This window comes from Vitis vinifera, chromosome 15, assembly GCF_030704535.1.
Source record: "Vitis vinifera cultivar Pinot Noir 40024 chromosome 15, ASM3070453v1".
Taxonomy (NCBI): Eukaryota; Viridiplantae; Streptophyta; class Magnoliopsida; order Vitales; family Vitaceae; genus Vitis; species Vitis vinifera.
Genome location: NC_081819.1, coordinates 16,126,693 through 16,258,031, shown reverse-complemented (window position 1 = coordinate 16,258,031; position 131,339 = coordinate 16,126,693). Strand labels below are relative to the sequence as shown.

The 131,339-nt window shown below is 32.9% G+C and overlaps 11 protein-coding genes across 19 annotated transcripts; 5 read left to right on the top strand and 6 right to left on the bottom strand.

Moving 5' to 3' along the window:
- Positions 1 to 5,585: 5,585 nt before the first annotated feature.
- LOC100244418 (uncharacterized) lies at positions 5,586 to 6,556 on the bottom strand. The gene is made up of 2 exons (XM_002276997.4): positions 6,360 to 6,556; positions 5,586 to 6,002 (listed from the first exon to the last, which is right to left on the bottom strand). Exons 1-2 carry the CDS (start codon positions 6,461 to 6,463, stop codon positions 5,726 to 5,728), a joined length of 381 nt encoding a protein of 126 aa, XP_002277033.1. The 5' UTR covers positions 6,464 to 6,556; the 3' UTR covers positions 5,586 to 5,725.
- Positions 6,557 to 13,825: 7,269 nt separating this feature from the next.
- LOC100244472 (probable plastid-lipid-associated protein 11, chloroplastic) lies at positions 13,826 to 30,109 on the bottom strand. Of its 5 annotated transcripts, none has more exons than XR_009467843.1 (6): positions 29,484 to 30,109; positions 28,738 to 28,803; positions 24,882 to 25,031; positions 15,142 to 15,255; positions 14,915 to 14,964; positions 13,826 to 14,229 (listed from the first exon to the last, which is right to left on the bottom strand). XR_009467843.1 is itself a non-coding variant. In XM_019225398.2 (4 exons), exons 1-3 carry the CDS (start codon positions 30,083 to 30,085, stop codon positions 15,156 to 15,158), a joined length of 768 nt encoding a protein of 255 aa, XP_019080943.2. In that variant the 5' UTR covers positions 30,086 to 30,089; the 3' UTR covers positions 14,788 to 14,964; positions 15,142 to 15,155. The 5 variants fall into 5 exon arrangements, 2 of the variants coding, with proteins under 2 accessions (XP_019080943.2, XP_059599119.1); XR_009467842.1 differs by having other exon boundaries at positions 15,142 to 15,322; positions 29,484 to 30,089; XR_002031886.2 differs by lacking the exon at positions 24,882 to 25,031 and having other exon boundaries at positions 29,484 to 30,089.
- Positions 30,110 to 33,303: 3,194 nt separating this feature from the next.
- On the bottom strand, positions 33,304 to 34,176 carry LOC104881824 (agamous-like MADS-box protein AGL103). The gene has a single exon (XM_010663149.2). The coding sequence runs from the start codon at positions 34,174 to 34,176 to the stop codon at positions 33,304 to 33,306; it is 873 nt and encodes a 290-aa protein (XP_010661451.2).
- A 2,895-nt stretch (positions 34,177 to 37,071) lies between these two features.
- Positions 37,072 to 49,175, bottom strand: LOC100254744 (3-hydroxyisobutyryl-CoA hydrolase-like protein 1, mitochondrial). Of its 2 annotated transcripts, none has more exons than XM_002274263.5 (14): positions 48,987 to 49,175; positions 48,817 to 48,897; positions 48,288 to 48,356; positions 48,141 to 48,204; positions 46,321 to 46,400; positions 45,791 to 45,874; positions 42,506 to 42,590; positions 41,480 to 41,565; positions 41,250 to 41,371; positions 40,166 to 40,226; positions 38,034 to 38,132; positions 37,847 to 37,948; positions 37,725 to 37,766; positions 37,072 to 37,449 (listed from the first exon to the last, which is right to left on the bottom strand). In XM_002274263.5, the coding sequence occupies exons 1-14, from the start codon at positions 49,107 to 49,109 to the stop codon at positions 37,330 to 37,332; spliced, it is 1,218 nt and encodes a 405-aa protein (XP_002274299.1). In that variant the 5' UTR covers positions 49,110 to 49,175; the 3' UTR covers positions 37,072 to 37,329. The 2 variants fall into 2 exon arrangements, with proteins under 2 accessions (XP_002274299.1, XP_010661350.1); XM_010663048.3 differs by having other exon boundaries at positions 38,049 to 38,132; positions 48,987 to 49,171.
- Positions 49,176 to 51,621: 2,446 nt separating this feature from the next.
- LOC100249575 (T-complex protein 1 subunit alpha) lies at positions 51,622 to 64,477 on the top strand. 2 transcript variants are annotated; one of them, XM_002276888.5, is made up of 17 exons: positions 51,622 to 51,889; positions 52,017 to 52,081; positions 53,701 to 53,790; positions 54,023 to 54,109; positions 54,244 to 54,303; positions 54,453 to 54,503; positions 55,043 to 55,138; positions 55,672 to 55,737; positions 55,941 to 56,158; positions 57,955 to 58,051; positions 59,264 to 59,350; positions 61,235 to 61,369; positions 61,950 to 62,054; positions 63,403 to 63,531; positions 63,631 to 63,734; positions 63,887 to 63,977; positions 64,055 to 64,477. In XM_002276888.5, exons 1-17 carry the CDS (start codon positions 51,817 to 51,819, stop codon positions 64,139 to 64,141), a joined length of 1,641 nt encoding a protein of 546 aa, XP_002276924.2. In that variant the 5' UTR covers positions 51,622 to 51,816; the 3' UTR covers positions 64,142 to 64,477. The 2 variants fall into 2 exon arrangements, with proteins under 2 accessions (XP_002276924.2, XP_059599140.1); XM_059743157.1 differs by having other exon boundaries at positions 51,676 to 51,889; positions 63,887 to 64,477.
- A 2,687-nt stretch (positions 64,478 to 67,164) lies between these two features.
- On the top strand, positions 67,165 to 67,989 carry LOC104881825 (agamous-like MADS-box protein AGL82). Its single transcript, XM_010663150.1, has one exon. It carries the CDS (start codon positions 67,165 to 67,167, stop codon positions 67,987 to 67,989), a length of 825 nt encoding a protein of 274 aa, XP_010661452.1.
- Positions 67,990 to 72,052: 4,063 nt separating this feature from the next.
- On the top strand, positions 72,053 to 74,597 carry LOC100254691 (uncharacterized). The gene is made up of 4 exons (XM_002276737.4): positions 72,053 to 72,702; positions 73,015 to 73,132; positions 73,540 to 73,633; positions 74,034 to 74,597. Exons 1-4 carry the CDS (start codon positions 72,377 to 72,379, stop codon positions 74,297 to 74,299), a joined length of 804 nt encoding a protein of 267 aa, XP_002276773.1. The 5' UTR covers positions 72,053 to 72,376; the 3' UTR covers positions 74,300 to 74,597.
- Positions 74,598 to 74,781: 184 nt separating this feature from the next.
- Positions 74,782 to 84,824, bottom strand: LOC100265039 (nuclear pore complex protein NUP62). The gene is made up of 9 exons (XM_010663050.3): positions 83,085 to 84,824; positions 82,456 to 82,546; positions 81,895 to 81,973; positions 81,390 to 81,512; positions 80,845 to 80,922; positions 78,900 to 79,003; positions 76,567 to 76,654; positions 76,382 to 76,480; positions 74,782 to 75,366 (listed from the first exon to the last, which is right to left on the bottom strand). The coding sequence occupies exons 1-9, from the start codon at positions 84,754 to 84,756 to the stop codon at positions 75,274 to 75,276; spliced, it is 2,427 nt and encodes an 808-aa protein (XP_010661352.1). The 5' UTR covers positions 84,757 to 84,824; the 3' UTR covers positions 74,782 to 75,273.
- Positions 84,825 to 92,706: 7,882 nt separating this feature from the next.
- LOC100242750 (carotenoid cleavage dioxygenase 7, chloroplastic) lies at positions 92,707 to 96,901 on the bottom strand. Its single transcript, XM_002274162.4, has 6 exons — positions 96,137 to 96,901; positions 95,628 to 95,756; positions 95,391 to 95,522; positions 93,977 to 94,249; positions 93,493 to 93,893; positions 92,707 to 92,853 (listed from the first exon to the last, which is right to left on the bottom strand). Exons 1-6 carry the CDS (start codon positions 96,885 to 96,887, stop codon positions 92,707 to 92,709), a joined length of 1,833 nt encoding a protein of 610 aa, XP_002274198.1. The 5' UTR covers positions 96,888 to 96,901.
- A 13,157-nt stretch (positions 96,902 to 110,058) lies between these two features.
- LOC100247895 (probable helicase CHR10) lies at positions 110,059 to 126,316 on the top strand. 3 transcript variants are annotated; one of them, XM_002274125.5, is made up of 17 exons: positions 110,059 to 110,314; positions 110,574 to 110,581; positions 111,541 to 111,619; positions 111,750 to 111,910; positions 112,493 to 112,624; positions 113,790 to 113,970; positions 117,117 to 117,252; positions 117,401 to 117,518; positions 118,930 to 119,019; positions 119,244 to 119,351; positions 119,465 to 119,668; positions 120,692 to 120,817; positions 120,891 to 121,555; positions 124,139 to 124,284; positions 125,295 to 125,459; positions 125,841 to 125,946; positions 126,049 to 126,316. In XM_002274125.5, the coding sequence occupies exons 1-17, from the start codon at positions 110,134 to 110,136 to the stop codon at positions 126,071 to 126,073; spliced, it is 2,631 nt and encodes an 876-aa protein (XP_002274161.2). In that variant the 5' UTR covers positions 110,059 to 110,133; the 3' UTR covers positions 126,074 to 126,316. The 3 variants fall into 3 exon arrangements, with proteins under 3 accessions (XP_002274161.2, XP_010661355.1, XP_059599148.1); XM_010663053.3 differs by having other exon boundaries at positions 110,205 to 110,314; positions 110,555 to 110,581; XM_059743165.1 differs by having other exon boundaries at positions 110,205 to 110,314; positions 110,555 to 111,619.
- Positions 126,317 to 127,396: 1,080 nt separating this feature from the next.
- LOC100259793 (type III polyketide synthase A) lies at positions 127,397 to 128,980 on the top strand. Its single transcript, XM_002276606.3, has 2 exons — positions 127,397 to 127,655; positions 127,856 to 128,980. The coding sequence occupies exons 1-2, from the start codon at positions 127,454 to 127,456 to the stop codon at positions 128,821 to 128,823; spliced, it is 1,170 nt and encodes a 389-aa protein (XP_002276642.1). The 5' UTR covers positions 127,397 to 127,453; the 3' UTR covers positions 128,824 to 128,980.
- The last annotated feature ends 2,359 nt before the right edge of the window (positions 128,981 to 131,339 follow it).

Sequence of the window (131,339 nt, the reverse complement as noted above, 5' to 3'; positions counted from 1 at the left end):
GAAGGAAAATATTTCAATTAAAAACATTTTAACTAATAAATATTGTTAAACATAATTTAAGGGTCTATCTGATAATGTTTTTAGAATATTTTTAATTCAAAAAATGTTTTTGAAAAAAAATAGATTTATAGTGCGTTTGGTAGTGATTATATGTAGTGTTTTTAGTATTTTTAACACATTAAAATTTTTATCTTTAAAATATTAGAAAAGTTATAAATATCTTTTAAAATTACTACCAAACGAATTCTTAATAAAATTTAGAAAACATTTTTAAAATTTTGAAAAATCTTTTATAGAAAAACACTTCATTGTCATTAATTTTTTTAATTTTTAATGTAATTTTTGTGTCATGAAAATGAGGAGCAGTGGCCAATGGATAAGCAACAACTAACTTACAACAATCACATTAATGGTTATGGAATCAAACAAATAGCAACTAGACATTAATGATTACATTGAAATTTGTTCATTAAGTTGTTTGTCAATAGTAATTAGTAAGTGAAACAAGCAATACTGGGAAGTAGGGTTTAATTAATCAACTTTGAATAAGTAGGGCCGTCCTGGATCATATACAATAATGCTGCAAGAACATCTTCTCCATTAATACTTGTCCTTGGACCAAGCTACTGTAATGCACATGGTCTGCAGATTCTAATCCAACATTGGTATCCTGGAAGGTTGCATGTGAAGCTGAATAGACAATGTTGGCACGAGGCAGTCAACCTCCAAGCTTCATTAATGGCTGTGCACTTTTATTTATTTATTTATATTTTGATATTTATCTTCTCTCTATCATGTTTCAGCAGCAATCCTGAGGAAAACTGTGGTAGAGCTAGCAAAGAATTTTCTTAAAATTATCAGTGCCCTAAGATCAATTCTATGGTGATGATGAGCTTGAGACATTTTGTGCCTATCTTTTGATTTTTAACCTGTTTTCTAGCCATAGATGTACATTTATGAGAAAAATGAGATAGATAAGAGATAACCGTACTCCGAAAATGATATATGTAGACATGTCTCAAATGTTGTGAGGGTTGATGACTTCAAAATAGATAATATTTACATGGATTTTTAATGAGATCATAACAAAAATTTTAACTAAAAAATATGTAAAATTTGACCAATCTGATGTCTACATCGGGTATCAGATTTTCCAACCCTTATATAAGACATTTCATTGGATATATATAGACATATTTTAAAAACGAAAGATCCATTAATGATTCAAGTCAAACAATATATATGATTGGTTATATTTTAAGACTCGAGCTTTAAATTATTTGGAGAATTTTTTTATTTACTTGTGAATAACATAGGCCATGTGGAGATTTTTAGCAATTTTTTTTTTTTTTTTCCCAAATCTAGCAATTGATTAAGCTTCATGTGGTATGCATAGAAGAGGCAAAGCATGACCAAATATTCAAAATCAGAATAAGTATGTTGTTGTAAATTGTGACACATTTTTTCAAGCTTGAAATATGACTTGTCTAAGAGTGGGACCCAATAATTTACTAGTCACCCCCACACCAAGAGGTTTCACATGACTTCATTTTCTAAGAAGCTTTACCTGTCAATTTTATGTCTCATTATAGGTTTCATCTCATGTCAGTCTCACGTGAGAAAATATATATATTTGTCCACATTTCATATATTTTCATGGGATCCCAAAACTTTTTTGCGACTACCTTTTTTTTTTGAGGGTTTACCCCACAGATAAAGATACCTTCTTTTATTTGGTAGTAGGCTTTTTCCAGGACCTCAACCCCTCACCTCTCATTTTGGGAACCGTGGGGTTGGGGCCATTACAATAAAATCAAGACTACGTACCAATTGGAAACTAGACATTAATTTTACATATATATATATATATATATATATATCAAACAACCATTTCATTGTTGTCATACATAAATGGCATTAAAAAGATTATGTACCACCAAGACATCAAAATTAAATTATCATTAAATTAGCCTTCAAATTGTGACTTTCTGATTCAATAAAATTTGGGTTAAACAAATGATGGGTCAGACATAGGTTAAACGTGTCATGTATTTAAAAAGTGAAAAGTTACAAAAATTTAGTCTTATAAATCAAATCAAATCTTTCAATTGAAGTTAAAAGATAATTAAAAAAAATAGATATTATTTTGTTGGCAAATTTTCAAATAAAATTAGATATTCTAATTAAAGTACAGATAATTAAAAATAAATATTTTTTTATTGAAAATTTTTGGGATTAAACAACTAAATCTTAGGAGACTCCAAATTTAATTCCCCAACTTCACTTATAAATAATGACAACTTCCTTGGATTAATAATGACAACTTCCTTGGATGAAAGGGAATTGGAATCGGCAAAACAACTTCACATGAGAAAAAAGGTTTCATGGAAAAAAGAAAAGGTTTTACAAAATTTCCTTACAAGTCCAAAAAATCTCAAAAGCAATACATATGCGCTCTTCACCATTCAATGAATTTATTCATAAAGAAGTCACCTGAGACCCTTGATTGATCTTTAAAATCAAGAAAATGTTTTTGTCATCATCTTTTAAAATATGATCAAAGCGAAAAATTCAGAGAAAAAATATTCTTTTTAAAGAATAGTAACTTAGAGATTGTACTTCACAATTATTAATTTTAATAATTTTTTTGTTTATATATTTTTTTTAATAATGTTATTGATTTTGCAGGACTTTCACAAATTTCGTGCATACACCAACTCATCTACATATTATGAGATTAATTTTTCATTATAAGACATAAACACTTTCACGATAGTCTTATAGTTTACGTGTTATACCCTATCTTATATCAACCTTATATTAATTATATTACATTACCAATTTACTTAAGAGCTTAGGTTGATTAAAATTCCATGGCAATATCCAAGTATCGGAAGAAGAAGGGACACGTGTCACATATTAAGACCACAAGTTAAGGAGTGCAACCTACAAAATAGGAGCCATTTAATCCTTTAATTAACCAAAGTGCCCCCACATTCTATGATGTCTCTGTGGAAATTCCTCGTAACTTAACAAACTTTTGTTCAATTCTGGAGGGCTTCCTACAATTGAAATTCTAGCTATTTGGTGGCTGCTGCAATGATTTCAGTGGCCTATTTCCACGTTACTTTTCCCAAAATTAACAGTGAAATAAATTTATTGAAAGAAAATTAAGAAAGAGATAGGCTAAAAAAAAGAAGAAATTAAGAAGAAAAAAAAAGGCAATTGGGGATATAAGGTTGGCTCTAATGCACCCTTTATTTAGTTAAACCATATAAAAATATAGAAAATATGCTTATTTGACACATCTTATTTTAATTCGATATTTATTTTTTGACTAAATAGAAAAAGTCAAAATATTTGACTGAATAAAAAAAATCAAAATATTTGACTTTTTCTATTCAAATAAAGATAACTTATTAATGTCAATCAAGTAAAGTAAATCAATTAATAACTAATTGACTTTAATTATATCGATTAACATTCACAAGTTACTTTTAACTGAATAAAAAAAATTAAATATTTTAATTTTTTCTATTTAACCAAAAAACAAACCCATCTAAATTTAAGTAATTAATTAAAAAATTAATGAAAGTACTAATTATTCTCCTTGAATTTTGCCGATTCAAACTTCAAAGTCCCTATTCTATACACCAATATATGTTTTCTATAAGACTTAATCTATGATAGTTATAAATATACTACTTATGAAAAATGATCTAATCCCTAAAATTCTTGGTATACGATACAAATAAAAATATAATTATATCTTAAGGCACAGGTTACAAAAAATTGACTTATCGAAAAAGTAATAATTTTAAGAACCATTTAAAACAATTAAAGTATAAAAAAATTTTACTCTTCAAATTTTAAAATTTCTAAAGATATATTGTAAATTTATATTTTTGGTATAAAATGTTTAATTTTTATTTTTGATATAATTTTCTATTTTAAAAATAAAAAATGGGAAATGCATCTAAGCATTTGAGTTATTGTGGATCATTCACTTTTCAATACCATCTTCTCTTTTAGTGTCATGAAAGTTGACATTCAACCTAGTCATGAATGAAGGAAAAAACTATGTGGAGGTAGTATTGCGTTGTTCAGTGTGAAAGTACAATTAACTTGCTTACAAGTACAAATGATGAGGATTAAAAAGAAAAATATAAGTAAATTAGAAAGAAAAATGAAAAGAAAGATGAAGATCACATGAAAATGGCATTATTGCATGTTAATCAGTGCTAGATCCTACGTTTCTAAGTTGCTTGTAAGTTAGATAAGGAAAGGTGGGAGGGTGTGAAGCCAAGCAACCATGTGAGTGTCTCTTGATGATGGTTTGGAAACAAAGAAAAGGGTAGACACATGGACAGTCCTATATATGGGGTCATAATGTTTTTATTTATACATATTCACTTGCCTTCATCTTCAAATCAGCTTCACATGAAGAGAAGAAGAGGAGAGAGAAAACAAGAATATTCAACCATTAATTTTAGATCAGGTTTATAAATATAATGTCGGTTTTTAGTTTTATAAAAATTACATAACATACCATTATATTATAATCCGATGTAGCACTCATTTCGTTGTCCCAGTTTCGAGAAAAGGGAGAAGAAAGAAAAAAAATTGGATATTGAAAGATAAGAGTGATGGATAGATTGTCAATTCGAGAAAATCTCCTCATGAGAAAGGTTTTTTGTTGGTTTCTCATAAATGGCCCAAGCAGATACATTGGAGGAGACCTTCTCAGCTGGTGTACTTATAAGATATTTCACAAACTAGAGGTCAATAGTACAGGCATGTAGGAGAAATAAAAACCAAAAAAATAATAATAAATAAAATAAAAACAAAATAGAAAATGAAGAGCTCATGACTTAAATGAATGGCCTAGAAGGAGCCACTTCAGCACTCATATCTTGTTCAATGCACTTGATCAAAGAGACACACTTGAGAGATAAATTTAATTTCTCTGAAAAAGAAAAAAGAACTTAAGTTTTTAGTGAATTTTCACTGTCATTTTACTCGAAAATAACAAGAGAGAGGGGCTGAAGGGGGCGGGGGTAGTGATAGTCTCAATAAATACCTTCAATGAATCTGAAAAAGTGAGCAGCTTTAGGTACCATGAACCCTTTGGCCAAAAGCCACCCCCCAGCTGCATTCAATTCTCCTTCTCAATTCACAGCAACGAGGATGCAAGTGTGCAACTCCCCCTCCACCCCCACCCCCACCCACACCCATGGAACCCTGCTGTGACAGAGACAAACCCTACACTAAAACCTACCATATCAAGCAAACTTCTTCCCTCAACCCCTGAAACTACCCCCACCAAAATCTGTACCTTTGTTTTATTTTTTAAAAATTTTCTTTTTTCACAAATCACAACCACCAACTCTACCTTAAATTATCTACCCAGAACCCTTTTCCTACAATCCTACCTATAAATTATATTATTACTACTATTGTACTTTCTCACTATTTCATGCAAATCTCTATCTCTAAACTCTAGAGTATTAGTCTCTATGTTCAAATCAATTGTATGTTAGAAGACCAAACATGGAAATAAGACAAAAGAAATTACAAACTTGAGATTGAGAAAAGTTTTATTATTAATATTATTATTCAACAACTTGCTTAAAAACCCAGAGCTTTGATCGATAAAAACGAAACACAAGACAACTTACTGTTAACATTACTAGTATGAACACAACCCTCTTTGTGACATGGTCTATTAACACATTACATCCTTGAGAAGCTTGTACCTTCGAGTGGTGGGCCTGGGCGACGGCGCCCCGCTAGGGTTCTTCCCCTTCTCCCCGCTCTCTTCCCGATCATGCTGCTTGATTTTGTCCCCGGAGTACTCGGATCTGCTCGTCACTCCTGCCTCCAGCCCCCCAACCGATTTCTTCGATGAGCTCCCGTGCCTTGTTGCGCTTCTTTCTTCCGTTTGGCACCAATCACACACTTCCATCCGCTCCGATGATTCGCTGTAGTAGTTGCTGCAATACCTGCCAAAATCAACACAAATTCAACCATAATTCAATTCCCATAAAATAATACCCCCTAACAATAAAAGACGATCATGGACTGCTCTAGCCTGTAGCCTGTAGGTAGCAGACATCCCAGGATGTCGGGATGATGTTCCTTGTAAAATATCATTATGGCACCCATGATGATGATGATGGCGGTGGTTGTTGTTGGGTTGGTGTTTCTTTCAATATATATGAAATACCAATCCCACCTGTGATCACCCATGAATACAATTCATCCATCCACCACCAGCTACATACGAGCCCATGACATGATCATGATGTATGCGAAAATGCATATGATGATAAGAGGATGAAGGAATTATCAATCCATACGAATGTTGGAAGCGGTTCCGGCATTTGTGACACCGGAAAAGCTTATCGGAGAATCCGACGTCGCCGCACATGCAACATACAGTAGCAGTTTGAAAATCCACCATGGCTGAAACCTCCAAACAACTCAAACGGACAAGGCGAGGAGTGAGACTCCAAGCGCTATCAATTAAATAAAATGTGTGGCTTGAGTCGGTGTATATAAATTTCATAACTCATATTTATATTTATAAATATTTATTTATATATAAATAAATATTATTAATAATAAGAGATATACACTACAGGTAGACCACAGGTTGCTTGCAGTCGTTTTCAGTTAAGGAAAAAGAGATGTGAACCTTAAAATTTTGGAACTCGGTTGAATTTTTTTAATTGTGATATGACCATTTTACCCCTACCCCTCCCTTGCCTAATTTCCCCCTCCCCTCGTCCTCCTCCGGTTTTTTCATCCGGATAAATTTTGGAAGGTCGGGGTTGCCTTCCCACGCGCCTCGAGGAGCGTGTGCTCCATGTGGGAATGGGAGGTGGGGCGTGACTGCACTCGCTGACGATGAGAGGGGGGGTTGGGCGCCTAGGGGAGAGTAAAGTGTTAAAAAAGGTGAAAGCAATGGAGTCTTTAAAAGGGAAAAATCGGTCAACTTCGTACCATTTTTGTCGTTTCGTGGTAGGCCGCACTTGTAATTAAAGCGTTCTATGAGGGCATTCCGGGGATTTTACCTATGGAAGGTACTGTACTATTTAGTTTACCTTTAATCAATGTCTGCTGCACTATAATTAAGATTAGAGGGGGGTTTGGGGAATATGATACAGTGCTATCCATGCGTGCAAACTAAAGATCTGCACCGTCCATCAGAAAAGCAAGTCAATCGAGTCATCAGACCTCGACAAATCAAGCCCATCAAAATTTGGAAGGATTTGATTACCCCATGATTGGAATGCAGTCCTCTAATCAGAGGTTGAGGATTAGTTGGGAGGTGGGAGATAGTGTGTGAATGGGAAAGACAGTAGGGAATGAAGCTGATAAGCATGATGTGGGGTCATGGCACTTTAAATAATCAGCTTTATGTTTAAGAATTCCCACCTCCACATGAGAGAGAGAGGATCTGTTTGGGCCTCCTTTAACTCATAACCATATCTTTCGCTTGTTCCATGAATGGGGCAAAAAAGAATACATTTTTTAATTTTTTTTTTTCTAATTACATTTTGTGTTTGGTAGGGAATTTTTTCTAATGAGAATAATTTGATTCTTCATCTTTGAAGTGAAGTGACTTGGGGATGGGGATGGGGTTGGAATGAACCATCTTAAAGAGGATTCTAATAATCATTTATTGGTGAGCTTTTTATAGTAATTGTTAAACTCATTAGTATTTCTATAAAAGTACAATTAATACACCCTACCAATGAAGGTGAATCATTGATCATATCCTCAAGAGAAATTCAAATCCACATCCTAAAAAATCCTTATTAATTATTTTCCATAATAAAATTTTATTTCAAAATTCAAATACGAAAACAATCTTTTAAAATTTAATTAATTATTTTTTTCTTCTAGTGAATATTTAGATGAATGTGAATTATGTTTTGCAGTTTCAATTGAATAACTTCGATTAGTATTAACGATCTTTTGCTAAATTTTTTTCTTAATTTAAAAACAACTTGTTTATAAATTAAACAAGTTTTGAAAATACCATTTCCTATATAAAGTATATCAAACTTGTTTTTAAATTGCTTTTTTTATTTTCTAAAAATAAAAAATTGTTTTAAAAAACAAATACTACATGCTAGGTTCTTTTACTTCTTCTCCCATGTTTTACATCAACGTGTGTGCAATGAATGTTTGTGTTCGAAAGGCATCGGGTCCCCAACCAGGCAGACTACCATTGTAGCATATGGCGAGAGTATAAATTCTACATGTTTTTCATGAGGTTTATGGTATAATGCATCAAATGGTTGGCAAGTATTGATGCCTTCAAAATTTAGTCATTGACCAAAAGCAAATGAAAGCATTAAATAGGTATTGAATTTAAAGGACCTACTTGAGTCTTTACGTACTTAATACAACCTTATATTGGATAGGTATTCGCATTACCACCTTCAAAGTCTTACTTTTTCAGTTGACCAAGATCGAGTCATGGGAAGCTATATTTTGTAACGTATTCCATCGTTCATTCTCATTTGAGACGTTTTACGTAACGAGATACCGCAATGACAACAAGTTCAAAATCATTTCTTACCTCGACGAGCCTCAACTCGACCAAAGAAGGAGGGAAATGAGGTCGTAGAATCATACGGGTGATGTAAATTTACTTCATGCAAAGATACTTCACTCCTTAGACTTCAAATGGGCATAGTGGATTTAAAATTTAAAAGGAAATGAAAGGAAAAATATGTCTTACTCCTACACTAATTTTAGTTAATGGCTGTTGAAGAAGATTTATAGGCGAAAGGTCTCCTTAGAGTTACTTGCTCTTATCTCCTTCTAGAAATCAACCTTTATGGTAGGGAAGGTGGTAGAAAGCATCAAAGCTTCAATCCAATAGTTATATAGTTGGAGCCTTGGAGGCAAAAGTCATAAATAGTCAAAACTAACCATAATAGCCATCATAAAATATAAAGACATTGGGCATGGTTTTGAGGAAGGCTAGAAGTGTAGGTTTAGGAGATATGTCAGAGTAGATGCCCTTGTCTGGAAGTTGTCCCTCCCTTTTACTTTGATATTTTAGTCATCTATAAGACCTAGCCCATTATAGAATTGAAAAATGAGTAGTACCACCAAGTTCCCCGTAATTACTTTTAAAAAAAAATCATAAATTATTATATTTCTATTTTTTTCTATAAAAAAAAAAAAGAGAAAAAAATTTAATTTTTATATGCTATTTCAAATTTATTTTTTTTTTTAAAAATTTTCTTTATCATAAACTTATTATAAAAAAAATCATTTTTAAAATATGAGTAAAAATCATAAAGGCGATGAGAGTGAAAATGGAGGGTTTTGCAATTTATTGTATAATTTATTAGAACTATTTTTATGAAATTAATAATAATAATAATAATAATAATAATAATAATAATAATGATGATACATTTACAATTTTATAATTTTTAATATTACATAGAATTTATGGATGATGTTAAGACGACTTATCCCCTTTTTTATGATTTTACCCGCAGAATTAGAAACCCACCAACCTAGAATTTTGCCAATCAATTCCCACCGGCAAGGAAATCTTTATAAGATTTCCTTAAAAGATTAAAAAGAGAAATATAATTTACAATTTATACGTAAGATTAATAATAATTCATCTAATTATTCCAAATATCTATAAATAACTAAAAATAGAGGTAGTTATGATAAGAATATTTTTAGTGCATGTAGCATTTTTATGGAAAATATTGATCAAAACCCTATACGAGATTAGTATTGCAGTTAACCATATAAATATTATTCATTTTGAGTTCAAAGAAGTCTTTATAACTTTAAAATGCATCTATAAAGTCAATAAGAAGTTCATATTTACATAGTGTTAGAATTTTTTTTTTCTATTCGATGTGGGACATCACAGTTCATTGAAGTACACTTTTTATTTTTTATACTTTAAAATATAAAATAATAATAATTTTTATATAAGATATAAGAAGTTTTAGAGGATTATAATTGAATGATAGTGATTTTTTTTAATTATTTAAAATGATAAGGTTTCAATATTAAATTATAAAATTTTAAAAGTAATATTTAAGTCTATATTTCTTGTATTAAAGTTATCACCATTTTTTATTTTTTATATTAAAAAAAACTAACACTTATATAATTTTTGTTTCAACAAAAGTATTAAGAAAGAAAAAAAAAGTAATAAAAAATAATATTTCATATTTGATTTTAACACGAAAATATAATTAAAATTAAATAAAATTTAAATCTATTTTTATTTTTATTTCTTCTTTCTATTTTACATTTTTTACACTTTTTCTCAAAAAAATTAATATATTAATAATGTGTTTGATGGTGATTTTATAAATATTTTTAATTTTTCTTACACTTGAATAATAAATTTTTTCAAATATTAGAAATATTGAAAACCCCTTCTAAAATCAGTATCCAACGGACTCTAAATATTATATTAAATATTTCTAAACTTTCTAAACCCACATCATATATCCAATTTTTATTTTTATTTTTTTTAAAAAAAAAAAAAAAACTTTACCCATTTTCTTTTTCTTCCACATGACAAAAACCCAGGAAAAAAAAGGCAAAAAAGAAAAAAAGGAGAAAGAAAAAAGTGAGGGCCCAAGTATATGTCAGCCTCATAAATTAGTATCAAATCATGAAATGCTTCAATCATTGTCAGAAGCATAAATCATGGAAAAAAAAATTGAAAATACTCACAATTCTAACAATTTCTCCCTAAAAATAAATAAATAAATAAATAAATAATGTCACCGAATTGAATTAATTGTAAAGATTTAATTCAAAGATATTGTAGGACCAGAAGCCGTCAAATTTGATTTTCCAAACCATAGGACAACTAATTTGTATGTGACCCTGGGGGCTGGGACCCTGCCCTTCACCTTTTTTTACTATTTTCTACCACTAAAATCTAAAATAACTTTTTTTCCAAAAATAGTTCCAATCTTGATTTCATTTCTTTTCACTTTAAATGATGGGTCCATTTAATACTCTGTCACATAATTGAAATTAATTGTCCTATTATTAGCCCTTTTACCTCATCCTTGAAATTCTCACAAAATTTCTCAAAACTATATCATAAAGTGGAAATTTGAAATTTGAAAATTCTTTTCTAATTATTGTGAAATTATATATGTAATAATATTTAATCTTAATTTAATATTCATTTAAACAAACTTTCTATTTTCTATTTTTATAATAAAAAATAATAATAACTTTTATGTAAGAAGGTTTCAATAAATATACCAACATAAATCAAATTAAATTTAAGTGGGTTGTTACCAAAATTAATTTATTAGGCCTAAGAAAACAAGGTTATTGAAACTTCAATATTGTGTCTAGTTTGGAAAAAATTGAAGGAAAATGTAAAAATAAAAAATATAAAAATATATATAAATATAAAAAATAAAAAATTATTTTTGTATACCACTTCAAACTCATTTTATTTAATTTAATTCTTTTATATAAAAAAATATATAATTTAATAATACATAAGTTTCTAATTAATTATTTTTTATAGTAAAATTAAATATAAATATATATGTTTTAATATTTCCTTAAACCAAATATAGCATAAGAATTCATCCAGAGAAAGAAAATATAAGGAGGCTGGAGGTAAGGAAAAATACCTTCTTCTTTTTTTTAATAAGAGATTTAAAAACCTATTTCTAAACATATGATACTTTTTGAAAGGTTAATAAGGAATTATATTTTCAAAAAATAATTTTACTGTAAATTTTTAAATTTAAAATTATCAACACTTAAGACTGAAATTCACTATTCAGAATACAACTTCATATTTCACATCTCAAATAATTTTTTTTTTTTAAAAAAAAAAATTCCAAATTCCGGATAGGTAGAGGAGACCGCAACTTTTGTGTAGGTCAAACACACGCAAGTGTTTCCCAAAAGATCAACACCCCCTTTTCCCACTTCATACTTTTCTTTTATCGAAAAAATTTATTGACCCCCAAACCCTGGATCATTGGGACCACCCAAGATCTCTTCCCATTCTCTCTCTACCCTTACCCTTTTTTTCTTTTTCTTTTTTCTTTTTTCTTTTCTTTTTTCTTTTTTGTTCTTTTTTTTTCCCGGTTCTCACTTGAATATTTAACTCTTAAGATGACACCCCACACATATATTCCAGATTATTCCTAAGATTTCCTCTTCCAAAGGGGACCAAAATCATTATCATCTTTTTAGGACATGATGTTTTCCTAATCTTATATACTAAAGAATGATGTGAAAAATATTTTAATGAGAATATATTGATGCTGTTTAAGGCCTATCAGAAGAGTTGCTTTTCTGTTTTTAACACATGAAGGTGTCTATCAAAGAAAATTGAAGCAAGAATATTCTGTAGCTGCAGACAAAAGAATATGGAAAGTTATTCCTAGGAAGATTTTTTTTTTTTTTTTTATGAATTTAAATAATCCCCTAATGATAAAAATATAAAAAGATGTTCCCATTATTATTACTAAAGAATTCACTTTAAAGGGTATCAGGATTCTTGGGCCACCCTACCAACATAGAGAGAATGGGCAAAAACAAGACTGCTTCAAACAGGCTTGTTTTCAGATTTTGGGTCATCACAAATAGATTCAAATTGTTTGATTCATAAAATGAGTTTAAAGTAAGAAAAAGAAAAAAAAAAGTGTCATTTGGGCTCAAAATTCGCAATTCATCCTTCAGTTTCAAATTTGGTAGCTCGGAAAATTAAAGGAAAACAATGGAAAAAAGAAAAAAGAAAAAAGAAAAAGACAAGAAAAAAAGTCCCATACAAAATCCCAAAAGGTCCCAAAGGGGCCCCCACCACCAAGGCCAAGAGGAAGTGATTTTCACTATTTGTCAACTTTCTTCATCACAGACACACACTCCATGATACGGCAGCACAGAGACCACAGAAAACTACTTTATTCTTGTATCCATTTCCTTTTATTTTGCCTACACGTCTCAGTGCATGTGGGTTCCGTACAGCAATTGCCTGTTGTATACAGCAAGCACCGATTTATCACAATATGAGAAAATGGTGGGTATTGCGTAGGAGTAGGACCCAGAAAGTGCGGAAATCTAATATGTGAAGGTGGGGTGTCAGCAAAACCCTACCATCAATTGACTTCCTGCATTGTTTCCATGCAATTCCATCAATATCCAAATATGGGGTCATGACACGTGATTCTTACCAACTGTGTGGGGGCTCTTTCTTCGGACTGAAAGCTGGGGCATTCCACCCCCTACACTTTCCTGTACTATTTCCAGACCTATCCTCATTTGGTCTTTTTACCAGAATCTAACCAACTGTGTTTTCCCAGATTGATCCGGGTGAGATATCTCCACTGGATTTTCACCCTACCTCTTTTAAGAGTTCACTTATTGAAAGAATAAGTGAATAGCTACCCTTCATTCTCTTCTCCAACCATTGCTATTATTTCTTTTTGGAAAACTTTTCAAAGACAGTATTCATCTTCTCTCTCTATTCTTCCAAGACTATTTCCAGGGACATTGCCCAACTTCAGGGCTATTCCCAACCTCAGGGCCATTCCCAATCTCAGGGACTATAGTCCTTTTTACTATGATTCTATGGATACATCTGTGGTACAGATGCAGTAGACATATGGGGCTGTAAGGAGCTCCAGAACTCAACAACAATGGGATTCCATTTAAGTTTTCACCTAAACATATGAGGAACTAGAATAACTGATTATGGTCAGTAGAGTAAATGAACATCTCAGAGAACATTGGGGTTTTTATCCCCTTTTGGCATGCAAATGACACAGAGATAAACGAACTAAGAAGGCTAAAGGACACTACTATTGAAACAGAGGTATAAATTAACAAAATAGGCATCTATCTGATAAACAGAAAAACTGCAAACCCGTGATGGACACGTAGGGGTCCCCAAGCTGAAGAACCAAAATTTGTAGCAGAGATGAATAGGTACAAGATAGCACTGAAGTTAAATATGGATAAGACAATGACAACTAAATGCATGTGAAAAATACCATGATGTGTAAATACCTTTGGAAGGTCATATACTGTTCTTATTTCAGAAAACACAATATGCTGAGATGATCTACTCTGGACCAAAGGAATGCAATTCCATCTTCTCATTCAGATTCTTTGGTGGTCATCCATCCAGTCCATAGCAGGAACTAATTCCATGGAACATATAAACATAAGCCAGAACTGCAAGCATAGGATTAGGAAAAACTCTGTGAGATGAGATATGAAGATATCTATACAAAACCGAGTTGAGCAGCTAGCAACTTGCCAAGTACTCTTAGCCTTATATAATCAGACAACAAACAATCAATGAAATTTGGCAAAGAGCCAAATGACATTGTGCTTCCATTTAATTGACTGTCCAACTTGTTCATAGTGTGATTCTATCATGAAAGTCACCATATGACACAACACACAAATGCACTGGTTAATGAGTAACTTCCTTTTTGGGGGTGACTTTTTTTCTTTTGATTGTGGTGGTGGTTTTGTGGTGTATAGGGGTTTGGTGGGGTGTGGGGGAGGCTGACAACGTGCATTGGTGTGCTGTTTGTGGGGAACAGCAAGAGAGAGAGAGAGAGAGAGAGAGAGAGAATCCTAGATGCATTGTTTCAACACAGAAATCCAGGAAGAGTTGCTATATCAATGTTCTTTGTATATGCATCTTGTTCCCAGCATCTTGTTCTTTGTAGATGCCTGTACTGATACTTTCCTTGATAGCAAATGCATCCATTGGACCAAAAATAAACAATGTGATAACATTGTATTAATTACATATGTTGTAATGTACAATATGTATTAGTTGATAAAACAATTCAAAGGAACTGTACAGAGAAGAAAAACAATTTATGGCTGAGGAATAAGTTCCAACCTCATGCTTCTAGAGTTAATGTCCAGGAGCTATGCAATCCAAAAGAAAACCTGAAACCCAAGAAAAGGGAAAGTGGGGTCTTAGCTAACAAAGCAATCCACGGAAGAAACACACAAGAGTGGTGTTAATTGATCAACAAGAGAAACAGTACCACTGACTAAGTTTCTGAAACATAAAAAGTAATAATGGAAAAAATAGAAGCACTATGCAAAAGAGGTCTATTTTACTTCGTTAATGCAGCTCACTCTTTCCATTCATAAGGTGCCCGTTCAACAACTAAATAATCTTCCCGGATGTCCTTTGCTACTCGAAAACCACTATCTAGGTATACAGATTCAAACCTGCAGAGAAGGGGAATAATTTTGATTATTTCTCCACTCAGAGAGAAAATCCTTCATATTAGCCAACCTGATACAATAAAGAAAAAAAACAATCTGAAACCATAATAACAAAATGTTGATAAACCCCATAAAAGAAAATGTTCCAGGTGCGCATGTGTGCACATATGTTATTGAACCTTTATGGAGACATTTGACAGAACAAAGTAACTTTTCAATTCAAGCATTAAAACATAAGCAAACATCTACTCTAATTAACTGTTCAAGAGTAGGCTTTGTCAGCCAAAACACTTTGCTTATACCCTACTCTCCATGAATGTTCAAATCCGATCAAGATTTCCTTGTGTTCTTTCTCAGTCCCCTTTTTGTAGAACCTTATAACAGTCTAAAAGACGAACTCTTATTTATTTTATGGACATAAGGGAAGCATCATAAGATGTTTATTTTATCATCTAAAAGGGATAGACTCATGGTTTTTCTTTCATATGCTCATATTCAATTTTACCCTTGTTTTGCCATTCATTAACCTTAAATCATCATCTCACCTACACTCAAAACTTTCAATATACTGTTGATGGCTAAAAGTTGGCTCCACAAACCATGGCAAATCCATACACTCCTGGATTTTTTCTCACATGCTCCTATTCAAATTAAAAGATCCTTTTAATTTGATCTATATATTCCAGTAACATAAACCATGTAGGAATTCTATAGAAACCTATTTCCCTATGTATCCCTCATTGTCTACAATTAAACTAAGATAATAAATTGGCCATTTTCAGAAAACTTTGACTAGTCCACTTTGAAAGAATATTATTAAGGAAGCTCTCTCCATGAAGGTCGGACGAAGGGCTTGGTTTGGGATTGAGTCCAAGTCCTTTGAGATTTCGGTGGAGCTGTCTAAAGGGAAGTGGACTGGGGTAATTACAGAGAGGGGTCGGAACTTCTCTTCTTGGATTAGATTTGGAGAGAGGGGTTTATCCTTACTCCTAGAAGGTGTGGAAGAATGCTGCCAAAAGGAGAACTTGAAGGAGTTCAAAAATTCTTGGGTGGAGGAAGGAAGGACCTATAAGCTTCAGCTGCACAGCAATGAGGCAGGAAGGTATCTGCTGTGTTTGGCGTTTTCAGCAGAGGCGAATAGGTTTGTGTTGATTTTCCCAGAGGGGAAACGGTTGCCGGGGGGATGGTTTGTTCTTGCTCAAAAGTTGAGAGACTGTAGAATAAACAAAGCCCAAGGAGGGTAGGATTGATGCCTTTAAGGGGGAACATGGGCAGGGGCAAGGGTCTTTGGAGGCCATTCCCTCGTTGAAACAGGGGAGTGTGAGTGAAGAGGTGTGGTTGCAGTATGGGGGAGTAAACTCTTTCAACAAATTGCAGTTTCTTAATCGATGTTTGGTGGGAAAGTGGGGGGATGTCTTAGAGGAGGGCCCGTTGCTGTCCTCTCTAGAGGATTGGACTAGATATCATCAGAGGTTGAAAGGGAGTCTGTCGTTATTCCCTTTGGGTGGGTCCTGGATTTTGTTTGAATTCGAGTTAGCAAGGGAGGCGGAAAGGGAGTTGCAAGAAGGTTTGGATGTTTTCAAGTAGAGACCTCTAAAGCTGGAAAGATGGAGTCCTACTGTAGGATGTCTTAGTGAGAGTTCTCAACCAAGTTCCCATTGGGTGAGGATTGTGGGGCTTCCGCTTTGCTTGTGGCATAGGGATTTCTTTAGACAAGTGGGTGATGTTTGCGGAGGCCATCTGTGGGTGGACGAGGAGACAATGGGGGGCAGAAATTTACAGTGGGCAAGAGTGCTAATCAAGACAATGGAAGAAAGGTACTATGGAAGTTATAGGTGGTGGTAGGAGATCTTTGTTTTTCAATTAATCTATGGTGGGAGACTCCTCCTTGGGTAGTTCCGATGGTCCCCTGTGCTCAGAGACAGGAGGTTTGGGAGAAGAAGGGTTATGTTTCACGCACAACTAATCGCATCGGGATCACAGGACCAAACCCAACTGAGGAGTTGTCGCCTTCTAGTAGGACGAGGCCTGTAGAAGGAGCGGCCTCTCTAGCTCCTTTGGTGGGAAGATTGCAGCGAGAAGTATAGGAGCACGTGATGGTAGGTCTTGTGTGGGAGAAAGGTCAATCATTGGTAGCTGGAGCAGCTTTACAAAGGCGTGCCGGAGTAAATTTTAACCCTTCTTGGACTTTGGAGCACAATGGAGAAGTGGTCTAACCCTTTGGTGAGGAGGCCCAACCCAAAGAAGAATGGCTAGGCCTTCCTGCTGTTAATAGGGCCTTGGAGTTAAAAGAGCCCATGTGTAGTCTTCTAATTTGGCCCACTAGAGCCTTCCAGGCCCAACCCCTTCTGATGTAGTGGAGAAGGGAGGGATTAAGGCCCAACCCTTTTCTCTTTCTCTCAGTGGAGATCTTTTTTGTCCTAGGTGGGAGGGGTCTCCGGTCGAAGTGCATGGAAGGAGGTAGTCGGGGGAGGATCTATTTCCTATGGATGAAACTCTATTGCCGGAGACGGTGCATTTCCAAGGTATGCTGTCTATTTCTTTTCCCGACTCGGGGGGAGGGACTCCTTCTTCTACTCCTCTTTATGGGGCTTTCGAGGAGGATCATCATGATCTAAGATTGATCTATTGGGGAGATTTGGCGACAACGGATAGAGTGGATCAGATGCTGGAGGAAAAGGTTGGGAATGATTCCCTATCCTTGATTTTGAAAGATGGGTCATGGGTACAGCTTCAGCCAGCTTGGGTGGGTACGGAGTCGAGGTTGTTGATGGGGGAGGAGGAAGAGGTTGATGTTATGGGAAAGAGTAGAGTCCCACTGGAGATGCAGTGGGATTCTCCATGTTCCCAAGGAAGTTTCAGAAGATTAGTAGCTTTTAGCAAAGTATCAGGACTTCTAGTGGACGGATTTGAAGATGAAATTTTAGGCCTTTTGGAAAAATTGGAATTGAGAATTAAAGGGAAGACAATAAGGCAAGGGACCAAAAAGGCCAAAGCAAGTGGATCTAAGTTGGAGAGGAACCTTTAAAAGTTGGAATCTGTTAACCATAAGACTGTTTTGAGTGGTGGGAAAGGGGGAGGAATAATCTATGGGGATTTGGTTAGGGTGTGCCAATGAAGCTTTGGATTATTTCATGGAATGTTAGAGGGATAAATGAGGGGAATAAGCGTAGTGTGATCAAATCCTTGATTCATATGTACTCGGCCGATCTTTTGTTTGTCTTCAAGAAATGAAGGTGCAACAAATAATAGTTAGAATGGTGAGGAGCTTGGTTGTGGATAGATTTTTGGAAAGGGGGGTAGTGGATGCTAAGGGCCAAGTAGGGGGAATTGTGGTTTTTTGGGATAAGCGGGTGTTAGAGCTTTTGGAGATGGAGATAGGTGCTTTTTCAATGTCATGTCGTTTTAGAAATTGTGAAGGTGGATTTGAGTGGATGTTTTCCAAGGTTTATGGTCTTGTGCTAGCTGAGGAAAGGGAAGATTTTTGGGTTGAGCTTAGTGCTATAAGAGGTCTTTGAAGGGATCCTTGGTGTATTGGGGGAGATAATGTGGTGAGATTTCCAAAGAAAATGAGGGGTTGTATGAGACACTTAGCTACCATGAGACGTTTCTCAGAGGTTATTGACGAGTTGTGCCTTAAGGACCTTCCCCTATCTAGTGGCGAGTATACATGGTGCGGTGGTCTAAACAACAGTTTTGCCTCTAAGCTAGATCGTTTTCTAGTTTCTTATGATCGAGAAGACTAGTTCAGTGGTTTGGTTCAAAAAATCTTGCCTAATCCAACCTCTAATCATTCACCAATAATGTTGGATGGTGGAGGGATAAGAAATGGAGAGATTCCATTCAAATTTCAAAATATGTGGTTAAAGGTGGACGGGTTTAAAGATCTCTTGAGGAATTGGTGGGAGGGTTATAGAGTCCAAGGGACTCACAACCATTTCTTGGTGATTAAGCTCAAAAGATTGAAACAAAATCTTAAAGTGCGGAAAAGGGAGATTTTTTGGATTGTGTCTACCAAAAAACTGGAGGCTTTGTTGCAGTTAGGACAGTGGGATGCAATGGAAAAAGTTAGAACCCTCACAATGGAGGAATTAGAGCTTAAAAGGATGGTGACAGATGAGCTTAAAATTAGGCATTATTGGAGGAAATTTTATGGAGGCAGAAATCAAGAAAGTTGTGGCTGAAAGAAGGGGATAAAAATACTAGATTTTTTCACAAAATGGCTAACTCTCGTAGACAGAGGAATTTCCTGGAGAAGTTAAGGATAAATCGTGCTTTACTAGAGGGGGAGAACAACATTAAAGAGGGAGGGCAGATGGTTTTCATCCGTTACTGTCTTAGACAGGGGAATGGTGACCAAGTATAGAGGGACTGGTGTCTAATTCTTTGTCGCCAGCGGTTACAGTAGATTTGGAGCTTCCTTTTTCTAAATGAGAGGTTTTTTCAATTTTGTCTAGTTTATGTGGTGATAAAGCCCCGGGTCCAAATGGTTTTACTTTGGCTTTTTGGCAAGACTGTTGGGATGTTGTTAAAAGTGAGGTCATGAGTTTCTTTAGAGACTTCTACAACACGGGATGCTTTAAGAGAAGCTTAAATGCTACTTTTGTAGTCTTGGTGCCTAAAAAGGGGGAACTGAAGAGTTCAAGGATTTCGGGCCTATTAGCTTGGTTGGGGGCTTGTACAAATTGTTGGCCAAAGTCCTAGCTAATAGACTCAAAAAGGTGGTGGGTTCTTTGGTCTCGGATTTTCAACATGTTTTTGTGTGGGGGAGGCAAATCCTGAATGCAGTTTTGATAGCCTATGAGGTCATTGATTCTAGACTTAAAGATAATTTGAGTGGATTTCTTTGCAAGTTGGACATAGAAAAGGCGTATGACCATGTAAATTGGAATTGTGTAATTGCAGTTATGGAGAAAATGGGCTTTGGCTCCGAGTGATTGGATTGGATTAGATGGTGTATCTCAACGGTTCGCTTCTCTATATTGATCAATGACACTCCTAGTTTTTTAAGCAGTTCTTAAGGGTTGAGACAAGGAGACCCTTTGTCTCCTTATTTGTTTATTATAGTGATCAAGATTCTTTCTTGTTTGATTTCTAGAGCAAAGGAGGATGGCTTTTTTTAGGGGTTCTAAGTTAAGGAATGGTATGAGGTGGGAGTAGAGGTCTCCTATTTGTTCTTTGCAGATGATACCCTCATTTTTTGTGATGTAGGCAAGGAAAGTCTAGAGTACTTGAGTTGGGTGTTTTTGTGGTTTGAGGCATGTTCCGGTCTCAAGATAAATATGGAGAAAAGTGAGTTGATTTATGTTGGAGACGTCCAAAATGTGGAGGAGTATGACGAGGTCTTATTTTGAAAGGTGAGCACTCTTCCATCCGGTTACCTGGGCCTCCCCTTAGGTGTTCCTTACAAGACCAATAGGATTTGGGAAGGGGTGGAGGAAAGGTTAAAAAAAAAAAATTGCTTTGTGGAAGAGACAATATATCTTGAAATGTGGAAGGTAGACATTGATTAAGAGCACTTTATCTAGCTTGCCTATTTATTTTATATCCCTCTTTGTTATCCCTATTAGAGTGGCGGCTAGATTGGAAAAAATCCAAAGAGACTTCCTTTGGGAAGGAGGGGGTTTGGTAAATAAGCCTCATTTGGTGAAGCAGTCGATTTTTTGTATGGAGAAACAAAAAGGGGGTTTGGGTTTTAGAAGTCTTCCTCTCTTTAATAAGGCCCTGTTGGGGAAACGGTCTTGGAGATTTGTGAAGGAAAGGGATACTCTTTGGAAACTGGTAATAATTGGTAAGTATGGGGTGCAAGAGGGGGCGTGTTGCACAAAGGAGGTGGAAGGGAGGTTTGGTTTAGGAGTTTGGAAGGCGATTAGAAATGAATGGAATGTTTTCAAAGCTAATACAAGGCTTAAGGTCGGTTTGGGGATCGGGATGAAGTTCTAGGGTGATAAGCGGTGTGAGGAAACACCTCTAAGGGACACATTTTTGGGCCTTTATTTCTATCGCTATCTCTAAGGATGCTTAGGTGGAAGATGTTTGGGATGGGGGTAGTTGGAGTCCAAGGTTTATTAGACATTTCAATGATTGGGAGTTGGAGGATGTTGATTCTATGTTTGGGAGGTTTCATAACAACTCTATTGTTTCAGGTTCTATTGACGACATGGTATGGATAGGGACTAAGAATGGAATTTTTTCTATTCAATCTTATTACTTCTCTTTGGCAAGTAGGAGCTCTAAGTCTTTCCCGCACAATACAGTGTGGAACTCTTGGGCCCTATAAGAGCTAGTTTTTTTTGTTTGGGAGGCAACTTGGGCTAGAATATTGGCTCAGGGCTAACTTAGAAGGAGGGGTTGGAGGTTGCCAAACAAATACTACATGTGTACGGTACCTGAGGAAATGAGAGATCATATTTTGTTGCATTGTATGAAAGCAAGCTTACTGTGGCAGCTGGTCTTTGCTCTTTTTCAAGTTTAATGGGTGATGCATTCGTCTGTGAGAGGGGTGCTCTTAAGTTGGAATAGTCACTTGGCTGACAAAAAGAGGAAAAAGGCTTGGAAAGTTGCCCTGCTTTGCATTTTTTGGTCTATTTGGAAAGAAAGGAATAGGAGTCTTTGAGGATAGGGAAAGTTCAAATCAAACAATCAAAAGTTCTTTTTTGTACATCTTTTGGGATTGGGTTAGAGTGTATATGGGGGATAGTGTCACTTCTTTGTTAGATTTTGTGGATTGGTTATGCTCTACATAGGGTGAGGTCGTTTTCTGTGCGTTCTCGCCCCTATTGGTTTTTTGTATATGTATACATCGTGTATACTTTTTTAATACAATACTTTTTACTTATCAAAAAAAAAAAAAAAAACCTTTGACATGCTTTGTTTAAAGAACTAGATAACAAGTAAGAGGATGGCAAGAACAAGGATGAGGAATTTCTCTTCCTTTTTGGAGAGCCTTCCACTTCTAAATGGTCATATTACTTGGATAAACAACCAAATCAGTCCAACAGTAGCAATAATAAATAGATTCAATTTGTTCCATCAATAGGGTTGAGTTAGCTGAGGATGTTTCTTGTCAGTGCTGCCTATATTGATCTTGGATTTTTAAGATGGTGTAACCATGTGATACAAAAACCAGTGCCTTCATGAGGAAGGAGTAATTCTATAGAAATTAATGCCAGCATAGGAAGAAGAAGAAGGAAAACCACAAAATGGGAGGAATCAATGAAAAAAAGAGGAAGAGATGCAAAATAGTGACTGGAGGTGAAAATTATTAACATGATCAACCAAACTTGAAAGTGACATAAACATGGTGGATTTAGGTTGAACCTAATTACGTTATCCAGCCCACATAACCTGTTTATCAAACCAATCATGTTCAACATAGGGACTTACAGTCATAGACTCATTTAACCATTTTGAATCCCCCCTTTTTTTTAACACACAAGTTAGCAAGTTATGCTTGTCAACTTCAACTTGATCGAAACAAATCTATTTATTGAACAATTTAGATAGTTAATGTCATGTTATCAGTCTAATAAAGAGGTTGTGTTTATATTATAAGACCTTGATATGGTCATTATGCAGATCATATTTAGTTTGAGTATACTTTAGGATAATCTTACTTTGACATGACACAAACTTCCTATTGCCACCACAATAAACACCAAAACCATATATAGCTACCTTACATTCCAGCATAGAAGTGCCTACAAGTATTCTAAAGAAATGGCCACCTTCTAGCAAGCATATCCACCTCTGAATTTTGATCCCTATTAATCCACAGGAAGGAGTTCTCAATATATGAGGAAAGATCCATAAGTCCTTGAAAAGATGATGAAAACACCAAGGATAAGTCTTCTCTTAACCATTGAACTGATAACATTTGCAAGTTTCCTCCTTCAATAATGTTGGTCATATCTCTAGAATCCATTCCTTAAAAAGGCTTGAGGAAGAGCCGGATTTCATCTCTAACAGCATTGCCCTTACCTATTTGCCTTCTACACACAAGTCGGATGTTGTATGATTCATGAGGGCCCAATATCACAACCTAGGGTCAAGATTGCCCAAATAACAAGCATGAAGAGTTAATTCACCTTCAAAACAGGGGGCCATGACCAAGAAATAAGGAAAGATGTCTGACTCCTGAAGTAAGAAGCTACTGCTACCAAATTTATAAGGATATCAGAAAGAAAAATTCCTCTACAAATTAGTTGTTAACAAAGCCCAAAGGGAACCCAAGGAAATTTACCATATACCAAATGCTCCACTCCAAGTCCAAAACACCATTAAAGGTTCTATTACCAACTCTCCTCCTAAATGGACCAAAAACAGTCGTGCAACCTATACTTCAAAGCACCATTCCCATCCTACCCCAAAAGCATAAAAAGGATACCCCACACCTCGAAAAATTAGAGGCAGATTGCAGCAAATTCAGGCCTTCCTAAGGATTGATCCTGTAAAATAAGGCAATCAAATAATCATGGATAAGAGTCAACAACTAACTGCTAGCTAATATACAAGCCAAGAGAAACAGATTTAATAGCTCCCTCTCTTCTGCAAGAAATCACTGGTGCTGGCTCTCTTAAGAGCAACAAGCAACAAGAAACAAGCAACAATCCAAGGCCTTAAATTTGGGAGCAGCTCTAGACTTCAAAATCATGTGCTAAGAAAAGCTAGAGGTTTCTTGAGAACAGAAACAAAGAACCAAAGGGAGAGAGAGAGAAGTTTGCCAGTGAAATTCCACCACACAGGACCATACCCTCACCTCAGGGATGTTAGTGTTGAAGAATATTCTTTGCTAAGGTGTAAAAAAAAGGTCAAAGATGTCCTGCCATTGAGGTTCCATCTAAAATTAATTTTTTTTAGGAAAAAGAAGGTAGGGAATAAATTAGCCCATTGGTTAATTAAAGTTAAAGATTGCAGAACAGAACAAGCTACGGAAGAGAAAATTAGAGGCATGATTCCCCACCAATGGTGAATCCAGAATTAATGAGCAAGCCTCCAAACAGAGAATGGATGGGGAGGGAAGGTATGCAACTACCAGAACATCACCCAAAGAGAAGGATGCAAAACTATAGCATGAATAGAAGAATGGAAGCAAATAATGGGAACTATCTTCCTCACTTTTTTCTGTAAAGGTATGCTTTCAAATTTTCCTTTTTCTTTTGCGGTAGTCACATATCAATAATGATGGTTACTCATTTGATTAAGCACCCATAATAGCCAAGAGGCTGAAAATTTTACATAGAATGGATATATAGTCAGTGGCTCACCCATGGTGTGCTAGTGAATGCAACAAAGTGGATTGCTCAAAACAAGATAGTGGTACATTTAGAATCAAGGACTGTCACTCATAAGATATAATTATTGAAAACCCCATGCATTATATCCTCAGATATCATGGACATGTGCATACATATCCATTTTGAGTTGGCAGTCCGTTGTTCACAGAAAGAAGGTGTTTGACAAAGAGACTGTAAGCATCTTTCAAGTACTGAAGAGGAAGACGCATATCAGGGTGATGCAATTAGATCACAAGGTGAAATCTTACAGAAAGCTCATAAAAAACATAACTCTAGATAAAGTTTGTTCAAGTTTTTCAATTAAATAATTGGTTTTGAACGAAGTACACTCACAATATATTCCAATTATAGAAACCGTGAAGTATAGCAAAAGCTCCTGCTCTTCATTCCTTCCAAGCATAAGGAGCACGATCAACAACCAAATAGTCTCCCCTTATATCCTTCACAACTCGAATTTCATCATCAAGGTACACAGATTCAAACCTATAGAAGCAAAATGTCCTCAAATCCAATCATAGAAAAACGAAAATAAAAACAAAACAAAACAGGCCAGCATGTCCACTTACTGCCTCCAAAATTTAAGAATGAAAATTAAAAATAAAATAAAATAAAACAAAGGCTGAAAAGAATGAGAAAAAAACCAATCAACAATGATGACAACAACTAAAAACCATCTTTAGAACTACATATTGATGAATGAATAATTCCAAACACCTGGCTATGTATATCGACACTCCATTTTTGGATTTAATTAAGTATAACTATTTACAAAATACAAAAAATCTACAATCATATTAATTGAAATTTCCTTCTTTCAATGATGGGTAGGATATGCTTTGTGAAAAAAGTGGATTTAATGGATAAAATTTTGTATCTCAATAGTGTGATTCACAATGTCAGCGAATGGAACACCTGTTGGCTTTTCTTAACCACTCGAGGGGCTCAAGGCAATAAGACCCCCCTTCATGAATGGAACCCCATTCACGTTGGTTAGTTAAGGCCCTAAATTGTTCTATAGACAAAATGGTGGAGGAACAGTTCGTTTCAGGTTTAAATTGGGAGGTTGGGTGGTGAAGCAATGGAGATTTTCTACCTAATTTTTGTTGATGGTGCTTGCTCTTTTCTAGGCTATCTTTTATTGGTTTATGTATTTCATGTGGATTCTTTGTAGTTTGAGAGAGTTTCGAGTTTGAACATTAATTTGGAAAACAGTGATTTAATTTTGACAGGTGAAGTTTCAGATGTTGAGGAATTGGTCACACTTTTAAGGTGTAGAGTAAGCAAGGCATCTTCTACTTATCTAAGCCTCAAATTGGGTACTCCATTCAAATCTAAAATAATGTGGGATGTGGAGGAGGGAGTGATACTATAAAGACTTGTTTCTTCGAAAGAGCAATATACATAGAGGGGAGGGGAATGCTACTGAAGAAAATTCTATCTAGCTCGCCTATTTATTACATGCTCCTCTTTGTTTTTCCTAGAGTGGTGCAATTGAGGCTCAACAAGGTTTAACATGACTTTCTATGGAGGGTGGTATGCTGGAGAAGAAACTTCATTGGATGGAGTGATTGATTGTTTTTTTTTTGATAGACAAAGAGAACCATTAGATTAAAAAAAGGCCAGAAAATAGGGGGCGCTCCCTAAGTACACAGGCTGTATACAAAGAAGGCCCAAAACAAGGCAACAAGAGAAAAATAAAGTCTAAAAAGGATTAGCTAAACAACAACCCTATCACCCAACAAATTCCGAAAAGATAGATAGTCCAAGTCCACGAATTGTTGAGACCATTCAAGCAGGGACCGAAGAAAAAGTTTTCTCAAGCTCGTATTTGTCATCTCTTCCTCTAGGAAGGTTCTTCGATTTCGCTCTACCCAAATACACCAAAACAGACAAATAGGCGCCATTTTCCAAACTACACTCCTTTTCTTTCCCATGCCTTTCATTTTCCACTCAAGAAGCAAATTTCTCACGGAATCCGGGAGCACCCACACCACCCCAAACGAAGAAAACAATAAGTTCCAAAAATCCCTTGTCTTACCACAATGAATTAGGATGTGGTTCGCCGTTTCCTCATTTTCTTTGCACAGGTTGCATCTATTAGCCATAGACCAACCCCTCCTCATCAGCATATCTATAGTGGAAATTTTACCCCAAACTGCTTCCCAAGCAAAAAAACGAGTTCTTAAAGGGGCATACGAACCCCAAACCTCCTTTTCTGGAAATAAAGGGCTATTGTCTTCCTTCAAAGACCTATAATAAGAATTTACCTTAAACGTTCCTTTTCTCTCAATTTTCCAAACCAGAAAATCCTCCCCTTCTTGCACCCTTACTGCAGAAATGTAGATTGTTAGCTTTGATAAAAAGAAGGGACACTAAGTATAAAATTTCTCTCTGCTCAGATGGTCCATGGACCTACAAGGAAAATGGTGTTAGAGCCTAAGAGGTTAGTGATAGACAATGTTAGACTTTGGAAATGTGATAGATGATCATAGACCTTGGAAATGTGTTATCCTAGGTAAATTTGAGGAGGGTGAATGGTTGATGCTCTAGCAAGAGAAAGGAGAGTTTCAGGCTGGAGCTGTGAAAAGCAATAAGGAAGAGGATAGTTGGAGTTTCAACCTTTTCCCAAGAACAAACTTTTTAGTGGAAAATGCTAGAAGGATAAAGTTTTGGCATAATGTATGGTGTGATAGCCCCACATTGAGTGTGTCCTTTCCTTTTTGGCCTCTACAACCGCTACTAGGGATGCTTGGATTCTTGATGTTTCAGAGGAGATTGTTGACAATGGGCATTGAAACCCGTGTTTCTTAAGGTATTTGCATGATTGGCAAATAGAAAGTGCGAAATTTTTCCTAAAACAACTTAACAAGGTAGCAATACTAAGGGAACAAGAGGATAGTCTGGTGCAGAGATGTGCTAAAGACGAGACATTTATATTAAATCTTTCTATTGCTCTATAGATCTAGATTGAAGAATTATTTTCCCTACTAAGGGTGTTTGGTTCTCAAGCTCTCACAAAATTGGGATTTTTTTATTGGGAGGCAATATAGGAAAACATCTTGATAATGGGCCAGCTCAGGAGAAGAGTTTGATCTATACCTAATTAGTTGGCTCGGCAAAAGATATGAGAAATCAGTCAACCAGCTATTAATACATTGTGGTGAAGCTAGGAGTCTAAGGCACTTGCTATTCTCGTTTTTTTGGCCCAAGTACCACCTAGGTCAATGAAGGAGGTTTTACTAAGGTGGAATAAGATATTTGGAGAAAAGAAGTGTAAGAAGGTTTGGAAAATAACCCCATTATGTTTATATCATTTGGTAGGAGAGGAACAGTAGAACTTTTAAAGGATTGGAGTGTCAAGATCAATTGCTGGAGTAGTTTACTTTCTCTTCCTTGGTTTAGAAAGGCATTGGGTAGTGGATTTTGTCCTTACTTCATTCCATTAACTGAATCTGATCCTCTGAGAGAGTTGTTGCTTTTGTCTTCATTATGTGCTTTGCATACTACTTCTAGCTTGCTTGGGCTGCACCCTCTTTTCTTGGCACTTTTTGAAATTAAATTTTCTTTGCTATTGTAATAATAATAACAACTAAATAAATAACATCAGAAAATTTCTTAAATCAGCTTGCTAGCTGTGTAGTGATCCTCCATCTCCAATTCATTATGTTTTTTGACATCACTGTTCATACAACACATTAGCTGATAAGTGGTAAGACAATAACAGAGAGCTAGAAGTGAGTCCATTCATAAGAAGTCAGAGGTAGCACCAAATAGACACAAGATGAGACAACCACGTGAGATGAGAGAAAGCCACAGATAACTGGTCTACAACATACTGCCTCAGGGTCCAAATTTAACCTGATCAATGACAATTGAAAAGCCATCGTCCAACATACAGTCTCTAAAACCAAAGGCAAAAGAGCATCAAATTGCTTAAATGTTACAGTGGACACACTTCATCTTAGTCTGAAAATAAAATGAGTAGCATTAGAACATCAAATTGCTCAAATAGGACAATGAGAGGCTGAAGGGTTCAACAGACAAAAATACCAATATACTATAATTATGTTATTCTTAGACATGTTGCTTGTAGCATACAAGGATAAATAGAATCATACCCTACTTCATAAACTACTAAACACCAACAGTATTCAATGTCACTATATCAATCACAAAATTGAACACTCACCAACCCTGGCCAAATGGCGGCAATGGAAATTCCCAATCCTTTCCACGTAGAACCGCACTTGTAAATCTAATGCGAAACAATATCAAAATCAAGCTAAAGCCAAAAGGGGAAAAGAAGAAAAGAGAAAAGAAATATATGTAATAAGGATATGTTTGGTTAACAAGAAGCTGAAGGAATAGAAAATAATTCAATATTTTGAATGTTCAATTTTTTTTCCTTTATCTCCTTTTCTTCATCCATTTTCTCACCCATCAAACAAAGGAGAACATATAAGACTGAAAATTTTGTTTTCTTCATCTCCCTCCACTTTCTGGGCAACCAACCAGAACATATATTTTGTTGTCTTTATTCCCCTCTATTCTCTGCGGCTACAAAAGAGAAAACCCAAGCTCAAAAAAATTTTGGCCTTGTTCTTCTTTTTTTTCCCTTTTTTTTTTTTCCATCGACCAAATAGAACATAAGACCCAATTTTTCCCCCTCTATTTCTCACCCATCGAACATAAAAAAAAAAAATGAAGAAGAAGACTCGAGACTTTGTTTCTTTCTTCCTTTTTTTTTTCCACTTTCTGAGCAACCAAAGAAAATCGCACGAGACTCAAAAAAAAATTCTCCTTCCCTTTTTCTAATTTTTTTCATCAAGCAAAGAGAATACAATATACCCAAGATTTTATCTTCCTTTCTTTTCCACCATTTTCTCAGTAACCAAACGAGATATGATGCCATAACTAAGAGACACAAACACATACCTAAAATTCACTCTCTTCGACGAAGCAATCTCAATGGTTGATCTAACAAAGAAAACCCCGGAAGGCGGAAACGTAATGACATTGTTAAGAACGCGTTTCTCAACATCTATAACCTGCAAAACATCACCCGCCTGTGTACCGAAAAGGGGCGCCTTTTCGATAATGAATAGCTGCTCCTTCTCTGTAGTCCAGAGCAACCGCCACGTGGCAGAGAGAGAATCACCGGTGGTGACCGTATCCTGGCCCAGAACGGCCATGGCGTCGATGGCTTCCACAATTTCAGAACGCTTGCTCGGATTGTTTAGGGTTTTGAGGCCTCGTTCTTGGTCGGAAATGAGGTTGAGGAGGTGGCGCTTGGCGGAGAGAGCTTCGGAGGTGGTTGTGGAGCAGGTGATTGTGGAGGAACGAGGATAGTGGGATTTAAGGGAGTTAGGGTTAGGGTTAGGGCTTTGGGGATTGAAGGGAATGTGGTGGAGGAGTAGAGCTGTCGCCATTGAGGAGTGAAGAAGATGACGATCGTTTTGGAGGTTGGAATTTCCCGGTGGATATTTCGTGAGAAGGGACACGTGCAATGCACGTGTCCATGACAGTATACGTTTCATATCTACGTTATTCTGAAGTGACTTTTGAATACATGTTCGCAAAATACATAAATCTATTATAAAATAAATAATTAATTAAATATTAAATATTAAAAAATAAAATACAATTAATTTTATTTATTCAATTTATCATAATTAGGTAAAAAAAAAAAATCAAAATGAATCAAAATCACAACTCGCATAACTTTTTCAAGAATATCTACAAGTTATATTATAAATCACGAGTTCATTTTCATCCCATTACTTTTTCGACATATAATTTATATTTATAATAGTTTATTTATTTTATAAGGAATCTAATTATAGAGATATATGAACTAAAAGAGTATCCTCTATAATATTTTTTTACAAAACAAAAAAATAGCAATCTGAATTTAAAACACCTCTTGATCTTATATCAAATTTCATTAACTCAATCTTTTATTTCTCCATGATATAAGCTTTTACGAAATTTGTCTGAATCAAATTTTAACTCCACATCATGACTTTCTTGTGCACTATGCTTTTGTCATGTGTCACAATTTTCCTTATAAGCGACCTTTCATAAGATCATGTTTGGTAGTTAATAAAATAGGATAAATTATCTTATTACTTATTATAACTTATAATCAACCTTCTCGTATATTAAGTTTCCTCGTAAATTACCTTTTATAAGATCTTTATTGACAATGAAATAGGAAAAATTATTTCATCACTTACCATTTTATGTTCAACCAAATATAGGTTATAATAAGTAACAAATATAATATCTACCCTCTATTTTATATTTCTTCTACATGACATATCTTAATTTTAAATATATATATATATATTATTTCATCACAAGTGTAATATATTTATTTATTTATATTATTGTTTTATATGTCTTATTTTGTAAAATATTTTTCATTAAAAATTAAATTTATGATTTTAAAAAGGACGACAAAATATTTATAAATTTTTTTGAAGGGTTCTTTTAATATGAAATAGAAAAAAATACATTAAATTCAAATATAAACGGTAAAAGTGGTTTTGCCTCAATAATTTTAAAATATATTTAAAAAATCCCAAATTTTATAAATTAGTTTTATTTTTATCGATTTAATTTTTTTCTAAAAAAATATATTTACACTTTTTATAAGTCAAATCATTATTTTCTAAAATGAACTTTTTACTTTATAATATTAAATAAAATTATTAAAAAATTAATTTATCATTTTAAATTAAGAAAAGTAACTTACAAATAAATGTATTATAAATTTTTATAATCCGAGGTAAAAATCATCATGAAAAAATTATTTAATATTCTCAAGTGATAAATAAAATCATTTATAATCTTCTAATGAATAATAATTTTATACTTTATATTAAATGAATCCTCTTTTTTTTCTTTTTTAATAAAATTGAATAAAAATATTTTTTTTGTTGATATCAACAATAAAATAAGAAAATTTCAAAATATAAAATTAAATTAAAACTAAAAAAACTTTTAAATGAAAAAAATAAAAATAAAATATTGACTTTCACTTGGCTCGTAATGTATGCTAGTTGAAAATATAGATATAGGAAAAGAGTGAAAATACAATGGAGTCAATATTTAAATTTTTTTACAAAAAAAAAAAATTAAGATTTTTTGTTTTAATTGTATTTAATTTTTAAGTAATTTATTTTAAAATTTATTATTTGTTTAATATTCCTAATATGTTTGTTTCCAGAAAGAGAAAAAGAATCTTAAATCAGGTTTCAATTAAAAGGGAGATTAGTTTTGTAATTACCATTAAGCAATAAAATAATTATCTAACTTATAAAAAATGTATGTATTTTAAAATATTTTTAAATGGATGAAGATAAAATTGATTTATAAAATTTGGATTTTTTTTTCCATATATTTTAAAATTAGTGAGTGATAAGCCACTTTTACTTAAAATAATTATAAAAAAAATGGCACTTATTATTTATTAAGATAAATATGCATTCAACTATTGCAAAAAAAAAAAGAATTGATATAATTATAATAACAACATTATATATAAATACATGGAGAATTTATTAAATAGATTAGTTATGGAATATTATTATTTTAATTAAATTATAATATTTTTTTGAAAAGAAATATGATCGAAATAAACTTTTTAAAGTTATTATATAGACTTATATTTTTAGAAATATAATAATTTTTTATCCAAAAAAGAACACCAAAATGAATTCTAAAAGTCTAATTAATTTGATATTATGTTGTCAACGGAAATTTTTGTTTCCAAAAAAAAAAAAAAGTGAAGATTAGTGAATCAAATTAAAACCATATTTTGTTCTAAATTAAATTATTCAACCCCAATTGTCCAAATCTAATTATTATCATAGAAAAAAATGTATATATCCTCTCGTTGTTAAATTGCCAATTTTCCTAAAAAATAAACTTAGCTTATTGGACTTGGGTTTAATATGAATATCATGCTCCTTAGCAACCTCCTATGCGAATACCCATATGTGAAAAAAGAAACAAAATTTGGATTAACACAAGACTTTTCAGCAAATCAAGTTTTACTATCATGCTAAACTACCAATATTATTTGGGTTCAATATACATATCATACTCTTTTAACAAGTGTCTCTATGTATTCTCTCACTTATTCAATCTCGTGACATTAATTTCATATTCAGACTTTGACATTTTCGTGAGTTAGAGTTTAGTGATCATTTGTAATTTAAAGAAAAAAAAAAAGCTTAACCAACATTCAAATGTAGCATACATAAATATTGTACATTGAACTTGAAAATTAGTAGGTTCTTTTAGGCTATGTTTGGTTCTCGAAAAATGCGAGAGAAAGAAAATTGGGAGGAAAAATAGAAGGAACGAAAAAGCTAAGAAAAAAAATATAAATTTTTTCACTTATTTGGTTATCCATGGAAAATTCAAGGGAAAAAAAATTAATTTTCTTTTGTTTGGTTAACCATGAAAAAAAGTCAAGGAAAAATGGAAGAAAAACAAAATCAACAAATTGTCTTAGATGGTTATCAATTTGTTGAATAATAAAATAAATTTTCTGCTCCTATTTTCTAAAAATCAGTTTTGCAAAACTATTGCAAAAAGATATAACAAGCCCACATTAATGCTAATGTGATACTAATAAGTGAAGAAACAAAGGAAACATGGCAATATCAAAAGGTTAAAAACAACATAAACCCCATGACTAAGAACAAAACCCTAGGTATATATGCAAAAATGGACAATCCTACCATCATCCATATCTAATACCTTGCTTGTTATCATTTACATCCAATTCATTCATATCATAATCTCTGGCTATTTGAGGAACATTTGTTATCATTTGATTCGGGATGTATGGAAGTATTGGTGGCAGCATGGCAGGCGGGTAGTAGCACGATGATGGTCCAGGATTGCTGTACACTATATTCTCCAAAAGTCCTGACGTGGGATCATAGTAAAATGGGTGTTGCAATGGTGGAGTATACTGAGTGTTGTTAGTGCAGTTGGATGGGCCACTGAATTGAGAACTATTAGTGTTGTCGTTTGTCATCATTGCCATCATCACCTTAGTCATTCTTGGATTCATCATAGGAGTCATAGGGTTTGGTACTAACGGCATTGAGTCAATCGCGCCCATATAAGGAACATGCAAGCTCTGTGTTGATGGCATTGCATTATTAGGATAACTAGGGTTTACCGATGCAGGCCCTTCTAACAGAGCTTGACTCATCTTCAATAACTCAACCCTAGACTTGATGACTTCAAGCTTGTTGCCCAATGCATTCACGAGTTCCCTAAGTTGATCTGTTGATAGATCATTTAGTCGGTCGTCCCATGTGGGGTATTTAGTCTGATCTGCACCTTGGTGGCCTAATTTTGAAATCTCTTTCTGGATCTTCTTAGTCCTTTCCTCGAAAAAGCCTGATAAATCTAGGGTTTTCAACCCTCTCTCCTCCTTGCTATGTTCTTTGTACCTATTGATAATGGATTTCACCTCCTCAGGATTTGAAGGCCAAAATATCGGTTCCATAGGGCGATCATCTGACGTCCAATTATAGATGATTACACAAGCATCAACCCCACAAAGAGTTGATATTTCATATGTTTTCTTCTTCAATCCCATCGTTCTCTTTTGGAAGGTAATTTTTCGAGACTTTTCCTTAGGAATGAGCTCCAATGGCAACCTCGACCGACCCATCTTGTGTCCTGCCAAGGAAGAATTCTTCTCAAATTTCCCACCGAAACCTATAAACAAATATGTTTAAAAAAAAAATAGAATGAAACAACAAAACTAAAGTATCCTCCCAACATGATTTACTCTATGTTTTACATGTTTTTAAAATTCTTTCAAACATTTTTCAAACAAAAATGTTTTCCTTAGATTTTCTTCTCTGCAAAACTTTAGCAATCTTTTTTTTTTTTTAATATTTCTTCTGACTCAACCAACCCCATAAAATAATACCTCCACAAACTTAGAAGCTTTAACCACTACACTGCTTCACTGCAGTGCAATAAATAACCACAACGCCTCTGCCTTTCTTTAATGAATGCAGCATTGTATACTCAACTTTTTTTCATCATGCAATATGGATATCAAAAATATAATTTCGGTTTTTTTTTTCTTTTTGTGAAATTAAAGCCATGTAATTTGTTATAGAGATTCCTTAAGAAAAAGATGCTCAAGGAAACATAGGTAAATATATATATATATATATACACTGAAGCTCAAACATATATACCATGAAAAACACTGGTGAAAACACACGAGAAAGCATTAAGACAGAGTTGAAGGAAGACAGGAGAAGAAAGGCGACCCAGTTGGAAGAGACATAGGGAGGGAGGGAAGGGGGGTTTAAGGGCACTTGGTCTTGTTGCCTTGGGTGGTCATGTCAGTGCAGCATTTGCCGCAGAGTTCTCTGTTGCCGGAATGATATTATATTTTCGTCATTTTTCTCTTCCTTTCAAGAAGGATAAAAGAAAGAATTTTGACATGGATATATGATTTAACTTTAACAAATGCAGATAAGAAATTGAGAAGTCGATTGAAGATTATATTTATGTAAAAGAATTATAAAAGTAAAAAAGAAGTAATACCTGTTTGAACATGAAGTAATGCAATAAGGAAAAAGAAGAGGCAAGGAATTTGGGGAAGAGAGAGAGATAGAGAGGAAAGTACCTTGACCGTTAATGGAGAATTTCTGTAATTTGCTTTATGAGAACTCTTTCTTCTTTATAGAGGCCAATGGCTAAAAAGAAATCAGAATATAATTATATGGAAGGAAAATCAAATCGAATATTCACTTTCTAAGTATTTGACAAATATATTCCTACCCCACCCTTAATTCAGCATTGCTTTTTGTGGGTTTAAGGTTTGACTTTGGGGGGCCAAGTCATCATATCACAATCCACTCTCTCATGGATTTTCAAAATTTTTTTTCCCTCCATTTTCTCAGGAAACAAACGGAGGGTTAATAATTAACAAGGGGTTTGAGCAAGCAAATAGGAGAGGGAAAATTATATTATGGTATTTTATTGAAGGTTGATTAGGATTTTAAAGTGTTTTGGGGCAATAATATAAAGGAAATATTTTGCCTAATGCTTAAATTTTATTAATTTTTTTCAATAATTTCGATTTTTTTTTTGGGTATTGTTGATATTAAAGTGGGGTGCATAAAATCATAAAAATTTGGTCTAATTGGGCACTAGAAATCCACGTTCTCTACAAAAATTTTAGTATTGATTCAAGATTTGAGACATGATATTCTGAAATCTTAAAAAATATTTAAAAAACATTTGAGCACGTGATCCCATAAAATCTCCAATTTTTATGGGACTTTCTATTCCAAAAAGCTACATTTTGGAGCAAAAAAAATATATATTATTTTACCTTTAATTTCCTTTTTGGAGAATGCTAGAATAAAGGTTTGATGATTGAAATTAGGGGGGAAATTTAATAATAATTGAAATTGAGTATTAATAAAAAAATTTATATATATACATATGGCCTAAATTATTGTTTTTTTAATATGTGAAAATATTGAATAATAATTAGGAAAGTAATATTTAAGATTATACTGCAATTTCTTTTATGTTGAAAATGTAAGAGGGTTGTAAAATTATATGATTGGTTTTAATGGAAAGTATTAGGTTTTTTAAAAATAAAAATAAAATTTCTATAAAATTAGGATTAGATATATAAATTCGAAAAATAAAATATCATTATGTTGTTATATAAAATATGAATGGACATAAATATCATGAATTTTATTTTATATTTAAATTTTAATATTAAAAATTTATAAATAAAAATAGAATTAATAGAGTATATGAAAATTATTTAATTAAATATTAACAAATGTCCACTATATAAATTTTTTCATGTATGACTTCATTATTTCTAATTTCTCTTAATCATATTGTTATACAAATATTAGAAAATACTAAAAAATGACTTAATAACTTAATTTAAGTCATTAAATAAATTAAATATATTTGGTAATATAATTTAATATCATAATTTTAAGTTAAAAATAGCTTCAAGTATCAAGTTAAAATAGTTTATTTATTCTTAATCTCAAATCTATTTCACTTCATATATTTTCGGGTTTAGTAAAAGTATTACACAACCATGACTCTAAATTCATAATGCATCTTTTATAATAAACATTTTTCAATTATCTTATACATATGTCATCCATGTTTAACAAATAAATTTATTATTTAAGATTAATCAAAGTAAATATTAATTAAAATTAATAAGGATAAATAATTCATTTTGATGATTTATAATAATTTTTTTAGAATTATTAATTGCATCCACAGGATATCTTAACACATCCACTTATTTTTCCTTTTTAAAAAAATAAATAAATTTTATATTAAATATTTCTAAAATACCATTATCGTTGTTGCTACAAATCATGACAACCAATAGTGTCTTGCGCTATTGCCCATGAACGATGATTAGCAATCAAGTTGACAACTTAAAAATAATTTAACTTTAAGTTAACTTAAATCATTAAGTAAGAAATATTAACATAAATCATTAACTTTAAGTTAACTTAAATCATTAAGTTGAGCCATGCAGCTGCATTTCTAGCGCTTGTTGCTGTGTATGTTACAATCTTTATGTCCTCTCCTTATGCACCCATAACCAATTTTCTCAAAAAGAAGGACTAGTATCTCATATCATTTCCAGTAAAATGTCTTTTGCATCCACATTTTCCTGACTTCTGAAGCCAACTAAATCAGGTAACCAAAAATAAAAAATCTCCATCTAGGTAAATGCTTCTCGCAAAGTTGTTGGCAGCTCCAGTTCTGGCTCAAGTTCACTAATAGGTGAAAAATACTGATCCACCATGTCACTGGATACTTCCTCCAAGCTAGGGGGGTTCCACTGCATGTATAAAAATCACAACAATCTTACTATCCAAACTGCCTGATAGCTAATCACACATGTAGCAGTATCACCCCAAGGGGGTTTTGATAATCTTGTAAGCAGAGGATTATGATAATTCAGTGATTGTGAGAACCCCCCACTTGTATATTTCTCCCTTATTAACAACCATTTTCGCCATAGAAACACAGATTTTTTCAATTGGATTGTCACAACCGCCATGGAAATATCATCACCCTTCAATGCATTGGAAAAATAATGTACACTACCGTTACCTTAGGTGCATAGTCCTTCTCCACCATTCGTGCGCGGATCCCCTAATTAAAAGAGGGACAAAAATACAGTAAAAAGGCCAACAAAGTTTCTATGTTCACTAGGAAATAAAGAAATCTTGTACCTCACAAAAGTCATTGGAAATCTGTCCAGAAATTCCTTGAACAGACATTCTATACTCACGAACAAGGCATTGATCAAGAGTTTGAAATCTGCCTTCTCGTATCTAAACAAGCCATCAATGCAGAGTTAGAATCTAATGCAAAGTCATCGGGGGCCAACCAGAAATGAAATGAGTAGAAGGGACTCACTGATCTCAGGCAAACCTTCAAGCTCAATGGTGAAGCTTCTTTAAGTCTCTTTAAAGTTGAAGAACACCAAGGGTCCTGGGTTCTTGCAGTCTCACTTTCCTGACAAATTTAGTTATTTTCAGACATGATCTCAAGCTCCCTTCATAAAAGCGTTGAATGGTATAATTTCAGGAAAATCCAAATTTTCATCTACTTTGAGTAAGGGTTTTTTAAGTCTTTTTAAAGTTGAAGAACACCAAGCACCACGGGTTCTTGCAGTCTTACAAGCACAAGCACAAGCTCTGTGAAGATTCATTGGTATAATCTCAGGGAAATTCTACTTTCATCTAATTTGGGTTTTAGCAGAAAACTGGGAATGTTGAAGTCAATAATCAGTTGTAAACTCCATTAACATCAGGATTGAACTTAACACTTGGAAAGACATCACAAGCCCACTGAAATTATCAGGGGAAAAAACAAAAAGCAAATGAAGCTTATTCAAAATGGGGTGGGGGTGGGGGGGGCAGGGGGAAACAAACGCAAAATTATTTCAAGAAAGTTGGAAATATGTTATTAAGTTCTATATGGATATGCACTAGATCGGTACTTACTACTAACTAAAAAGAGTTATCAAAGCCAAAGATAGAAGGACCATCCAAGCATTGTTAAATCTATCAAGCAGTTCAGACAATGGCCAAATCGCTACTCCTAGTTTTAGGTTTAAAACTCAAACAGATTTGAATCTTCATATGACCAGAGCTAATGGATTTGCTAGTCTCACCTTACTATGGACAATTTGGCAGGAGAGGAACATGTGGATTTTTTATGGTAGATGGAGGAATTTGAGGCATTATGGAATTTATTTTATTTCTCTTCATCTATGAAGGCATCAGCTTGTGCAACATTTGAGGGTACTCCTTTGAGCATTATACTGCTAGATTTGGAACCTAGCATGCAAATCTACTAGGGCATCTAAGGAAACACAAACCTACTTGGACTCCTGCTGCAGTGGATGTTGTTAAACTGGATGTTGATAGATGTTCTCTAGGTAATCCAAGAAAACTAGGAATGGGATGAAAGCTCACCGATCGTGTTGGAACATTAGCACAAGCATTCTCAAAAGTCACTGAGACTGAGACTTCTGCTTTGCTAGAAGATTTGAAGCTAGCCAAAGCTGAAGATCTCTTCAATATATTTTAGTAGATGAAGATTCTGCAATAGTCATATCTTGGGTGAATAAGAAGTTCATGGAAGTCAGTTACATGGGCTCCACCAGATCTTTTATGTTGCCTCAGAGTGTTCTTTTCATTGGATTCCTCATGAAGCAAACAAAGTGGTGGATTCATTAGGAGAAAGAGGAGTAAAACACTTGACTTCCTTTATAGAGGATTTTCTGCCTCCATGAGAAATTTATACATACATACATATACATATACATACATATACATATATACATATACATATATATATATACATACATATATATATATATATATATGTATGTATATATATATATATATATATATACACATATATATATATATATATATGTAGATAAATTTTTTGTCCCCATTAGGACTTGAACCTAGAACCTCCCACAAACCCTCCCCAGCCCTTTACCACCTGAGCAGGTCTCAAGGGTTGCCTCCACAAGGAATTGATTTTATATTTGTAAACTCTTTCTTGTTGTTTGATCAGGATGTTTTAATTGTTTATGGGGGGAGGATTTCTCACCCTTTCCTTGTACCTAATTATTTCTTAGCAATGAAGAGTTTGTTTCTAATTAACCAAAAGAAAAAAAGGAACATTATCTTTTCATCAAATTGGAACATCTCCAATGCACTTATTGACATGAGAAGGTTTGCCTTGATAAAATAAGCGTCTCTAAGAAGGAATTAAATTTCTTGTATATTGTGGGCTTAAAGTCTATTGTTTCCTTTATCACATTTCTTCCCTTCTCTAAAATTTTCTTCAGTATAATTTTCCTTATTATCATCAAAGAAAATTAGATAGGATTCCATAAAAAGAATAGACTTGAATACCATACTTAATACTTTATAAACATTAAAATAATTTATATTTCCGATATATATACTAAAAATATATTTACATATTTTATTGTTGAAATATGAAATGAAAAAAGATATGCTTACCAGGGCATCAATTATTTCTTCAACTGTACCATGGCTGAAACATTTGTCAAGTGTTTCAATCCTAAACAAATGAAAAAACAAAGGATAAGATAACTAGCATCATTATTTAAAAGAAATGAGCAGAAAAGTTAGAAGGCCCAAACAGAAAAGTTGAGACTTCAATTCACTTTGTAAGGATAGGATATAACTGGGATAGCAAGTCATTCTTGAGACTAAAAGGACAGTAGTAGCCTAGTCAACCAAGGCAAATTCCAAGCGAAAACTATTAAAGCAACCCCACAAGTACTGAACAATACCACAACTATATCAAAAGATTATTCAAATCCTGAAAAGAAAAATGTGAACAGGACTAGACCTATGATGGAGCCTATAAATAGGTGTACCACTTTTGAAGAGACAAAGTGAAAAATCTCGGAAGTTAAATTGCTCTGAGAAAAGATTTTAGAATATACAAGAGTTACGTAACTTGTGAGTTAGGAATCTAGCTTTCTACATTTAGTTTTTTTATTAATTCAACATATTAGGTACCTATTGCCTATAATGTATAACATGAGAACTCAAAATATGCTAACATTGAGGTCGGCATTGAGCCAGTATCCTTTAGCATTGGTCATGGACGAACTAGCTAGGCAATTTGAGGAAGATGTCCGTTGGGGTTTGTTGCTAGATGTACTTGCTGATGGTATAGTTTTAGTCAAAATGAGTTATAGGGAAGAATCTTATTTGGAACTATCCACAGATGCTTTAGAATCAAAAGATTAAACAAGGAAACAGAAAATATGGGTTGTAATTTTGGTGAATTTAGGAGCAGAAAGGGGAATAATGGAACACAATGGCCAATAGATGCCTAAAAGCACCGGCTTTCCTATCTGGAAGGGACCATCCATAAAGAAGAGAAAGTTGAAGAGGACATTGCCCACAAAATTGGAACAAGATAATAAAGAGAAAATTGCTTGTGGAGTGTAAAGTGATTTTTGAAGGTCTACCAAATTAAGGAAAGGATTTTATAAGAGAATGTAAGGCTAACAATGCTTTAGGGATGTTGAGATGAATGGGCAGCAAGACAAAAACAATTTGAACTCACCTCTGAAGTAGGCCACGGTTATCTGGAGAGATCAGGGATCCATATTGTTCCAGAGAAGCTTCAATGACAGAAGGATCATCGGTAACCAATTTCCCTAGCCCTTCTTCAATTAAAGGAAGCTTCTATTTTTATACAACACAAATAATGGTCACCTGACACAGAAAACCAAAAAAGAAAAGAAAACGGAAGAAAAAGAAAAAAGAAAGAAAAAAAGGTCAAACAGAACTAACTGCACTCGGTGCATAGTGTGTAGCAAGTCCACAGGCAATCATCTCTGGTCCATTGAGTTTCTCTCCCGTTAGAGCCAAGTATTCCCCTGTAAATAGAATACAATTTCCTATTAAGAACTAGATTTGAATATTAAATTGTAGCTGTATATCAAGCATTTTTCCTGTTTGCAGTCCACTAGAACCAGAACCCACAAGCATTGTCCCTGTTTGCAGTTTGCTTTATTAATCAACAAATAATCCATCAAAGTCTGAAATCAGTTTAATCCATGATAGGCTACCAATTTAATCCAGAAGCCAAAGCTGTAGGTCATGACGGGCCAACAATGTATATCAACCAGAAAAGGGCTACAACCCTAGCAGTCCAAATGGTCAAGGAGAAAGTGATACGACCCAAAACAACTTTTGATTGATGATATTTACATTACAAGGATGCTCATATGCTATCCATTTTTTTCCATGTTGAATTCTAATACTTGTTAGATGAACTGGATATAGAAACTAAGCTCCCCATGAATTTGTGCTATAAACCAAAACCAAAACTAGCACAGCTCATAATCCAGTTCATTATGATAGGACCCTTCACATTGAGTTGGAATCAGGTCAACACTTTAGTAGGAAAAATTTGTCTGGTCAAATATGTACAATGTGAAAACTAATAATTAACTCACAGATATTCTTCCTAAGGGGGTAATAAGTCATACATTTCACTAGGCGTTAGGTAAGTTGGGAACTTGTAGTATCTACATGTGCCAACTTCAGTAGGAGTATTAAGCTTTTAACTGTCAAGAAGTATAAAATTCGGGGTGGGTATGGACCGTAGAGAACTGTCCAGAAATCTTTTCTCTTCTCCTTTTTCTCCTTTTCCTTTTTCTCTTTTTCTTTTCTACCAAACAACACACTGATCCATCAAGAAGCATATAGAAAAAGTTTCCAGTCAACATCTCCAGTTTAAACAAACTATGAGCCAGTTACTATAAAAGGAATTTCATCACAAAGTAAAACAAATTGCAACATGCAGCTACTTACCCCAGTACCCAGGTAGATGTGAGAGGTGAAAGGAAGCCCCAGCATCGGTATGGAAACCAATCAAAGTTTCTGGAGTAGCAAACACCTGAAATTATACAGATATAACTGGACTTCTGCCCCATGAACTAATTCAAATTCCAAATAAAAAGGTAGATAAGAAACACAGATAATTGTTTCCACCATTATATCACTATGAAGAGGGAACAAAATATTAACATGATTAGTTTCAGGATTTCAAGTCCAGCCTGTACTGCAATAGTGAAGATCCTATTATTTGACAGCTTAAGTAAATAAAATCAACCATGTGCAAAGACACTGAAGACCAAAAACCTATTGACTCGCATGAACAGACATATTGTACAAAAATGGGAGTATAATATGAAAGGATGCAACCGCCATTTAACCAAACAAGAATTCAAAGCAAAGGTAGTTCTAGATGAGACTTTTTGTGCTGCAAAAGAATACATGAATTGATTTTTTTTTTTTTTAAATTTTTTCTCATTATTCAGTAGGAAGAAAAAATCAGATTAAGGGCAATATCAAATATGTTCAAGAATCCACATTAAGACAAACCCCAGGGAACCAAACCAAGCCAACAAGCTACTTTGTTTGGTTTACTGCAGATTCTTATTTTCATCAGATAAAGAATTTGAGAATTGATCTGATTAATGTTCAGTTCTAAGTAACAGGTCAGGTAAACCAACCAATGCATGTGTAGACAAAGCAGGCTACCTCTTTATAGACAGAAGAGTGACAGGTTTCCATCCACATCAATTGGGTGAAGAAAGTATCCCCTTTGTCTCCTCTATACAAAGAAGACAAACTTTCATAATCAGCCACTAAATGGTGAGCATGATGCCTTTTCTGTCTAGGCCTATTCATGAGATGTTTGTGTTAATGTAATAGTTAGGTTGGCAATTTTGCTCCAAACTACTCCACTTTCAATGAAACTTACAGGCCATAGGAATGGTTTGAAGATTCTACAGTTGAAGGCTCAAGTAAGTATGTTTTGATTTTGGATTGAGATAAAAGTAATAAGATTTCAATTCAATTTTAAGTCAAGTCAGGGCTAAAAAGTACTTTTTTTAAGGCATAGATCAATTATATTAAAGGTGCCTAACAAAAGACTGCACAAAGGCATATATAATATATACAAGGACACCAAAAGGCAAAACAAGGTGAGGTGATACACAAAAAACACCACCCACACCTTACTTAACCACTCTACAAAGTGGAATCATGGACAAGAAGCAGTCTCATCTATACACTCTAACCCACTTTAAAAAATTATACATAAAAGTTTGTTTAATTGCTTGGTTTAATTTTTTGGTGTTGTCAAATGTCCTCCTATTTCTCTCCCTCCAAATGGTCCAGAATATTCACAATAAAGTAGCTCCCCAAGCTTTTTTCCTCTTCTTTCCAACAAAAGATCTATACCATATCAAAAAGGCATGTCTCACTAAGGAATGCATCACCCACTTTATTTCAAAAAGAGCAAAAATCATGCCACAAAATAGTTGCTTTCTATAGCAATGGAGGAGGACATGATCAACTATTTCTTCTTCCTCTTCTTCTTTGTACCGATAGCATCTCTTCGATATCCTCTACTCCCTCCTTTAGAACCAATCCAAGATTGGTATCCTCCCTTGAGTAGCGTCCCATGCAAAAGAGCCAACCCTTTATGGTACACTACAATTCCAAACGACACTATAAGAGAACAACTCCATCTACCACACGATATAGAGGAATAGAGACAATTGAGAAAATGCCACTCTTTGATTAAAAAGTACATTAGGGAAGTTTGGACATCGACTGAAGTGTTCAAAGATCCAAAAAATGCTGAAATATTGGAAACTTGGGTTGTATATTCAATGCTTAAGCAACCTGCACATATTGCTTTGGAAACTCAAAAAAAAAAAAAAGTCATAAAAATTCTATTTTTCAAATTAAGAGGTTTCCTAATTTATCTTGACCTAAAAACCTAGGGCTCTATATAAATACGAAGAGATTATTCTTTAGATGCTGAGCCAACAAAAAATATAATGCCATCACTCTATGGTATATCCAAAAACTCTCAAAAATCTTTGAAGAAGGGTTTTGGGATGGCCATCGAAGCAGAACTGCTAGCTTTGCTGGAAGCCTCCAAACTGGGAGCTAGAAACCTCATAGGAAAAACAAATTTTTTAGCTGGTAATCTCTTGCACTCCAAAGGAAGGGAATGGGTGTTGAGGGTATTATCACTGAATAGGCTGCAAACTTTTTTTTTTTATTTTAAGTAAACAAGAAAAAAATTAATTTGTGATGCCAAAGGAGAAGCATCCTGAGCACATGGGGAGTTGTACAAGGAAACAGAAGCAAAGGAAACAAAAAATTGGAAGAACAAAAGTCAGCTGCAGCCAACATTAGCTCTTAGAAAGATAAACAAGACGAATTCATTCTAGACCGGTCAAAGGATTTGATATGTTTTCTTTAGTTGGAAGCGTAAATCAGCTAAACAAGAAGCTGATGGCAAGAGAGGGAACTATTAACCCTAATCTACACACAACACCTAACACCACCACTGTAATAACACCCCACCCTCAGTCTCTTCCCTTCCTTGAGGGTTGTTCAATTTGGATCAACTTGTGTCCCTGCATTTTGTTCTTGCTTATCTTGTCTTTTCTCCTTGAAATATCTCCGTCCTGTCTTGTACTTTTTTGGTTTATTTAATGACATTCAAAATTTCATTTATATTTTCTTCAAAAAACAAAAACATCTTCCCTACTTCTGACTCTACCATCTGGAGCTTAGTGCCAACAGTATATAAAATGCAAGGCTTCATTTGTCTTTCTTATCTCCCAAAATTTTCTATAATATTCTTCTATGCATCTTTAACTATTTACTTCCTTGAAATGCTTACAGTTTACACCTTTAAATGTCAGGACAAAATGGGAAAACCACCTTAAAATACCAGATGATATGAATCATATATATAAGCTCAACTACAAGTCCCTGAGGCTGGCTCAGGTGGCAAAAATAGGGGTGGAGGTGACGGCATTCCAGGTTCAATTTCATGTAAAAGTTAAAAGGAAAAGGGTTTACTTACATGTCTAAACAACGCAAACATGTTCAAGAACTTGGTTACATATGTCAAGCTTGTTTAAGAATTGCAGGGTAATTGACAAATTTCTCAAACAAAATAGTAGAAGGACACACACACACAAACATGTATATTACAGTTATCAGGACCAGTAATTAATGACGAGGTTAAAAGGGAATATCCGTCACATTATCACTGTTACATACAGTTCTATCAGTTGCAACTCGGAACATCCCAGGAATCGAAACCCCCGCTCCGCCGCCCATTGTTATGCCATCCAAAATAGCCACCTAAATGGAGGTTCTTAATGCATTAGTATAATGATGATGACTAATGTAGCTAAGATAAATAGATAAACTAGAAGTTCCATCTAAATTATTTTATATCCATCTAAATGTAGCAAGACTGATTTTGGTTCTTATGACTTCAAAGCATTTTTTTAATGTCAATGATTCAACAGTCATCATCCACCTTGGGTTGAACAAGTACAACCCAGCAGTACAGCCAAAAGGTAGTCCTACTTACAAAACATTAAATCCAGCATGTAATTACAGTATAGATTAAAAACAAATAGTTCTCTCATTGACATATGATACCAACATTTTATGAATCTCATGAAAAAACCTCTATGATCATACCAAAGTAATAATTATTGAAAGCAAAACAAAGCACACCAAACAGTAGAGCCAGCTATATGTTTCAACTTTCAAATGCTATAAAAATAATGAATACTCACATTTGGCTTCAAATACGTGCCTACAAGGTATATAAAACTATATACTGTCCCAAAAAATTCCTTACAGTCCTCTATCCTCCCTGCATAGAGTGGACCAAAGGTTACAAAATTGCTATAAAACAAAATTCGGTTTCACTAATTAAATTGAATAAAAAATTACCAAAACATTACAAAAGGGCACAGTGCAACCTGCATATCAATTAGATGCTGAAACATCGCATCATCCATGTAACAAGGGCACAAAGCATACGATATAATGACTTTGAGGAACTGAATTGTGAAGTAGAAAAATAACAGGGGCATAGACAAAGGTGCATGGCGAAAAAAAGACTAAAACAAGAGAATCCCTGTGTCTACGCAAACATAAAGCTCTAAGCAAAAGGAAAGAAAAAAATAAACAGATATTGAATTTGTTGATTTTGAATGTGGATACAATCTCTAGGTTTTTTGTAAAAGAAACCTCTAGTATTCTTCAAGAAGCTTAGATCTAAGAGCTTGGACAGCATGTTTCTTGGACTAACAATGGCACTTCCATGGTGGTGACAAAAGATAACACATTTGAGGTTAAATCATTGATCTGAGTGTACATTGAATCTTTTTTAAATGTTAAAGAATGACAAAGGCTGAAGTCTGTCATGTGTCAAGTATACAAAGGCATTATCAAGCTTAAACTAAGAGGCAAGAATCCAAAAAGTCAGAAAAAGAAATAATAATAAAAGGGAAGATGAGATGCAGAACAACTTCTCCAGTGTCCAGTTCTTTATTGGGCAAGGATGGACTTGGGATGGTTAGTAGTAAATCATCCAAGTCCCCCTCTTCATTAGCCAAGCTTGTCGTGTTTCTAGTATTTGATTTCTAGAAATCTGTGTCCTCCTTAGAGCTCTGTTTCTATCATATAGCTGGAAAGTGGAAACCCTTTGGTTTCCCAATTTCTCTTCTTCTATATAACCTATGGAACATACCAATATTTATTCCCCATTAAGGGTGTTCCATGGATTCATTTATGCCGTATTGCCATCTAAATGGTCTAAAATGTTGCATTCCTACACCTGATCATCCAATCAATATTATGTATCAACATTCAGTCTCTCCCCAAATAGAATGTGAAAATAAAATAAACATAAAGAAGAATCTCATGGGTAAAGAATCCTAAAGAAAATATGGATTGTAAATCAAATTCATTAGTGTCTCATACATCTATGATACTCGGTTTACTAACAATTGAAGAGATTTCAAAATTTTAAATAATTTATAAACCTAATTAGGAAATTTTATAGCTTAGATAACCCAAGCATTCATAGAGGGTAATTTGACAGTAAAAAGACAAAACTAACCAACAAAAAAATATGCAGATAGTGAAGCTTTCTCTCTGTAGTATCATATAGCTCCTTCAAAAATGGAAAAAATTCACCTTTTGAATGCCCCCATGACAAAAGGTTTTCAGTCCTTATTACAGTCAGGCATTTTCTACTAGACAGAAAAAAATGATGGTCCTAAAGAATGTAATCCTGGATCATGTATTGCCACAGACCCAATGAGGAACCTTTTTGTCTTCTTGATAGAGATTAGGCTGTAAGGAATTGATTATAATCCAACTCCAAGAATTCCAGCTTTTTTTATCATCTGCAATAATTTCCTCATTCCATCTATCCCTATAATGTATCTTAATAAGTTCCACACTAAAGAACAAAGCTACTTTCTTTGAAACGAAATTTCATGAGAAAAATGAAATAATCTATACAACCATGGAATTTGAGAATAGATTGAATGTATACCATTTTGCTATGTGACCCAAACAGCAAAGCAAATCTATTTAGTACCTTTATTTATTAAATTATAGAGGCCAACAATATCTCCACCTGCACAAAATGCCCTGCCACTGCCCTTCAAAAATTCAAGATAATGCCTTAAGTCATTCGTTAACATACAAATGAACCCAAAAGCTGAAAACATGAAACAGATGTTACCTTCATTACCACAAAACCAATATCAGGATTTTCTTCCCAAGACTTGTACAGGTTTTGCAATCTAGCTCCCTGGAGGCCACAAATAAAAACCGCAACTAGTAAATTTCCTTTGATGGGGTCTGCCAGCTCTGTGCAACCCAAAATTTTCCTTTTTGTTTTAAATTATTTGGTCTAACTTTATTCCATCCAATTTGCCAATTGTTCTTCCAATCAACATATTATAGATTTTCAAAAACCCATTTCTTTCCATATAAAAATTCAAAATTATTTTTAGAGATGCTTCAAACAAAAATTTGCCCCAAAACAAATCATGTGTTTCTAATATTGAATGATTTAAAAAAATAAATAAATAAATTTGACACTAGGAAATTGAAAAGAAGCCAAATAGATAATAATATTTGTATTGGGCGCCAAACGAATGGCCAAAATAAATAAACCCTCGTGACAGATATACCCAAATTACGAGAACTACACATATGAAACAAAAATAAAATACTGGAAAGCAATTTTAAAGGGAGAGAAGGCACACCATTGAAGTATTGAGAGCATTGAGAACATGGGGTCTGTTGAGAATTGCAGTTCTGGAACAACCTTCGCCTTCAACCAGCACCTGATACAAGTATACAACCAGAGAAATAATCGTGAGTGCTGGATGAGTGTAAATATGTGAAAAATAGATGGGTACTTGAGGAAGCTCACTTCAGAGTCAAAATCATTGGCAGCAGCAGGGTTGGGAACGTAGGAAAAAGCTCTGTGATGAGTGGGGAAGGGAGGGGAGCGAATACCACTGCGTCTTCTCCACAAAACTTTCAAGCTCTGCATTTTCTCTGCTCTTTTTCCTTCTCTCTCTTTCTTTAGGCTCAAGAGAGTTGATTGGAGGGTCGAAACGCTGCGTTTTCTAATTAAAGAAATGTGCAAATTACCATAAAAAAATAATTTATAGATAAAATTATATCATAATTTAGTGTCCAATTATATCAAAATTTACAAATTTTGAAATTTAACCCTCCACCCTTTTTTTTTTATTTACCTTATTAAACAAAAATATTTGAATTATTTTATTATAAGAAAAAACTTCTTTTTAAAAATCTATATTTAAATACTTGAAATAGTAAATGATATTTATGTCAAATAAATTCACAAATTTAAAGATCATTTCATCCATTTTAATCCATTAATTCAATATTTTATACATTAATTCCATTTTTTTATACGGTAATTGCATTTATTGTTATCTTAACATCATATATATAACTATTCCATTACAATACTGATTTTCATAAATACCAAAGAAAAAATATCAATCCAATTATGTCAAATATATACTTTAGGTCGTGTTATTTTATACCCAGATTTGATATTATTGTTTTGTATTTTATTTTTATTTTTTATTTACATTAGTTTTATTTGTTTGTATTTGATCTTTTTTTTTTTTTTTTGTTATGATTTCGAACTTTGTTATGATATTTAAAGTCATTTTTTTCACATGAAATAAAATTTATTTAATTTCTAAACAAACTGTGTAATTATTGAATTCAAAAAATTAAATGATTTCTAACTCATGAATTTTGTCAAATAATGATTTCTAATTGTTGAATTCAAAAAATTAAATGATTTATTTAATCTCTACTGGATTACTAAAATTAATAAATTGATTATAAACTATTTATTATCTTGTAATGAACTCATGACTTGTATCATATTTCTAACTCCTAATGTACTTAAATTATGTGTAATATAAGTTATATGGACATAAATGCTCAAATACCCGATTAATGCACACGAGATAAAAAAGGAAGCCAATAAACATAAATCCGTAATTTTATTAATGAATCAACCATTTGTTATATCATCTCATGCTTTCTATGACTTTATCCTAATGAAACCTCGTTTTGAATCCAATAAAAACAATTTCATAATCCAATTATAAGTAAATTAAAATATGATTTTTCAATTTTAGTTAAAATTGATAACTTTTACTAAATTTATTTGAAAAAAAGTTTACATAGGTAAAATTACCAAAGATAAAAATCTAGAAATTTTATTTCAATTATAGCTAACATGAAAACAACAAAATTCACCCATGTTTTTATCTTGAACTTTGAATCATTTGAAAATTGCCTATTTTTCATACTTAATAAAACTTTTGCACGATTAAGGTAGCATACATGGCATAATAAAAAACTTTCATTCCATTGATTAGGTTATTTAAACTTTCAAAATAAGTAAAATTTATAATTTGGAAATTTTAAAATACATTGTTATGATCTCGTATTATATTATTTGGAAATATATATTTATTAAAATTTTTGGTTATTGCTTGTACATTAAAATTAAAATCTGTGAATATGAAAATAAGTGATTAGCATACTATACAAGCACTTTATTTTTCATCCTTTAATTCATATTTCAAAATTTAGAATTACGTGTTAATCATTTGATATTATAATTAAACCATGGTTTTAGAATTTGGGATATGAACATTAAACATATAGAGTTGGACTTATACTTTGTTAGAGAGAGTAATGAAGAAGGGGATTGAAGTATGTGTTCCTTCTATAGATCAATTACTTGATGTTTTCACTAAGGCGGTTCAAAGTGTTTGGTTTAATTCAATGGGATTCAAACTTAGAGTCGAAAAATTTCCCACCCTGAGTTTGAGGGAGAATGTTAAGATAAAAGATTAGTTGGTTAAAGTTTTTTGTTTTGATTTTAATTAACTTAGCCAAGTGTACAATTTATATTAGTTAAGTTTGTTAGAGTCGGTCACAACCTTATTAAAGATTTTCCTTTATGCTTATATCAAATTACATAAATCTCATATTAGAATTCAATTGATAAAATTCTATAATTGTCACACAACATTTATCGAGGTTTCCTAGATTATCAAAATGAAATAATACAAGAAAATTTTCAAATTTTAAAAAGTATTTTCAATACTTGGTTTTTCTTTCATTTTTTAAAACGCTTTTTAAGTTAAAAGTGTTTTCTAAATATAGTGCAGAATGGACTATCTACGTTTAAAAATGTTTTTTGAAAATTTTCAAAAACCTAATTTTTCTCCAAATATGGTTTTGATGCTACAAGTGTAGAAAGTACTTTCAAATGAACTCTAATCAATTTTTATTTTATTTTATTTTGTTTTTTTTACCTTGTCATTTTATTAAATCTATACAATTTGATGAGTAACTTTTACGCATTTTATTGAATTAATTCAATTAGATGATTCAGTTTTATGAATTTTTTTTTTCACTAAAAAAAAAAAAACATTAGATTTCAGGGTGGACACAGGCTTCATAACCCTTTGGGTCCAAGCCCAACCTCCCCAACCCATTTGCAATTTGCTATCCCTAGTTAAAAGCAGACCAAAACGACGTCGTTGTACGCGAAATACAATTCTTCGTTTCGCTTCCGGCCTCTTCTTTTTGAACATCAAACTCTAAGCTACAGAACACACTCTTCTCTTACACTGCCGATCTAGGGTTTCCTCCATTTCCCCCCTTTCACCCAGTTCTCTCTCCCTTTTAAAATGGCTCTCTCAGCACAAACTCCCGATATTATGGGCGAACGTCAGTCGGGCCAGGACGTCCGTTCTCAAAACGGTAGTATCCCTCTTCCACTCTTCATTTTACTTCAAAGTTTCTGCTTTTTGTTGTTGATGTTTTGGAGGTTTCGAATAAAGGTGTGATTTTTCTTGCTTTTTCTTTTGTGGATTTGTTTGGGTTTTAGTGGTGGCGTGTCAAGCGGTTGCCAACATTGTAAAGTCCTCTCTCGGGCCTGTTGGACTGGACAAGGTACATATCTCTTTCTCGCACACACTTTGAACTTGGGTGCTGGAATGAATGCGAGGATTTGAATCATTGAACTTAAGTTGAGACCTTGATTGTGTATCTGTGAAATAGTAAGAGTGGATTTGATTTAATTTATTTTTGCAAATTTTCTGAGCCCTCCAGTCGAATCCCGTCATTCGTTACCGAACATAGCCCAAGTGTATTTCTGAGCAGGAAGTCGACTTTGCCTTATACAGTATGAGTTTCTTATCGCATAAATAGAAGACATAGGAATATGGGAAGAGTTGAATTTGGGGTGTATTTATATAACTCAATTTCATAAAAAGAGAGCATATCAATGAAAGTTTTCCATAGAATAACATTGCGATCGTCAGTCGTAAAATTCATGGGGAGCTTCGACTTTCTAGGTTTTAATCACAGACCCCCCATCCCCCTTGAATGTTTTGTTGATTAGTTGAACGCTGGCCTAGGTTGATGGTTTCCCAAATCAGTTATTAGTGCTTTAATGCATATTTTCAAGAACTTTCACCATTTCACATTTTTCTTCCTCCTTTCCTATATGGAAATAATTAAAATTTTCTAAGGTTTTATCAGCTAGAGGCGACAGCAGAGTCTAAGGTTTGAAGTATCTTCAGAGTTTGCAAGGGAAATAGGGCATTGTTTTTTATAGAAAAATGACTGACTTGGGTGGCATTTGTTTTTTTGTTTTAAATCTAAATAGACTTTATTCTTTAATTTAACTGAAGTCTAAATAATATTAAGTGCTAAGTTGTTTGTTTTTTTTTATTTTTCTTAAGTATTAAAGCAATTTGTTTTAAAACTTAAGTTATTTTTAAGAATTATTTATTTTTTAACTTATTACTTTTTCTAAGATAATTTTGTCTTAATGGAAAAAATAAATTTTTGAAAATTTTCTTTTTCTTTTCCTTTTAGTCTTGGAGGTTATTATTTTGGAAGTTGAAGGCAATTTGAATCAAATATGCCATTTATTTTGTTATTATCAAGATGATGATCAATGTTGCCTAGATGCGGTTGATTGTGTTGGTGGAAAAATGAACTTCTTCAAACATTTCAACTTGCTTAACAGTGGAGAGGCATGCTTAGGTCCCTTTGGTTTCTCTTCTATGGGTGATAACCACATTCCCTAAAGACCAGAAATAAAATTTAATTATATTATTAGTTAGTAGGTGCATATACTTCAATATTGAAATTTTTGCCATGTGGATTGTGATGAGTGAAATACTTGAAAAAGATGGTTCAAAACTTGGAATATTGAATAGGATGGTAGTGGCTCTATTTTGATCCTTCAGCTTTTTGAGGCGCTAGATACATGTCCTTCTGTAAGTCTATAACTGAGCCAATTTGGTGCTAATTATTTTTTTCCAAACCAATTCACTGTTAATTGTAGAAGTGTCTGGGAATTTTTCATTTTTCATCTGGATTAAATCATTGCTCCTCACAGAGGATTTTGATAGCAAAAATGTCATATCAATCAACTTTATAAATGAAAGTTATCTGGGCTTTGGCAGTGTGCATTTTTAATTGGTTGCAAGGTTTTAACTTCTGTGCTTGTAAGAGTGTTTTATACACCCTGTACTTATGTTGTTCATTGATGATTTCAGATGCTGGTTGATGATATTGGTGATGTAACAATTACTAATGATGGTGCTACAATACTCAAGATGTTGGAAGTTGAGCATCCAGCTGCCAAGGTAGGATTAAAGAGCATTTCTGTTTGTTGCTTTAGTCTTACTCTTGCTTTATATGATGCTATCCAAAGCCAAGATTGTTTTGACACACTCTTGTTTTTGGGTATAGCTTGTATACTTCATGTGTAGTGGGGTTATGCCCATTCTATCATTTTAAATGATTTGCTTATTTATGAAAAGGGACTTTTTGGCTTCATATCTTTGCCTGCTCCACCTTCTTTTGTGGCATATACAGGTACTTGTTGAATTGGCTGAACTTCAGGACCGAGAAGTTGGGGATGGGACAACTTCAGTGGTTATTGTTGCTGCAGAGTTGCTTAAGGTAACACCTAACTAGTGCTTTGATCCAATTTGCATTGTCAAATTGATTGCTGCAATGCTGTTTGGATTTCACAGAAATGATATACCGGAGAATGATCACTTTGTAATTTCTGATTTCATCGTTAATTTCTGCAGAGAGCTAATGATCTGGTGAGAAATAAGATTCATCCAACATCTATAATTAGTGGATACAGGGTGAGTAGTTCTAAGATTTGTCTTTCGTTTGTCTGTTCTTTAAAGTCCTTGAAGTGTCTGTATTTTCATAACCTATGGTTTCTTTAACTTGGAATTTTGTCCTGTAATTTTTCTCATACATGCAACACAATTGTTTTCATTTCTGACAGCTTGCTATGAGGGAAGCATGCAAATATGTGGATGAAAAATTGGCCGTAAAGGTAAGGTTCATCCAATAAGTGGATCTTGAAAAGCTGTTGAGAAGAGGATCTGTTTTCTGGATGGTTATTGATGTTCAATGTGCAATGCATTTGGGAACTTTATTTTTTGGTTTCATTAACCATGATTTACACTGAAAATGGCATTTTTGTACCCATGGCATTCATAAAATGCCATCACCATTGCTGTCCTATGAAAAACTAGTATTGAGTTTGACAGCTCATAACTTAACTGTCAATTGGTTGAATACATTTCTGTTGCCCCACCTTTGAAGTCACAGTAAACAGCTGTTCAACTTCAATTGTGGTGTCTAGTGTTCCTTTTAGTCTCTTCTATGGTTAGGGAAATATGCCGAATGCAGAAATAAGTCAATAATTGATATGATGTTTGAGTTTGAATTTTAACTATAAAATTTTCAGTCAATCAAAAAGGTATTTTAAGCCTCCATCTCTTATGTTTGTATACATACTGTAATGCGTGGTTAAGCCGTGATATGTTCAGTATAGTGATTGTAACCTTACTGTTGTCTTGCTGTTTCTAGGTTGAAAAACTTGGAAAAGATTCACTTATAAATTGTGCCAAGACAAGCATGTCCTCAAAGTTGATAGCTGGTGACAGTGACTTCTTCGCAAGTTTGGTATGTGTTCCACCTTTTTTTTTTTATAGTTAAAAGAGCAAAAGCAGACTAAGAACACAGAAAGGGTGTACATCATATAAATTGCTGTCTATTGGCTATACTGGAGAAAAATAATCAAAAGGAGAGAAGAATAGTTATTGATTGGTTACAAGACATGCTCCAGAGCATATATTTTTTTGTTGCTATTGTTATGGTTTGCTACAAGTATTATTCTAACTATTTCAAGTGGTCATCAAGACATTCCCATTGCTTGAATTGTGTGTCTACCCTATACTTATTTCCAAAATTATATGGAAGATTTGAGCTGTTTAATATGTCAATATTTCCTATCTGCTTTTTGGGTGTTCATTTGGTATTCCTCATCTTGAATAGGTTAATCTTTAGCATGCATTTTTGCATATCTGATAAAGATTGCCAGACTAATTTCTGATGCTAAACCCATGAAGCCTTGGTTTCCACAATTTTCTAAAAGTTAATGACTTCTGAAATTCATTCATATATAAATTAATTGTGCATTTTATTTGGCTTTCCAGGTTGTAGATGCAGTACAAGCAGTAAAAACAACCAATGCACGGGGTGAAGTTAAATACCCAATTAAGGTTTGTACTTGCATAAGATTCAATGCTTTATCCAAAAGGTATTTGTCTCTTCCCCGCTTGTGGGAGAGTAATTGTGAATTTAGGCTTTATTACAAGCTTTTTCCCATGCTAAACTATAACAGTTCATTAACTCACTAATTGGCGTTAGTTATCTTGCATGTTTTTCAGATATCTGAGTTGGCTTGTTTTTTGCTATATTACAGGGAATTAATATTTTGAAAGCTCATGGAAAAAGTGCAAAAGATAGCTACCTGTTGAATGGTTATGCTCTAAATACTGGCCGTGCGGCCCAAGGAATGCCTCTTAGAGTTGCCCCTGCAAGGATTGCCTGCCTCGACTTTAATCTTCAAAGGACAAAGATGCAATTGGGTGTCCAAGTATTGGTCACCGATCCAAGGGAGCTTGAGAAAATTCGTCAAAGGTGATCAGTTAATAAGCTTCAAAATTTCTTGAGATTAGAATGCACATAACTTGAGATCGTTTTTGTTTTTTTTTTTTTTTGATAAGCTAACTTGAGATCGTTTTTGTATGTTGATAGTATATACTCTATCTATTGTGCTGTTAACATATTAAATCTTTGTCAATCAAAAAAAAAAAAAAGTCTCTTGTCAAACCATATATTGAAGCATGACGCATCTTTGTTTGTCAGCTGTAATGCTTTCATTGTACAATCCTAGAATGAGGTTGCATATCCCTTGTATGGTTGATATGTAAGCATGAACAAATGATCTGCTTATTTTGTAGATTTTGGGTGTTCAGGTTCAAACCTGGTCCAAAACCCTCTTGTACTGTTTTCTTTGACAAATAAAATTGAAGACTTTATTAATAAGGAAAAACAGAGTAGTCTGTATATATTTTGAGTGAACAGTTAGAGAATTGCTTTGCCGAGGAAATAAAAAAGTGGTATTCCTACTATAGATGTTGATGATACCAATATGTTTGGATGAAAATCGACAAAGTTTGATATATTTTCAGTGGGTCAAAATGAATTCTGAGATTCAAACTTGTACAGGACTGATAATCTGATTCATGAACATCTGAAGGAATGGGTCCTAGGGCATCCTAGTTTCTCTTATTCTTGGTAACTATAGGATGGTAGCATCCTCAGTCCTATGTCAGAATTAAATTGTTTCTTTATTAAAGCTGCCAGTAGGGACTTGACAGAACTTTGATGGTTTGTTGTAAGCTGGCTGAATGTGAGACTAGAGTTTGAGGGAACATTTAGGTTCAGGGTTATTAGATACTGTAATGATTTTTGTTGTTGCCTCAGATGATTGAAGCTAAGATGTGTGTCCCTTTGGCTCTTAGGAAGCCAAGGGGATAGCCCTTTCCAAGATTTGAATTGAAGGCATGTCCATCGATGTCTTCAACTTGGGTGAAGAAGCTTTTAGTGTTCTGCTGAGAATCCTGAAATAGTCCCATCTTATTTTCTTTTTTGAAAAAAAACTCGACTTATAAAAATTCTGTCCATGTAACAGCGGTTTGTCAATGAATACCCATTCTGATATTTTCAAGATTTTCAAATGCAATTTTATTTGGGTCTTTTTCTCTGCTAATACCCAATGCTTGCTATCTTGCCAAGAGTGGAGTCCTGACTTATAGTGCTGTCTAGAGGATACATTTGACTTTACTTTTTGCTTCTTTTTCCCCAAAATATCTGGTAAAAAGAATATGGTGTTAATTTATTTGATTTTGAAAATTTTCTGGGCTTCATATGAGTTTATCTTTTTCCTTTCCCTATATTATTAAAGAGTATTTACACTGATCAATCTCATCAAATCAAACTCTATATCCCATTGTACTCAAGCAACTCTAATTTATCATGTGTGATATATCTGTTTTTTTTTTAAAAAGTATCATGTGTGATATTATTGTACTGGGACTTTGTGTTATGCTTCTAAAACTGGCCGCTCAAGAGAACATCTTCTAAATTGGATATGTTGATGGCTGATTACCTTTGTTTCACAATACAGTAGATCAAGTTATGAAACTAAATGGGTTTAATTTCTAAGGTTGCTGAGGTTATGATATCCCGATGATATTAAAACTGTGCAAACGATAGAGACCTTCACAGATTCTCATGCTTTTGCCTTCACTTGTTATGAGATGATCTCTCTGATTGTTCTATGATTCTCAGCAAAAGATGGTTGTCTAATTCTTGTAATTATTTTGGGGATTTGCTGTGATGGAGCACTAACTGTACTTATATCTTTGCAGAGAAGCTGATATGACTAAAGAGCGAATTGAGAAACTTCTGAAAGCTGGAGCCAATGTTGTTCTAACTACAAAAGGGATTGATGACATGGCACTTAAGGCAAGTTTCTGTGTGTTTTTTTTCCCTTTCAGCATTCTAGCTATGCCATGGCTGTTTCCATCGCATTTATTGGCTATTGGCTTCCATGATAATATTGTTTGCTCCTAGGTGCATGCATTGGCTATATATTTTTGCCTTTCATGGGGATGACTGCTCATGGTCACATTGGTGGTGGTCTGGTTCTGGGTTTATTGCTATCCTCCATGACCTTGGTTCAATGCTTTGGGTTTATACAAGCTTCACATACTCTGAACCCTAAAATGTGGAAATGATCCATTCCTCCCTTTTCTTTGCTGATGTAGGACAACCCTAGGGTGGTTGCCTACAATCAAGTAGGTGGGCTAGGCTTTTACATTTTTAGGATTTAAGGAGAGGGACAAGGGATAAAGTTCATGGCAACAAAATAAAATAGATAGAAAGAAGATAAAAAGAGAAGAGATGGAAACCTTAAGAGTCTTACCTAGAAGAAAATCAATGGAGTCTCACCATTGAAAATTGCAACACTTGCAAAAAGATGTAATATTATTAACATCAATAAAAAATTACTTTAATTTACGTTGATTAGCCTTATTTATAGAATTTTCTAAGAAATCCGAAGTCTACTGGGATTCTAACAACCCATTATGACTCTAATTCTAATTGTCTTATAACTTAATTAGCTAATCCTAATTTGACTCTAAATACTAATCCTACTTTAACTCCAATTAATATTAATCTTACTTAAAAGTTTATTTATGTCTTTCTCTTCCTTTCTTGAATATATTTTAAAAGGCTTTCCCCCATCATTTGCTTACGTAAAATAAAATGTTTGCATATCATATCATAGGATGCTTGACTTTGGCCATTAATATTTTGAAATATCTATGTGAAATAAGAATGCTAAATAGCTAGGAAAAACTAGAATGGATTCCTCTAATCCATAGTTGGCTGTGCATGCTGTGTGTGGGATCAAAAACAAGCATATCTGACACCTTTCATGCCCATACCTACCTAGTGTTATGTCCAATTGGTATCCCAGATATTTTTAGGTATCTGGGTAATGTAGGTGTATTATACTTATTATTTAGTTAACATTCTTGTATTTGTGTGACTGTTTCTTCTTCCTGGTTTAAGTTTTGTAATCGTGCCTTGATATATCCATATGCAAAGTTGTTCCTTCATGTGGATAACAAATTTCCTTTTTCTATTTTGGCTACCTAAATGTTATTCCAGTACTTTGTGGAGGCTGGGGCAATTGCTGTGAGGCGTGTTCGGAAAGATGACATGCGCCATGTTGCCAAGGCAACTGGTGCAACTATGGTATGTTTCTTAACTCTGCTTCCCAATTGATATCACCGGGTGAGGTTGTTTTAATATGCTCTTGGAATTTACAAATAAGAATGCTTTAATGTTTTTGTTCATGGAAAGCATGGAGGGCAATAGTTTGCTTAATGGGTCTTGTATCCTCTTTAGACGGATTTTTAGATGATCATCAATGTTGTTGGTGACAGGTCCAAGAGTTTTGCACTTGTAATTAGTGTTGATTTTTGATGAACTAAGTTTTAAGTCCATAATGGGGGTTCCATAGTCCCATGCATATCATGAGACTGCTGACTGGTAGTATTTAGGACAAGGCTATCAGATGGTATATCTTTATGGTGCTCAAGACACACCTCACATATGAACACTCAGATCACAGTGTAGTGAGGCTTTTCGGTTGCAACTTGTGTTCTCTTGGTAAGTTTATGTTTATTTTGGATTTAATCATGTTGCACTGAAACCCCTCTTTGCTGCTGCCTGCTAGCAAGAGGCCTTATTGAAGTGCAATGAGCTCAGATTGAGGGGTATGATTTATACTTTTAACTTATAGGAGGACCTGGTCTGTTCTCAGGCCTATCTTATGGTTTACAATGCCATCTATAGAAAGAGCTGATGAGTTCTCAGGTCTATCGTACAGCCTTGAAACCTTTTACTTTTATAGGACACAATATTTATCCTTCAAACCAGAATAAAAAAGGATGAAATATCCTGAAAAGTCTGCTAAGGGGAACTAAGAGGACCCTAGAAGGTTTCTCAGGAGGTAAAAAATCTTCTACTGAAAAAACCTCTTATGTGGGGGTTCACTATTGAGGCTGAAATTCTAGCTTTTCCGGAGGGCTTTCTGCAGACCAAATCTTTGTGCTTTTCCAATCTTGTAGTGGAGGGAGATTATGCCACTGTTTTTGCATTGGTGAATTGAGGTTTGATAGGTGGGTCTACCAAATTTTTTTATATTGTTAAGAGTTGTGGCATCCCTTTTGTTGGGAGTTTCTTGTTTAGCGAATCAAATAAAAAAAGGAGCCCAAAATTTGGAGTCTTTTATTGGGGATTTTTTGCCGCCTTCACTTGTAATTAGTGTTTATTTTAGTCCATTTCTAGATTTTTGTTATCTTTCTCAGCTGTGCAGCTTTTATTGCACCTCTTTTAGGAGTTATTTCTTTGGTTTTGATCAGATTTGCATATTGTGGAAGGATGCTTGCCTTTTTGATCTTTTTAATTAATAGAAATGATTTTTTTCTGTTTAAAAGGAGGGGAGGAAAAAACCTTCCCGTGTTGGATCACCTTACCTAGCCAACCCATTCATGCCTGATTGACTGCTGTAGGAACAAACTGAAAGAGCAATCTAAGCCTTTTGAAGGAGCAGTAATTTGTGAATCCAACAGTCCAGATTGGACCTCAGTTTCCTTGAAAGACTCAAGATAAAGCAGTAGCTGTCCCCTTCTGCTTCAAAATTATTGGAGCTACTGAAATTTGGTGCTCATGCAAGTCATTATGCATGGCATCTTTCAATTGCCTCTTTGGTACTCCATGAGCTGCTCACTGACATCTTGTTTATAGAATAGCTACTGGGTTGTTGTGGCAGATTAGCATGATACTGGCAAATCTTGTTTGAGTTATTGCAGCAATAACAATCTTTGCTTTCAATTTTACATCTTTGATCTTGTCATTAGATCTTACATGTCAATTTTCTTTCCTATTAACCGTTGTCAAAATCTTTTAAGTTTTCAAATGATGTTACACTAACACTTTTGTTTTAACATTTTTTCCTTGTAGACATGTATTGACATGGATATTATGTTATGCTACTTGTGCTTATCTTTTATGATAGTCAAAGATACCCAACTTATCTTGTTTATCGTTATGTTACCCTTCGATGTTCTGCAGGTTTCAACGTTTGCTGACATGGAAGGGGATGAGACATTTGATTCATCATTTCTTGGATATGCAGATGAAGTTGTGGAGGAACGCATTGCAGATGATGATGTTATTATGATAAAAGGAACCAAAACGACTAGCGGCGTATGTAATTAATTTTAATTATTATGCTGAATGTTAGCATGTAGTAATGGATATGAATGCTTTGGATACCTCTGAAATACTTATGTATCAGAGAAAATATAAGTATGAGTCTAATCATCTTTCTCATTAAACTTTTAATATTTATATCTATCCATTTTGATGTAGGAGAATATACTTCTAACTAAAAACATTATGACAAAAGATGCATACATCAGTGGTAAATATAATAAGACTACATGCTATATTTGTTGTTTCTTCAATAATGGTATTCAATTTTCATTATAGAAGTTTAGATAAATTAATCAAACTTATATGTTTGCCATGAGGTACTTTTTCTCTTTCTTTGAAGGATAGCTTCCTATCAAAAAATATCTGTCAGACACAGACAAACACAGACAGATATGCACACAAGCACTGAGTAATTGTTGTGTTTGTGTTACATAAATAATGTTTGAAGAGTTTAAGATAATTGAATTTCAAATTTATATCACTAACCTTCTACAATCTGCTGTTCAATGGTTATACAGCATGAGGTTCTTGCATTTTATAATCTGATTCTTCTTATCATGTTATTGTTCAGGTTTCCTTAATCCTCAGAGGTGCTAATGACTATATGCTTGATGAGATGGATAGGGCTTTGCATGATGCTCTATCAATTGTCAAGAGGACCCTTGAATCCAACACGGTAAACCTTGGCAGTTGAATTTATTTTTGAAATGCATGGTTATGAGTCTAAAGTTCCACTTTTGCTTAAAATTGTGTTTTTTGTTCTTCCATGGTTGGTAACCGTCTGTTGGAAGTTTGATTTTTTTTAACATATGTAAAAAATTGTGGAATAAACTAGTAATTTGATTCTTTCTGTGCATTTTCTGTTTGAAATTTGGATTGCTTATCAAGCATTGATCTTGATATTTGTTTCATTTGGTTACCTTTGTTCTTCAGACATATCTAGTGACTTAAGTTAGGACTCAGTTTGGTCTTCCCTTATTGTCTACCCTCTGAAATATGGATACTGATTGTATCTTGGTAACTGAAGACAAGAATAGGACAAGATAGTACTTACCACCAATTCCAATTTTGTCAGAACTCATCTTAGTTGAGAGCCATTACCATCAAATTCTTCCTTAAAACTGAAACTGCTTTGAGGATAATTGAAAGGACAGGAGGCATGACATATAACAGGGGAACACTGAAAAGACTGATAAGGTGTAATAAGCTGTACCATTCAGCCAGGAAATTATTTACTTGTGTGTTCTATTCATAAGAGTTTATGGAATCTAATTACCTGGAAGGTTGGGTCTGCTTTTCTTTAGCCTATATGCAAAGGTGTAGGCATTTCACCTGTGACGCATCATTGTATTTTTTTCCCTGATACATTATTATATACCAACTAAAATGAAGAGGTTATTGACATCATACAATACAAAAAGTGTTATGATTACTAAATGCCTATCAAAAAAATTGTAGCGTTTGAATGCGACATGGAAGTGAGTTTGCTAATTTTATTTTGTAAAATTTGACTTCACTAGTTATAGAAATTTGAAGGATGACGAAGAACTTGTTGATTCTTTTCCATTTGTGTTGAACCACAACACTTTGACAGGACTTCATATTCGTGTAGGCTTGAGCACATTTTATTGATAGTGAGAACGGATACTAGAAAATTGTGAAATGATCTTACATTATCAGTGTCATAAAAACCAAGAGTCATTTACTGCCAGGTGAATCAAAATACATTCATTTCTATTGATATTTAGACAATTGGAGAGGCTTCATTTTTATGTGCTGCTTGAATGGCTCCTAAAAGGCTGCCTGGAGCATGAGAAATGTCACGCTTCAGGGGTCTGGCATGCATTTGATGGATATTCACTTTGGCAATTTCCTAGGATAAAAATCACTTTCGAACATTATTATTATGAGCCATCCTGTCTAATTTATGTTTTGAAAGATGTCAGAAATTAGGAATAATTAATATGAGAGTTTGCTAAATATTGTTAAGATTGTCAACCAACTTGTCAGTATTTGAAATACAGGTGGTAGCAGGTGGAGGTGCTGTTGAGGCTGCTTTATCTGTGTATTTGGAGTACCTTGCAACAACTTTAGGATCCCGAGAGCAGTTGGCAATTGCAGAATTTGCTGAATCTTTACTAATAATACCGAAGGTTCTGTTTAATCTTTGAGTGCATGATACACATGTTCTTCATCTGATCATCTTCAGTTTTGAGAATTTTATTGAAGTTAGTGGCATGTGTCTGCTGCAGGTGCTTGCTGTGAATGCTGCAAAAGACGCGACTGAATTAGTTGCAAAACTACGGGCTTACCACCACACTGCCCAAACGAAGGCAGATAAGAAGCATCTCTCAAGGTATTCTGTTTGCAGTTCTTATTACATATATTTAGTCTGAAACAACCAAGAAAAAAAAACTAGTTTAAAACAAAAGAAACACTATGAAACCCTAGGAGCAATTTTTCAGTTGCTTATAATGTGAATCTTTTTTGACTTCAAAATTTTTGCAGCATGGGACTGGATCTTTTAAAAGGAACTGTCCGTAATAACCTAGAAGCTGGGGTTATTGAGCCTGCAATGAGCAAAGTGAAGATCCTACAGGTAAAAGCTGCAAAACAATTAATATTTATGATAAAACTTGGTTTCAAAAGAGTCCAGCTGAAATTTCTGGTGTGCAGTTTGCAACAGAAGCAGCCATAACAATTCTTCGAATTGACGACATGATCAAGCTTGTCAAAGATGAAACTCAGAATGAAGAAGATTAGAGGAGAGCAGCCTCGGAGTTGTTGCACGTATTGCAGTATTATTGTTATTATTACGGGGAAACAATTGACGACAAGGGCCTTTTTGTCATTTCTGTTTTTCTCCAATGGTCCCTTTTCATGGTTTGAGATGGAAAATATGGTTTGGGAACAAGAGCAATCTCTCCAATTTTTCTATTGTTTGGTTAATGTATTATGGTAGTTCAATTTTGTGGGAATTAGGCAAAATTTCATAGAGGAGTTTGGTCGTCGAATGTGATTTGGGAAGCATGGTCCTAAGGTGCTTGGTGTTTACACCACATATATGGAATCCAGATTCCCCTTTTTTGGTTCTCAAAATGTCATTCTTCCATCATTATTGGGAGTTTTTGCTTGTGTTTATTATTATTATTTAAGGCCTTCTATATTTATCTTAATTGAAAAGATAAATATATTATAAAGAAATTGTGAAATGAATAAAATGAAAAGAAAAAAAAGTGGGAAGGTAATGTTTTTGGAGGCAAAAAAGATGACTACAAGCGTCCAAATGGGTGATTGTTTCCTTGCTTCGATAGACCTAGTTGAGGCGGTATGTCCTCGATGTCTCCTGACCTCGTGCAATACTTAGACAAGTCAAGCCACTTGATTTTTTTAAGTTAGTCTGACTCCCAATGCTTAGCTTGGTAGGTTAAGATGCTCATGAAGCTTTAGAAGATATATTAGGTGACTCTTAAATAATGGAAGCTTTATTGCTCAAGAAAACTTTATAAGTGCTTTTAGAACTCACTTGGTTGGTTAGGTTCTTGGTGGTAATAATTATAACAACAAACCAAACAAATAAGTCAAAAAAATTACGTATATAAGTAAATCCAAACAAATAAGGATATGAAAAAAATATCAATTTAAGGATTAAACCATGCTTTGATATAATTAAGGTGTTAAATACGATTGTGCAGTATGTAATAATATCATTTAATGATCAGATTAACAGAACACAAATTTAATGATCAGATTAATACAAAGGCTTTGAAAACACGAGTAAAAGGTGTTGCATTATTCCCTTGACAGTGGGTCCCAAAGACAGATTTAAAAATCTGATCGCATGAATCTGATTTTGAGATTAAGAATAAATAAACTATTTTAACTTGATACTTGAAGTTATGTTTAACTTAAAATTATGATATTAAATTATATTACCAAATATATTTAATTTATTTAATGATTTAAATTAAGTTATTAAGTCATTTTTTAGTATTTTATAATAATATGGTTGAGAGAAATTAGAAATAATGAAGTTATACATGAAAAAAAATTTATACAGTGGAGATTTGTTAATATTTAATTAAATAATTTTCATATACTCTATTAATTCTATTTTTATTTATAAATTTTTAATATTAAAATTTAAAAATAATTTAAAAATAAAATAAAATTCATGATATTTATGTCCATTCATATTCTATATAACAACATAATTATATTTTATTTTTAGAATTTATATATCTAATCCTAATTTTATAGAATTATTTTAAATTTCTTTTTAAAACTTAATATTTTCCATTACAATCAATCATATAATTTAACAACCCTCTTACATTTTCAACATAAAAGAAATTGCAAAATAATCTTAAATATTACTTTTCTAATTATTATTCAATATTTCCACATATTCAAATAAAAATAATTTAGGCCATATATATATATACATATAATTTTCATTAATACTCAATTTCAATTATTACTAAATTTCCCCCCTAATAAAACCTTTATTCTAGCATTCTCAAAAAAGGAAATTAAAGACAAAATATATATATATTTTTGCACCAAAATATAGCTTTTTGGAATAGAAAGTCCCATAAAAATTGAAGATTTTATAGGATCAAATGGTCAAATGTTTTTCAAGATTTCAGAATATCATGTCTCAAATCTTGAATTAATACTAAAATTTTTGTAAATAACATGGATTTCTAGTGCCCAATTAGACCTAATTTTTATGATTTGATGCACCCCACTTTAATATCAACAATACCAAAAAAAAAAAAAAAAAAAATCAAAATTATTGAAATAAATTAATAAAATTTAAGCATATAGGCAAATATTTCCTTTCTATTATTGCCCAAAAACACTTTAAAATCCTAATCAACCTTCAATAAAATACCATAATATAATTTTCCCACTCCTGTTTGCTTGCTCAAACCCCTTGTTAATTATTAACCTTCCGTTTCTTTCCCGAGAAAATGGAGGGAAAAAAATATTTGAAAATCCATGAGAGAGTGGACTGTGATATGATGACTTGGCCCTCCCAAAGTCAAACCTGAAAGTTGTAAGCCACAGAAAGCAATGCTGAATTAAGGGTGGGTTAGGAATATATTTGTCAAATATATAGAAAGTGAATATTGTATTTGATTTTCCTTCCATATAATTATATTCTGAATTCTTTTTAGCCACTAACCTCTATAAAGAAGAAAGAGTTCTCATAAAGCAAATTAAAGAAATTCTCCATTAACAGCCAAGGTACTTTCCTCTCTCTTTCTCTCTCCCAAATTCCTTGCTTCTTCTTTTTCCTTATTGCATTACTTCATGTTCAAACATGTATTACTTCTTTTTTACTTTTATAATTCTTTTACATATATATAATCTTCAATCGACTTCTCAATTTCTTACCTGCATTTGTTAAAGTTAAATCATATATCCATTTCAAAATTCTTTCTTTTATTGAATTTATAATATAATTGTTTTAAATACTTATTCTTCAAAGGAAGAGAAAAATCACAGGTTTCGAAAATTTTGATAATAATTTTAGAAAACGTTTTTTGTCTAAAAAATGTTTGATAAAATTTAAAAAGCATGTTTTGTAAATCATGTATGAGAGTCTTTAGTTTTATTGTTTCATTCTATTTTTTTTTTTAACATATTTGTTTACAAGCTTTGGTGGGAAATTTGAGAAGAATTCTTCCTTGGCAGAACACAACATGGGTCGATCGAGGTTGCCATTGGAGCTCATTCCTAAAGAAAAGTCTCGAAAAATTACCTTCCAAAAGAGAACGATGGGATTGAAGAAGAAAACATATGAAATATCAACTCTTTGTGGGGTTGATGCATGTGTAATCATCTATAGTTGGACGTCAGATGATCGCCCTATGGAGCCAATATTTTGGCCTTCAAATCCTGAGGAGGTGAAATCCATTATCAATAGGTACAAAGAACATAGCAAGGAGGAAAGAGGGTTGAAAACCCTAGATTTATCAGGCTTTTTCGAGGAAAGGATTAAGAAGATCCAGAAAGATATTTCAAAATTAGGTCACCAAGGTGCAGACCAGACTAAATACTCCACATGGGACGACCGATTGAATGATCTATCAGTGGATCAACTTAGGGAATTCGTGAATGCATTGGGCACTAAGCTTGAAGTCATCAAGTCTAGGGTTGAGTTACTGAAGATGAGTCAAACTCTCTTAGAAGGGCCTGCATTGGAAAACCCTAGTTATCCTAACAATGCAATGCCATCAACACAGAGCTTGCATGTTCCCTATCTAGGCATGATTGACTCAATGTCGTTAGTACCAAACCCTATGACTCCTATGATGAATCCAAGAATGACTAAGGTGATGATGACAAGCGACAACACTAATAGTTCTCAATTCAGTGGCCCATCTAACGGCACTAACAACACTCAATATACTCCGCCATTGCAACACCCATTTTACTATGATCCCACATCGGGACTTTTGGAGAATATAGTGTCCAGCAATCCTGGACCATCATCGTGCTACTACCCGCCTGCCATGCTACCACCAATACTTCCATACATCCCGAATCAAATGATGATGAATGTTCCTCAAATAGCCAGAGATTATACACCTATTGCATAATAATATTTTATTCTTCAAATATTCATATGTATTTAATATGATCAAGTTTTTTTTTTGTGTTTGATAAGAATCAATATTTCTTACTTGATGATTTAATCGTTGTTTATGGGCAATAGCACAAGATGCTATTGGTTGTCATGATTTGTAGCAACAAGGATAATGGTATTTTAAAAATATTTAATATAAATTTTATTTTTTTCATAAAAAAATAAAAAATATGTGGATGTGATAAGGGATTTGGTGGATGCAATTAATAATTCTAAAAAATTTATTGTAAATCATCAAAATGACATGTTTATCCTTATTAATTTTAATTAATATTTACTTTGATTAATCTTAAATAATAAATTTATTTGCTAAACATGGATGACATATATATAAGATAATTGAAAAATGTTTATTATAAAAGATGCATTATGAATTTAGAGACATGGTTGTGTAATACTTTCACTAAACACGAAAATATGAGGTGAAATAGATTCTGATCAGACCCATGGGTACTTTAATTGCAAGAAAGACTTCCGTTTTTCGTTTTCCCCTTTTAGGATTTTCTCAGCAACCAAATGGTTCCTAAAGTTGATCAAAATTCGTCTGTCAAATTCGGATTCCTTTCTTAAACCCATCAAGATTTAGAAACTAAAGGCATTTAAAGGGATTTCATTGTTTGAGCTCCAAGATCATACATTGATTCGTAGGAAGAAACCGGAGGAGTGGCGAAGATTTTCCCTGAGGAAGTTATCGACAGATTCAGCACTGAGAAGGCCGGTGGCAGGGCGGGAGCGTGGGAGTGGCGGTTAGGGTTTGTGAATGGAAAGTATTGTAATCAAGAAGATGAGAGAGAGCTTTGTAGACTGTAGAGAGTAGTTTAGGGTTTATGCTTCAACGGGCGGCGGTTTTTGGATTCATGGATTCAAATTTCGTGTCTCGCGCCGGCTATGAATCGCCTGACTGGAATTTTTGGGAGTTAGTTAATTATTATTATTTTTTAAATAAAAATGATTATAAAATTTTAGAATAAATCCATAATTATTCAAAATAAAAAACTTTTTATAATATTAATAAATATAACTAAATCTACAATTAAATCCAGAGAATTTATGGAATTTAATTTCCTTGGCAATGAAGAATAAGAGAAAAAGACAGCTTTTTTTAATTAAAAAGGAAAAAAATAATAATGATGTGGCAAGTTATATTGTGGTCTCTATGGTTTTTGAATTGATTTTGATATAATTTAATGAACCAAAGTTAAGACTATTGGTAGGATAACTTAAATCATAAAAAAATTGAAAGGAAATACCTTTTCCACAAGATTATTTTTTTATTTTTTATTTTATTTTTAATAACTTATAAAAACTTGTTCTATTTAAAAGAAAAAAATGTTAGCTTCAATTTAACAGGAAATGATATTTTGAAATCTTGAATAATACAATTATGATTTCATAAAATCTTGAAATTTTACGGGTTGTTTTATTCCTAAACAATGATGAAAATATCTTAATATATCACAAAAATATTTCCGAAATATCATGTTTCAATTGGCAACGATACGCATGGAAATTTCTTCCATCCGTACTTTTTGATTTTTATCATTATTTTATTACCATTTTTATTTACTTTTTCTAAAATAAAATATTAATAGGTAAAATAATTTTAATTTTTTTATTTTCATATTTCATTTAAAAATTATTTAAATTATAAAAACCATTATAACAATTTTTTAATATATATAAATTTCTTTTATATTTTGAATATTAAATAGATCATAATGTTAATATTAAATATATTTTAAAATTTTAAATTATATACATTATTATCAAATTTTCAATATATATATATATATATATATATATATATATATATATATATATATATATATATATATATATATATATATATATATATATATATATATATATATATATATATATAAGTTTTTGTTGAGAATTTTATGAATTTTGATCAATTTCAATTTTTTTCTCAAAATTTTCATCCATATTTCGGGATATTTTTGTGTTTTTGAGTTCTGCAAGACAACTTCAATATGATATTATTATTATTTCTTTTGTCATTTTTAAGAGTTTTTTTTCTATAAATTCTATGAGTTTTGATTAATTTTTCATCATCTCAAAATATCTATCCATATTTTGATATTTTCCATATATCCATATGTATTCATACAATCCAATTACCAATATCCGTTAAAACCAATATTCTTATCCTTGATTTTAATTAAAAAAATTATTTTATTTTCAATTTCTTTTTAAAGAATCAAGGTGTTGATTCTATTTATTGTTATTTATCTAATTGAATTATCAAATCCTAGGTTATATGAAAATGAAAATCCAAAAAGTGATAACAACTCATATATAAATATAACTTTTTTTAAAGTTTACATTTTAAAAAAAAAACAAAATTTAAAAGTATTACTATCCTAAATTTGAAAAATAATTTATATATAAAATATAAAATAAGTACCCCATTTATATATATATGGGATCTCAGCCGTTCATCTGTGGAGCTTTCAGATTCGATTCGGCCTAATTTGAGGCCCAAATGAGGTGGGTGTTTCTTTTGGGCTAGGTCTAAAATTCCACGGCCCATTATTTTGTTGAACATGGTTCTCAAAGCAAAGCTTTAATACTAACTTTAAGATGGGTAAATGAAAGATTTTATTTCATTATTAGGGTATTTTACTTAGTTGACAATTTTATTCATTTCTTATGCAATTTACTTTTTTGGGTCTTATCCGATTAAAGGTAGACTTCATCAAATTTGGATTCGAGTTATTTGAAATGGTAAAATTTAAGGTAATTATATATTTATGGTTGGTAAAACTTTTGAAATGACTATTACATGAAGTTAGAAATATAATATTTTTCTGTTTCTTAATTTAATTTCTACTATATGTTTAATTTGAAAAATTATTTTTAATAAGTTTTAAAATAATGTTTATCTCTAAATTTGTGTTTGATTCTAACAAGAATTTTTGGAATATTTTTTACTAAGTTTTAAATTTGTAATTTTCTTTAAATTGATATTTTTTCTAGATCTTTAAAATATTTTAAAATTAAGAAACTCTTCATAATTCTAAAAAGGGTTTTATAAATATAAATATAGATATTTTATTTTAAAATGCGACTTTTATGAGCCTAAGAGAGTAATCATTCATAAAAAACTTGAACTGTATACTCTTTTATCATATTTAGTAGATTATTTAATGATCGAGAGACTACTCGTGGTTGTTTACACCTAGTAGGTTGCTAGGTATTTTTTTCACGTTATATTTTATGTTTAATTATGTGATTAATTTTATTTATATTTGCATAATATTTTTGTTGTCTCTAAAGAATTAATATAAAATGACAAACTTAAAATAGGTAATAAAATACTAATTTGGGGTTTAGCTCAAAGACTTCCTATTCAATCACCTTCTACCTAGTTCCATTATATTAAGACAATACATCAAGTTTCTTTCACCCTTACTAGTAAATGTGGTGGTCATTCACCACTCTTTATAAAATACTTACGAATGTCTACTATATTAAAAAATATATATATATCTTTCATTAAAATCTTACTAATGAAAAATCCTAAGAAAAATCTAGTGAGTGTGTTAGAACTGTCTCATTAAAAACTTTATTAGTGGAATCTAGTATATATATATATATATATCTTACTAAAACCTTGTTAATAAAAAACTTTATGGAAAATATCCAGCGAAGAAAAAATATACAATATTCTTAATTTGTTAGGATTGCTTCATTATAAACCTCACTAATAAAATCTAATGGAATAATATTTGGACGTAAAAACAAATAATAGAATACACTAACATCATTTATGAATATATTATTATAAATGCTTTATAGGATTTTTCATTCACTTTCTCTAAGGTTTTGATTAAATATACTTAACCCCCAATTGGTTTGAAATTTCATCAAATACCCTCCTATCATTCTTATTTCTAATTTTCTCTCATCTTATTTTTCGCTCAAAATAAAGGAAGTATTCTATAAAAATTCAAATATATAAGGGTTAGATTAATTCTAAAAGCTTTCATTTACTTTTGGAATGAAAGGAAAATATATCCTTAGCAAGAAAAGTCCCTTCTATACTCTTCTATAACAGTAAATCGCGTATGTTGAGAATAAAAAAAATGAAAGAGGAAAAAATCTAACTATTTATCTGTAGGGAATCCTTCATGAAAGTGGATTGAGGAGGAGAGGGGCAGAGGAGCCATAGCCAACCAGTTATTCATCAAATCCCCTTTTGTTCTAGTTTCAATTAAAAAAAAAATAATCATCACTTAGTTTTGATGCACAAGAAGAACTGCAATTTAACAAAGAATCATTGAGTAGATTGGGAAAAAGAAAACCTGAAAAAAGAAATGGGTGGAGGAGCCATGATAAGAACAGTTACAGCTGCTGTTGGAGCAGCACCCTCCACCCCCAGACGCACCACCACCACCACCTCCAACAATCTTCCCACCCTCCCATCATCATCATCATCCAATTCTAGGTTTCTAGCCTCAGGTAATTTCACTGCGCCCTTCAGGCGACACTGTGCTAACCGTTTGTGCCATGGTGGAGTATGCAGATGTGAGTATGTAGGTGGAAGACAAGGTGAAAGAGCAAATGAGTCTTTCATTAATCGTGTTTTTGGGCCAACCCCATCTCGATTTGAAGTCGAAAATGCCATTGCTGCGCTTCAGAGGTGGATGAAAATCTTCACTTCTGTTTATTTATTTATTTTTTTTGTTTTTGCCTGTTCATTTGCAGATTTCTTTAGTAATTTATGACGCCCATGAATTAATTCCCTTACCAATATTAGTTTTTCCCTTCCCAATTGACATATTGAGGTTTGCTGGACTGAAAATTTTTCTTGCTCTTGAATCTTTCACAAATTCAACTGTGCATGCCAATAAATTTTTGTGCTTTCACTTGTTGGGCCTTTCACCTTCTGTTGATGGTTTATTTCCCAATACTTCAGAGATGAGTGTATCTGATGAAATTGCATCTTACCCAGTGTTTTGCACGGGATTTCTTCATCTGGGTCAGAGTCAGATAAAAGAATAATGGAAACTCAGAGATATGGCAGAATTTATGAGGCTTTCGGCTTGCTTCAAACTGACCCATCTGTTCAGGTGCCTTTCAATACTTTAGAAGGGTTTATTGGTGGATTGTATTTGACTTTGAATTTGCTTGAGGTTTTCTTCTTAAACTGGATGATAGTAACATGTGTGGGAAAATGACTCAGAATTTGCTCGAGTTTATGAGGTATTGACTAAAGTTATTGAACTGGAATTCCTCAACAAAGCATTGTTCTGAAAACAGAAAATAGCCAATTTTTTTTTCTTTTCAGGCATGGATTTGTTTGTGGAAATGATGATGTTTGCTCTGTTTCTTTCACTCTTAAAAATCTCTTGAAATCTTATATGCAGACACAGGGAATTAGGTTGTGAATGTTAAGGTTAGGTGTGTTTGTGAAGTTTGCTTCTAAAGAAAGCACCTTTTGCATTTATGTTTCTTATGGAAACTACTTTGCATGTAGAGAATGGTGATGTCTCTGTCATCGGATAAAGCTGTTTGGGATGCTATATTGAACAACAAGATGGTGAGGAAGCTCCAGGAGCCACTCTGTACAGGTTTGGATTGAGCCAAATGGATCTTTCTTTCATTGTTTATGCTCACATTTGATTTGCATTAGATTCAAGCCTTCCAAAACAAAACCGATTGTGTGTACTTTGTTGCTAAGTATTTTTGCCCATACACTTCAATCATGGAGAGAAGATAGAGTGCACAGAACAGGGTGTTGGGGGTGATGAGAAACAGGAGAACATGGGAATGGTGTCATTAAGTAGTTTAACGTCTGTTTGGGAGTGATTTTGGTAAAAGAATTTTTAGCAGTAGTGTTTCTCATTCTTCATTCTGCATACTACTATCGGTTTTGGAGAAGAAACTAGACAGAAAAGCAGAGTATTACTTTACCTTCTATTCATTTCTACTACTTGTTTCATATAACTATTATTGATTTGATCCATGCAGCTGAAGAGGAAAGTTCACAGAGCTCCAGTGAGGAACCGGACTTGGCCACATACATCTTGAGGTGGATTTTGGAGATCACCAAGGCAAAAATCATGGAACTGGTAGAGAAATTTCAGTCACTTGTGAATGAGGTGCTTCGGTCTTCTGAGAGGGAAGGATCCACCACAGAAACCACTGATCAGTTGGATGAAAAAATCATGTCATCCACTTTCCTTGCCATAGTAATCCTCTTGATCGTGGTCGTAGCTCGTGCCCAAAGCGCCTGATTCTTATTGAGCACTAGGATGGAAAGCCCGTCTGTTTGGGATATGGAAATCTACCACAAGTTGGTGCTGATCACTTTCGAGCTTGATTTGGCTTTGACGCAAAGCCTGTATAAATAGCTTTCTTTTATGAATACTTGAACAATTTGAAGGCCACTGGTAGTTATTATAGGATTCCTTTGTCTGTATAAGTTTTTCTTTTTAACACCATGTGGATTGAACCTATTGAAGGATTTGCATGCCAAGAGCCAAATGAAGTTGGTGCGTCCAGGTTTATTTCCTGGAAGCTATGTTTCTCATATATTCTGAACTACTGCTAAATGGCTCTTGCCAAACACGGTAAGAACCTGTTCTCCATTAGGGATTCTAGAAATTTTCCGGGATTGTTTGAAACTGTATGAATTCCCAATTACCAAAATCTTATTCAAGAAACATACACATGATATCAACATGAGAATTAGACAAGAAATCGTATGGGACTGGGATGATTGGTTAACTGCATTCCTTCCTTTCATTTCAATGCAAGGAAACCTTTCCCACTTTCAACAAACTTAACAACTTCAATTTTCAGAATGTTCCATTACTCTGTAAAGGGTTTTAAGAAAATAAAGCGAGAACTATGCAAGAGCTGCAAAAGATTTGTTAAGAGTTACAAGTTACGACTGTGTCCAATAACACTCTGTTGCCTAATAACATGGAAAATTATTCGAATTCAACTCCTTCGCCTCTGAATCCTGGGAAGCTTTTGTTCACAGATGGCTAAATCACCAGAGGTCCAGAACTACATCATCCTCATTCAGAACTTCCAAAAAAGTTGCTGGAAAAAGGAACTCCATTCTCACCAAAGAAACAAGAAGCATTGCTGTGCATCCAAGATGAATCTCTAGCCAAAATTTTAAAAGAAACAACCATGTGAAATGAGCCCTTCTTCTTTGCACTTGTTAACTCTACTTGGTAGAAACCAACTTTAAGAAAGATTAACTCATCCAGAATTTTGGACCCATTGATCCATGCTCTGAAGTAGAACCTTGACTGGCAAGCTTCTGAATGCGCGAGTTAAATTCTTGAGCCTGACAAGAATTAATGTTAGTGATCTAGCAATGGAAATGGAAGTAGTGTAAAAAAAAACCTTTCCTTCTATAGGAACATTTATGGAACTTACAATTATTAAATCCCCCATAGAAAATGTTTAGATCTGCAGAAGCATTTTGACTTTCTTGGGGAAAATTACACTTATCCCTCCTATAAAAAAGTTTAAACCTACTTCCCAAACGTTACGGCAAAACATATAGTTCCCATGAGTTTTTTGAAATTACACTCCCCAATCCTAAAGTTAACCAATACTTCTTCTGCCCTTCATTGGTTGACCATGAAGTTGAGGAATCCTGGATTTTAACGCTTCTTCCCAATTTGACAAGTTGAATGAGGTAATAAATAAACAAGACTTGTATCAACATTTTACTTGGCCAGATTTGCAGGAAACTTAAGGGAATGCATTGATAAAGACAGTACATCAGCGGTTTATGTAGTATTAGAAACCCCGGGAAATTCTCTTTAATTGCCATCAACCCTTGGGGGAGGAAATACAATTTGTCTCTTTTTCAGGATAGACACAAGTGAAACATGGGTGGTTCTGGAAGCCTTTGCTGGCTTAAATTTTGAGAACACAAATGTCAATAACATTTCAAAGCAGATTTGTGCATGTTTATGTACAGTAAATTTACATTTTTTTTTCATTGATAGAATAAATTTGCAATCATATAACTTTTAAGAACACCGTATATGCTAAGGAAATTCTCAGAAAAACTACGAAAATTTTCACCATAATAAAATGTGCAAACTAGGAAATGAGACCCAAAACATATTCTATTATTTTGTAATCTAAATACCACAGCAGCAATTTAGAACATGTTTTAGATGTTACATATGGCACCAAAAAGGTAGTGTTGTATAACCACGAAAATTACTTAAAACTGAAAGCCTACAATTATTTTTCTTTTACTTTTGTTGTACACTAATGAAACTATATAGCACATAGTCCTTCTAAGTGAAACATTGATGATGGAACTCGTAAATGATACTTACCTTTTCATCAATCCACATTAGAGAGCTTAGTTGATTGTTTAAAATTCGTACAATGACATCTAATGGAGTCATCCCATCCATCACATCAAGTTCTCCACCCTATATGAAAAAGAAAAACAGTCAAAAGTATTGTCCGTGAAAGAAGCTTCTGGAAAGAAGTGGATCATTGAACTAAAGATCCTTACCTGATTGGTATTTAGTGTTTGAATAATTGATTTTATCTGTTCCGTCATTTGTTCCATTTCCCTCTCTATAAATTCAGCCTGCTCATACCTGGAATGACATCCAAGGAAAGAAAAACATTCTAATAGATGCATAAACATAGAAAAAAAATGATATGGCAAAATATGATATCCTGTTTCATGCAAAATTTTCTTACATAAGAAAAAGCACAAGAGTCTATGCACACACACTGTACATGAAGAGAGAAAAAAAAATCAAGATCTAATAGACAAAGCAAAAGCATAAAAAATGAACTACACTATTACAAATCCATCCCACTCCAAAGAGAATTTTTGTTTTAAGTGCAAAATGCTTCAACTTTGAAGTGGACTTTCAAATCTTCAAAAATTTTATAACCGCCATCGAGTCCAAAACATTGTAGGCTGCACCACCTTCTGAGCTCTCATACTCCCTGCCCAGACTTAATATGCCACCTTGCCACCAAATCATGAGATGTATGAGGCATAACCACCAAACTCCAAAAAAGAGAACAAATTCAAAAGCACTGAATCTACTCTAAAATGTAGAAAGAAGTGGTTGATGAGCTCTACTGCTGCTTTCCACACCTACGTGGGAACATCCAGTTCCTATTGGTCAAGTAGTTAGCCATCAAAGATTTGTTCCTCACCATTGAACTAATACAAAAAGTTACCTTAAAAGAAATTATTGAATCCCACACCTAAAGCCTCCCACTTCAAGATTAACTAAACCTTTAAAAAACAAAAAACAATCATTTTGAGCTTCTATACTAGACTGGTCTTGAAGACTCCTATCTGGCTTCAATGGGTATAGCTTTCCACAAAAGGATATAACATCAACAAACTCTGATGAAAGCTTCCTTTTACCATGATTTTGGGTGGTAATGTTGGTGAGTTGAGTTGAGTTCAATCTGGTGGTGGTCGTGTGAAGGGTGTAACAGCAGTGACTGAAATAATTAGTTTCCAGTTAGCTAAGAAAGGAAAAGGCAAGGCTTTGGATTGGTTACTGATGACAGGTCCATATGATGTAAGCCAGGAAACTGAAGATGGTAGATCTGATTGTTTGATGCAAATCCTCTAGTCCATAGGGGAGGAAATGGTAACTACATTAGGGATGGGGATGACTAATGATGGAGTTTCCTTGGAAGCCAAGAGGTGCACCACAATAGAAAGTGATGAGGCTGCCCACCATAAACAAAATTGAAAGAATAAAATAGTATAGATTAGATCAATCCATATCTCCATGAGAAATGAATATTACAGACAATTTTGGACAAATCAATGAACCCAACATAGAATCAAATAAAGATCCCTACCCTGCCTCCCACCCAATACCCTAAATGCTTAAATTATTAGGTAATGGACCAACAATGTATTTCAAACTGAATTAAGTCCTAACGCCCCACTTGACAAGCAACCTCCTTTGGGCTTGCAAGTGGGCTTAATAAGAGGGGAACCAGTGAGACTGAACTTATGACCTAGAAACAAGGCAAGCTACCACTTGACCTCAAAAGTTAAGTTTTTTGTAATAGACCAATAATGGATTTCGAACTAACTTGGGTTAAAGCTCTCACAAGCCTAAGCTTTAAGACTTTAATGAAATACTATGGTCATGATTTGATGTATTTACACTTAAGGTACTCCATAATCTTATCAGGGGAATTATGCACTACCTTCAAAAGCAGGTTGCCTCATCGAATAGTCAACAAATATAAACTTTTCCAACACAAAGTATATAGAAGGAAGCTCCCATTCCATGGGTGTATTCACAAAGCTTAAGAACATGTGGTCCTGTACTCCAAAGAACCATGGACTTCCCAGTCAGCTTCCAATTCCAAAACCTACTTAAGAAATATTTAGTTATTTATGACACTATTATCTTTAAATGTTAAATACTGAATAACAAATTAAACAAATGAAAGCAAACATTTTCAAGGATTTATTTCATATGAGTCTCTGCACAATCAGAAGCTCAACATTTTCATAATCTGAACCTTTTTTTTGATAGGCAAATAATCTGAACCATTTGTTATCAATCACTTATATCCCAAGGAATCTCCACTGCTACACACATGTTCAACAATTTTTATGCACAAACTTCTGCCCAAACCCCAAATATCAACAACAATCAGTAAGACTGTGATAGATTTTGAAATATTTAATGCACATATAACCCAAGCATGGGGCATACCATGTTACATGACAGCAAAGTAATAAGAAAACAAGAACATATGCAATAGGAGAACGAAAGGAACAAAGGATGAACCACATGATTCCATCTGACAAAGTAAAATGCAACTAGTACAATGAGTACTCACATTGCATCTCTTGTGGATGCAGCCTCATCATCAAGGAGCAATCCACGCTCATCCTTGTAAATACGCTCAGCTTCTTCTTCTATACTTAGCAAAGCCTTATCAACCTAATGGTCAGAACAAGGAACAAGAAAAAGGAATTTCATCATCCTGATCCTGATATTTATAAATAGTAAGTCATGCACACACACACAAACAAAATATTAATTAGTGATAGCCAATAACCATTTGTTCGATGAACCTCTACAGCTAATTGAGTATGCTTTCTCAAGGGGTCACAGGATTTTGGACAGAACTCTCTAAAATGCAGGATTTGCATAAAAATTTTAAGATTTCAATTTATTTAAAAAGTTGTAAGTTTCATTTTATTATAAAATTTTTTTTAGTTTAATCACAAATACTGTAGGATAATCAAATAAAATTCAAAGTTACAATCAAATATTATTTTAGTGCTATGTCTATATTTCTAGGATCCCTCAAGTTTCACTTTAAACCAAGCAGATAATAGGAATAAAATCATTGGAGAAATTTCACCAGCATCTCCACCTTTGGTTTTCTCTCCATATATCAATCCCAACCCCGACCCTAGTATACATGCATACATACATATATATACATATATATAATTATCAGAAACAATCAATTTGTCCTTTCTTCTTCAAGTAAAGTCCCCAAGCTCTTTTAACACGGTTGTCTACTACCATAGACCCAAATTTCCTAATGTCTGGCCTCTCCCACATCTAGTCATTCCAGGTTGAAATATCCCCTTCAAGAACTTTGATTGTGATGCAATACAACCAAGTCTATAATCTGAATGCCGCCTTCCTAGTGATGGGATCATCAGTCTAGGAATATGGATAAATAATGAACAGAGCTTACAAAGAGCTAACGTTGAAATTCTTAAACAAAACTGCCCCTCCTAATGCTCCTAACAAACACAGTATATCCATAGAATCGAGGATCATTTACCTTCCTGATAGAAGCCTGCAACACAACATCACATTTTTTGTTCCTCTTGTCACAGCTGCTATACTCCATAAACTTAACTTCACAACAAGCATGACCCACAAGTAACATGTCCTTTAATACCAAAGGAGACCTCTAATTTTTAAAATCTATATTACAACAGCAACCACTGTAAAACATGTCTTCATTTCAAGTCACAAACTCAAACATCAGCTGCTTTTTCTCCATCAACATGGATGGAGACTTCTCATCAAAAAGGACCATCATGTTTACACTTTCCATCCAGAAAAATTAAAACACTCCAGTGTTCACAACACTAGAGATTCCTATAAAAAAATTCTGTGTTTTAAGAGCTCAACTGAAAATCTTCTAAACTTATAAAATTCATTAAATTTACTTGAACAGTTCAAATGTTCAAGGATAAAATTAAGGCCTGCTAAAATTCTTTAAGTCACACTCATTGATTAACCATAATCCATTAGTATAATTTAGCAATCTTTTTGAAGTTGGGAAATAAAAAGTTCCGTGTTTAAAAATGGACTAAATATTCAACCGAACAAGAAGACAATGCCTTTTGAGTTTTGACAACAAATGGCAATCAATCAAGGAGCAACAACACATCCACAGATTATAAACAGCTACATGAAATGTTAGGATGAATCAAGGTACCTGCATAAATAAGATTTAGAATGCCTGCATGGAAAAAACCTACAAGTAGCTCCAACAGTTGAAATGGTTTTGTGCAACAACTATAAAAGGGGAGATAAGGCAGAAAATTACATGCTTAGTATAGTCTAGAAAAAGAGCTTCAGGTGTAGTAGAAAAGACACTTTCTCTTGTAGATGATGATTCTTCCAACAAATACAATACATGATAATAAGCAATACAAATATCCATGAGATTAAACATCCTATCATTTATTTCTTTTTCTTACAATAATTTCACCATTAGAAAACAGACTCAAGACTCTTTACTTGAATACCTCTTGCTGATGGGTCTCAATTAACTCAAGTTGTCTCTCCAATTGAGCTTGGGTCTCAACCACTTTCGCCACTTCAATCTGTTATGCAATTTACAAATTCAAAATTTAGTGCAATGACCAAAGAATGCAAGTGGCAATAGTCATAAACTACACCATACAAATAAGTCAAAAACATTACTACATGGTTGATCTGATCGTATTAGCAAATCCAGAAAAACAAGGACATGAAAAGATATCAATCTAAGACTTAAATCATGCTTTGATATTATTAAGGTGTGTAATACTATTATGCAGTATGAGATAGTATCATTTTGTTTAAAATGTCGATTCCATGAGTGAAAATAAATTCAACATACCAAAATCCATAAGAAGGCCAAATAAATATATAGAATGGAATCACATTATCTTTCTACATCCTATTTTTTATCTTCTTCATTCATTTTACATTCCTATGAACAGTGCTGCATCTCCTATTCCCCTCTGTCCTTTTCATGAGAATAAATTGACTTCTCATAAGAAATGTTAATTACATCTAAAATAATCACCTCAAGTCTCAGAAGAACATCACGATTCTGCAAAATCTTCTTGTCCCACTCAGCTATTGCAGTAGCCTGTTTTCTAAATTTTCCAGTGCGTTCCTGTAGCTCAGTGTTCCACTCCTTGATGATCTTTCAATAAAATAGAACAAACATAAGAGCTCAAAAAGAATAGGAGAGAAACTGGAGGAAAGGCATTAAAGAATAAAATTAAAAGAAAGTAACAACAAAGAGAAACCAACAATCAAGGGAAAAAACAATAAAAATAAACTGAAAAGTGATTTTGTAATATAGTCGTGTGTCCAAATACAACAAGGTAAACCAGTGAAACCTGAAAGAAATGCTCAAAGATTTGGATAAATATGCAGTATGTCATATTTAAAGCACATATTATGCCCAGACTCATTTTCTTTCTCTAAGGGCACAATTTCTGCTCTGGGATTTCATTTGTTTGCATATATAAAGAATAAAAATAAGCACTACTTTATAGAAGAAAATCCATATTGTGAGGTACCTCTTCAACAGTTTTCCCAGTGATCTCGGATGGCATTTTCGGAGCAGGTGCTACAGCTGTTGTGACAGTTGAGTTTGTCCTACAGACAAATAAGGGGAAAACAGAGAGAGACAGCGAGAAAAAGAGAGGATGACTCAGATCCATAGTATGTTACTGAAAGTTTTTGACATGGAATAAATGATATATTTTTTGATAAGTTACCAAATTTAAATATTAACTTGCAGTTTATATAATCGATACACTAGGCAACCTTTGAGAAAATAAACAGCAGTAAAGTATTACAATATTTCAATATCATTTCTAATCAATGATTTTTCAGAAACAAAAAATCTAGTAAAACCTAACATAAAGGATATAACAAGATATTCCCATAAAAATGTTGAGGAAAAAAATGTTTGAATTAGTTGATGAGTGTTACTGACAAAAACACATTAGAATTAATTTTGCTAAAAGTATCAGCAGAGTCAGCAACAAAATTTTATAACTTTTCTAAAAAATAAAAAATAAAAAATTGCTCAAATACCAGAAGAAAGCCAAGCCACCAAGAAAGAGGGTACTGACCCACTACTAGAAGCTACAACCAGGGATGATGATGTCTGAACAGCAGTAGTACTGGAACTTGTTACAGCTACAGCAGTGGAAGGAGGAACACCTACAAAAGGATTTACATGATCACACAAACAGCTGCTACTTTATCTGGGCACATTAGCATTTCAGGAATTAAATGCAGAGAACAAAATTCCATCTCTTGCATTCCATTTTACTTATAATATATATATATCCTGTTCAACCTCACTTCGTCTTTTTTGCCTAAAGAAACCTAGAGAAACACAACAAATTTGCTGCGAAATTTGGTGATTTTTTTTTCTTTCTTTTCCACAATTTCTGTCAGTGATGAAGCCAAAGTACTAATTTTCCTTGGCAGGCAATAAGCACGTTCGTTTCATTTGCCACATGTTTCAATGTAATGATTAAGAACAAGTATTCTGCAAATCCGAACACTCTAAACTTAAACTTTCCTCCAAACCCACAAATAAATTACAAATTCTTGCTATCCAATATAAAACCAATTTAGCTAATAGCTATCAAGCCATGAACAAGCCCTTTCAGAGATACCCACAATTATATTTAATACTTCAGCTGCAGTTGATTATGAATATATTAAAAACACAGAAGACAAGCAAACTCACCAAAAAGTGGAGAAGCAGTTGTGGTTTGTGCTTGTGAAGATGAAGCAGGGGCTGATGATTTAGTCGGCAACGAAAAACTCGGAAAAGAACTAGTAGTCCCCGAGGAAGCACCTGCGCTTGTAACACCAAAACCAGGAAAAGAACCTGCCGCTGTCGAGGAACTAGTTGTGCTTGCTGCTGCTATGGTTGAAGGAATAGCTGAAGATGAAGAACCCACCCCAAAAGCAGGCAATGCTGGAGTTGTTGCCTGAGTTGATGATGAAGAACTCACACCAAAAGCAGGTGAAGCAACAGTTGAAGCTGAAGAACTCACCCCAAAGACAGAAAACGCCGAGGTGGAAGCTGCAGAAGCAGCTGGGGTTGTGGCGGCGGCCGGAGTCGAAGAACTAGTAGTAGTAGTCACTGTCGAAAATAATGAAGGTGATGACATTCCAAACCCAAAAGGAGCAGGCTTCGCCGGTGTTGCAGCAGAAGCCGAGGATGCTGGGGCGGCACTAGTGGTGGTAGAAGCTGCATTTCCGAGACTAAAAGAGGCCTGAAAATCCGAAGAGGATGGTGTTCCAAATGAGAAACCCGCAGAACTTGTGGTAGAGGATGTCAAAGAGGATGCGGATGATACAGAAGTAGTCGTAGAACTCGTAGTCCCCTTCAAAAACGAAAATGCAGGTGCTGGAGAGCTCGAATTGGAAGCTGAACTGGAAGAAAAAAAATTGGGGACAGAAGGAGCAGTTGAAGCCGAAGTAGAAGACGAAGAAGAAGGTCCAAAGGGAGGTGCAGGAGAAGAAGCCCCAAACAACGGAGACGAAAAGGCAGGGGTAGCAGCAGAAACCGAAGCCGAAGAAGCCCCAAACAATGGACTAGCAGTAGCAGTAGAAACCGAAGCTGAAGAAGCCCCAAACAATGGATTAGCAGTAGCAGTAGACACCAAAGCTGAAGAAGCCCCAAACAAGGCACTAGCGGTAGAAGCCGAAGCCGAAGATGCCCCAAACAAGGTGTTAGCAGTGGAAGGAGTTGTAGTAGAAGAAATCACAGCCGAAGAAGAGGAAGAAGACCCAAAAGGGGCTGAAGTAGAAAATGCAGGGGAAGGACTCGATGAGACCGAAGGCGCCCCGAACAATGTCGAACCGGTGGATGAGAGCGAAGCCGCCCCAAAAAGTGACGAACCAGTGGATGAGATCGAAGACGCCCCAAACAGGGTCGACCCAGAACTCGGTGCCAATGATGCCGCTGGAGCGGATCCGAACCCGAAGCCGAACGTACCTTGGGCGGAAGAAGCGAATGATCCTACCCCACCGAAAGGGGAAGAGGAGGACGAAGATGAACCAAAGGCGGAGAATTGGGAAGAAAATGAAGAAGAGGAGGAGCTAGGGTTTGAAGAAGTGGAAGAAGATTGAAATGGGGAAGAACTCAGTGAGAATTCAGTGGATGGTGACACAGAAGGGAACAGAGAGGACGCAGCAGAAGGGGTTGATCCGAAAGAGAATGGAGATGGAGAAGACGAAGAAGAAGGGTTTGAGAAGGGGAAAATTGAGGAAGAAGAAGAGGAAGAAATTCCAGAGAAGAGAGGCGATGAAGAAGCTGAAGCAGAAGGAAATGAAGGAAACAAAGAGGTTGATGATGATGATGAAGAAGAAGGAGGGGCAGAGCTAGTGGGGAGGTTGAAGCCTGACATTGTCGCTCGCTCCTCTCCCTCTGCGAGCCTGGCGTTTGAAATGAGGGTTTTTGGGGGGTTTACCCCATTTGTTTCTTTCCCTTTCTTATATTATTTTTATTTTTATTTTTTTTAAGTATAAAAGAAATAATAAATCTGATGACATTTGTATAATTTATTGAGTTTTTTTTTACCAAAATAACATATTTTAAAAAAAAATCAGAAACTTAATTTTAAAATAATGCTCAATTTAGTGCATTCCGATCACATAGGCATCCATGTAAAAAAAACCATAGTTGATGAGTATTTTAAAATAAATTTAAAATCGTAATTACCAAAATATTTTTTTTAATTGTTTGTTTGTAATACATTGTTTATTTTTTTATTATAAACAAATTATTATATATTAAAATAAAATATGATAAATTTTAATTTTAAATTGAACTTGTATACATATGATATTATATATAATAATTAATAAATATAATAATTTGTTTTATTTGTTTTCTTCAAATATAATTTCATAGTTTATTTGTTTTAAATAAATATAATTTATTATATTTAAATATAATTAACTAATTATAATTTATATTTAAAATAATATCAATTATTTTAATAAAATAAAAAAATATTTTTATATCAAATTAAAAATATCAATATAAAATAAATTATTGATATTTTATTTTATTTTATTTCATATATTATTATTTTTAAATAATCACATAAGTTTATTAACCAATATAAAATAAAAATAATATGATAAATTTATTTATTTTTAAAATAAAGTTAACTACTAATTTTATATATAAAAAAAAAGTTTTAACTCAAAATCAATTTATTTATTTTGAAATAAAGTTAAATATTTCAAGGAAAACAACATGGTTATATATTTATATAAATTTTAAATCAAAACCGTATTTGATGATTACAACTTTAAAATTAAATTCAAATTTAAAATCGTAATTAGTGATTATGATTTTAAATTTTTTTTAAGTGGTCAAAATTGTAGTCATCCATTATAGATACAGCGTGGATGCAATCAAGTTTAATTTGTAAATATTTTTTTTAAATGGGTTATTTTTGGTCAAACAAGCAACATTACAAAAAAATTTAACAGCTTCCTAAAATAAAATAAAATTTTTCATTAACTTCCCCAATTATCTCCACATATTTTGTCTTTTAAAATTAAAATAACGTTTCGATTTTATTCTTCTAAGTTCAATTAATATCTCCAATAAACATAACTCCCATTTGCTCTTTCTTTTCCCTTTTTTTTTTTTTTGGTTATTTTAAATTTTAATAATCTAATATTCTAAATTAAAATAATTACATTTTTCTCCTTCATTAGAACCACAATCCATGACTACATTTTTTAGCTTTTGATTTATTTTGAAAAGACATAGAATAAGAGGTTTTTCCCACAGAAGTACTTGATGATTTAAGAATGTCAAGTCCATTTTGGAATCACCGTAGCTTCGTAATTAGGCAATATATTAGCGTCAAAGCATTAGATCAAGAGCGAAACCTTTAGAAGGGTTTAAGAATCATTTAGTCACAAGATACCTTTACATAAACATGCATTGATCCATGTTTATGCATGTTGGTGGAGAATGAGACCATTTTCAAAAAGCATATGGTGAGGTTGTTAGGATTTGAATCAAATGATTTATTTTTTATTTTTAGGAAAATCAATATTTAATTATTTATAGAGTTTGTGTTTCTATAAATTATCTTTTTAAGTTTGACTACGGTTAGAAAATTATTGTTTTAGGGTTAACACATATGACTATATAACTATGTGGTTTTATATTAGATTGAAAGAAAGAGAATTATTTATAAAAAAAAGGTGAGAAAAGGGCGAAGAAAGATAGGTAAATGATGTATTGGATTTTGGGTAGAAAAAGGTTGAGAGAGTTTGAAGTATATCGTCTTAAAGGTTATAATAAATTTGATCTTCCTTTCCCATGGACGCAAATAATTACACTGAACCACGTAAATAGTTTGTCTTCTCTATTTTACTTTATTTTTCCTTGTTGCATTTGAGTGTTGTGATTTTTCTTAATCAGTGATATCAAAGTTTTTGCATACTCAATAAATGGTATCAGAGTTGTGGTATGAAGATCATGAGAAAATTACTTTGAAGTTAACGTTAGAGATAAAATATAATATTGGGAATTTTGGTATGAAAAATAATTTTAGTATCTAATAGAGTACTATTAAAGATGTTTTAGTGCAACAAGAACTTCTTAGAGTATTACAAAACAAAAAAACCAAAGAGGATGACAAATGAAGAATTGGAAGAATTAGAAGTAAGAGCTATGGTCATAGTCCTTTAGATGATATGTCATTTGGATCACTCAAGAGTACACATTGTTTCAATCATATGAGATATCACGATACTTCTATTGAGAATACCTGTTTCCACCAACCCTCATCAACAATGACCCAATTCATAAGAATATATGATTAACTTAAGGTTTAACCCATAAGTCAAGGTTGAAAGTCTACACGGTATAGTGGCTTGGTGAATTATGACAATTGATAGCCTTATGTCATGATTCATCGTAGGTCCTATACTCTAGTGTGTGTCACATATATAATTGCACTCACTATGGGAAAACCATCTTGATCACTAGAACAAGTCATCTCTTCAATTAGAAGGTAATGCAGTCCAATCTCAAATGGATTGTCTAAATCCATAAACTAATTATAGACAACTCGTCACTCTATAAGGAACTCATGACTTGAATCATCAATGCAACTTGTAATGCACCAAATTCATGTACAATGCAAGTGATGTGAGGTGTGTATACTCAAATATCTAATTAATACAAAAAATAAATAAATAAATAAAGGGAAACCAAGAAACATAAATAAATAAATTTATAAATAAATCTTTATCTGTTACATCATTTCATACTTTCTAGGGCTAAATCCCAATAGTATCAAAGCTTCCACATACTTAACAAAGGTATGTATCAAAACGCCATATGATTGTTCAAGAATGAAATTAGCTACTATAGATCTTGGAGCCTTTTCAATGCAACAACCTTTACATATTTAGTGTAGCAATTACTAGTGGTTAAGATTCATATATGCCCCTTATATGTTGAGGTACAGGGTCAACAAAATCCATGTTGCAAATATGAAAAGGCTAATGAGTAGAGAGACTATGGAGTTCAACTAATGAAGCATGAATACCATTACCATAGACTTGGTAAGAAAGAGAACAATGAGCATGGTGAATAATGTTAGCCTCCATATTGGGTGAATAATAACCTAAATAGAGTAGTTAGCTAAGCAACTCTTAATCACCTTAATATTCACCAAATTGTCCTTGGTGAACCTCTACCAACACTTTACAAATCTTTGCACTCGTGAGACACCTAAGGTGGTGTCGCTAACCCTTAATGAAAAAATTGATTCTTTTGCAAAAAAACAAAAATAAAAATGGAGCAACCTTTCTTCTAATAATAATAGCTTTTGCAATTAGTAAAGAGAGAACAACAAATAAGGTAGTTAACATTTATAAGGTTGCCTTGAAATTTGGAAGTCTATGTGACTAGACACTTTATGTGATCAATAAGTTCTTGATACTTATGTATTTTTGTTGAAACTTTGCATTATCAATAGATATAATAGGCAAATAACACATTTGACATTGAAGACAATGATAAAGACTTGCAAATGCATTACCGTAAGTGTTTGTGATGAACATGATGTAGGCAAAGATTTACCTCAATGCTATTAATGCACCAAGTCAACATAGCTTTTGGTCTAGTGAAATACAGTTTTCCATTCAAAAAGGTAAAATGATAAAGGTCTTTTATATTTGTCAAATTTGCATAAGCCTTTAACCATGTTAATATAGTCTTACACCAATCTAGAGCTAAGTCATTGGTAGTTTATGGAAGTTGACATTATAACCCTTGTATATTGAACTTATCATCTCCCATTATAGCCTTAGAGGTAAAAGTAGGTAAGGAATCAACATGACAATTAATTGATCATAGAAACTGGTAATATCCATATTAATAAATATTTTCATGTGTATGAATTCTAAACATTATAAGAGCTTCTAATCTATGGCTTGATATAGCATCAATGATGTTTATTTTACAATAAACTTCACTATTGCTTGCTTAAGAGCTAAACGAGAGTCACTATGTATACATAGGAACAAAGCACTGAGGCAATGAGCAAAGAAATTATCAAACTTTCAAACTTAGTGTCATTGTTAGAATGCTTGAAAGCAATGTTTTAAAAATCGGATCAGACCAACCGGTTTGATTGGTCCAATCGGTTTGATCGGTCCAACCGTCGATCGGTGATCTTTCCTATCTGGTCCACCCTTTTAAGTTGATGACCTCAAATTGTCATAATTGATAATAGAACCGGTAAACCGAGTGAATCGGTCAATTTATAGTGAATCGAGAGATCGTGGGATGGTAGGAATAAAACGGTTGTTGGTTGGCAAACTATCGTCATTGGAGCTATTGCTGACAACAAGGTTGCTGGTGGTAAGGGTAGGAGCCTATACAACGAGAGAAAGAAGGAAAGAAAGAAAAAAAATGGAAGAAAATTTTTTTAAAAAAAAAATGAGAGAAGAAGAAGAGAAAGAGGAAAAAAAATAGGAAAGTGCGGTTATGGGGGGAAGAAATGGGTTTTAGGGTTTGCTTTTGAATGGATGGTGGAGATTAATTGAAAATGAAAGGTCAAGATAGGTTCTCTAAAAATGGGTATAAAATTGTGTTATCTAAAAATTCATTTATATTTTTGACCGAACTTCTCTATTGTACCAAAATACTTAGCTTTTTTATGTAGCAACTCTGGTCAAGAAAAACTAGAGAAAGAGTCATTGCGAGTTTTGTAGTATTTCGGGTATCGTTTTGAAGGACTAACTTATGGAAATTGTCAATATTAGAATAAATGAATTGCTTTTGTTTAAATCCTAAAGTGAAAAACAATATGTGAATAATGTGAAACTAAGTAAAAGAAATTAAATTAATAAAAAAAATGAATATTGATTTTAAATTCAATTGATTCAAGTTTGGAGTTTTCCACAATCCAACCTAGGGTATAAAAATGAGAGAAAACAAGGGTCTTTTAAGTAATATGATCTTAGGGTTTTGGGATCCTTAGTCGCTCGCGATCAAGTTGAGTTCTATAACTCAAAATTGCATCTGAAACCTAATTTTTCCTTTTTAAAATAGATTCATAAAACCATCAGATGAATGAGATTGATTACTAGTTTAAGATTTTCCTTTTTAACCTTTCCTACTCCTTATAGCTTTGTTTTGGGGCAAATAACAATAGAGAAGACGAGGATAACCAATGATCAAGAATTACCAAGAATCATTAGTATTGGGTAATAACCTATCGTATCATTCCCTAAACTAACTCACAAGGATAGAATAAAAAAAATTGATAAATTGTCACCCAACCAATAATTAATCTCATTGTTATAATAATTTACCCATTATCCCTATAGGTTTTCTAACCTTTAGGTTTTCATGCTTCAAGCCCTAAGTTGACTCTTAGCCTCTCATGGAAGTGATGTCACATTCACAATTCATAATAGGGTAAAAATCCATAATTTGAATCAAAAGAAACTAAAAATAATATATTTAATAAAGAAGAAAAAGAAAACAAATCAAAGTTCTCGTTTTCTTCCACCTTCAATGTCAAACTCTCCGGAAAAAAAATTCAAGATCCCTCAAACCTAGAATTGAGAGAGTTTATATAATACCATGAATTACCTAACATGTGGCACACTCTCATTGTCCACTTATTACAAAATAATTTCCTAAAAATGATTAAAAAAATAATAAAATGGTGATTTCTAGTCATGTGGGGTCCACTTAGGGAGGATGGAGTGCCCTAGATGCAATTCCCAAGGTAGAGGAGGTGAAACATCAGAGTGGCAGTGGGTGAATTCGAAATTGGTGTTATTTCAAAGTGGATTTCGAATTCATAAGTTGAATTTTGAAATCATAAGTTGAATTTCGAAATCATTTCGAAATGACCCTCCAACTTGGTGCAGTTGTCTTCAAATGGTCATAACTTCTTCATTTCAGCTCTAATTTGCACACTGTTTAAAGCGTTGGACTCTTGACTTCCCAAGCTTCAAAATGATATATAGTATGTATACAATGGACTCCAAGAAGTACTCTAAATTAGTACTCAAAGTCAGAGTATATAATGCCATCATATTTTTTAGTTCTAAATTTTCATGCAGCTGAATCTTGCTTCATGCCTCATTTCCTATGTTTTCTTTCCTTATTTCTTACTCCATAATGGTCATTTATCATCTTTCAAACTCATGATTATCCTCATCTTGCCTTTTCTTACGGTCCATGAGTCTTGACTCACTTATTTCCTCATTTAGCCCTTTTTTGATCTTTCAAAATCTAAAATGATTCAACTTGCACCATTTTCTTCCCTTGAACCTAAGATAAGTCTCTAAAGTACAAATTAAACTCATGGCTAGGGCCTTAGCATTGATTTAGGTCAAGTTGGGCGATTTAAATGTCCTTTGGTGCACAAATCATATAGAATATGTGCCATTAGAGCACATATTTTGGCTCCAATCAATTTTATATTTATTATTTTTATATTTGATATATCAAATATAAAATTGAAAAATTATTTAAAAAAATTATTTTATATCTATATATATAATTTCTTAAAAATATTTTTATTTTTAATAATATTATATAAATTATATATTAATGATGTCACTTATTTGACCACGATTCGATCACGGTCCAATTAGTGAACCTTGAACCGATGATTTTTTCGATTCAATGACCGGTCCAATTATAAAAACATTGCTTGAAAGTAATCTTAAATGAGAAATAAGTAGTTAATCCATCAAGATTTGTGAGTATTGCATTAGTACCACTCTCCATGTTTGTGGATAATCCACCAAAGCTTAAATACTAACAACTTGAAAAATCTTTCCTCATAATGTTTTATCAAAGAGTTGTTTTAAGTATAGAAAAAATTGTTCTTATGGAGTTGTAGAAATCCATTGATACATAGAAACCAAGTGTATATTGAAATATTCCTTAGATTGAAGGATCTTTGGTATAGTGGAGTACCTCAAGGCTTGGATTAAAGCTTAAGGTAATGAACATAGGTGAGGTCGTGTAAAACCATGTTAAAATTGTTACTTGCACTCTCTTTCATATTTCTTTATTTTATTACAAACTAGTCTTGCTTTATATTTTTTATTGTTTATAATATTTGCAATTTAACAAAATTTTCAAATAATGATCATCAATCAATTCACCTCCCCTCTCTCGAGTGATTACTTATATTTGCTAATTAGATTAACTTCACATAATGAAACTAAATTCATAAACCATAATGGAAACTTTTAACTTTATATTTATTTATTTATTTTTCCTTTGTATTAATGAATGCACTAAAAACCCCTCAAGCAACTACTAAAATTGGTAGTAATTCTTGAAAGGTTGGAAACACTTACAAAAATTTATGCAGAAGGTCACTATTAAAAATATAAAAAATCACTTCCAAGTGATTTGTGGACTTGCATGGTAGATAGATGTCTCTTCTAAAAATTATGTTTTTGTTATGTAGCCCATTATCAAAAGTACTTTCAAGGGTTATTTGATAAAAAGGGTTATTGAAAACACAATTTTAGGTATCTAACCCTTCATCCTTTTTTGGTCGTATTTTGGCAAAAATACCCTCTTTTTTTTTCTCGTAAAAATAACTCTAGCTACTTCTATAATAGTCACTCCCAAACTAGGCCGATGCACTTGTTCCCATGTATCAATTTCATTACTACTGAGAATGAACTTCAAGAAAATATTAAGGGAGACTTACTTTTGCAAATCTAAACCAATTATCACATTAGTCACTAAGCAATAAAATTGAATTAAATACAAATCATGTAACATGGATTTCTATTTAATTCTACATTAAAAATATGTACAAATTAACCTACTCTTTGGGGGCCCAAAAGCCATGAAATCCAATGGGAAAAGTCAAATGTTTTGGGACTTCAAGCCTTGCTACAAGTGCATCAATCTCTCCTATTCTCTTAGCATCCAATATGACAAGGTAACACCTTTGTATTGACACTGCATACTGTAAAACAATATAAACAACAATTTTCAGAACCTTAAAATGTTAGTTTAAAAAGAAAAAGAACGAAAATATTTGAATCTATTTGGATCTTGAAAAGTTTACAAAAAGTATAATAAAAGAAAATAGTGAAAAATAATATAAAAAAACATATGTTTCCACGTACTCATGTAAAAATAATTATAAAATATGAATTATTTAACAATAATTCAAGTTTCATGCGCTTATCGATCAAAGGTAGTACTTAAAATGATCAATATAGTACTTATATAATTAAAATATAGTACCTAAATGGTCAAATGTAGTACTTTCTACCAAAAAGTGTTGGAAATGCTAGTTATTTTTCGATAGGTGCTTGAAATTTATATTTTATAAATTTAGATTCCTATTTTATGGTTTTTTTTTTTTGTCATATAAGTGTATAAAAAGACACTTTTCTCAAAATAAAAAAATTTACATACTTTTTCAAATTTATTTATCATCTTTTTTCTTTTATGTAAAGAGTAAATGGTTTGAAAACATGTAAGTCTTGAAATAAGTTTAATTCTACTTGATTTTTCATTATATTTTCTATGATAAATCAAACAAGAGATTTTGAATTGCTTCTAACATTGTAAAATGGTATAATAATTTAATACTTACCTCGACTACCAGAAGGTAACCGTCGTCTTCTTCAATACCCTTGGGAACAAAGATGGGCTCACCTATGAACCTCCTAGTACCGGTAGACCACCTATGAGTCGACTTGTTAGGGACATTTACTTTAACGATGGTGTCAAAAGGAAAATGTGGCAAGGTTGAGCGGGAACCAGATGCGGCCGCCGCATACATGTATGTGTTTTTTATGCCGGAGGAAGATGGATTGATGGAGGGGAAGTCGGAGGGTTTGTTCCATTGATTCAAAGGTTCGACACTACAATTCTTGGATGTACCATTGGCATCCAAGTTGATGGAGACTTGAATGAGGTGTGGAAGTGATTCTTCTTGGCCTTGTTGAACATTCATAACACAAGGGTCTAATTTCCTACTTTGCCAATCATATCCTGTACAAAGAAAAAAAAAGTAAATAAATAAATATGGTTTATTTTAGGAAATAAAAATAAAATTAATGAAAAGTAAATATTACCAAACATTTTGTGGAAATTGAACCATTGATAAGAGCAAGCACTGGCATGTATTTGAATGTTGAAGTTTCCTCTCTCGTCCCTCTCCTCATAGGCATTGCCAACATGTATCAGCCATAACTGTGAAGGAACTTCAATTGGAACTCTCCAATCTCGATTTCCAGTGACGTCGTCAGAGAATCGAGGAAGGAGATAGATTGGAGAGGTTGGTTTACTAGGGTTTGCCGATAATGCTGATATCATTGGTGATAGTCCACTTAAGGCCCCCATTGATCCTACAAAATTATTTTGAAATAATAAGTTTTTTTTTTTTTAAATTCGATTGTGGGAACTTATATATTTACTTTTTCTTATTAGTTTTAGACTCAATTGATAATGATTTTAAGAAATGTTTTTAATATTGAAAGCATTTTTGAAAGAAAATTAATAATGCATTTGAGAGTGATTTTAGAAAACGTTTTTAACATTTTTAATACTTAAAATTTTTTATCATTATTAAAAATGTTATATACGCTTTCTAGAATCACTCTCAAATGCACTTTAAATATTTGAAAAAATTTAGGAAACACTTTTAAATTTTGAAAAATCACTTGTAACATTTTATGAAGAAATACTTAATAAGTGATTCTCTTAAAGAAACATTTTCACTAAAAACACTTGAAATAAAAATACTATCAAACGCATTTTCAGAGTATGTTTGATAGTACTTTTAAGAAACACATTTAGTTTTTCTAATACTCAAAATATAAAAAATTTCAAGTATTAAAAATGGTAAAAATACTTCTTAGAATCACTATCAAACACACTCTTAATTGTGAAATTTTAACTTAAAGTAGAGACAAATAAAAAGTAAAAAAATATATATTAATAATAATAAAATGAATGCTATATTTGGTAATTGTAAACATAATATTTTATTTCTTAAAATAGAAAATATTTTTCTAAGTTAGAAAATATGTTTGATAAACTTTCAATAGAATATAATTTTTTTTTTCAAAACTTATTTTAAAAATGGTTTTTTAGAATGAATTTAAGATGTTCTTAGTTATTTTTTTTAGACTATTTGGAGTAACTGAAAAGATAAAGAATAGTTAGAAAATTTTATATTGTTTATGACCATATGGTACCTTCATAGAAGATGATCTAGAAAACTTTTTTTTTTTCTATATTTGAGTTCTCAAAAAAAAAAAACTTAAAAAATATATTTAAATTTAATAATTCTTTATATATATATATATATATATATATATATATATATATATATATATATATATATATATATATATATATATATATATGCTTCTAAAAAAATAAAAATTGATAAGTAATTCTTTTTTTATACAAAAAATAAAAATTTTGAAAATATACAAATAAAAAAATTTGGGTAAGGTAGAGGAATGGTGGATGGCACATTACCTAGAATATCAAGCTTGATTCGATTGGAGAACAAGACATAATGAGAATCGGTGAAAGCCCAATCATGGATCATCAAATGATCCGGAATCTTGAACTCTTTCCTTTGTACCACCTTCATTTTCGAATCAAATTCTGCATCATAATGTACTTATTTAATTAAATTAAATCATGTCGGTCCAAACTCCAAACTCCTAACCATACCATACATTGCTTTAATTAAATATAATATTAATTTACCATAGATTGTAAAATTGCTCCGAGGCAGCAACATGTCTTCTGCGTTACACCACATCATCAGAAGCCTATTTCTTTTAGCATCAATTTTATAATGCGACAGTGGCCGCTTCTCCGGCATCTTGAACACTCCTGCATTTTTATAATAAAATATTATCATTAATTTTTAATTCAGCTAATATATACATGGAACTTCTTGTTGGCATTACGAGGCAAAGATATGATATTTTAATTAAATAATAATAATAATTCTGACCGTCCATTGAAATCTTATGATATAAAAATATAATGTATAGTCAGTGATGGGAATTTTTTGAAATCGGGGATTCGTGGGAGGGGGGTTTTGGGGCTACTCTAGCGTCACGGAACTGTGAGGACACCTCATGCGTCTCTCTGGTTCAACACCGTGATGGGGAGGTGAACGGCTGTAACTTGGCTGTCATCTAAGCAACAAATGCAACCCGTCACCCTAGCCTCAGTCGGAAAATAATGCAATGTTTTTGTGTACGTACCATGTAGAATTGGCTTCAACGCCGCCGCAGCCAAATCCCAAGCATCACTGCCGGGGCTGCCACCTTCATGCAATGAATCACAGCCCTCCATCATATCGAGCCTTCCGATCGTATCCAGCGTCCCAGATTCAATCTCATAGGGGTCTCCACCCTCCCACAAGCACATCAACCGTCCACCCCACTTCAACACGCTGGTGTTCGCCACATTTTTCATCACCTTCCTGTTCCCCACCTTCTTCCCTCCTTTCAATACCGAAAACGGGCCGCGGTACGTGAATCGCCACCCACGGGTCATCGGGTCGTGCTCCTCCAACTGGGCCTCCGTTTTCACATACCTAGCCGAGAACTTGACCTCTTTACCCGGTCCATTAATGGCAAAAGCCCTCAAATACCCATGCCCATCCAAAGGATGGACCGTCGACCCATGATCATCGCTAAAAAGACCCGGCCCAGCTAGAAAATACGTACCCGAAGGAAAATCAACGGGAATTGCACCATCAACCACGCGTAAAGCAATAGACCCATCTGTTTCAGAGCGTTGCGACATAAAGAGAAACTGATAATCCCAAAATGCAGCCATGGAGTCATCCAAATTCGGGGTCGAGACATCTGAAACCCTAGTATCAGGTGTGGAAATGGAAATAGCTCTTGACAGTACTTTCTCCGGCATGGCCGGAGGTTTCTGGAGAAGAGGGAGCTTTGTTGGAGAAGGGAATTTGACCGGGACAGCATGGAAAGGTTTGGCCTGCATAGTTGGACCTTGGAGTATACTTTGGAAGTGAGTAAGGATTAGTGTGAAGGTGGCAAGAGGCTAGTATTATATATTTATATAGACAAGGAGTGGTTTATGGGAAGTAAATTGGCATTAGAATTAGGTTGAATTACAGATTTGCCATCGAATTATAAAGGTTGCATGGGAAATTGGTTTGAGAATATGGGAGTGAATGGTGGGGTCAATGTTGGAGTATGGAGAAGCATGAAAGAAAGTGATGGATGCACCACTGGTTTGCAGTTCAATCATGGATATGGAAGACAGCAAAAATTGCCCATTCATGGCAGACACATGGCCTCAATGTTCTGATTTTTTTCTCTTCTTCACAATCCTCCTTTTCCTTTATTTTTCCCTTTTCTTTTTAACCATCTTGTTATTACATTGGATAGAAAAAGCACTTTGGTGTCTTTTGTATATACTCTTCAAAAACAAAAAAAGCAAAAAATTTTAAAAACAATATAAGGGCTTTCTAGGAATTTAACTTAAAACAATATTGATTTTTAAAAACCATTTAGAAAAATTGAGGTATTTGTGGAAGACGATAATAATTGCTACTCATTATTTCAATGTTTTCATTTATTTATTTATTTCTCTTTTTGGGGTTTTTCGAACAATTGTTTTTTCAAATATTTTGTGTTATTAAATTAGGTAGGAAAAATTCAATAATTGTATTAGGATGATTTTGTGTACTATAATTTGAAATTTTAATAATAATTTAGTGAATTCAAGCAAATAAACTAACATTTTTAAAAAATTTGAAATGGTAAATGAAATATTTAAAAGTAATTTTTAAGAATCTATGATAAGTTGATTGATGTTTTTTCTTACAAGGGTTATTATATTTTATATAAAAGTTACTATTATTTTTATTTTTAAAAATAAAAATAAAAAATGTATCTAAAAGAACATTTTATAATTGAATTTCAATAATTTTGTAATATAATTTCTAAATATTTTTTATATTTTAATAATAATTTAATGGATTCGAGTAATTAAATTTATATTATAAAAAGTTTGAAATGATGGACTAGCTAGTGAAATATTTAAGCCAAAATGGCATGAATTTAGTTAGAGATCTAAGTATTTAGATGTCAATTATGGATGTACGTGGAAAACAATAGGAATTGTTATAGATTACTTCAATGTTTTTATTTATCTTCTTTGGATTTTTTATAATCATTTTTTCTTTTTTATTAAATTAACTAGGAACAATTCAATAATTGAATTTGGATAGTTCTATAATATAATTAATTTTTAAATTACTTTTACATTTTAATGATAACTTAGTGGATTTGAGAAAATAAAATAGCATTATAAAAAAATTTTAAAAATGGGTGATTGAAATATTTAAGTGAAAAATGACATGAATTTACTTAGAGATTTAAGTGTTTGCATATCAATCATGGATGTCGAAGACAATAATAATTGCTAATCATTATTTTATTTGTTCAATTATTTCTCTCCTCGGGGTTTTTGACAATTTTTTTTTTTTTAATATGTTGTGTTATTAAATTGGATGATTCCGTGTAATATAATTTTACAAACTAACATTTAAAAAAAATTAAAATGGTAAATTAGTGAAATATTTATACAAGAGTGATTTGACTTTATTTAGAGATCTTAAGTGTTTGCATGTCAACCATGGATGTGGAAGACAATAATAATTGCTACTCATTATTTCAATGTTTTCATTTATTCATTTACTTCTCTTTTTTGAGGTTTTTTGACTGTTGTTTTTTCAAATATGCTATGAAAAATTCACTAATTGTATTAGGATGATTTTGTGTATTATAATTTTTTAAATTATTTTTAAAATTGAATAATAATTTAGTGAATTCAAGCAAATAAACTAACATTATTAAAAATTTTGAAATGGTAAATGGAATATTTAAGTGAGAATGACGGGACTTTATTTAAAGATCTAAGTGTTGGTATGTCAACCATGGATGTGGAAGACAATAATAATTACTACTCGTTGCTTTAATGTTTTTATTTATTCCTTTATTTCTCTTTTTAGGGTTTTCTGACTATCGTTTTTATTTTCAAATATGTTGTGTTATTAAATTGGTTATGAAAAATTCAATAATCATATTAGGATGATTTTGTGTGCTATAATTTTTAAATTATTTTTATATTTTGATAATAATTTAGTGAATTCAAGCAAATGAACTAAAATTATATAAAAGTTTGAAATGATACACTAGTGAGACATCTAGACAAGAATGATGTGACTTTATTTAGAAATCTTAAATGTTTGCGTATCTAGACGAAAATGATGTGACTTTATTTAGAAATCTTAAGTGTTTGCATGTCAATCATGGATGTGGAAGACAATAACAATTGCTACTCATTACTTCAATGTTTTCATTTATTCATTTATTTTTCTTCCATGGGTTCTCCAACAATCGTTTTTTTTTTTTTCTCAAATATGTTGTGTTATTAAATTGGCTATAAAAAAATTCAATATTTGAATTAGGATAAATTTTTGTAATATAATTTTTAAATTATTTTTATATTTTAATAATAATTTAGTGAATTCAAGCAAATAAGCTAATATTATAAATTTTTTTGAAATGATACGCCAATAAAATATTTAAACGAGAATGACGTGAATTTATTTAGAGATCTATATGTTTACATGTCAATCGGAGAGGTGGAAGACAACAAGAATTGCCACACATTACTTCAATGTTTTTATTTATTCATGCATTTCTCTTCTTAGGGATTTCCGACAATCTTTTTTATTTTCAAATGTATTATTATTAAATTCGATAGGAAAAACTTAATAATTGAATTTGGATAATTTTTAAAATTTTAAATTATTTTTATTCAAGCAAATAAAATGACATTATATTTTGAAATGATGAATTAGTGCAATATTAAAATGAAAACAACAAGGGTTTGCTTAGAGATGGAAGTGTTTATTGAATAATCATGGAAATGTAAGAGAACAAGAATTACTAGACATTACTTCAATATTTTTTATTTATATTGTTATTATTAAATAGGCTAGAAAAAACCCAATAACTAAATTTGAATAATCTTGTAATATAAATTTTAAATTATTTTTATAAACCAAGAATTGACAAAATATTCGAATAATGATTCAAAACTTTTGCTTATTTAAACTATTTCCACTAAAATAAAAATAAAGACCTTATTTGGATTCAAATAAAAACAAAATACTTTATATAAAATATTAAAATTCCTAAAAGCTTACATTAAAAAAAAAAAAGTGTTTTTGAAAATTGATTAAAAAATTAAAGTACCAAATCCTACTTCAAATATTATTTTTTTTTTAAAATAATATCTATTGGATTATTAAGTCTAAATCAATTTTGTTGTGTTTCACTCAGAATGTTAAGGGTCGAATTACCTAGTTAGCTCGCGAGGTTAAAGAGGGTAGCACCCTACGAGATTTTTATACGATAATTGACGTGTTTGTCCTTATTATATATTTAACCCTTTTATGTTTAGGGTTTTATTTTTTTAGAGAGTGTGACAACAATTGAGAGAGTTTTTTTAGAGTTTCACCATTATAACTCTTTAAATTCATTTTGATTAGTAGATTATTGAGTGTTGATATACTCCATTGACATAAGGATTACATTGATGATCGAACCACATTAAAAATTGTCTTTTTCTTTATTTTCTGCTTGTGTGCATGATTTGGTTAATAATATCAACCTTAAATTATATTTAAATATTAAATAGATTTTTTTCATTAATATTTTTCAAAAAAAAATATATCTAATTAATTGATGTACTTGTCATAAATTTTGTACTTCAAATTTTAACCAAATACCTTAGTAGAATTAATTATTTGAAAGCATAATTTAAGCTTGATATTATTTTATTTGTGATTTACTCTAAATTATTTTACAAAGTGCCTTGGCACCATTGAATTAAAAAAACATACTACGTCCATCCACTTCTTCTCAACTTCAAAAAGTAAATTCAAAGTCTCATTAGTAGTGAAATAAATAATATTTAATTCAATGGTTGTAATGTATCTTTGACTAATACATTCATAAGGTAATGGATGCTCAAAATTAGTATATATTATAAAAATATTTTCATGCCCAAAATTCTCAAATTATTTGAAAACCCATGACCCAATAATTATCATTAATAAATAAAATCAAATTAAAAAATATTACCAAATGTGTAAAAAGAATATTTTTAATTTTTTAAAATTAAAATCAACAATACCCATTATATTTTATTGAGATAATATTTTGCATTAATAATTTATAAAATAAATCATGAAATATTTAAAAGAAAATAAAGGATGGGGGGTGGTAGTTTGGTGATTAAAGGGCATTCTAAAGGCAAATATGTGGGAGGGGAAGAACAAAAATAAAAGAATAAGGGCACTAATAAAATAATGATGAAAAGTTTGATGCCAAAGGGGAATTTGGGTGGGATACTTGAAGGAAAAACGACAAAAATGGGGGGCCCAATCCTCTACATCTGCCGTGTAGTGTGGAATCTAGTGATGTCATTGATCATCATCACTCCACCCATTTTCTAATACCCAAAGCAAATTCAATTTAAAATTGGGTTGAATCAAACACCATCCAATTTTGGTGGTCATCGTAAGGTCAACCCACACCCATGACATCACTTTGTTTAGTTTCCCATTTGGATACAAGTTTAATCATTTGGATTTGAAGCCATTAAGCATTTGATGCAGTGTTTAACTATAGTTTCCCATGATGGTTTGTGGATATTTTTATGAAGAATTTAGGCTTAGGGCTCAATAGTTTTTTGTTTTTAAAAATAGAATATTGTTTTTAAAAGATTGTGTTTTCTAAAAACAATTTTTTAAACATAAAATGAAATAAAGAATACTTTTTAGAGGATAAGTATGAAATTGTTTTCACTAGTTATTAAAAACAAAAGCAATACATTGAAAATTTTCAAAAAACCATGAAAAAAAAAATTAAATTTAACATGATATCTTTTTCTAACTTCTCTAAACGTTTTCATTTGGTATATCAAATTTATTAATTTTTAAAAATAGTTTGAAACTTAAAAATTGATTCAATTAATACTAAAATGTCATAAAACTCAATAATATTAAAAAATTATAGACCAAAATTTATTTAGAACTCAAATAATGAACTAATTAATACTATAAATTTATGGATAAATTGGTTTATAATGACTTTACTTTTTTTTTTTTTTGACATAGGATTATTATTTTCTGTTTTTTTTTTCATCAGGTAAATAGATTCCAAATTAAACAAGAGTTAATGTATTGGATTCATTCATTAGTCAAATAATTTTTAAAAATAATTTAAATTTTAAATAATGATTTAATCAATACATCACATTTATGGGCAAAAATTGATCTAAAAGGACTCTATTGTTTCTCTTTTATATAAAATCATTGTTTAAAAAAAAATCACTAAACAAATAAGCTCCAAATTAAATAAGATTTAATTTGTTAAATTTATCAAGGAGTTTAATAATTTTTAAAAATAATTCAAAACTCAAATAATGAACTCATTAATACAAGAAATTTAAGAATAAAAATTCGTTCATAATAACTCTATTATTTTTTTTGCACATAATTATATTTTTATAAATCTTCTCACAATACAAATGAATTTAAAATCAAATGACACTTTGCATTGAATTTATAATAGGTTTAACAGTTTTTAAAAATAATTTGAAACTCAAAAGATAAATCTAATCATAAAAAAAAAAAAAAAAGGTCAAAACTGATATATTATGAGTCATGACTTTACTATTTCTCTTATACATACAACTATATTTTTTGAATTTAGATAAATAAATTATAAATTAAGTAAGACATAATTAATAATTTAAATTCTTTAATGATTTTAATTTTTAATTTTTAAGAATAATTTTGAATTAAAAATTTGATTTAATTAATTTTAAATTAAATCAAAATATTTGAGAATATTATGTTCATAATTCAGTACAAAAAAAAATTAAACTTTATTTATTATTCATTTTAAATAAAATGTTGTTAAAAATAAATATTTTAAATCATTATTATTCATTTTTAACAAAAAAAAAAAGACCATGTTAATATCCTTGTGTTTCTATATATTTTTATAGAAAAAATATAATTTATGATTTTATTATAATAATGTTATTATTCATGTTTACTAAAAACTATTTATTTTTAATTTATTTGTAATTAAAAAACTATTTTCATTTTTAACAATACTTGAATTATATTTAATTTATATTATATAAATTGGATTTAAAATGTTTTTACAAAATTAAAAAAAAATTAAAAACAACTTATTCAAACAAGTTTTTTATTTTTATTTTTAAAAACTATTTGTGAAAACAACTTATCAAGTACCCTTACTTTCTAAAAAATACTAGAAAAATATTTTTTTGTTATTTAACTTAAAGAAAGATTTTAAAAATAAGGTTTAGAAAATATGACCTAGTTTTTTCGAATAGTTCTTAAATACAGTTCTTAATTGTTTTTTAAAAATAAAATTTTATTTGATAACTCAAATATAAAAAAAAGTTTGTTCAAGGATGTTTGATAAATCAATTTAATGATTTAATATAACTTAATAACTTAATTTAAATTATTAAATAAATTAAACATATTTAAGAAAATAATTTAATATCATAACTTAAAGTTAAAAATAACTTTTAAGTATTAAATTAAAATAGTTAACTTTTTTTTAATCTCAAATCTTTTTTACTATATTTGCCTATGCTAGTGAGAATATATTTTACAATTATAATTTCATATTCATGACTCGTTTTTATTGTAAATATTTTGTAGTTATCTTCTGTATATACAATATTTTAAACATGGATGTTTAACAAATAAATTTATTGTATTAAACTTATAAAAATGAATATTAAATAAAATTAATGAGGGTAAATATGTAAATTTGATGATGTAAAATAAATTTTAAGTTAACTTTATCAAATAACCTTAATAATTAAAATAAATTTAAGTAATAAGTTTTAAGTGAACAACTTAAAAATAATTTAATTTAAGTCAATTAATATTATTAAGTAATAAATATTAAATTTTATCAAATAACCTCTTATTCATCACAAAGATAATACACACTTAAATCCAATACAATTTTTTTTTAAATCTTATCTATATTTTTAATCATTCTTAAAAATGCTTTGTAACTGAAAACATCTAAAATTTATTTTAGAAAGCAACCTATTTTTAAAACAAATTCTCAAAAAAAAATGTCTTCTATAAAAAAAATCCATTAAATGTGTTTTCTAAATTTTAAAAATAATTTTTTTAAATAATAAAAAATTGTTTTAAAAAATAAATATCAAATAATAGGAGTCCCCTACAAATATCACATACCACTACAAATAGAAGTCTCTAAATTTTAATCCTTGATTAACAAGAAAAATTTGTAGCATAGAATCTAGAAAGATGTGGAAGAGTACATGCCAAGTTGCCAAGCAACCAAGAGAGCACCCTTGGAGTGGAGAGGGAAAGAGGGTGGGCTTAAAAGACTTAAAGGAGAGAAATATGAACCTTGAGTGGGAATGATTGGTCCCATCAATTGCCTCTTCCATGGCTCCCCAAAAATGGAACTATTTTGATCAAGACCAAATATGAAATATCAAACTATGAATCAATGTATTGAGATTCCAAGCACTCAACTCTAAGTCGACCATTTTAAATTTGAGTAGCAATTCACAATGTCAAATGTGTTTCCCTTTTGTCTTACACTTGCTAGTGACTCTCTATTCTTTTATTTTATTTTATTTTATTTTTACTTTTTGATGGTAATTTGATTGATAGGACATATTATATGCCTCCCATTTTCTCAACTTTCAATTCTACAATGAGATGCCTTATAATATTAGGATATGTTGTGTACTCATACTTTCAATTCTACAATGAGATGCCTCATAATATTAAGATATGTTGTGTACTCATTATATGTGAGAATTTTCAACACAACTTGCAAATATGACTTGGAAATTGATTTGAAGTTAGTGAACTTAGATTTACTTTAGTCGTTCTAGGATTTACTTTAGTTGTTCTAGGATTTACTTTAGTCATTTTCAGATTTACTTTAGTCATTTTCAAATCAAAATTGTTTATATTTAATTTTGATTTCAAAAAGCTTAAATATTAAAAACATCATTAGGAAGAAATTCGATTTTTTTTAGTCAACATAACCTAAGCAATACTAAAATCATAAATATTACTACATTAAATTTGAAAATTGTTTTAGTCGACTTTCGGTAGGCTCGATTATGTCATATGGTTAAGAGTGTTTTGTTTTTTTTTTAGAAGAAAATCAAAATTAGAACACATAAATGGTGAAGAGAACCTTCTTAAGTTAGTTGATTCCAAAAACGTTGGATGGTTTCATCTCTTAGGTGTCATTTATTATGTGTTTTGGTTACTCTACTTCTAAGAAATGGTATAAGTGATTGGTTTTAAAATACGTGAACTCATCCATTTTATTAAGAGTACGTCATTTTTCCTCCCTATTTATCCATGTTTCTAATTTTCAATTAAATGTCTTTTTAAAACGATCCTTCTGTTTGTTGTTAGTTTATGGTTTGATCAACATATGTCTTTATTGTCACTCATTGATGAGATTTCATGTTCTACTAGAAGTTTTTTATCTTGTTGATGGAGATTTTCGAAAACAATTTTTGAAAATAAAGTTTTACGATGTTTTGTAGAATAAAAGATTTTTTTGAGAACTTTAGATGTTTTCAATTTGCTTTTATTTTTTCAAATGTTTTTAAAAAATAAATTTTACATGTAATATTTTATTTTTAATTATTTTTCATACTTGTCCAATTATTTTCTAAAACAATTATCAAAAAATAAATAAAAATAACTAAAAAAAATATTGTTATTTCTTTTTTCTAAAAACAACAAATTGCTTTTAATAATAATTAATAAATTGACTTAGATATCTCTATTATATCCTACGCTTTGACTCGATACATTGTGCAACTAGACCAATTAACACCTACCATGCCACTACATTTTTCATGGAAAATCAACTCAACCTATGTCAACATGTCTCCATCCTACTTTGGATTTCCTAAGTTCCATATCTCATGATGATGCCTATCCAATTTGGAGAAAAAGCCATGCAAGATGACTTAGGCATTCGAAGACCTACGAATGGACCTTTGTCAAGTTACTAGAGGGGGAAAAAAAAAGTGGGATGTAAATAAGTGCATAACATTAAGTACCATCATGATGATTACCAATATGTGACGGAAAACTAAGCTGGTGGAGTTGATCACACAGAGAGACTTACAGCTATTGCTAAGTTGAATACTATTATTCGTGTATTTGTTCCATTTTTAGATGGATGTTAATAATGCATTTCTATACAAAGAAATGGAAAAAATTAAAAAAATAAGACGAGTCTTTCGTTAAGACATGTATTGTTTTGAATATTTCCTTGAGTTTTGTAGGCAAAACTAAACATCGTTCTTATGAATAATGGGTTCAAAAGGAGTATTTTCGATATTTGTTGATGATATCATTGTTATTATTATTATAAATCTTTTCTCAATGATCAATAGTTTAATATGTATGTTTTGGTTATCTTGAAGTGTGTTTGTGGTGTGCGGAGTTTATGGGTTATGGGTAATAATTAATTAACATCGTGCGTAAATCAATAATAACCCACAAAAATAATAATCTAACGAGGAGAAACTATTGGATTGTGAAAATTGAATCAGTATTATTGCGTTTTGCTTGGGATGTCGGAGATCAAATTGCTCGATCAACTCGTGGGGTTGAAGGGGCAACCCTCTTTCAGAAATATATATATATTTTTTATCTAATGATTGACAAGTTTCCTTTTATTAATTATTTAACTCTTTTATGTTTAGGACTTTATTTTTTGAGAGAGAGCGACTGCAATTGACAGTTTTTTTTCGAGAGCTTCACCATTATAACTCCTTACATTCATTTTGATTAGTGGATTGTTAGAGTATTGGTGCATTATATGGACATAGGGATCACATTGATCATCGAATCACGTTAAAAAATTTGTTTAATTTTTTACTTTTTTTATTTTTTACTCGTATGTGTGGTTAGATTAATAAGGATGATGATATTAAAAAAAAAGATCGAACAAAAACTTTTTTGAAGGAGATAAAAAATTATAGATAATTTTTTTTCCACTTCAATAGAAATGAGAATACCCATGCTCCCTAGTTTCTTCACCCAAATAACTGATGAAAACATATATTAATACTTGAATTGAGAATCTATAAAAATGGACAGTAGGAAAGAGGAGAAAAGATTGGAACATTGGAGCTAAATCATACGAAGGAGTAATCATTGACCCTGCTTGAAAGCAAAGGAATTCATTTGATTCTAGGTCGATGGGTAAACGAGAAGGAAAGCTGAAGAATTTGATTAGAGTGTTCACTCCGGAAGAACCCTTGGTCTTATTATGTATCGTGCCTTTTACATAAAATAGGAATGGACAAACATATTATGGATTTTGTTTTATATTTAACTTAAATATTTTAAATTTAAATTATTTTTAATATTGTATTAAAATTATATAAATAAAAAATATAATTAATAAGATACATTAAAATTATTTTATTTCATGTAAAATTACTATTTAATTTAATATTACTAAATAAAAGATATAAGTTGAAATATATATAATAATAAAGTTAAAAATAAATAAATAAAGACAAAGTCGTGAGGTGAAGTTCCAACTTTCATGGTACGATATATATAATAAGCATATTATGGAGCAATGTTAAATTATTATTCCCTTTATTCCTTTATTTTATTCTTCAAGAATTTTTAAATCTAATATTGAAGCTTTAAAAAATGGCTAATTAAATTAAGATAATCACCGATGAGGGTGGTGAACCAGGTGTTAAAACTCTAAAACAATAAAGTATATAAAAAATATGAGAAAAATAATAAATAAAATAAGAGAAATATAAAAAAGTTGAGAGAAGATAATTACAAACTCTTTTATAATGATTCTGTAAGTCTGACGTTCACTATCTTTAAGTTATTAACCAAGTGGGAATTTCACTATCTTAAAAGCTTTAATAGTCAAAGTTTTCAAATTCTTTATAATTGGATTTTAAAGTTGGACCTTCATAGTTTTTTCAAGCATTCAACTAACTTGAATAATTTTTCTTATAAAGAGTTGGTAAAAGGAAATTTAAGAATTTCAAACCCAGTGGCAAGTTTTGCTCTTAATATAAGAAAAGGTTATGATGAATTTGAAAATGCATGGAAAGATTTATGAGTTAAGAATCAATGCACTTGTAAAATAGCTTTGATGGAGAAGAATAGAGTTTTATCAATTGAATGCAATCATTCTCATACTCATAAATGCTTTAGAACTCTTCAATATATAGTGTACTAGCTCAGGAACCCTAACAACCAAAGATAGGTCTTGATCGATCGAGTAATTGATTTGACCAGTTCACTAGGTGTTGTGTATTTTTATGTATTGACATGTGATTGTTAAGGCTCATACCCTCAATCGATTAAGCAATTGGTTCAACTTTTTGCAACTCTGCCTCAACTAGTTATACCATATCTACTGGAAGAGACAGAAGATACAAATGTCCCTTGATCGATTAAGCTTAATTGGTTCCTGACGCTCTAAACCAATTGCATTATAGTGCTCACATGACTTGATTTGATGTTTGAAATAGTTTGTTAACACATTGTTAAAACTTTTTAAAATAAGTTTAGAAATAATTTAACCGAAGGCTTCAACTGAAAACAATAAGTCATCAAATTCTTTGACAAAAAAAATGATCTTCTTAAGTTAAGGATGGATGAGATTAACATTTTAAATGCCTAAAAACGATTTAGACTTAAGTGCACCAATAAATACCATATTACATAAGGTCCTAGGTCACATTAAGTCTTCAAGGATCTCAAGTCTTCACGATATTGATATTCTTCCATAATTGTTTGAACTTTTACAAATAAATTTGGAAAACCTAACTTGATTCGAACCATTAATAATCTTGATTTTGTTTTATAATTATCAAAATTCGATTAAGAGAACCCTTAAACTAATAAAAGTTTTTATCTATATTCGTATAATTTTTATAAACCTATTGTAACGCTCAAAATACAAATAAACATTATCATATATTTAATGAATCTTCCCTCATGCTAAAATTATGACATTTGAATTAATTTAATGCACTATATGAAAGACACCCCTATATTAATCTAAAGCTTTTTTTTTCTCTCATTATTAAACATATATAAAAACCTCATTATGTCTTTATTTTTTTACAATGTAAATATATATTTTAGCAAGACATATTTATTTTACATAATATAGTGATTAAAGTATTTTAATTTAAATATTTTTATAAATTTAAAAGGAATAATCCTTCATGATATGATTTATACACTTTTACTATTAAAAAAAATTAAAATCATTAAAAATAGTTTATATTTCCTTCTTTAGTTATAATAGAAAAGACAAAAACATGAAGTAGAATAAAATCTTTTAAAATATATAATATTTTAAACTCTTTATTCTTTAAGGCTCATAAAATTATAAGCAATTCATATTTATATTTTCTTTTCTTTGTAGCAGCTTTATTTATTTTTTAATTATTATAATAAAATTAATAAAAATATTAAGAATCTGTTTCACAATAATTCTAGAAGGCGTTTTTAGGTCAAAGATGTTTTTGAAAAAAAAATTAGATGTTTTATAAAATTTTAAAAATACTTTTAAAATTTTAAAAATCATATTTTTTGAAGAAACACTTTAAAATAAAACATTTCGAGTAAAAACACTATCAAATACACTTTAAAATAATGTTTAATTTATTTTTTATTTAAAAAATAATTTTTTTTATGTAAAATTATTTTATATGATTAATTTTTTTAAAATAAATGCTCACTTAATTATCAGAATAGTTATTTAATTTTATTACCAACGTGTCAGGAATATAAATTGCCACGTGTAGCTCAAAAACCAGTGTCATTGACCCGTTACGCGCCATCGGGTATACCATTTTAAAAGCATCATTCCCATTTACCAGAAACACCCCTACTCATTATCCCAACTTCCGTAAGAAAGAGTGGCACTTCCAGTACATTGGGAACTTTAAGGAGGCTAGCTTCGTCATTTGGGCATCATCCTCTCTATCGAAACGCAGCGTTTCGTCAACTCTCTTCGTCTTCAGTTTCTTGTCACAAACACTTCGCAGCGGAGGAGAGAGGTCAGAGATGAACTACGAACAGAGACTCATTGCCGCGGCGAAGCTTGTTCTCGATGGAGACGCACGCGCCGAGGACGCGCCGGTGAATTGGGGCGAATTCGGGGTCACGGCGACGCTTAAACCTCACCAAGTCGAAGGAGTTTCATGGCTTATACGAAGGTATCTCCTCGGCGTCAACGTTGTTCTCGGTAGGGTTCTGATGCGATTTTGGCTTTATTTTTGGTTTAAATCTCTGTTTGTCTTGCCGAGAAAATGATGATGACGGAAAATAGAATGAATGACTCTTGAATTAAGCCGAATGGTTTGCTTCAGGGGACTGGCCTTTTTATTTAATGTCAAATATAGGACTCAGATTTTGATTTTCTTGAATTTTCTCGGCAACCAAATGGAGAGAAGTTTGTTTTGAGTAAGCATTGTGGTGATTGTAGGTTTTCATTGTGTATGCAGGAGATGAGGTATCATTTGTCTACAAATGGGAATTTGAGAGAAGTGGCCTTTGTTGAATTGGGTTGAGTTGAATTTTGAATTCACATGGCTAAGAACTTCACATTTTAATTCATGGGCATTGAATCCATGCCCATGCAGTGGAAACCCAAAATTTTACGAATACTCAAAATTCAATTGAGTCAGTAGCTAATTTAGTGTAGAAGTTGGGTCATAAAAAAACATGGAAGTAAATTTAAAGTTATGTTGAATTGTTTTCACTGAGCTGTTGTGAATTGTCTTTTATAGTGTTCAAAAGCAAGCATTATAGGTGAAATTCTGAATTCTATTGAATTCATTTGAAGACTTGAAATTCAATTATGATTTGGTGCCTTTATCGAAATAGTCAAGCATCATAGAGAAAACTTGAATTTGCTCAAATTTCTGATAGGGCTATTTCTTTATATTTCCCTTGGATTGACCTGTTGTTTATCCTTATCTGAGTAGTGACAACTGAAGTTCCTTTTTCTTTTTTTGCTATGCAGTATTATTAATTAAGTTTTTCCAGAAGGGTTGACGGTATTACAGTTCAGTTTGAATCTTGAACCTTGTAGGATTGTAGGGTTGCTTATGGTTTCTTTGATGAACCATGCTTTGGTTGTGTTACCAGAATTGTTTTATACAATGTTAAGAGTTAATTCTCAGAAAGGTTTTTAGCTGCTCCACCACACATGATGTAGCTTAGCTGCAGTATGCTGATTGCTGTATCTAAAAACATCCTTACACTAACTACAAAAGAAGAACTGAGTTCACGATACTGTTTATGATGTAGCTGAGCTTTAGTAAGCTTTTTCTTGAATCTTCTTTAAGCTTACTTAAGGTTTAAGAAGCAAGAAAATAATAATGCTTATGGCTTTGTGAAAGATAATTATTTTTCCATTCCTATGCATGATTATGTTCATTGTTGTGAATTCAAAAAATTTATTGGCAGATGGGGCTAGGGAAGACTCTGCAAGCCATCTCTTTCTTGAGCTACATGAAAGTCCATCAGAAGTCACCTGGGCCATTTTGTAAGTCAAGGAAGCTCTTTTTCTTTATGAACAAAAGCTTAAATCTTGTAAACAATTTTCTCTAGTACTGGTTCCCTGTACCTTTTGTACCATTTTTTATGTTCCCATCCTTATTTTTTGTTATCCACAGTGGTATTATGTCCTCTAAGTGTGACGGATGGTTGGGTATCAGAGATAGCAAACTTTGCTCCAAAATTAAGAGTTCTTAGGTATGTTGGTGACAAAGAACACAGACGCAGTCTTCGAAGGACAATATATGAGCAAGTAAAAGAACAGTGCTCAAAGTCTGATGTAAGTTTTGGGTCCTGCTGATATGGCTATTAATTAAGAGACTAATATGTTGATTTTGGTTAATTTTACTTTTAATGATTCTATGGTGGCATGTAAACATTATTGCTCATCAGCTTCCTCACAAAACTCTGTACTGGGATGTGACCTTTTTTTTTTAGGCACTTTGTGAATAAGTTTTTATTTTATTTTATTGATTATTTAATAAAAAAGGAAAATACTATTTGAGATAGTATTTGAAATCTAAGGGGCTGTCTAATATTAAATTCAATGATGAATCGTGAAATTTTCCTTGATTTGATCACTGGTATTTCCATTTTCACTAGTGGAGAAAAATCAGAAATTATTACCAACCAGCAAATTTGCTTCCTAAATGTGATATTAAGCTATCAATTCAAAGTCACAGATTTTTCTTCTTTTTATTATCTTAAAGGAGGATTTATCTTTTAACAATTTTAAGTTTTCCATATTACAAATTCAGCATTGTAGATTCAACAGATTGTCTGTTTAGCCAGAAACTGCCCAAGCTTCAATCAATGAACTATGTGCATAACTAACAGTTGCATAAGTTGAATCCCTTTCCAGGTATCAGCCCTTCCTTTTGACTTGCTGCTGACAACATATGATATAGCATTGATGGATCAGCATTTTCTCTCCCAAATTCCATGGCATTATGCGATAATTGATGAAGCACAAAGACTTAAAAATCCTTCAAGTGTAAGTTTGAATGCCTATATATTTCCATGCAAATACCTTTTGACTATGGGATAGGATAAGAGAGGGGATATTATATTTATCCCATGTTTAGTTGGTGATGAGCTAAGATAAGTTATCCCATCCCTTATCCTATCTTATGTTCAACTAAACATGAAATTGGATAAGTGATGAGATATATTATCCACACTTTTTTTATATCTTTTTTGCATGGGATATGAGAATCCTATATTGAGATATGGAATATGCATATCTTATGTATCATAAATTAATTTTTTTAATCATTTTTTTATTTTTTTATATACTCATTTTGAAAAATAATTTTTTGGATTATAAATTAAATTTATGGTTCAAAAGGAAAAACTAAAAAAATATTTTATAAAACATATTATAAAGCATATTAGAAAACAATATTAATATATGATATATAAATTATTTTTATATATTGAATAACATAATATAAAATATTTTTATTTATGAAGTTTAAATATTTTAATCATGAATATTGTTAAACATAAGAGAAATTTCATTTTCTAGAAAATATTGGAATATTATATAATTTTTATTTTAAACATTGAAAAATAATATTTATTCCATATTATTTTTTTATTCATTTCCTAAATTAAATATAAAAATATAACATATCCCATTGGATATGCTGCCTTAGGATATCATATATCCAATATATCTATTGGATTGAAATTCATATCTTAAAATATGTATTTTCTATCCAATGTAATATGGTATCCTATGATATACAAATCCTATCTTATTCCATCCTGCCAACCAAACATAGCCTTTGTGAATTTGTTAATGACTTTTATTCCTTGGGGTCAACGTGTTGGCTGATAATAAGTCAATGTTTTGTAGCTTGTGGCACAACTCCTATTGAAATAAGATCATACTGGTGGATATATATGGTGTAAGAACTGTCATGTATATGACAAAATGCATGTGTGCCCTTTTCTCTATTATTCATTTATTTTTTTATTTAAGATGCTAAGACATATTGGGAAACTGTAATTATTAGTTTCAAAATTAATTTCTACTAGTAGAAATGCTTTATTAACTGAAATTGAACCAATATGTTAATGGTTAAAAAAGTTAATGAAGTTAGAGTAGTTTCCTAATTGTCATTGCAGATTCCTGAATGCTTAAACCATAACAGGTGTTATATAATGTTCTTAAAGAACGGTTTGTCATGCCAAGACGGTTACTGATGACTGGAACACCTATTCAGAACAATCTCACAGAACTTTGGGCTCTGATGCATTTTTGTATGCCGTCAATATTTGGGACGTTAGAGCAGTTTCTTTCCACATTCAAGGAAGACGGACATCCTTCTTCAGGTTATCTTCTTAGTTCTTATTTGTTATGAGTCAGTAGTACTGTAGGACTAGCCTATGCTCCTTTGATATCTTTAATATTCTTATCATTAGTTTTCAGTTCTTTTTTTTTGATAGACAAATAGATGATATATTAAGAGAGCAGTGCCAAACAAAAAGAGGTGCATCCTTAGCTTTTGGTTCTTTTGGGGCTTCTTTTTATTTTTCCGATACTTTTGAGATGTGTTAATGACAAGTATTTGACCTTTAATTATGTTTTTACTGGTTTGATGGTTATTAAAGATTCAAAGCAGAATAATTTGTACATGATTAATTCACTCTAGCACACAAATAGGCACATACAAAAGGATATTATAATCTACTCTGGAACAAGAACAGGAACCCCAAAACCCAAACAACAAAAAAAGATATGAATGAAGTGGTAAGAAACCCAAGCTCTTCTTTTGGCATGGGAGTCTGCTTCAATATTGCTTTCTTTTCATATCCACTGGACTTCCATCCAAGAGGGAGACAAGTGTCCTAAATCTCCCTCATGAGGATGTTGTTGTGTCCATTCAAATTTATAAGAAAAGTTGATTTTGTTGACAAAAAGGAAAAGCCAAGGAAATCCGTGGCTAATTATCACTTATGAAAAATTCAAGATTGTAGATCTAGAGATTCAAGAAGAATGGAATTATTTTGTGTGTGGAAAACTTGGACATCATATTTCAGCATTTGACACTGGAAGAGGAAAAATAACCTACCAAGCCGTTTTCAAATTTGATATGGTATATGATTTTGGCATTGTTGCCAAGTATAGGTGCTGAAGCAAAAGATTGAGTGATAGATGCTAGAGTTAGCAGGCATTTTTTTGGTGATGACAACAACATATGCTTTACATCCTGCATACTGGTAGTGTGTAGGGAATGATGAATATCTGGCCTATGTAGGTAATTCCAGGATATAACCTTTTGTTGGTAAAGGGGGAACTTTCTTTGAATTGAATAGGAAGAAAGGTCCTTTTGCTGATTCATGTGTCTCATGTGTCAAACATCTGTTGGAACCTGTATTGAATTATTCTTTAACAAAAAGTTTCCTTTTAAGTGATCATGATGAACATAAATGAATTTTTTTGGGGGAAAGGGATAGTGCAGTGATGGTTCTTCTTCATTGCTCACAATTCCAATTACTAAATGCATCTTCATCTTCCACTTGTCTGATTGTTTCCATGACATGATAGATAAGGATATGTGGACTTTTATCTGTCAACTAAGGAGAGGGAATAGGTCCTCAGGAACGTATCTATTGCAAAAGGGCTTGATACTTATATTTGTGACATACGTGACATAATTATAAAGTGGGGGCAAATTGGGAAGAAATCAAAGTACAAGGTTTTAGGTGTCTAGGGATGGTGGCCAAGAGGTGTGAGGGAGGGGTATGGGGTGGGTTTGTGGAAGGAAATTAGAAGCGGGTGGGAGGCCTTTAACAGTAGAACAAGATTTATGGTAGGCAATGGGAGGGGAAATTTTGGAAGAATAGATGGTGTGGTAATTTATTGCTGGGAGAGTCTTTTATTGTGTTGTTTTTTGTAGTGACCATGAAGATGCATGGGTAGCAGAGGTATAGGAGCAAGTAAGGGAGGGGGGCTTTTGGTACCTCTATTTCTCAAGATAGATCCATGACTGAGAGCTAGATGGAGTAGAGGTTTTTTTTTATAAAGAAATTGCAAGTGCATGCAATTCATAGGGATGCAAAGGATGAAATGGTTTAGCTAGAATTAAGTAAGTTTACTTAAGTTTCTTTACATTCTGATTATCATCTTCATCATCATCATCTTCTTCTTCTTATGGATATGGAGATTACGGGATGAGGAAGCGAGTATTAGTACTACATCATCAAAACAAAAGAGAAGGCTGAAGGATGTAATCAAACAATCACATAGGACTGGAGAATACAAATCTGTCTCTTTGTCTATTGAAAGAAAAGAGTATGTTTGGAATCCTAAGGTTCCATTAAAGGTCGACATTTTTGCATGGGAAGTAGTTTGGGGGAAATATCTTGAAGTTGGACCAGCTCATAAGTGGGGGAGGGAGTTGTTGAACAAATGATGTGTAAAGGAGAAGAAAGAAACAATTGATCGCATCCTCCTTCATTGCTTTAAAGAAATCATCCTATAACAGTTGATTTATTCTCTGTTTATGATGGAATGGGTGATGCACTCTTTAGTAAGAGGTGTACTATTGAGTTGGCGTAGATCCTTTGTTGGGAAGAAGAGGACTAAAGCTTGGGAACGGCTCATTTGTTCTTATGTTGAACTATATGGAAGCAAAGCAATAAGAGGTTGTTTGAAAATATTGAACGTGTGGATCAAGCAATGAAATAGTCCTTTATGTATAACTTTATGGAGTAGGTAAGAGTGTGTATATAGGAGACTTTTCAATGTTTCATGATTGACTTATCTGACTGGTTAAGCTCTTAATATGTAGAGGGAATTGTTTTTGTTTCTCTCCTCTTTGTTGGCATTTTAGCACCTTTGTATGTGCCATGTATAATTTTGTGAGCCCTTTTGTTAGGCGCTTCTAATATCTTTTTTGTTTGCCAATAAAAAAAGGGGTTTAGGCATCCACTGTTTTGAGATGTAACCTTGGCCAAATGGTTGAGTTGTTGGAGACTTAATAAGTTAGGCTGGGGCTGTCAGTGTTTTTGATAAATTGCCAACTCCTTGATCTATGTTACTGTTTTGAAATTCATATCCTTCCCCAAATCAGAAAAGTTGCAGGATCATTGCTGAAGTGATTGTTTGGCAAGCCAAAAAGTCCAATCAGCACATGATATTTAGAAACTAAATAATAAGAATAAGAGCTATATTTTTATTTTAATAAAAGAACTGAAATTATTAGTCTATTATGCTGTTAGTTTTCCAAGTATGTAAGAGATCTACCTATCAGAACATAGTGCATATGTATGGCATATTTCAGATTTATATTTATGTTTCTTTTTTCTGATGGAAAGTAATATACATCTGAATGTTATTTTTGGATTGTTTAAATTCATTCAGGGACCAGTTTGTCATGTCATAGTTATTCTAAGCTTTGGCTATTCAGTAAAGGAGATTGACTTTTAGTTAATGGACATCATACTGAAAGTTCAATATATCTTTTTCTTAACAGGTGAAAAGGTGGCTGAAGTTAAGGATCAGTTCAGAACTTTAAAATATATATTGGGAGCTTTCATGCTTCGTCGAATGAAATCTAAGCTTATTGAGTGTGGAACTCTTGTGCTGCCCCCTCTTACTGAGATTACTGTGTTAGTTGTCCTTTGTGGTTTGAGATTTTTTATTTAAAAGTTTTAAACCCTACTCTGAAGTTCTCTCACCAACGGCTTCTGCAAAAATTTTTCTGGCCAGTTTATCTTGGAATGGTGATTTGACAACTTACTAAATTTACCTTGATAGGATGGCTCCACTGGTTTCCCTGCAAAAGAAGGTGTATATGTCAATATTGAGGAAGGAACTTCCTAAACTTCTTGCATTCTCTTCTGGACCATCAGGTCACCAGTCCTTACAGAATATTGTATGTTAATTTCTCAACTTCTCACCTTTAGCATTCAATTTTGGCCTTCTCCTTAGTTATCATTTCTAAGTGTCAAACTACTACAAACAATTATACAGAATGAACAAGAGCTATCAGTTTGAATGTGATAGTCTTACTTCTATTCTTCTGGAAAAGTTCTTAATTGGAGGATATCTAATCTAGTCCTCCATTTGATGGAGGAGCTATGACAACATTCTCTTTAAGCCACCTGGATAAGTTCCCTTAGTTGAAACTTGCCATTTTAGTTCTGTCATGCTGGACTGGATTACACTCAATTTTTATAGCAACTTTATAATTACAGTACAAGCTTATGGGCTCTTGAAGAAACACATTTCATTAGCAGAATTCTCAAGCATACTACTCTTATTCTCCAGGTGCCATAGCTCTAAACTCCACTTGTGTGCTAGATATAGTAACAGTGGAGTGTTTCCTACTCTGCCAGGTTCCTAAATTTTCTGCCACAAATATCTAATGGCCTGAACACCCCCCCTACAACTCTCTGCCCAATATACATCTGTAGATGAATTTATTCCCAAATAACCCTTGTCACTAAACATAAGAGCTTTTCATGGCACTGACTTAAAGTATCTCAAGGTTTTGCATTGCCTTCATAAATACCACTTTTAGTTTGTGTATAAACTGGCTATCTGCACCAACTACTAACAAATATCAGAACATGTGTGAGAGAGATAGATATGTTTTTTTTACAACCCTATGGTATCTTCCTATATTGATCAGAGGCCTATAATTATTTTTACAAACAGTGATTTTGATTAGTTGGGTATCAGCAGGCTTGCAACTTGCCTTTAAGAGATCCATGACATGCCTTCTTTGTAAAATAATTATAGCAAGACTGGAGGATAGTGTGAGTGCCATAGTTTTCTATGCTTTTCTTGGCAAGCAGGATGTCTGTATATTGGTTTTTTTAAGTTATTACCACTCATGCTTGATTTGAAGATCAAGGTTTAATGAGTTTGAATTGAGTACCAGAAGGTATTCATAATATTGCAATTCTGGACATGTTTTTTATGAATTTCTGTCAACCATGCCTTAATTAGATTGTCTCATCCACTGTCACACCAATAGAACCTTGAATCTGGGGTGTAACTTCTCAACTGATATTAATTTTCTCTGTTTCATTTGAGGTGCATTGTTTGTAAGGAGGAAAGTAAAACCAATGTTCCTTTCTAAATTCTGATAACATTTGGTTCTTTGTTATATATTTCAACTAGTTTAACAGTTTAATCTTTTAATATACACTTCAGACACTTTTGAAATTCATATTTTCTGTGCTGGTTTTTCCTCTTTGTTGTGGTGCATTTGCCATTTCCTTGATCTGTCGAATGCTTGCAATGGTTTTTTACGTATCAATTTTGCTTCTACTGTACAGGTAATACAGTTAAGAAAAGCATGTAGCCATCCCTATCTTTTCCCTGGTATTGAGCCTGAACCATATGAGGAGGGTGAACACCTGGTTCAGGTATTATGTTTTATTTCGTATTGTAACAGGCTTCTTTGACTCTGGAATTTGAACTAGGGTGTGCGATATTTCGTTGGAAATGATGTATAATTATAGTTGTTTCTGATGAAAAAGTCATAAGAGCTGCATGTTTGACTTGCCTCCATTCAATTCTAAATGCCTGTTTTGCACTTTCATAATTACTCTATGGATTAACTTCTGTTCATTTATGGTGTCCTGTTCAGGCTAGTGGTAAACTTATAATCTTGGATCAACTACTTCAGAAGCTATATAACTCTGGACATCGTGTTCTTCTGTTTGCTCAGATGACTCATACACTAGATATTTTACAGGTTTGTTATTTTGTTCTTAGTACATGATATCATGAAAGTGCTTAAGCACTTAATCTGGATTACATAAGTCAGTATGCATTTAGCAAATTTATTGTCTCTCATATGCAAAGTAGGATTTCATGGAGTTGCGGAAATATTCTTATGAGCGTCTTGATGGATCAGTTCGGGCTGAGGAGCGCTTTTCTGCAATAAGAAGTTTCAGCCGGCAAATAGTTGAAGGCAGTTTGAATTCCCAAGATGTGCAAAGTAGTGCTTTTGTCTTTATGATCTCTACAAGAGCTGGGGGCGTTGGCTTGAATCTTGTGGCTGCTGATACTGTGAGTTCTCTCCAAATGCTCGACCAAAGTTATTATCACTTGCAATGACAGCTGGTTTCTATAGCATGTATTTTTCTGGTGGTTTATATGGATGCTGTTTGTGACAAACAACAAGGGACATGAGTGGCATCAGATTTTAGTAGAATTGATGAGTCTGAGCTCTCGTACAAAATGAATCCTTCTACTGGTGTCACCACTGTCCTGGGTTGTGTAGCATGCTGTTGGTTGCATGCAAGTGTCATAAGGCCTCTTAAAGTTGTAATATTTAGCAATTAAAGTTTGGTCAGGTTTGGGGATGGAATGCCCCAACAACTTGAGTTTGGAAAGGGGATTCTTTAATATCTGTCATAGTGATACAAGGCCATGCTCAATCAGTACATAAGAGAATTCTATAGCGCAAGTACTACCCAGTGATTTATGCACTCATATGTTACTTTAATGATTAAAAGGTCTATTGAGTTTCTTGCTATTGGTATATTCTGCCTCTAATCAAGAACAATTGATTTTGCTGGGTAAGATGAAATTTTTGTAAGCAAGATTTCCCATCTTTCACAATTGATTTAGGCAATTTTGCTTCACGTTTTTGTTGAATCATAATAAGGATGTAATATAGTTTTTATGTTTTTTTAGTCTTTATGTGTATATCTGAAAGCACTTCAGAAAAAAAGGTATCCAATGACGCTAGAATCATACCAAATGAACTTTTCAGCATACTTTTCCCCCTATTTTCTTTAAGGATAAGAGAATAATGGTAAAGAGGTACAACTTCAAATGATTCTTTGTGCCTTTGGTCCAATTGCAGATGGTACTGCCCGTTTGTTAGATAGACTAGCACTGAAATTTAGAGGCTAATAAACTGGTTCCTGGTCAATGAACTTAGCAAAAGTGTAATGTGAAAGTTTGAATGGATTCCCTCTTCCTTGAAGTTGATTTGAAGCTCAACCAAAATATGTTTTCGTTATTATCCATAATCATGTTATTTAATTGTTCTTTTTAATAATGTACTAATTCTAATACATACAGGTTATATTCTACGAGCAAGATTGGAATCCTCAGGTGGACAAGCAGGCTTTGCAGCGGGCACACCGTATTGGTCAGATGAATCATGTGTTGTCTATAAATCTAGTTACAGGACGCACGGTAGAGGAGGTGAGATCTAATAAGCCAACCAAGTGAGTCGAAGACCATCATACCTACTGTTGGTTTCAAATTTTTTATGCAGATTATAATGCGCAGAGCAGAGAGGAAGCTGCAGCTTAGCCATAATGTTGTCGGGGAGGTTGACATTGATAGGGAAGGGAAGGAAATGGCTGGAGCTGAAGCTGGTGATTTGCGATCTGTCATATTTGGGTTACGTATGATTGATCCTTCAGAAATCAATAATGATGAATCAAGTGAACCAAATATGTCAGAATTGGATGCCATGGCTGACAAGGTAGTAGCAATCCGCCATGAACAACAATTGGGCAAGGATGATAGGAAATTTGAGGTTAACCCAATGGATCTTTTAAAAGGACATGATCTTATTATGGACAGAAGTTCCGTTTCTGTTGATTTTGACCCTGGTCTAGATGAAGCTTCATATCTTGTATGGGTGGAAAAGTTCAAGGAGGCATCCCAATCAAGTGATGATCCAATTATACAAGTGGGAAATAGAAGAAAGTTACCTGAGGAAAAGCTTCTAAAACTTGAAGCTGCAAGGAAGAAGGCAGAGGAGGAGAAGCTAGCCAAGTGGGAAGCTCATGGTTACAATTCATTATCTGTCAAAGATCCTCCTTCCCATGTTGATGTTGACATGATATCAGATTCAGGTTCTGTTGACTTTGTTTATGGAGATTGTACACTTCCCTCAAAAGTTTGTCCATCTGAGGCTACTATCATATTCAGGCAAGTGTCTTCGATGGATATGCTTCTAGTTTGGGAGTCTTATTGTTTTGCTGATAAAAATAGCAATAGTGGTAGAAAATTGGTCATTTATTTCCAAATGTGATTTCCTGTTTCCTGATCTGTTAAGTCTTTTATGCATCTTCTGCTGTTTTGTTTATTACTTTTGCATGTTTTCACTTTCTTAGTGATTTGGTTTACTTTTTCAAAATTATGACCATGTCATCAATCAAGTTGTTGGATAAAATAGTTTTGTTTAAGAATATGGTTCATGTGTTACTAAAATATGCAATGCCCATACATTATGTAGAGCTATGCAAATGCAATTCTTCTAATTTGTATTTTGCCTGCTGAAAGAAAAGAATGGAAAATTGTTTGAAATCGTCCTTCTATCACTCATCATAGCTTAATAGTTTAGTACTATTGTTTGGTGGCTTTTCTTTCTAGTGTTGGTAACTTTTGTGTCTTTTTGAAACCTATTAGCATGTTGGCCCTTGTGCACATTTGTGATATTCCATGCTTATGCCCTCATTGCTCACATCCTGGGCTTGTAGGGTTGTACTATACCTGCAATTTTATCCCAGCTCACTGCCAAACTATGTGCAGTAGGTAAGGGCCCAAACAATGTGTCTGGTATGTAAGGGCCTGTTTTTAATTTTTCAATTTTACCGTTTTCTTCCTTTACCAGTCATTGGAAGAAAGTAAAATGGAAATAGAACAGTGAAGGAAGAAACAACTCTCAAATTCCCATGCACTCAGGCTTCCAGCCAATTCAAAGAAGGTTTGTTTCCAATCCTCTAAAAAACCTCTTCCATCCATGAAAAACTATCAGAATACAGTCTTTTTTAAGCTCTCTCTCTGAAGTTTCAGTTTCATCATCCTCCACAAAAACTAAGCCATAGCAAGGAGGGGATGCTCCATTCCTTCCTCCTTTTTCTCTTTATGAACTAATGTGCCAGCTTGAGAGCACCAATTTCCATTCTTGGAAGCACCTGCATCATCTCAGTAAGGATGAAGAGTAAGGTCCACAGTTGCCAGTTACAAACCAATACTCCTCACTCATTTTACACATAACTCCAATTACCCAAACTGCTCTTTATATGCATCTAGTAATCAATGGTTAGAATCTTCTTCTAAATTTCAATATTAAAAATTTGGGTAGGACTGCAGCACTCCCTGAAAGAAGATTTTAATGAATACCACTCACTTCCAACTCAACCCATAACTCCCTCCCATTTAGGTCTTGTTTGGATCAACTTCTAAGAAGCCAAAAACTCGTTTTTAAGCTCAATAAGAGCTTTTATGTCTGTTTGACTAATATAGTTCAAAGAACTTATGACTTAAAAAAAAGCTTAATACAAAAGTCAGGAAGATGTTACTTCTTGTAGAAGTTCCATTTTAGCTTATGTAAGAAGTTTTTTCATGTTTCATAAAACTTTTATAATACCAATATTGCCCTTTAAAAAATTGTGTCCTTGGCTTTGGCTTCAGCTTCCAGCAGAAGTTAAAAACAGGAGGCTAGCCCAAATGAGGCTTTTGTCTCTGCTCCATAAATGACTTCCTTAAACGAATCCACTATCTTTGACTCCCACTTAGAACTCCTTAGTGAATCTAGGTAAGCAATGATTTCCTATCTATGTTCAATGATGATAATATGCAACTGATGCGTCTTTATTTTGCAGAATTCTTAAAAGATCCAGGAATCTCATCTTCAAGGGTCAAGCACCATCCATCATGCCAGAACCTCACAGTTCGCCTGTTCCCTACTAAAAAGCTAATGAAATTTAAAAACTTCGCTTGCCTTGCCTAATACCCTTATATAACCCTTTGACATCTAGTCCTCTCACCATAACTGAACATTGATCTCCCCAACCTCACTACTGCAATTAATGCCTTTTTCAACTTTGAAAATTCCTTATCCTGTGGTCCCCACCTGCAGACAAGCATACAACCCCCCTAAATCTGAGACATTTTTCTCCTTTACAATCCAGTGATTGGAAAATATTGCTGTAACTTTTCCAACCATTTACCAATCAAGGTTAGAAGCATGAAAATGGATGACTTTTCCCTAGTATTAGCACATTGTCTCAAATAATTCGCACATTTTGAAACACAAAAACAACCCTCCCCTTTCTCACTCCAAAAATGGTTCAATTAGGAGTTGGCCTACCTGGTGTTGATCTCTGTATTGTGTGCTTTGATGCATCCTTATTTTTTTTTTGGATATTCCATGAAAAGGATGTTATTATACTATTTTACATGTAACTGAAATGGAGGTAGTTTTTTTCTCTATTGGATTTGGAATGGATTTGTATTGAGGGCTTCAAGAAGTATTTCTTTTAATTATTGTTTCTGTTGATGACTCCATTTTTTGCTGTAACAGTTTTTAGTTTTCAATGACTCTATTTTAATGGATGGATTTAAGCCTTCAAATTGACTGGGAACAAATTATACCAATTTTGATGAATATAGGTTTCCAAGAACCTCATAACTTGATCGAACCGCATGTATTGTTCTAACCATAAGAACTTCTTCATGAAGTGTGGAGTCATCTTGTTATTCTCAGCTCATATGTTTATTTCACAGTTGCATTGATGACTCTGGGATCTGGGGCCATGGAGGAATGTTTGATGCCCTGGCCAGGCTTTCTTCAAGTGTTCCTGATGCATATCAACGAGCTTCTGAATTTAAGGACCTTCATCTTGGTGATCTTCATTTTATAAAAATCAATGGTCAGTTGTTGTATCTTATGTTCCTATAATTTAGATTGTTTCTTCCCCAAACTGTTTTTTGCTATATATATATTGTTATACAGACACATGCCTATGCATACATGTGTGTAATACATATAGTCCTTCCTCATGTGTGTAATACATATAGTCCTTCCTCATGTGTGTAATACATATAGTCCTTCCTCATGTGTGTAATACATATAGTCCTTCCTCATGTGTGTATATACATATAGTCCTTTTTTTTGATAGGCAGTATATGCACATAGTCCTTTGTCTTCTTTAACCATCATTTCTTCCTTCACTTCTTCCTTGCTGACGATTCATGAAGAGTAAACTTTCTTTCATTGGTAAAACCTTAGGACGCTGAAGTTTGTTCTTTCTATTTCCTGGAATGAGATCAATGGCAATCTATTTATGGATAGGTTTTATATTCACCCTGATCATTAAGCGAGGACGTTTTTGGTCAGCCTTTTGGCTTCTTGCACCAAGTGATACAATTTAACCTTTCATTTGAAGTGGATTGTATAAAAATAAGGGCAAAATAGTCAATTACTCAATTTAGACTCCACTGACCAACGGAAACCTCTCTCATTCTTTAGTGAATAACTCTGTGAGGCATGATCTAATCCCATAGTTTCACTCAGAAAGATATGGATAGGATATTTTATAAAGGTGGCAAGCATGTTGTAAACTATTTATACCATCATTAAGGACACCCCACTAAGTCCTATTATTTCTCAAATGCACTTTGTACTTATACAAATGATTTGGTGAGGGTCATAAGACAGAATATAAAGTCAATCTATAAGTATCATGTGCTTGCTTGTAACTTATTCTCCTGGAAGGTATTTGAAGTAATTTGCTGGATCAGCTGGCATCCACACAATTTCTTAACTTAATCATGGGTGGTATTCTTGATTTGATGTTTTCTTATCCTCTATTTTCTTTGTTCAGACATTTTTTTTGGTTCATAATTTTGTTACCTCTGATCTCATTTATTGCTTTAACAGAGGACTGTGAAGAACAGAGAATGGACTGTAATGCTCCTCAGTGGGTGGCTCTCGCTGTAGTACAATCATATAATCCTAGGCGTAAAGTACCTCGCAGCAATATCTCTGTTCCTGACTTGGAATGTTGCTTATCAAAGGCGTCATTCTTGGCTGCTCAAAAATCTGGTATTTATTTACTCTAGTCAAACAATTGCAATCTTGTCCTCCAATTCTCTCTGGATAGTGAAGGTCTGTTCCTTTTGAAATTCAAACTGGAACCTGTGATTGTTTTTTGTTAAAATAATCTCACCTATTTGTCCTAATGTTGGATTTTTACCCCCTCTTACAATCATGTACCAATATTTTGAGGTAGGCAGGCTCTCTTTGTATGGATAATATCCAGTCAATTGTTGAGGTTATCTTTTGCATCTTGTGCACAATTGGTTGTTGCAAGACACATGATTTTAGATTTGTTATTTGCCATTAATTTGATACCAGAACGTTTTTTTCTTATGTTTCTTTCCTAGATGTGCAAATATCTAATGTTATATCCATTTTACTTGAAAGCTTCAATCCACATGCCACGTATTGGCTATCAAGATCGCTCAGAATGGTATACCGTGGAACGTCTTCTACGAAAATATGCTTCCCTATATGGCATAAAGATTTTTGTGTATCCTTCTTTCCCTTGCTCTCATTCTCATGATCCACACACCCAAGCACACACACTGCAGAGTATGAACACACCAAATTAATTCCTTTGTGATCTTTGCAGGTACTATTTCCGAAGGTCATCTTGAGGATTGGGATTGACTAACAGAATGCTTTACAATGTTCATGGAATGTTTAGTTGTGGTTGATAGAATAGATGAAAAGATGATGCTTACCTCCTTCCCTAGCGTTACAATGTTCTAACTTTCAGTTTTGTCTAACCTTTTCCCAGAGCATTGGGGTGGTTTTGTTGTATTTATTCTATTGGGTATAATTGTAAAGACATTGTTCCTAAGTGGGTTAATGAAAATTGAAGTAGCCAGGTCGAAATATCTCTACTCCCAAATATTACCTTCTGAGTTGCTGCCCCCTAGGAGAAAGAAACTAAATATAAAGAATGCCAACAAGCTGGACTCACCAGAGCACTGTTTGGAGCTTGTTCAAAGGCAAAATCCTTGTGTTATTTCCGCTAAATGTGTTTATTCAAGATTGCAGTCATTACAAATGTGCAAAACTGGGAAAAGAAAAGAAGGAAGACTATCTCAGCTGGAGTTCGGTTCATCAGGTTAGTAAGAACGCAATGGTTTGGTCCAAATTTGATGTCTGTATTGGTAACAAGTCAAAGTTGGTGTGATACTGTGGTGTGAGTTCTTCAGTGTTTTGCTACATTGGGAAAGATTGTAAACTTTAGAGCCAGTAAAAACGGCAGCGTTTTGAATGGATGAAGTTGCTGCATTTTTCTTGGGCCCTTAGCCTACAATGGCATGCTTTGAACAGATATGATGGCTTGAAAAGAATGATTGGAAATTAAAAAATAATTATTTTAAAATAAATTTTGGATGTTTAAAAAAATAATATGATGGCTTGAAAACAATTTTTTTTTTTTCGGAATTTGGTCATTTCAGTGAACGAAACATAATCTAAGAATGAGAACAAGTTACAAATGAAATGAAAATGGAAGAAACCAAATGGGTATAGTGTTTATTTTTTATTGTTTTCAATATTTTTTTGAAATCAACAGATAGGTTTGCCTATGCTTATTTCTTAAACCCTACCAAATGGAAAATGTAAGGGTTTAGATATGAAGAACATGGGCCTGGCCACTTATGATTGGTGTCCCTTTTGCATATGGTACCAAACTTTTCAGGGCTGTAGAAAAATCCCAACCAAGTATGTACATATGAAATTTTGTGATGGTAAGTTAGAATTGGGTTGTGTTCACTTAATCACTTCTACCTAAAGAAAGAAAAAGCTTGTTGTTTCTCTATAAAACATTCACACTTCCAAAGCAACGACTAAAGTATTACCAAACTCTAATAGACTAGCAATTTCTCTCCATTCATGCTACTCTTCCTTCACACCAACCTCTCTCCAACATCATCCCCATCTCTCCATTTATATTCACCCTACTCCCTCGTACCTTTAACTTCCCACAACTTCATCCCCTTCTTCCTTCACACCCCTCAAATATGTCTCAAATGGAGAGGAACGGGGCTCCCAAGCATGATGTTGCACTAGCTAGACGCCTTCCCATGCCGGGGAAGGCAACCGTCCTTGCAATGGGCAAGGCTTTTCCTAGCCAACTCATTCCTCAGGAGTGCCTGGTGGAGGGCTACTTTCGTGATACTAAGTGCCAAGACTTGGCCATAAAGGAGAAACTAGAGCGCTTGTGTATGCAAAATAACTTTTAACACATCTCAGGGCTAATTTGTTTTAGTGCTGTGTTGAATGAAAATGGCTTGTAATAACTATAGAGTATTACACATTATGCATGAAAATGATCATTAGGGTTTGTTTGTTTCAGTGAATTCATCATTTATTAATATATATATGCATTCTATATTTGATTTCGATCCTTTCTATTTTGCTAGGTAAAACAACTACTGTGAAGACAAGATACACAGTCATGTCCAAGGAAATCTTAGAGAAGTACCCTGAACTTGCCACGGAGGGTTCGCCCACGATCAAACAAAAGCTTGAAATCGCCAACCCGGCAGTTCTACAGATGGCAATGGAAGCAAGCCTTGCTTGCATTGAGGAGTGGGGAAGGCCAGTGGGAGATATAACTCACATAGTTTACGTCTCCTCCAGCGAAATTCGATTGCCAGGAGGTGACCTTTACCTTGCCAGCCAGCTTGGCCTAAGGAGCGACGTTGGCCGGATAATGCTATACTTTCTAGGCTGTTATGGGGGTGTGACCGGACTGCGGGTGGCCAAAGACATAGCTGAAAACAACCCTGGAAGCCGTGTCCTATTAACAACATCCGAAACCACCATACTTGGTTTTCGTCCCCCAAACAAGGAGCGCCCTTACGACCTTGTTGGGGCTGCACTTTTCGGGGATGGAGCTGCAGCGGTCATCGTTGGCACCGACCCGATACCGGGAAAAGAATGCCCTTTCATGGAACTGAACCATGCAGTTCAACAGTTCTTACCAGGGACGCATAATGTGATAGATGGAAGACTATCGGAAGAGGGAATAAACTTCAAACTTGGGAGGGACCTTCCAGCAAAGATTGAAGAAAACATCGAGGAATTCTGCAAGAAGCTTATGGAGAAAGCCGGATTAGTGGAGTTCAATGACTTGTTCTGGGCAGTTCATCCTGGCGGGCCTGCAATTCTGAACCGATTAGAGAGCACTCTGAAGCTGAGAAGTGAGAAGCTAGAGTGCAGCAGAAGAGCTCTGATGGACTATGGGAATGTGAGTAGCAACACAATCTTCTATGTTATGGAATACATGAGGGAGGCGTTGAAGAGGAAGGGAGGAGAAGAATGGGGACTGGCATTAGCATTTGGACCTGGGATTACGTTCGAAGGAATTCTGATTCGAAGCCTGTGACAACGGACAATTTGCATGCAGATATGTTGCATCTTCATATGCTTTCTTGGTTGGACTTATATGTCATGGAATGTCTTGGGTTATGGACATTGTTATAGCTAGATTGTTTGCAAGTTAAGTTATAATATTGTTGGTAAAAGATATTGGGATAATATAACCCTAATTCAAAAAACACAACTAAACTTCAAATTAACATAGAATATTTTGGATAAAAACTGCCCACTAGAATGAATAGAGAGATATATAGATATACATGGATGATGAATAGAACAACTTGTGATTCTCATTCTCATTCTCATTCAATAAATGGTGGTTATATTACAAACAAATTAAACTGATCAGCTTTGACACCCCTACTAATTACAAATCCTTTTCTAAATAATCTATGTATCAAAGGAACCTACTGCCCCAACCTAACCTAACCTATATATGCACAACAACACACCTGAGTACAACTTCCTTGCAAAAAGCCCGCCTGCGGAAACACCGCAATTGCTCATGCTCACTGCTCTATAAAAGTCTTTCCAACCTCTACTTGAGTGTTAATTTTTTTGACTAACCCCTGGCTGTAAGGATCAAATTTGTATGTCCTCAACTGTTACATGCCGTTTGTATATCGCGCCATGGAATCCTCACATAAGCTGGCCGGGAACGCACCTTTTTCTTTTTCTTTTTTTTTTTTTGCTTTTGCTTACCGCTGGAGTGCAATGCAATGCTGCTTATACTGGCTTTCTATCCGATCCCTGTAGCGAGATTCCACCAATGGCTCCCAACCCTTTCTGGGCTTAGGGCATTAGGATTTAAAGGGTCCCCTACGGGCTTCCTCCCGAATCGGAAAGGCTTACATAAGTACAGCACCAGCAGCGGTCTACTTAATCCCCCTCTCTGACCCATGTATCAAGATTGAAGTCGGTGACTCCCAAACCGGACGATTTTAGGGCACCGGGGCAGAAAATCCTTCCCCCCCCCCCCCTTTTTTTTTTTCATTTTTCTATTCAAGGTGTCCCAACACAACTCTAAGCGTTTCATCCATCTTGCAACATAATGATAAGAAATCAAGCCAAGAAATTCAAATTTTCAACCTACAACCAGGGTTTAGTGTACGTGCTGGGTGTGTCAAGTATAAGTTGGAAATAACCCCTTAAAACAGCAATCACTTCATTTGCAGGTGTCCCAGCACTTGCAACTCCGCGCAATTCAATTACACTGCAGGCTGCAGCCACACAGGGGTGGGGATTGGTTTCTAACTAAGTTGTCAATGTGGCATATTTATGGACTCCTATGTAGCGGTGTCAAGGCAGATAGTAGTTTTTTTTCGAGTTAATAATTTACAGGGAAAGAAGTGTCAGCTGCTCAAGCAGTGCGTGGAGTAAGCCATTTCCACACAGCAACCTGTCCAGTCCCATCACAGTGAAGAAAAGCCCCCCGGACCTGATTGAATTCTTCCAACTTCTTGCTTACCAAAGATCTACAAAGATACAAATATTGCCGTAGTTTCAATGAAGAATTTCCCACACATTTTATTGATAGAAACTCTGTGTTATATAGAGAGTGATTGAGAAGCTAGTTTAGGAAACATATACACGGTAAGGCTAAATCTATGCTACTATTACAACGGTAAGGCTAAATCTATGCTATTGTTACAATATACAGCTATATAATTCAAATTAGAAACAACACCAAATATAGAATTTAATGACAGAATATTTGGCATGATTTTAGGCTAGGCATGCACTGTTTTGGTTTGAGCAGGATCTACGCATGCTTCCTTTATACGCCCCGCAAGATAGGGCTTCCATCGGCAAGGTCAATCTTGTTGCGTAACAATTCTGTGTGTTGTTTGGACAACGACTTTGTTAACAAATCAGCTAGTTGGTCTTGAGTATATACATGACTGATTTGGATGCTTCCTTTTTTCACTAAGTCACGCACAAAGTGAAGATCGATTTGAATGTGTTTCATGCGTGAATGATTGACCGGGTTAAAACTGAGATGTGTGGCTCCAAGGTTGTCACATAACAGCTGGGAAGATTCTTTGACTGGAAATGCTAGTTCTTTGAAGAGAGTGGACAACCACATTGTCTTTGAAGCCGCATTTGCTAGTGTCTGGTATTCAGCTTCTGTTAAGGATCTTGCAACAGTTCTTTGCTTCTTGGAGCTCCAAGAAATGGGGTTAGATCCCAAAAAACTGATATAAGCAGAGGTGGACGTGCGGTCGTCCACATTTCCAGCCTAATCTGCATCTGAGTATGTTCTTAATACTGGAGTTCCGGCTTTGTTCTGAATACCATAAAAAATGGTTTGTTTTAAGTATCGAATGAGCCATTTGGTTGTTGTCCAGTGATTTGTAGTCGACTTGTGCATAAATTACGAGAGTTTGTTGACTGCAAAAGAGATATCTGGACGTGTCAAAGAAATATATTGAAGGCTGCCAATGATTCTACGGAACTCCGAGCTGTCCACAGCAGTAGTACCATCAACCAGTTGAAGAGATTGAGTGGTAGAGAGAGGCGTTG

Excerpts from the sequence above, each read along its gene's own strand:
- LOC100244418 (XM_002276997.4), bottom strand. The coding sequence starts at position 6,463 with ATGGTGGATTTTCAAACTGCTACTGTATGTTGCATGTGCGGCGACGTC. Across the intron at positions 6,003-6,359 it reads CGGAACCGCTTCCAACATTC|GTATTGCAGCAACTACTACA; the intron begins GTATGGATTGAT and ends TGATTTTGGCAG.
- LOC100244472 (XM_019225398.2), bottom strand. The coding sequence starts at position 30,085 with ATGAAACGTATACTGTCATGGACACGTGCATTGCACGTGTCCCTTCTC. Across the intron at positions 28,804-29,483 it reads TCGAAGAGAGTGAATTTTAG|ATTTACAAGTGCGGTTCTAC; the intron begins GTATGTGTTTGT and ends GTTTCGCATTAG. Across the intron at positions 15,256-28,737 it reads CCGCCATTTGGCCAGGGTTG|GTTTGAATCTGTATACCTAG; the intron begins GTGAGTGTTCAA and ends CCTTCTCTGCAG.
- LOC104881824 (XM_010663149.2), bottom strand. The coding sequence starts at position 34,176 with ATGGGATTGAAGAAGAAAACATATGAAATATCAACTCTTTGTGGGGTT.
- LOC100254744 (XM_002274263.5), bottom strand. The coding sequence starts at position 49,109 with ATGCAGAGCTTGAAAGTTTTGTGGAGAAGACGCAGTGGTATTCGCTCC. Across the intron at positions 48,898-48,986 it reads CCAATGATTTTGACTCTGAA|GTGCTGGTTGAAGGCGAAGG; the intron begins GTGAGCTTCCTC and ends TACTTGTATCAG. Across the intron at positions 48,205-48,287 it reads TTGGTTTTGTGGTAATGAAG|GGCAGTGGCAGGGCATTTTG; the intron begins GTAACATCTGTT and ends GAATTTTTGAAG.
- LOC100249575 (XM_059743157.1), top strand. The coding sequence starts at position 51,817 with ATGGCTCTCTCAGCACAAACTCCCGATATTATGGGCGAACGTCAGTCG. Across the intron at positions 53,791-54,022 it reads TTGAGCATCCAGCTGCCAAG|GTACTTGTTGAATTGGCTGA; the intron begins GTAGGATTAAAG and ends TGGCATATACAG. Across the intron at positions 55,139-55,671 it reads GTGACTTCTTCGCAAGTTTG|GTTGTAGATGCAGTACAAGC; the intron begins GTATGTGTTCCA and ends TTGGCTTTCCAG.
- LOC104881825 (XM_010663150.1), top strand. The coding sequence starts at position 67,165 with ATGGGATTGAAGAAGAAAACATATGAAATATCAACTCTTTGTGGGGTT.
- LOC100254691 (XM_002276737.4), top strand. The coding sequence starts at position 72,377 with ATGGGTGGAGGAGCCATGATAAGAACAGTTACAGCTGCTGTTGGAGCA. Across the intron at positions 73,133-73,539 it reads AAACTGACCCATCTGTTCAG|AGAATGGTGATGTCTCTGTC; the intron begins GTGCCTTTCAAT and ends CTTTGCATGTAG. Across the intron at positions 73,634-74,033 it reads CCAGGAGCCACTCTGTACAG|CTGAAGAGGAAAGTTCACAG; the intron begins GTTTGGATTGAG and ends TGATCCATGCAG.
- LOC100265039 (XM_010663050.3), bottom strand. The coding sequence starts at position 84,756 with ATGTCAGGCTTCAACCTCCCCACTAGCTCTGCCCCTCCTTCTTCTTCA. Across the intron at positions 80,923-81,389 it reads ATGTTCTTCTGAGACTTGAG|ATTGAAGTGGCGAAAGTGGT; the intron begins GTGATTATTTTA and ends ATTGCATAACAG. Across the intron at positions 76,655-78,899 it reads GCATCCACAAGAGATGCAAT|GTATGAGCAGGCTGAATTTA; the intron begins GTGAGTACTCAT and ends ATGTCATTCCAG.
- LOC100242750 (XM_002274162.4), bottom strand. The coding sequence starts at position 96,887 with ATGCAGGCCAAACCTTTCCATGCTGTCCCGGTCAAATTCCCTTCTCCA. Across the intron at positions 95,757-96,136 it reads GTTGAAGCCAATTCTACATG|GAGTGTTCAAGATGCCGGAG; the intron begins GTACGTACACAA and ends ATAAAAATGCAG. Across the intron at positions 94,250-95,390 it reads AATCAAGCTTGATATTCTAG|GATCAATGGGGGCCTTAAGT; the intron begins GTAATGTGCCAT and ends ATAATTTTGTAG.
- LOC100247895 (XM_002274125.5), top strand. The coding sequence starts at position 110,134 with ATGAACTACGAACAGAGACTCATTGCCGCGGCGAAGCTTGTTCTCGAT. Across the intron at positions 113,971-117,116 it reads AGACGGACATCCTTCTTCAG|GTGAAAAGGTGGCTGAAGTT; the intron begins GTTATCTTCTTA and ends TTTTCTTAACAG. Across the intron at positions 121,556-124,138 it reads GAGGCTACTATCATATTCAG|TTGCATTGATGACTCTGGGA; the intron begins GCAAGTGTCTTC and ends TTTATTTCACAG.
- LOC100259793 (XM_002276606.3), top strand. The coding sequence starts at position 127,454 with ATGTCTCAAATGGAGAGGAACGGGGCTCCCAAGCATGATGTTGCACTA. Across the intron at positions 127,656-127,855 it reads GGAGAAACTAGAGCGCTTGT|GTAAAACAACTACTGTGAAG; the intron begins GTATGCAAAATA and ends CTATTTTGCTAG.